The 118755-nt window shown below is 41.0% G+C and overlaps 3 protein-coding genes across 7 annotated transcripts; 1 reads left to right on the plus strand and 2 right to left on the minus strand.

Moving 5' to 3' along the window:
* Positions 1-498: 498 nt before the first annotated feature.
* Positions 499-70874, minus strand: POLR3B (RNA polymerase III subunit B). Its single transcript, XM_048960922.1, has 28 exons — positions 70745-70874; positions 70389-70421; positions 69193-69249; positions 69046-69110; positions 68479-68554; positions 66353-66453; positions 65460-65551; positions 64187-64304; positions 63092-63200; positions 55881-56003; positions 55091-55207; positions 53676-53810; positions 48872-49033; positions 45386-45586; positions 43775-43937; positions 42103-42256; positions 40247-40321; positions 39475-39573; positions 35896-36023; positions 29546-29755; positions 27526-27684; positions 26482-26599; positions 25200-25342; positions 15926-16029; positions 14824-14990; positions 13077-13190; positions 7442-7615; positions 499-4092 (listed from the first exon to the last, which is right to left on the minus strand). Exons 1-28 carry the CDS (start codon positions 70814-70816, stop codon positions 3963-3965), a joined length of 3399 nt encoding a protein of 1132 aa, XP_048816879.1. The 5' UTR covers positions 70817-70874; the 3' UTR covers positions 499-3962.
* Positions 70875-73279: 2405 nt separating this feature from the next.
* On the minus strand, positions 73280-90069 carry TCP11L2 (t-complex 11 like 2). 5 transcript variants are annotated; one of them, XM_048959727.1, is made up of 12 exons: positions 89870-90067; positions 88856-89093; positions 86832-86950; positions 84440-84609; positions 82494-82629; positions 81439-81559; positions 80799-81019; positions 80103-80239; positions 78973-79160; positions 77379-77560; positions 76483-76655; positions 73280-75926 (listed from the first exon to the last, which is right to left on the minus strand). In XM_048959727.1, exons 4-12 carry the CDS (start codon positions 84573-84575, stop codon positions 75682-75684), a joined length of 1539 nt encoding a protein of 512 aa, XP_048815684.1. In that variant the 5' UTR covers positions 84576-84609; positions 86832-86950; positions 88856-89093; positions 89870-90067; the 3' UTR covers positions 73280-75681. The 5 variants fall into 5 exon arrangements, with proteins under 5 accessions (XP_048815684.1, XP_048815677.1, XP_048815711.1 ...); XM_048959720.1 differs by lacking the exon at positions 88856-89093; XM_048959754.1 differs by lacking the exon at positions 88856-89093 and having other exon boundaries at positions 82494-82626; positions 89870-90065.
* A 5439-nt stretch (positions 90070-95508) lies between these two features.
* On the plus strand, positions 95509-102321 carry CKAP4 (cytoskeleton associated protein 4). Its single transcript, XM_048969100.1, has 2 exons — positions 95509-96004; positions 99284-102321. The coding sequence occupies exons 1-2, from the start codon at positions 95651-95653 to the stop codon at positions 100613-100615; spliced, it is 1686 nt and encodes a 561-aa protein (XP_048825057.1). The 5' UTR covers positions 95509-95650; the 3' UTR covers positions 100616-102321.
* Positions 102322-118755: the final 16434 nt, after the last annotated feature.

The following is a 118755-nucleotide window of genomic DNA, read 5'->3' on the forward strand; positions in this document are numbered from 1 at the left end:
GAGCTTGTGTTCAAACGTGCTCAAGTTTCTAGGAACATTCAGGTCTAAAACATGGGTCAATTTCCTAGGCTTCTGAGCCCTAGACGTAGAAACTGGAATGCAGATCTTCACTGTGCCTTGCACACATTAAGCTTCCCAGCACCGGTCCAGATAATAGCAAAGAGTCACCATCTGGCTGGATTTTACGGTTTGATGAAGTGCTCAGTTTTAAGGCAAGCACATGTCTGGCACCTGGGGACTGCAGAGTCCTGATCCCAGTTCTGGCACGGTCTTTCTGTGGCCCTGGGCAAGTCACGTCCTCTTCGGAGGAGGGAATTCATCAAGTGCCCCATGGCCCCACTGAACCGGCAACGGGCTGTTAAAACAATCCTCAGCTCCAAGTGGGGAGCAGTTGGCTGGGGGGGCATTGCAGCAGTGCCAAGCTAGCTCCATGCCACAGCTCAGAGCTGCTGGTCCTGGGGCACAACCGAGAGCCTGCGCTGCTCCTGCAGGGCCCTGCACAAGGCATGTGAGCTCAGGTAGGTTGTTCCAGGGCTTGGGAGTGCACAGGCTTGAAGCAGCCTAGTTCTAAGATCTAAAACTGGTAAGTTTTGAGCCCTTCTTATTTGGCTTGGTCTGCACAGTGATATTTATTGCTACAATCCAACCCTACAGGTGCATTCTGAGCAGGGTTTACAAACCAATTTGCAGAAGTACAGCACTATTTATTTGCCATTTGTTATCACTAAACAACGACACAATCTTCAGACTTCTAAGTTACTCCCATATTACTATAAAGCACAGATGTTTTCTATTTATGAGCAAGAAACTCCAAGTAAAGTCACAGCGGTAATTTCTCATCATTGTGGTCTATTTTTTGTTGGTTTTCCTCCTCTTTTTTTAAGCAGCATGTAACTAGGAGCCCATGGAATTCAAAGCCCTCTTTGCTGCATGCTCAAGCTTCTTTGCAAGCAAAGCTCTTAAGATATGGATATTACAAACAAAACCTATTCATTTTCTACATCTTAAAATTATTAAATCCCAGTATACCTGTATTTGATATTGTAACCTCTCTGAATGCCAGAATTGGCCAGTCTGGTTTCATTTTTCTTTATAGTTTTCTTGTTCATATGTTTGGAAACATTTACCTTAGAAAAAAAAAAAAGAAAGAAAGAAAGAAAAAGTCTTAAAGGGTACGCAAATGACTGAGGCTGTTTTTCTGAACTCTAAACAACACTTTACCCACAACTCCACAAACAGCTGTGCTTTTTCTGCCCCCTCCTTGACTCGATTCTGCTTCTCACACCAGAGCAGTACAGCTAGGCATGGATGCTGTTTGAAGGGGTAGCTTTTAATGTCTGTGTTTTGAAATGAAATGACAATTTCTGAATTCTATTCCAAAAATACTCCTGCCATTTGATAGTGCTGAATCCTTATGTGCAAAGTAAATGGGAACTTCTGATACATGGAGTTAGATAGCTCTTCCCACAGCAGCACACACCTCTGGGCACGGACCGTATTCTGCCGTTCAGTTGGGACTAATGCTGGTGACCTTCAAGTTGAATAGCAATTGGAGTAGAAAGCCTCTCCTGGAGGCTAACTAGTGAGAGATAAAGAAGTTGCAAAAGAATGAACATTTTTGGCAATTTTCTAGCCACAAGTCCTCCTGCTAATGCCTTAAGATTTTGTTACGTGCTGTTCAGAATACTGTATCTCTTTCAGCAAACGTGGCAGGGCTGATCTGGGGAAGTTTACTTACAGCAATGCAGCCCCTAGCTGGCATGAGACCTCTTTGTGAAGGAACTCACTGTATAAAAAGGGGGGGAGGGGAGGTCGGCTGAAAGATAATTGAAAGGATTGCAAAGATGAGGCTCACCAGAGGAAAGCAGTGTGACAGCTGTGGGATTCTGAGGATATATTTTACTCCACTAGTCTCTGTGTTGTAATTTGCCCTGTCTGCAGTAGGATTCCTTCACTGAACTGCCTCTTTCACCACAGCTGTCTGCTCAGTTTCTGCTGCTGGTTTTGTACTGCTTATTCTGCTGCAAAGAACTTACTTGTGAGTGTCTTAAGAAGGAACACAGGCATCCTTTTCAAGAGAGGCAAGAAGTAAAAACTGGGATTTCAGCTCAAATCTGCAGGCATATAAACTCCTATATATTCACAGATTTCGGCGAGACAATAACATGTAAATGAAGCTGATCAAGTATCACCAAAACAGTTCATAGGGGATGACTCTCCCTTGCTCCTAGACATGTCTAGTTTCTATGCTCTGCTGGATACACCCAATGCTAAAATTGCAACCGGCTTCCTAAACTACAACAGAGGATTTCCTTTACTCTCTCAAGATCTTCCCAAAAGCCATTGCCATGCTTTCAACAGCATGAGGTGTAACAGCTGCAAGGTCCCCCCTTCAGGACTGCACACAGATCTGTACTCTCAACAGGGTTACATGGGAGCATGCTACTTTGCTCTTCTCTGCTGTCTGCTTAAATTTCTGCAGGTGTAATTGCTTGCATTGCTTAGTCCTGATAACGTCCTGTAGTTCAGACCTCTTAAGCCAGGAGATCACTTAAAAGAGGACTGGCTAGCCTTTATCCTAAGAGTGGTTTCCTTGTGCCAAGTCAACGCTTCTCCCACCAACATGCTAAAGCCTGTGAGGCTCACTCCCTCTGGTGGTGCACCCGAGCCTCAGTTTGGCAATCATGGAGAAAAACGAGGTTGTTAATTTGGTTGGGGCTGTTGATTAACCCCTTCCTCTAGTAGTTTGCAAATGACAATTTTTGGTTTATGTCGTTCTGCTATAAATCATCATAAATAACCCAGAGCTGTTCAGATCTCAGTAGAGGTGCTTCAAGAGCTTTTCCAGTCCAAATGTGCTGTGCTGAGATCTACATTGCCATCAGTCCTACTGAAAAAAAAAAAAAGAAAAAAAAAAAAGAGAATAAAATCTCCCCGTTTTGTTTGTAATCTGATTTTGTTTGTAACCTAAGACACAAAATTGCTAGTTTACATATTTTGTTAGCAGCTTAGGAAGTCTATTCAAGCTGGTACTCATTTGTGCTTCTTATGTGGCTAAGAGAACAGCAGCAACATGACTGGCATAGCCGTGTCAGGATCAGCATCCACAATTCAGCTGTATGAAGAGGCAGAGGGCACCTCAGGACTTTCACAGTCAATGTTCTGCATTCTGATTGTTCTAGTGCAGTATATTTCTCTCAAGCACCTAAACATGCTCATAATTCCTCCTGACTTCAGTTAAAAAGGTAAATGTGCTTTCCTAAGAAAGGACTCAGGAGAGTTTGGGGTTTTGAGTGAACTCTTGGTTCATCTGCTGCTTTAGGTCTCTTTAGACCTTGTATCTCATAAAAAAAAATTGCACTTAAAAATGACTATTTCAAATTCTCTAGGTGCTGTTCTTTCATATGTCTAAGACTGACTAATTAATGCTTTAACAACATGCTTTAGGAATAGCAAAATGTTTTAGACATTACGAGAAGGCTTCACCATCCTTAACACAACACAGCACCACAGATTCGGGCACAATTATTTAAAACATTTATTAGCCTTTCATATTCCACTAGTCTGTAAAACGTGTTTTTAACCTCTCTGAATAGGATGTGCCCTGAGGGCAGCTCATGCCTTAGTCCAGCAAAACATTTTTCAAAACAGAGTATGGGGTTGCTACATCCTTGAAAGGGATGGATGTGCCTTGCTGGATCATGACTTCATTCCACCATTCCCTCGTGCCTTGTTCACTACGACACATCAATGCTTTCAGAACTACTAGTGAATGTTACTGATGAAGTGTCTTCTGTGAACTTAAAACAGGTAGAATACACACAAAAGATTTCCTACAACTGGTCTGCACCTCCTTCTGCCCACTTAGGTTGTAGAGTTACTCCCGTACACCAAAAAAATCTTTCAGTTAGATACGCTGGATTTCAATTTATACAAAGTACTTTTTCTCTTCTTTTTCTTGTTCATTCGTTGTACTTAGCTAGTTTTAGCCTAGGTATGATGTTCATCGACTGCAGTTCTTGGAATAAGAGTTTACAGGCATAAGGTATCCGCAGAGAAGACACGTGACAAGATGATTTGCAGTAATGGCACCTGTGGAAACAAGCAAAAAGAAAGTCAGAGTTTATGCACAAATAAAGCTCTGCAGAAAAGAGCAGTTGCCACTATCCACCATTTCCTTTGTCCACCTGCATTTAAATACTGCCTTCAGTCCCAGAAGGAGGTGAGTGCTTGAGATGCATTAGCACTTAAGGAAGTCACAACTTTAGGCTCTTAAATAAATCGGACTGACGTCAACAAGAGCTTCATGTTAAACCTGCACTTTTCTTGGACAAGAATCACAGTGCTTAGCAGTTAACAGGCCTGACTTCTACTTCTTCACCACTTACATAACTGCCAATCAATATTCTGCATTACATAATGAGAAAGAAGGTGAACAGAACAAAGTGTGTCTGAAACATGACTCATGATTCAGTTTCCATCTTATAGACAGTCACAGAAAAGAGAGAGGAAGAACGAAAGATGACATTTAGTTGGGATTTTTTTTTCCTTTATTCACAACGTTACCCTACTAAGCTGCCTCAAACGTATCCACATTCCTAGCTCTGAAAAGGAACATCTCTCTCCTTAGGTCCCTCTGTAGAAACAGCAAAATCTTTCGTAGAGATGGAGATCTGGTAAAACTGCTTTAACACGTAGTCTTTGCACTCTTTACTCAAACAATGACATTAAAATCTGGGAAAGAATATTTCCTTTTTATTCTATTTATACCTCTGTATTTCCTCATTCTCTTGTATTCTCCATCTTCTGGCTTTGGAAGGTTGATGATGAAAGTTGATGTGTTTGCCTTTGCAAACACAGAGTGTGTCCCGGCACCTCCCTAATGGCCTACTCTCCTTCTGCTTATATGTTTCATATTTATATTCTCAGCATAAAGTCAAGACAGTCTAAAGTTCCAAGCAGCTACATGCTTCTGTGGTGCAGAATGAGATAAAGAATGAACATCTGCAATAAAGCCAATGCTTAGCCATTTGTTTCTGTTATCAGTGACCTTGATCTAGAGCCTGAGGGAGTCACTGCAGCCAGGCCTAATAAGGCTGACTGATGCTAAGCAAGGTTCTTGGTTATGAAGCTCACCATTAGTTCCTTCACAGTTGCTCTTCCCTGACTATGCTACTTCTCTTTTATGGATATATTTAAAAGAACATCCCCAACAGATGTTCTGAAAAAATGACCTCCTCATGCTCCATAATTGGGGTATTTTTTTTTTTTCCTCCTGAAAATCATCTAAGATTTGACAACAAACGGTATAGAAGATGTAATTACATTTCTCTAGTTTATAATGTCTTAAATCAGAACGGGCATCAATTACAGGTTGATAACTATTAACTTGGTCCAAATTTATAGTGATGGCTGTGTTTTTACAAAGGGTGGAGTAGCCTAAACAGAAGCAATTTTTGATGACAGTAAATAGCAAACAGTTGTACTAAGAACAAACAAACAAACAAACAAAAAAATACTTTGCAAGCCTTGGAAGCTTGATGAGTCACAACGTTTCTGATTATCAGCAGTAATCTAGTGTTTGATAACAGCAGCTAAGAGCTGAGGAGTCCAAACTACTCACTGCACCACACCTTGATGCTAGACCCTCCTGTGCCTGTTTTGTAGGTGCACAAAGATCATCCATAAAGGTTACAAGATACAATGTGCACAAATTGTAAGTTACTGTCAAACAGAGATCATAGAAATTGAAGTATCCAAGAGACCATTTGAGTTTAGGATTGATGCCACATTGAACAGAAAAAGGCAACAGTGCCGAAGCTGATCTTAAGACTTTAAGATGCCCAGACTCTATGGAAAAGAATAACTTATCATCATCAAAAAAGGACCAAATTTCATTTGAAAAATTCAGTACATAACTCTGTAGCACAGCAAAGCTGAAGGATCTGCACGCAGCTGGTTTTGTTGCAGCAAGCTTCTACCTGTACCTTTTATGGGGACAAATTCTGTCACTGCCACAACAGTCCCCTTCTATGAAAAGTACCAGTTCAGGCCCCAACACCGATGCACTGTTAGTGTGCTGCAGAGAGACATACCCAACTGCTAGTCCCTGTCTGGGAGGAGAGCATATCTTCCTGCGGACAATTGTCCTTAATGACATCCACCAAACAATATGTTTCACAAGGTTTCTCACAGCAATGCCTGATTAATGCTGGAATCACTGACCAAGCCAGTTTGGAAGACGTGAGTTTCTCTTAATGACCGTCTCCTCTGTGATGCTCATTATAGGGCCACTTGCTTTGGCTACTGGTAGGTACTGTGTATTACATAGCAGAATCTACCTCTTTCTGATTACTCCTGCACTCCAGACAGCTTTTCACAGAACTCAACTGCAAGAATGTCTCGCTCTGTCTGAGAGCTTCTTTCAGTTATTTTAAAAACTTATTAAACTTTGTTATGTTACAAACTTCAAAACAGAAAGCATTTGGATTAGCAATCCTTTAAAAACAAAGTTTAACACTATCTCTAATGTTTAAATTCCCAATTTCTTCAAGGTGCTTTCATTGAATCCAGTCTCTGAAATTCAATCTTCAATTGTACTACATCTGCATGAGGGTATTTTTAAGGCACTGCATTACACAGTGAGAAGCGGTTGTTTGAATTCATGCATGCCCTTCCTTCCAGGCAACTGCCTTCAACTCTTACTTGTGCTGCAGCAGTTTTAAAAGACCTGGATCAGAAAGAAGGCTCACTTGTTACATACAGTGCATACACACTCAAGAAAAACAAGAGCTTAAAAATGTTTATTGCACAAAAGCCAGTAGGGCAATGCCCAACTAAATATCACCAACCAAGGCTTTGTCTGTATTTCTGCTCCATAGGGAACAGAACTGCTACTGGTATTAGCAAGCACGGCGAGTTCTTTCTGGCCAGACACACTTCTGAAGAAAGATTTGACCACAGCAAGAAAGGACAGCTGTCACTTCTATGTCTATAAACTGAAAACATGCCTTACTTCCTCCCATATCACAGAAAAATTACTCTCCAAGAACCAAAGTAAATAAAGCCCAACGTCCTGCCCTTCCTAATTGATATTGATATCCAAGATGCTACAAACTTCCAATGTTATTAGGAAATATTTAGAAATGAATCCTCCTCCTCAAACTCCTCATCTTCCCCAACAAATAAGCACTGAAGTAACTTGCAGCTTGAACACACACAATTGATATTTTCTTCCCTTAGTCATGGGACTCTTGGCCAAGGGCGAAGTTCTGTAACACAGAGGCACATTTACTCTCTCTATAACATGTTGATTTATGTACCTTAGAGTTGAGGGCTATCTTGAAAATAGGAACACGTAAGAAAGACACTGCATGCACACAGTGAAGAAGGGACACCATGACCTTCAAAAGGTCATAACCACTGCAGTTAGACAACTTACCAGCCAGAGTATCCCAGCAAGCCGCACTGCCCGCAAACATCCACTTCAAAGGCATCACTTGAAATCATCAGTCTCTCCAATAACAGCATGCTGGCTCCATAACCTATCAGGCAATCCCGTTCCATCTCTCCAAGACGTAAACCACCATCACGGGATCGACCTTCAGTGGGTTGCCTTGGAAATAAATATTAGGAAAATGCAGTAAGAATTCCAGAACACAGGTTCCACCACTCTAGGAATACCTGCTTTCAAACTACAGGAGTGATATAATATCATCAGATAACAACATTCTACAAACCAGTGCTGCTGATCTCACAGATGTCATTCAAATTGAAGAATTTCATCTTTGCTCCTGCATTGGCAATGTGACGCAGTTCTGTGAGCAACAACGGCAGTGTCGTGCCACATCTTTACCTCACAGAATGTAGCTGAGCAAGGAAGACCAAAACAGTATCCAAGAAGAATATCTAGCAACCACAAACCTGGATACAGATACTCTTTTTTAGCTGAAATGTTTATTGTATTTTATAGTCATTTAAATGACTATAAAACATATAAAAACGATATAAACCATATATAAAAACTATAAAATTCAGCAGCTGATGAATGCATCATCAAGATGAACTACAACTAAGTGAGGCTAAATTGTTAAAATAAGACCAGTTTTAATCAAAAGTATCAAAACAAAGCAACAAAAAGCATGATCAACTACTCCCTTCTGCTGTGTGCGTACTACTAACTCTTTACTTAAAAAAAAGAAAGGTGCAGAATTTCAGTAACAATTATCTCATTTACTTTTTCACATCTGATGGTTAACTAATTTCAGTGCTGTATGGGCTCTCTCTAGTTCCTCAACACAAACTGAAGTCTCACTACTTGTCTGGAAAGACTTATTTATCCTCGTGGTGCCAGAAGGAAGGAAGTTTTAACAAATCACAGAATTGTAGGGGTTTGGAAGCGACCTCTGGAGATGATCAAGACCAACTCCCAAGTCAATGGAAACAGACATTGAAAATTTTGAGACAAAAAAGCAAGGTAAAATCTATTACTTAACAGTATATATATATTTTTGGTTGGTCGTGGCCAGAATTTTCAATATTCATTTGTCATGCTGCAGTTTAGTTCGGTATTAGTTCTGCTCTCATATATTAGCACACACAGTAGCACTTGGGCTGCAAATATGAAGAGTGAACTACGAAGCAGAAACAATCTTAACTTCCTGAAGCACTAATATATTGCATGCATGTCATGAAATACTTCAATCTTAGTATATTCCCCAAAGCATGACAGCAAAGAGAAGGAATAAAAATTGTTATCAGCAATCACAGGAGGCTTTGTTGGTCATTGAAAGCCAGCGTTTATGTGCTGTTCCTTTCTGCTAGGGCACTGTAAATCACATAAAATATACAATGCATACATAACTTTTGGAGTATATTTAGTTGATATCATTTCAATCTACTAAATATGTTAAATATATTAGATAGATTTAAAGTAAGTTTTTGCCAACTTAGGGAAAAGGATTTCTAAAACACTTCAACATCTAATAATTATTTACAAGTAAAAAAAAAAAGTATAAATAAAAAAATAAATAAAATAATGTATAGCTAATTACCAGACCAAACTGACCTTCCAAAGATGCAAGCTGTGTTTGTTTTTTAGGGGAAGTAGCTCCCTTTACTCTGACCACAGTGGAACTTTAAGACTAATCTGCTTGTAATTCAAATTGCCCTTTTCATTCACATAACCTTCTATTTTTCCCTGCTGTTGGGAGAATGGATAGAAGCTGTTTACATCCTGATTAAACTCCCGAGCCCCCCCCCCCCCACTCGGGCGATGGCACCATCACTGTTCAGACACAGTTTTAAAGGCCTAACCCTGTGGGAATGCAGTTTTGTGAAGCGCTTTGAGGCAGATTTAAAAGCAGTTGAGGCGTCCAGTTGAGTACAGACATTTGCTGCAGCACTGCACTAGAAGTGCCCGAGTTTTCTTCTACCAGCTGACTTGACCAATCATAGTTAAACTTGGAAGCCTACTTTCAAGAATTTCACCAGGTGTTGGTCCACAGGATAAAATGCCAACAGAGCTTTATAAACGTGACCCCCCTCCCACCGCCCCCTCCCAAATAAAGTCACAATCCAATTAAGGGAGGATAAAAGCACTTGAAAAAACTATGGGGTCTCGATTCCAGCCCTTGAAGAGATGGAGGACGAAGATTTTTAAGGCAGCTGAAATCCCATTAAAAAAACCCACGCACACACGAACAAAAATTTCAACTTCAATCTTAAGCTCTTAAATGTTTCACTCCCACTGAATGTCAAAATTATCTCACTAAAAACAAAAGAAAGCAAATAAAACCCTTCCTTTCAGAGAAGTAGTCTAGTTCTAAAGTACCCAAACTTTCAATATTGAGATTGGGCCTTTGAAAAGACTCTGTCTTTGGCTCCTTAAGTTTATCAGAGTTTTTTCAGCTTACACGAGTTGGAAAATTTTTCATGCTAAGGGTCGTTTAAAATATTCAGACAGTTTTTAGGAAGCATCTGTGCTTCTATACACATACACTGCAGCTGTTGCCCCGGGTAACTGCTGCTGTTATTTATTCTGAATATAACATTCTGAAGACAAAGCAGACACTCAAAAGATAAGATGAGGAATATACAAAAAAAATTACATCTTTCATATTTTAAGGAAAGCAGAGATCTTAAGACTCTTAAATCTTACGTCAAATGAATGGATTTTTTAAATCAAAAGAACTAATAATCAGGCCAAGTGGTCTTCACACTACTCAACTGTTGCATTTAGGAAAAAAACCCATGAGACAATTAACTCCAGTGGTTTAATCACATTAAGGGTTTCTTGGTACTATTTTCTGGAAGAGCAGCAGGTTCAGCTTCATGGTGCCATTCCTTGTTTCAGTGGCAGTGGAGGGAAATGTGACCTGCTCCCATGAGCAAGAGGACACCTCCTGGATCTCACCTCAACTCCTTGCCTGCACCAGAGCTCTTGGCTGAAATGCTGATCTCCCAGAAGTGTGGCACTACCTAAAAAAACCACAGCCCAACAGGAGGTGGGAGCACTGTGCTCTCCAGAGAGGAACTCTGACCACTCTCACATTACGGCTCCACGGTACAATAGGAACTGGCAATGTCTGATAAGTTCAAAGGACGTGCAGGTGGCAGCTCTGACTGCCCATCAAAACAACCATGCCTGCAGAAAGCTTACATTGTTTTCTCACAAACAAAACTAAAACCAGTTTATCTATTAGATATTTAGCAAGACTGAGCATCTGCACAACACCATCTATAGAATTACGTTTTAAATTAATTGTTAACCACTCATGGGAAAAAAATAGTGAAGTCTTGCATTTCATTTAGCAAATGCCAGCTCAGAGGGTAACATCCTGGTGGTTTTTGATCATGCTGACAGAGTGCTGCTTTGCAATTTCACAAAGTCCTGTTTAAATCTGAGCAGTACTTAACATTAGCGATGTTCAGGGAACTCAAGTCTTCTGCCTTACTTCAGATGGAAATGTAACTCCGTCAGTTAAGGTACACTTGATATATAATAACATGTATTTCAAGATGATGATTGCTAAATTCCATATTGGAAGCTGTTACAAGATTACCTTAAAAGGCAAAAAAAAATCCAACAATATTAGAGGCAATCTAACAGGAAGTGCAATGGATGAAAAAACAATAGTGAATATGAAAGCTGGCAGAGCAGGCTCCCTCAGCAGAGGCGATGGCAATAAGGGCAGTTTAATTAGTTGAGGAGAAAAAAGAAAATTCCTAAAGGGCCAGTCAAGTGGCAGCATAAATTGAACATTCACTAGCTTTCCTCAAAGTCAAATAAAGAGACCTAGCTCCATAGTGTGATGTTACTGACTGGAACAAAGGATTCAAAGCAAGGGGTGGGGGAAATCACAGCACATTCATTTTTACATACAAGTATTACCTTGACTTGGGATTTAAGTTTTATTTAAATTCATTATCTCTAAAAAGCTGAGAAAGCTGGGGGAGACAATATGAAAGCTGATGAAGGGATTTGGATAAGCTAGGAGCTCTAGTGAAACAACTGTGTGCACCTCTAGCTGAGACTAAGTTTTCATTTTCGTACGAAGGGACAACGGTATGACTAACACAGAAAATGGGGCAGACAGACCAGTAATTGGGAATATCATTCCCACTATACAAATCATCATCCAAATTGTCCAAATCATACTGGCAAGGAGCTATGACACAAAAATTAAGAAGGAAAGTGCAGCAAAACTATTAGAAGTTTAGAAATAGAAGTTTTTCATGTTTTCTCTCCCTGTTTAACCATTGATATTTTTCTCTATGGAATGTGTGAGACAACTTCAATTTGCCCCAGAGAAAGCATGGGGTCAGAGAGGTAAAATACATGGGAAACATGCAGCAAAAAGCAAGAGAGAAAGATACTTCATTATCAGGTAGAGCAGAGACCTGCACCTCCACTCTGTAACAATGTAAGACAGGCAAAAGCTGCACCTGTTAAGAGGACCGAGTGGCTAACATAGTGTGTGGGCAGACAGGGCAAGCTGTCTGGCAAGATTTAGCTGATAATCCTCTGTGATGGACAGAGTTAGACTAAGGGATTCACTAGAAGCCTCCTCAAAACAAAGACTGTGCCACTGAGCCACCTTCTGTGAGACAGGGATGTCAGCAATACAGCTCATGAGCGCAAGCAGCCTTAGAGCTGGAGCCAAAAAGCTTGTTTGCCTCCAAGGAGAAAAGGTGAGTAGCACCAATGAAAGCAGAATGCTGCCAACTCCCCAAAGGTGCAGAGAATGTAAGCCCACCTCCAGGTGTTTTTGTTACATTTACCCTAGTGTACATCTTCAAAATTTACCCAAGAGGACATCAATGCAGCAATCAACATTTTTGTTGGAGAGAGAATCAAGTTCAGGCTCAGAGCAGTCCACACAGCTCCACAGAAACTGAAGACATATTTAAACCGGGCAAATAAAAATGGAGATTTATTGTTGTTGTCTCTGTAACCTTTGCAATTTATTAGTGTGAAAGCACAGTTCTCTTGCACAGTATTGTACAAAAACTGTGGATCACCACATAAAACTCTAAATTAAGTTTTACAGTTGAATGGAAGTTTTGCAAGGCCAAGTGCAGTGTACTGGGGATGCATGTTATGCTAATGCTGGTTTGTGCTACAGTTGGGCCACATCAGTATTAACCTGCTCCGTATCACAGACTGTTGAAGTATCTAAATTAATTTGTTTCTACTCGTATCTTATTTTGTAAAAGTACAGTTGTTAAAGGGGAGAACTGGTCCTCCTAAAATGCCTATGATAAGAACAGTCCAGCGGGGAAGGGCCAAATTGTGCCCTGAGAATCAGAGCATGGTGCTTTTTAACCAACTGCTAACAGAAGTCTGAGAAGCACTCAGTTTTTGTACAGCACAGAGCACACCTGGATATTCAGAACAACCTCCTACCACAGCGCACTGTGAGAGCTCCACTGTGCAGAAGCGTATCAATAGCTGACAGCATCTTTTGTCAAGCATCAATAAATAAACTGCTGAATAAACTGCTTTACACCCATCTGTTGGATGAGCATATTTCTGAGTGCAGGTGAGGAATTCTGCATCCAGCCTTGAACAGTACCTGGTAAGTACTGCTCTGGGTCCTCGAGCTCTTGCATGCATTTTATCCAACACCATGTGCTTCAGTTTCTGGTAATACACAGGGCCAAAATAGATGTACGCTTCCAGAGGCTCCCTGAACGAATTAAGAAAAAACACAACATTCACAGTTAGCACATATTTACTTTAAGAGAGATAAGCATGTCACAGACAAGAAGAATTTAAAACAATCTGGGAATCACAAGTCCTTAAAATATGCGTTGGGGCTTCCAGGTCTGAAAATCCTCCAGAGAACCCCTCTGAACAGAAGAGCAGTGCACTGCCAGCACCACGCACTGCTGCATCAAGGGACAAGCAAGGAACAAGCTCCTCAACTCTTGCCACATGATGTTCTATCTGCAGCAGGTGGGGGCCTGCTCAGCAGCCGTGCCCCCAGCACAACACTCTCTGTCCGGAGACTCAGACAAGCAGGGTAAAAGGACCATTCAGAACTGCACTTAAGATGCTGAGCTTTGCATCCACACAGGAACATTTAGAAGCAGCACAGAGGGTGTTACTCATTTCTGGGAGCTGGATTAATAGGTGAAGATTTCTGTCTTTAAAATAGCCCCAACTGTAAGAACAGCACAAACAACTAAAGATCAGAAAGCAACAGCTGAGAATACTTGGTCATTTCCCAGTTACCACCTTCAGCACTCACTAACAGCCAGATTTAACACAAAATCTCAGCACACTGCCAGCCATTTCTTTCTAGAAACATGCATGTGATGCAAAATCAAACAGCAGACAACCTCCCAGTCACAGCCCCTATTGATATGGTAGAGTGTTAATCCAAAAGCTACCCATTTAAGCCAGTAACAACATGCAACTAGACATTTGGAATTTGCATACGTATTTGGAATTTTCACACACATTAGCTTCCAAATTTCATAAAAAAAGAATACATGAAGCACATGAAATTTTGCCTGCGAGAATACCAGCAACCTAAAGAAAAGTTTCTAAATAGGACAAAAATCAGTACAAAGCTGAAGTTCAGGAGCAGGAGAATTCTAGAGCAAGATTATTCTCAGTGGGAAACAAGATTAGGCATGTTTGTTAAAATCATGAGTTATCAACAAAAAGTTTTTCAAACATTCAAGTACTTCACAAAGAATGTAAGGTGTAAAAAATGTTTGGTCTTGAAACAAAAGACAAACAACATATGGAATAAGTTGGTAAGAATAGCAATTAAAAATAAAACAACTTACAGGAGAGATCCAAACTTATTCCTTGAGAAGAAAGGGACTTGGAGAACAATAAAAATAGCAGGAAGGTGGGATTAAGATACATTTTGGAAGGCAGGCATGTGGAACCATATGGCCTTTTCCTGTTCCTAAACTATCTCGTGTTCTTTGAACTCCATGCCTCAGAAGCCAGTCCCATCGGCACAGCAGGAAGGTTGCAGATTAGAGTGCAATGCCAGACTGAATCATTGTGTAAGTGAAAGGAAAAATAAAATAAAGCACACAAAAAATATTCCCAAGGAACAGACACCTGCTTCCAAATCTACATTTTACAGTACTATTAGAATCACTATGAAAATGCTCATCTGATTCCAAGTACATACAAGAACTGCTGCTAAAAGAAAACTGAAATTTCTCCCAATCCCTCGGAAGGAAAACCTTGATTTTAACTTTTTTGCCATACAGAAGAACTCAGATTTTCATGTCTCCTACAATAGCCAGTCACATTACAGCATTTCCCCACTCCCCCAGACAGCAAATTCTTACCCAGTGATACCAGATGTTACATAGTCCTTCCCTAGGTAGTTATAACCATGGCGAATGAGATCTTCACACACATCCTTCACTTTACTGCCTCCAAAAGCTGTTCCGTAGTGAAATCTGCCATCTAGGACCCCAGCCTTCCCAGCCAGGAGTTCAATTAACTTTCCTACCTACAAGGAAAAGCAGAGTTAACAGCCTGCTGACCAGCACATGCTAGAACATACCTGGATCAATCACAGTGTTAGTAAGGCAGATGTCTAGTGGGAGGTGCCCCTGCCTATAGGAGGGGGGATGGAACTAGATATCTCAAAGGCCCCTTCCAACACAAACCATTCTGTGATGGGCCTGAGATGGCAACCTGTGTTACTGTGTGCAACAGAAACAGTGGGAGAAACCCAAGGAGAACAAGGAGGTATTCCTGTAGTGAGGGATGAAAAGCAGACGGGGTCTGGGATCCCTTTAAGTACCAGAGTCAGACATCCTCTTTTTTTTTTTTTTTCCAGCTTGTCTGAAAAGTGAGCACGATCCAGTGTGGCCTTCTGCTGTGGGAGACTGCTGCAGAGTTTGACACTGACCCACAGTGCAGCAGTGGGAACAGGAGGAAGGCAGCTAACAAAGGAAGAACATCACAGAGGTGTACAAAATAATCAGTAGAGGTTCCATACAAAGGTCAGGTTCTGATGTACATGGTACAGCCCCACAACAAGGCTTGCATGAATTCCGTGGAGATGTCAGTGATCTAAGGCCTAGAACTATTACTGAAACTCTGCTCTTCCCCTCACTTTTGCCCAGCTTACTGGGCATGGTCACTTGGGAGGGAAAGACTTTAAATGAAGTACCTGGTCGCTCTTCTAATAGTTTGATGCAGAACAAAATGATTGTGATGCACAAACAAAAAGCCCACATCCCAACTCCTTTTACAGAAGGATGTTTCAAAACGGATGGTTGAAGGTTCATAAGAGGGCAAGCATGTGGCACGAGGACTGGAGAATATTCTGGCTGCAACTGTATGGCTCTCACATACACACAGTTTTGTTTTTCTGGCTTAACAACTTCACTTTCTATTGCAGGACGCTGCCTCTTTAATGACAACATAGCCACTAACCGTCATACGCGATGGGAAGCCATGAGGGTTCATTATGATATCTGGACAAATCCCTGTATCACAAAATGGCATGTCCTCCTGAGGAACAATCAGTCCACACACCCCTGCAGAAGAGAGAATATTTCAATTCACCAACAGCAAACCACCAGCAGGGCTGACGCCTCATCACCAGATTTTCTTCGGTGTTTTTCTCCTCCTCTCTTTCTCATGGATCACTTTTTACCCAGATTCATTACCGTGACCGCTGCTCGGACCTGCAGACTGGAAGAGAGCCCTTGTGACAGGACTGGCTGCATTAGCATAGCCCTGCATAATGCTCCCTGTGACGTGTCAGCTAGCAATTAGGGAAGAAAGCTTCAGATACAGTTTTCAGATGCAACCAGAAGCTTTTGACCATCAGTCTGGAACATCTCAAGTGAAACTATTTTTTAGAGCTGATACTATAATTGTCTGGGAGAAAAAAAAAGAAAAAAAAAAAGAAATCAGGTCTCTTGCATTACCTCTTCGGACAAACAAAATTAACACTGATTCAGAATCCCTTTATCACGTGCATCTTCACTAAACGCTCAATAAAGTCAGCATTTGATACAAGCTGGGGCAAATTAAGGGAAAATACAAAAACCCAACATTTTTTCAGGTAGTGTTCATTTGCTGAGCAAAGACTGCTCTTGATGAACTACAGGCAGTATAAGGAGGGGTGGTACTTTGTATTTTGTCTGCCCCTGAACACACATCGTAACTTTAGGAACTTTTTTTTTTTTGTCTCACTGGGACAAAACAAAAGAACAAAACACCAAACTCTAAAATTACTTGTGATGTGTTAAGCGGAAGCACAAAAACTCACTTAAAAGTCTATCACGCATCGTGACGTTTTCCTTTCCATTCTTACAGTCGAATGCTGCAGATCAGAACACTGCAGTGATAAATGACCAAGAGATCTAACATACAACTGCAGGTGTTAAAATGCAGCTGCTTAAGCCCATACTCCTTCAAGCCAATGCTACCGTTTGAGCGGCCAATTTCTTCCAGAAGCCCTTACAACTGGAAAAGCCAACAAGCTGTCTGAGATGAGCCCGTCACACTCTGGGAAGGGCCCCACAGTGGAGGGGCTACTAAGGGCTGGGGGTGCTGGGCACATCCCCAAGCAGGCAGCCCTGGCCGCCAGCACACAGGGGGATGGCGGCGGCAGCTCAGGAGGGAGCAGCAAGGCAGGGAGAGGTGCACCAAGAGCAGTCAACGGAGCGGGAATGGTAAGTATGGGGGGAGGGAGGAGAAGGATGAGAGCGCCTGGGGGGTGGGGGTGGCATTTAGTTTTGAACTTATTTAAATTAATTTTCACTGTTCCATTATGATAAAGCGGCAGCACCTTTCTACCCTCCCCACCAAGAAGCAACCACTTGCTGAAAACGAAAAAAAAAAACCACCAAAAAACAAACCCCACTCTTTCTTGTGAGCACAAGTTCTTTATCCTACATTCATACACATAAATACTTTACTATGGGTTTATTATGGCATTTGTGTTGTGCCTTATTCCTGTTTAGTTCTAAGAAAGCATTAGCCTACATCTGGACTTTGGGGCACCTGTAAGCCAAAAATTAAATCTTAGCTAACTTAAAATTACTTTAGGCTCTGAAAACCTTTTATATGCCACGCTGGTTCCCATAGCAGACAGCCACTGTGTTGTTTGTTTTGTGTGAAAGTGAATGATAAAAGATCCATGAAATCGACACAGAAAGGCAGAACAGCAGAAAGAACTGAGGGCTCTCCATCATAGCGGCTTCTACCCTCCGCTGACTTGCGGAACAATGGGACCTACACACCCAACTGCAGATCTAACACAGCTGTGCATTTCATTAGATGAAGAGCACTAGTGACACAAGTAAATAATTAACTTATTCTGGTCCGCTGGCTGTGGTTATGAGACCAGTCATAGCTGACAGATTTTAATACAAGTTAACACAAAGACAGCATAATGAGCTTAGAAGTTAAAAACAAAATATTTAGAATCCAGCAATGGGAAGCTCGCTAGGCCATTTATAAAGTTTCTGTTATAGCCCAGGAAAAAAAAAAAAAAAAAGGAAAGAAAGAAAGAAAGGGAAAGCTATGAAACCTCAGTTCTGAGCGCCTGTATTTTAAGAAGTTGCTGAGTTTAGGTAGCAGATGTACAGCACATTCAATTGCAGAGAAATATGCAGAGAACGGGATGGAGAGCAGCTTCTACTTCTCCGTCTTTTAAGAAAGTTTATTTTTTCTCCTAAGGAGAAATTTACAAACCTGAAAGGCACCTTCCTGCACACAACACAACTTCTAAAAGCAAGCAGCTGCAACTCACTCCAAAACGTGAACTTGATTCACTTTGTAGTCCCTCTCTGTCGGAGGCTCTTTCAGAGATCAGCTAATGCCTGCAGGTCTGCTCTGAGAGTTCCTGACTCTGCTTCTCTCTTTCAGACCCGATTGCTGTACCAGGGTTTGCAGCAGGGCAACAAAATGCCAGTTTTGCATTGCCAGGCAGCTGCAAAAAGGTGACCGAGTGAATTAATCCATTAGAAGTAGAATAATCACTTGAAACTGGCACATAAAACAGTAAAGGAGAAAAGGCAGAAGCTGGATTTAATACAGCCTCAAGTTCCAAACGCTGTCCCGTGCAACACCAACTACATTTCACAGCCAAGCTGCCTGGCCGTTCCCTATGCAATATCCATAAGTAGGACATGCTCAAACCCGTACTTAACTTACTGCAGGTTTTTAGGACTTTCTGGTTATTATTCATTCAGACATCACATGAAAACTGCTCCCCAGCTTTCATATAGAACAAACAAAACTACTTGGTTTCATTCTCCCCCCCTCCCCAGCACGCATGTTCATGTGCTGCATGTGAAATCCAGCAATACGGTTTTAGCCTACACGCTGTATTCTGATGGGCCTGAATCTCTTCTCACCCATAACACTGTGAAGAACACTTTTCTAGGACCAGAATCAAACACTAACAACCAGAAAAGGCAGCAATTACTTTTCTAGACAAAACAAATGCCGTGCTGTTGTATGCCAGCCAGTAAATGCCAGCCCTCATCACTCCTGATGGCCTCATCTTATGTATAGCTGTCTGCATCCCAGCACCCCGTGCCTCCACATGGCCCTACAGGACACAGAGCTCTCCCACCTCTTTTCTCCATTCCTTGATGGGAGATATTCCCATTTCCAGAACTGGTGTCTGCCCTGCAGCCTGCTGACAGCCATGAAGGGCTGGGGGTGGTGGGAGGGGGCAGGGTCCCAGTGATGGTATGGGAAAGTTTGTCACCAGCTCTGTCAGGTGCCCTCTATGCACACATGCCAAATGAAAAAAAAAATAATCAAATAAGTCAAAACAACCTAATATAGAAAACTAATTACTAGCAGCAGGAGGGACATTAGCAAGCAAAGGAGACAAAGTGAATGGAAGCAGCAGTAATACCAGCTCCTATCAGCAAGACAAAAAGAACTGCATTACTAAGTTGTCCCTGTTTGTTTATTCCAATGATAGAACGGCAAAAGAGCTCAAACTAACTGAAAAATGCCTACTTTAGATCTGCCAGGTTTGACAGAGTTTGGAAATACCCCTGCAAAAAACAACTAGGCCATGTAATGAAGAAGAGGGGTACCTACAACACAGCGCTGTATATTGTGGGCAAAGGACCAACTGATGGGCAATAGTGAATAAGGTTAAGCAAAAAAGTACATCTGCATCAGAGCTCTGACTGCACACTGCCATGGCTAAGCACAAAACAACTCCAGGAGAGAAAAGTGCCGCATCACACGAGCTTTGTTCAATATCAAATCATTCGCTGATCTATCGTATCACTTCCTAGATCCCATTTGACATAAGAACAGAATTAAAATTAACAGATAAATAATGCATAAGTAAACTTGATTAGTTTTCTTATTAAAAACATCACTCTAAATGAGAGGAGGTGCTAGAAGACAATACAGTTTGTACACTGCTTTCCCATGAGCTGCTGAATGGTCTGATGTGATAAATTTGCATAGTCTGAAGCACACAAAGAGCTGATTAATTGAAACCCTTACAATGCTTCTGGAAGCAGCTATTGTAAAACAATAACCATAGGAACTTTACAAAATACACATGGCTGAATGAGTCAAGAGCTTAATAAAATGTGTGTTCAGGATACACTATTTGGAAACAGAATTAGAGATTTTTATTCTGTGCCATAAAATGCTAAATCACCCTAATTTCAGAGGTTGTTGAGGATTTACTGAAGAGGTCAGAAGGTTACCTGTTTGCTGCTTGAGATAAAAAATGCCCTGATTTTCTTCCTAAGCAAGCACGCCAAGCAGCGGTGTTGTGAAAAATAAACAAACAAAGCCCGTAAGGGAAGTTTTAACAACATTCTGACATCTCCTTTTCTCATAACCAACTTCTGAAGATAAAAATAAGGTAAGAAATTCCCACCTTCCCCAATGTCCAATAAACGCTAATCATCCTGCATTCCTGCAGTCAATAACAGCAAATTCTTTTTAATACCGCTTTAACCATTTAATTCCTATAAACCCACCTATGTGTTATTAGAGATAATGCACTAAGTCTGATTTATAAGGTGGGAAAATGACACCAGCAACGATTTAAAGCTCGCATCTCAGTTTACACACACTGCCTACGTGTAGTGCAAAAGCAGCCACTGAGAGGACAAAGATAAGTTGTTCTGAGCTATGAATTCAGGCAAGCACGAGGCAGATGCTCAAACTAGTAAAAATTTTAGAAAGTAAGCAAGGTCAGACTTTGGTATATAAATGGCATTGTAATGAAGTTTATGTAGTTGACAATGCTGTGAATGGATTTTGTTTTGACAATAAAGAACACGGTTCATTTAGGAAAACAAAGACCATCTTTCATGAATTTAAACTCGCTTCCTTGTCTTTAGAGTTGTTTAAGTGCAGATACTTCAGAAAGGTTTAATCCTTTATCTTAGATCTTCAGCTATTAAAAAGCTTCTGTTTGCCAGTTCAAACAATCTCTTGCTTAAATACAGTTTTTCCACTCCTCAGGAATACTGTTCAGTATTGCTGCTTAGTTCTGTGATCTACAGGACCTTTGTTGGAGGTGTTAATCCTTTTTCACATGAGAGACTGAGAAATGTTCTTTCAGAGAAGTGATATATTGCTTTTTTTCACATCAAAGGAGCCCAACTTTTTCCTCATTGTGACTTGTAGCAAAGCAAGAGGAAATCTGGAAATATAATAATTTAGTTTGTATGGAATTCAGATGAAGCTTCTTTAGCTTAACAATCCTTTAGCCTTCTGTGCTTTGAATGTGAATTTTCTGAAGAATGCAAGATTAGAAAACAAAATAATACACCAAAAAAGTTTCTTTATCCTTCTGGAAAATGTATGATATGTTATAGTTAAAGCAAAGACCTACAGCTTAAGATAAGTCCTGTCTGGTACGTATACATTTAGTCCTGAAACATTAGAAGCTTAAGGACTTTACAAACTAAAGGGACAGCCCTAAGATCTTATTGTGACATCCTGTTTGAAGATGAATATTGAGATAGCACAAAATACTAGCCGGTGGGTTTCAGAACACAGCGCAATGGCCTAACTTTCCTTCTTCTCCTGTACTTTGTTGACAAGTTTCAAAGGGAAGGCGAGGGCTTTCCAGGCAGTTTGGAAGAAGTGCACTTAGAGCATGGACTTGCATGAAAAGAGTGGACAGGCCAGGAAGTGGTGACCCTTGCCCATACAGTGTTGACATGGGAGAGGACACAAAGAAAGTAGCAAATACAGATGCAGTGGCATAGATCTAAATTATTACAGGGGCCTACCAAATCTACATGCGTATTTAATGAAAGGCTCTTCTGTAACAAAAGGCTAAAGCTGGTTTGTGAGATTTAATCTGTTGTATCCCAGACACTTTCCAATTCTGTTACTCTGCTTCCTTCTGCCCCAGTGACAAAGTATACCTCCAGAATACAAATCAATTTGGAACACATGGAAAAAAAGAAAACCAACATGAAAAAAGCTTTGCGCAATCTTGTATTTAATACATATTTAATTAGTTTAAAACTGTGACCACAATATCACGAAATCAAATCTCATCTTCATACACTCTCTCCAGAAAATAAAAAATACTGACAATAGAGAAAGGACAGTAATTTGCTTTCTCTCCTTCTTACTAAATTGAGGTACTTGTTTAAATGGCTCTATGATGGGCTTAAAACTAACACTCACAAATTAAACTTGAAGAGGTAATCAGCTGCATTCAGACAAAGAAAGAGCAAATTCAAAGCTAATTAAAAATTCTCTCAATAGAAAACGTTAAACCATTAGTACTGTGATTTCTGTTTCCCAGTTGCCTATATTCTTCTGCTACAACAGATCCTTCTCTGATTTGATGTTAGAGAAGGATGATACTAGCAGTACGTTTACACAGCTAGCGCAGGAGATTTTCCCCTTCTTTTCAAAGCTTTTGTTGCCTGTAATCTAACATTAAGTCAGCATCCAGCTCTTCACTGTATGCTGAAGTCACAAAACAGTAAGCTCCAGTGTTCTTGTCAGTATTTATTTCTATGTATCTAATGTATTTATCTTCTCCCCAAGCACATTTCTCCCTTCCACCACTCTTCCTAACATTTTTTCTTCTGAAGTACTACAAGACAATAAACTGAAAAGCCTGCTACCAGTAAGGGCATAAATCCCCGTAGGATATAATATTTAGAACGTGCCAACTCCCAGGATCACAAGAGATTATTACAGATTGATGTACTGGACAGCTAACAAGCACACGCCTGCAAAATCTGTAACACAACTGTTGCAATGTTCCCACTCTTATCCCCCCCAGCAAGTGGAAAGGGACATTTGGCATTCTGAATAATTGACGTTGGATTATCATCATCACAGGTCCAAAGAAGGGATGGAGTGGGCATCAGTCATTCTAACCTGATATGACGTCAGGTATAACTGTGGATGCTCCCAAATCCCCCTACAGCATTTAGGATGTTGTTTTTCATTACAATGGGACTCACACAGCTATTTTACTTTAGGGAAAAAATATTATTAACGCTCTCAGGTTTTCTGGATATTAAAGAAAATACCGTGATTCCACTACCATGATTATCGTGTCTGCATGTGACCACAGATAATATCAGAGCATGACAAGGAGCAAGAATATCCAGAGAAATGTCTGTCCTTCAAGACCTCTAAAATAAGCTCTCTCTACTGGGAGATGCCTTATGTACATTTAGTGGTACGGAAGGCCCTCTGCCACCTAAAGCTATATTGCAGTTTGCCTGACACTTCTGCTTCCTCCTGTCATTCTTCCACTTCTCCCTCTTCTCCTCTGATGAATCTCAATTTGTGGAGAATTCTTCTTGGTTTTTGGAGCAGTATGGGAAACAGTTCCATTTTAATGCTCTCCAACTATTTCAATTGATGCACATCGATAGCCCAAGTCAGGAGACAACCGTACATGCTTACATTTTTCATGCAAGATAAATATTTGTCATGATTAACATAGAAGCTTCTTAACTATAATGTATAGTTTTTAAATTCCAATAAGAAAAACTGTCACATGCAGCTACAATGCTGCATTATGCCTGAAAGAAGAACGAACCAATTAGATAAAGTTTAAGAAAGTACGAAGAAATGGGCTTTGCTATAAAAACAGTCTCAAGCTTAACGTACTTCACATCTCCTTTGTGTCTTAGGTTGTAAAATTACTTCAAACAAATTCTACAGGAATTCTTCATGAAAGAGAAAAAAGGAATGGAGCAGCTGAACTATCAAGTCTTTCTATTTCTCTCTTAAGCTAATGATCTTCCTTCTCACTTACAGAAACTATCCTATATGGCTGTTGTGGAAGAACTTGACTGGATTTTAAAGGGAAAGTCAAGAATGCACTGTTTCTTCTTTACTTTTTTGAAGCCTTCCATAGGTATTTTTTCCCCAGATATGTAGGGAACAGTGGGAATCACTTCTGTTTTTAGATTAAAAGCCACCATGAAAATAGAACTGAGAAAAATGTTTCAGTGTTCATCAGAGGGGTTTATCTCCATTTCTTAACAGTAGCAGAAAAAAGGCGAAAGACCAGTTTAATTTCAAGATGGCAGCCCAAGTTTTAAGCCGAGCTATTACTGCAAAGTTCATTAACTACAAGTAGTTTTAAGTATGTGTGTTTCAAATCTAAAGAGTGTTCTCCACTGTTTCCTCAGTTTCCTCTCTCTTTGCTCCACGTAGACCTCACAGATACTTGTGTCACCAGATAGAAGAAGTTGGTGTGCTAACACTGAATGCTGTGGTTCCAGTTCCTCAGAAATCAAACTAGGGAAGTACAGATTTTGTTATTGTTGTTGCTGGTCCAGTAGTTTTTAAGGTGGTGTCACATTTCGCCCAGTAGCAGGAGAGACATGTATATGCCTCTTTCCTTCCCCATTCCTTAGTCTCACGTCAGATGCACTGCCTTCAGTGAGACTAAGCAATGATTTCAAACCAAAGCAAGATCTAAATACACACTAGGAATACAACATTCAGGTAGCAGGTTTAGTATAGCACATACAATGCGGCAAATGGTCATGCTAAATTTCTAAGTTTCTAGATTTTCCATGTGCAAAGATGAAAAAGTGACTAGCAGTCAAAACCAGTCCCATATTTAGACCACAGGGAACAAAACATGTTCGCAAATCATTCGCAGTCAGACTGCAAATCTTCAGCCACTTCTTTCACTACGCTCCTCCCATGCACCCCCAATACTTTGAGATTCAGAGAGGATATTCCATGTCATGTTTTATTGCCGTTCATGCCAAAGGGATTTCATTACTATCTTCAAAAGATAGGGAAACAAGCTTCTAACTTTCATTTTACAATTAATATTCAACCCTGGAGATCACCATGCCACTGAGCAGCTTCCTAGTAGGAAGCTATTTTACAGCTCTTGGTTTGAAGATCAAGAGGTGCCCCAGATCACGTTCCATCTCTAGTCTTCTCTGTTATTCAGAATAGGTCCTCTCACTCTTTCCTTCAACACCTTTCTTGATTACTCATTGATAAATCTATCTAAAATCAAATTCACACTTGGAAAAACTACTTTCTAGGTTCATATATCAACAGTTTTGTTTGCTGATTCCTCCTTCTCTTTCCAGAAACATAATTGCTCCATTAGGCAAACTCAACCAATAAGGAATACTTCTTCTACCACTGTAGTCATAAAACATCTGAAACATGCATGATGCATATATGTGATGGGAATACTCAACACGTATTTCTTTTTATTAAATACATAGCTTACCTTTCTGTCCATGACGACTGCTAAATTTATCTCCAATTTCTGGGCGCCTCGTTTGCCTCAATAACATTTTGATCAAGAAAGCATCCTCTGCATTTGATGAAATCATTACTTTTTCAATATAAGAATCAGTAGCACCTTTATAGCTAGCAAAAGAAGACAGAACATGAATTTTACATTTACGAACAAAATTAGTTAAAAACAAGTACCTGTTTATTGTTAATTTTCTGGCTGAGATGCAGCCTTAATGGAGCCAGGATTATAACTGAAGAAAGGAGCTTAAGAAATATTCTAAAATAATTTAAGAACAAAATGAAGGCATAATATCATGTACTGGTATAGAAACGAAGGATGGGCAGAACACAGTATGGGATACAGAAAGAGAAGAACTTTGCAGGAATCACCTGAGTTTATGCAGCAGGAGATGCAGAAATTAAAAAGATAAATGCAGAATGAGGTTCTATCAGATTTCAGTATCTCATGTAGGAGATTGTTTTGTCTGTTGTTCCAGAAGCTGAGATGGTTGAACTATGACACCTAAACTTAGAGCCCTGTATGCATGTCTCTATCTCTTGATAATTATCTTGTTATATCACTTCTTTATTAGTATCCTGTAGGATTAAATCTTCAGCTTCCTATTGGTTCTGAATCACAGAGAAATGCAGCATGGCTCTATCTGCCTTTCTGACCTGGACACCAATTTTTGCCTTGCTCTCCAGTAATTTATCAACATGCCAAAGCTACTGCCGACTAAATAGTGAAAAACTTTTCATGCTTCCTAATTTATGTATTTTACTTCAAAGTTTTTATCTCAGAATTCTTCTGATCTTTCAGGACACTGAGGGAAAAAAATCTTTTTAATTGTCCTTTCCTACTCATTTGGTGCTTTCATAAAGAACATCTGCTGGAGTGCCCAGAGCAAGCTGACCAGTCACCATCAGCCTCTGAGATAGGAAGGCCTCCATCTTCTGGACTCCTACCTGGAAAAATGAGAGCTAAGCAGCAGTCAGTGTTTTCTGAGAGTCTCCATGGAGGAGATGCACTCCCTCACTGAGCATACATGTGTTCTCTGCCCTCCCACTTGTTCTGCTTCTCTCCTGTTTCTCCATTGCTTAAGCTATGTATGACACCACTCCTTGCTCACAGTGTCATCACTTCTTTCTTGGATTCTCCTGGGAAACTCAATGATTCCTCTCTATACACATACATTCAGGAAAGTTCCTTGTACAGTGGGACCTTTCCTCTATGCTACCTTCCCCAGGTAGAAAGACAAAATGCAACATACGTTACTGGCACGTCTTTGTACTGTGGTTGCTGTGGCACACTGCTTCCTTCCAGAGGTGTCTGGGTGACTGTTGGCATTGATTTGTTCACAAGGACTTGTTTATTTTCTACTTTTTCACCTACATCAAAGAGAAAATAAAATAAAATGTATCTGGCTACCTATATTAGAAATATATTCAAAGCTACAGAATAAGGAGTACTGGAAAACAAACTGTTAGGAACACATCCAGGAAGTAGGCCATGTTATATTATTGAATATCGCATGGTTAGGGAATCATCAAACCAGCTTTTTTGGTAATCAGAACAGTTGTGTGTCGAGGGCACTTTGAGAAGATCTGTCGAACATAGCCAAGGTCTAAATATAAATATGAAAAGGCATCTAAGGTCGTTTACCATAAGGAGAATATTAACAAGCAACACTGTAATTAATTTTAGAAATTTCCACCTAAATGTCTGGACATTACATAACATCCACGAGTTGTGCAAGAGCACTTTTAGTCTCTCTTTCCCTGCCCAATTACATTTCCCATCATATTTGTTTTCCTCTCTCCCTCAAAATATATTTTTGAGGTGTTAAAATGACAAAGCCTTACCTCCTCAGGGAGCTGCATTAGCTGACAATGCACTAGGAGGTTTTAATAATGAAAAATAATATAAAATCTCTCCTTAAAAGTCAACAACAAAAAATCATGATGGATGGAACCAGTAAAAAACTACAATATTAAAAGTCTGCCATTTTGGGGATGAAAGAAGAGTAGTACTTCATAACAGTGAATCAGTGAAAAGGTTAGCACTTATAAATTTTCTACTTATGCACCTCTCTTTCCCATGCCCTCCCATCAAAAAAACAACCAACATACCCACAATATTAGGCACCACGTTGCCTTCACAGGCTAACATTTAAACATTTTCCTCTATAATATTGTCCACTACAAGCAAAAAAATATGCTAAGAACAAAACAAAGCACACAAGAAACAGTAACAGAACGTTCATGTCTACTTCAGAACCAGTAGGTGCTAGGCCTAAACGTGCAGTCTGACGTACCAGGAGAGCAGATACCATCAGCATCTAAGATTTCATGGCGCCAGATTGGTTTGCGAGTAGCTGCATCCAACATTGGACCCATCACTTTGTCAAATGTCTGATTTGTGTAACGCTTCAGTGTACACTTGGCATTCTTGTACACGAGACACCTTCCAAAACCTAAAACGTGTTCAAAAAGTCTTTACAACATGTTATCAGAACAAAAAAAAAAAAAAGAATGCTGAAACACGTGCTAAGCTATGAAATGATGTATTTTTAAGTTAGATTATTCATCATTGTGAATACGCATACCTGCCACTGCACAAAGGCACAATTTAAAATCAGATCATGTATGCTATCACTTCTTAAATACAGGACTGCACACCAATTCTGAAGTTCTGTCAACCCCTCCTATAGCTCTGTACACACACACACACACCATTTTTCTTATCTTTGGTGGTCCACACACAGACATACCATAGGAGGAGATGTTTAAACAGGATGAGAACAGCCCCTCTTCCTTTCGGAGGTTCTAAAGGACCCAAACTTTCACTCATCCTTGTAGCTAACAAAGCCTAGCTTACCAGGAAAGTGATTAGTGGGTGTTTCATACAATCATTCCATTTTCTCCCAGTTCCAAGAAGTATGAATTACATATGACTTACATGTACACATACACATACATACACGTGTATGTGAATACAATTACATGTAGAGTTAGCTCGTTTAGATGAGAGAAGCAGCACCTTTGGAAACTTCTCTCTAGGTGCAGCAACTAGCCATACTACAAAACTTCCATCATGCTTAGAGTTACAGACAGCCTAGAGTGGAGCTTTCTAACAATCCTACATTATTTTAGTCCATTTGAAAGATGGATGTGGCCACATACAGTACATCTATATTGTTAGATTATGTCAAGTAACTCCTGACAGGCACCACAGCTCGCCCTGTAAATGCTACCAGTCTACCAGAAAAGAAAACATTCCCTTTTAAATCATGCCTGTTGTTGTTTTAGAAAAGGAGGCATAAATTAAATGCATCAGACATTAATGCCAAAGATACATGTCTAGGAATACTATTATTGCTGCCTAGCAACAGGGAGGAAGGGTGTATGGGGGGGAATAAAGTCATGGAAGAAACTGATTTTGGCCACCCAAAAATAAACCAATTTGATCACACTGCATTACGTCTCCTCTCAAGGGAATTTATTGAGGAGAGAGAGAAGAGAAGAGACACCAAGTTTTCAGGGAACTCTGCTCTATCCCCCAGCAGCATTAACATAAAGCTCTGAGATCTGTGGAGAGGATGACACAGGCCAGAATAGCACAAATACAGGTTTCATTTTGTTAGCTTCTATTTGGTGCATTGAAATATTGAAATATTTGGTACATTGAAAGACACATGCAGTGCATTGGTTTTACTTTTCTGTTTTTAAAGAAAGAAGAAATTAACTTCTCTCGGAATAAATACTATTTTGTTTTAGCCAATACTATTAATTTTCCTCAGAAAACAAGCAATACTGTTACAGTGCCCTCAGAGCACCAAGATCACAGCACACAAAACACTACACGTTACACACACTTTCTGAATACATTCAAAAATCTGGTTTTATCTATTGCTTTCATTACTGACAAAAATTATGAGACCTGTGTCAGCACTGATGAAAGTCTCAGGCAGCCATCTAGAAAGCAAATACCACACACATTTTATACAATACCTTTTTTTTTTGGCAAGCTAAATATTTCCCAAGAGACCATTTCTCCTTTTTTACTTGAAGTCAAAAGTTGTCATAGGTTCTTATAATGCTCACACTCAAGAGTTTATTCACACGTTGGCAACTTCACCCAACTATTACAACCATGGAATTACAGACACTGTACATGCAGAAAACAAAAGCACCCAAAGTGGTTTTGAAAACTGTTCGTAACTGTTTGTAAGAGCAATAAAATATAATATATGATAACACCATGAGACACCAAGGTTATTAAAGTATGTATTGCAGCACACAGTGGAGAACTGGGAAAGAATTGGTGGTTCTTACCTCTGTCCAGAGATGCTTTGTTTAGGACAAGAGCATCTTCAATATCGTAACCACTGTAGCTCATGACAGCAACTGTGGCATTCTGTCCAGCAGGCAGTTTCTCAAAATCTATCAGTTCAATTGTTTTTGTTTTTACCATTGGCTTTTGTGGATAGGCAAGAAGATACATAAGAGTATCTATCCTGTTTCTTTGATTGTATCCAATAGTACCTGTACATAAAAGAAAAACAACAGTCTGAAGGTCAGTGGGTTTCCTAGAAAAAAGCATTTCTTAGCAAAAAATTACCAACATGCATAGAAACTAAACTGACAAACTGAGAAATTTCATACAGTGAGATGAATTCCTCATGAAAAAAGTAAAAAAAAAATCATACAAGAGACTGAAGCAAAACAACTTCACATTATTATACTCAGATAAACCCCCAAGAGGTTTCTTATTTTAAACTTACAGAAAGATTTTATTTTTTTTAAGGGAAGACCTAAGCATCAAGGCAAAAAGAACAACAAAAGAAATCAAACTATTGTCTCCCATGACTGAATGCAAATAAGATTCTTTTAAAACACTGAATTACAGTACAAGTATTAAGTTTGTTGTTACTGTTGCAATAGCCACAGAATTTTTTAAGAGCTGAAACTGTGATCCAAAATCATATCAGAACCAATAGAAGGACTCCCATTGTGTTGAAGGGGAACTCTGGATCGATCTCTGTCTCTTCTACTTTGTATTTTCTTCCTTTTTCTGGGCAATAATTAGTTTACCAGCAGCCTGTGATACAGTGTCACAAAGCACAAACAAAGCATACAGCTAGCAGCAGCCAAGACTGATTTACTTTTGGAATTAGAGACGCCTTTGCTAGAAAGACTACTGTAGAAGTTCACCCACAATATATTTGTCTTTTTACATGAAATTAATTTTAAATTTACAGTTCAGAATTCAATCCTTTGTATAGACCTCCCAGCTTGAGACTGAAATTTTTGGCCCTGTCCCATCAGACTGCCAGAGTGTCTCCTGAAATCTGAGGAAAAAATAATTAACACCCAGCAGGGAAACATAAACTGTTGTGTAGCAGAACAAAAGTTAAGGCAATCATATGTTATTAGTTTGCTGTACCAGGACTATGCTATGTCTCTAAGCAATTAAGAAATTATAGCCTGAAAAGCTGAAGTACTAAATATTCTGCAGTACATGTGCTAAAGAACGAAGTCTTTCAGAACCTTTCCCATTTCTCCTGCAATTTCAAAGAGTGGCTTTTTTCAAAGAAAGGTCAAAGCAGCCTAACTATAATGAAGACTTCACATGGCCAGCATATAACATAGCTGAACACAAAGCTGCTCCTAAGGGCTTTATGTGTTATATGCACATACTTGCAATTTCCAATTGTCTGCATTTAAATAAAACATCTAGAATATCAATGATTTAAATGCAGGCAGCATCATGGGCAGTTCCAAAGGCCTACTGGGCTGCTTACTGCTAGGCTCACTGTTCTGAACCACCATTCTCAGGGATGAGAACAGGGAGATACCTCAACAAATAATGTCAAAAACAAACATCTTACTAACCATCTGGCAGGCCTAGACTTTTCTTGGTTCGGGGAAGTAAACCTGAAGCCACAAGCACAATGTTCTTAAACACCTGGGACAATTTAGAATGCTTGACAGGCTTTACCCATCCCTTGCTTCTGAACAGCTGCTCTCCTGTCTTTTTCTTAGAGGAAGAAATAGTTCATCCCAGGGCAGTATTTTCTGCACGCAGCAAGAAGCAAGCTCACAGGGCCTGGAATTTCCAACACTGACGACTCTCCCAGTAATCCCTGAATAAGGCTCTACAACCTGAATGCTCTCTTACTTTTGATATTACTCTAGCCTAAGAACAAGACAATGTTTTCATTTCTACTCCCAAACAAAACGGAGCTTTAGACGACTCTTTTTCTTGGCACCTAGAATGAATAATGTGTGCTTTCAGGACAGGCTATCTGCTGCACAGCTCATCTTAGAAGTTTTAGACAGGTGTATTTCCCTGTTGTTGAGAGAAATATTCTCCTGAGTATGCCACTATCTTTCTCAACTTTCTCTTCTGAAATGCTTGCAATTTTTTTCTCCTCTGGCATGTCAGATCTTAGCTAAATTTCTTCTTTTATACTCCAGGAACAATCTGAGTAACCTCTTATATCTAAGGGTTTACAGATGACACACTCACATATTTCAGGTAATTCAAATTCAAATTCTATCTATGCCAGAGTAACAATGCTTCATGTGTTTCAAAGGTTCAGCTGTTACTGCTTATCTCAGACCAGAACTGACATTACTGAGATTTTGAGCCTCAGTAATAAAGTATTCAGGTAATTTTTAGAGCTGAGTGTTGTAGCATATCGAATGGAAAATGTACATGTAGACCAAGTAGTGGATATCCTAGCAGGAAAGAAATGTTAGTAGAGAATGATTCAAGAACACAAGTAAAATGATCAAACACCTGAGGGATGGGATGCCACTCAGAGGGACCTACACAGGCTTGAGCAGTGGGTCCAGGTGAACCTCATGAGGTTCAACAAATTCAAATGTCAATAAAGAATGGGGGATGAAAGGATTGAGCACAGCCCTCCCAAAAAAGACTCGGGGTGCTGGTCAATGGCAAACTGGACAGGAGCCAGCAATGTGTCCTCACAGCTCAGAAAGCCATCTGTATCCTGGACACATCAAAAGAAGTGTGGCCAACAGTACAAGGGATGTGATCTTGCCCTTCTGCTCTGCACTGGTGAAGCCTCACTAGGAGCACTGTGTCCAGGTGTGAAGTCTTCAGTACAGGAGAGACAAGGACCTGTAGGAGCACATCCAGAGGAGGGCCACAAAAATGATCAAAGGGATAGAACATACAGCCAGCTAGAATACACATTTATCCAATCCTCTGGTGTATTACTTACAGCAAGATTAAATTTAACAACCAAAATTAACATAGATACAGAAATTAACCTACTTGAGATAGGAGCACAAAGGGATATATTACTGCACAAGTCAAGAGAGGAACTTCCATACTTCTGTACTTCCCTTAGTTTCACCATGGATTTTCTACTATTCTGTCCTTCATATGAGCACAAACCAACAGAGAACAGGTGAATCATTTTAAAGGCTGCAGTGAACCCTGTAGAGAAGCTCCACCTCAGCTCACAGATTTTCTTTCACATTACATGTCTTGATTGATGTGGACATTCAGGATCTGAAATACTCTTCTCAAGGTAGAAAGATTAAGAAGTTGGTCCCAAAGATTATGGGGGAAATCTGGCTTGTTACTGCCCCAACAGGTGCCTGGTGCCAGGGAGAGAAGCTCCAGACAGGGGCTGCCTCACAGGGCCCAAGTGCTGCAGAACTGGGTCTGGCCACAAAGCAGCAAGCCCAGAAGAACAGCACAAGCTGGTGTTGCTTTGTTGGCTTAGTTCCCTGCCTACAGGCCGGCCATACACAACCTGGGAGCACTTCAGCTCTCAGCCCACCGACCGAAGTTGCATCAGTGTTCTTGCTCACTCCCCAAAACTGCCCTCAAATATTCTCTGTTCTTTCACAGGCTGGAGCTACAACTGACATGCAGAGCCTTCCTTCCTTGCTCAGACTCGTGTTAAACACTTGGGTTGGAACCACCACACACAGCTTTGCGGACTTGCAAAGCCACCCTCACAGATAGGCCTGTGCAATACAGTGGACTGCTGACAGGACTATGGGTGTTTTCATTTCTTACATTAGGTTTTTGTGTAACGCTTCTCAGTAACAGAGGTACAGCACATAAAACAGACCCATTTCCTGCAAGTTGAAGTGACTGAAAAGCTGCATTTAAAATCACACCTCTAGTCTTAGGCGCCTTTGATCATTTTAAACATTACTGTACCAACACATGGAATTCGAACAGTACAGATTCTTGTATTTTAGTCCTAAATATTCCCCAGATTTTATGCTTCTGCTGTTACTTCTGCACTCAAATGTCAGCCTTCCACTGAGGCCCTTGCAGCTGCTCCTGTATTTGCCAGCACAACTTCCCCTCGGTCTCACAGCACAACTGACAGTGCAGTACAGCACACGGTACATTGTCTATGACAAAACAAAGAGATTTCATTTCAATATCATCTCACTGAAATCCACTTTGCTCACTACACCGAGTGCAGCCCCAGTCCTCCAACAAAATGACCCACTCAGAAAGATATTTTTCCATATGTTTTAGACGGTCGTATTTTAACACCTAACACTCATCAAGGATGCTGGATTGCAGACCTCACTGCAACCTGACGGACACCATCCCTTTATCTGTGCTTTCACATCTTTCTCTACAGCTGATATTTGTAAAAAGGGCTGACCAAGCACACAGGGCCCTCGTTCTGAGCACGGGGCCCCCGCTGTGCTCCCCAGTTTCGGACAGACAGAAGTGACACCGTGCACTTGGACGTGTCTCCACATGGCAACATGGACCTTGTAGCCAGTCTGCAATTGTGAGATGGGGAAAGAAAGAAGGGTGGAGAACTGCAGAAAAGCTTGGGGTTTGTAGTGCAGCATTACATGCCCTCGTAAGTAAAGTCTGAACTACGTGTAACCTGTTTCAGGATTATCCTTTAGATCTACAGCTGTATAGAAAAAACAGTTTCTGCCCCTACATATTACCACTGAGGGTGTTTTTTTTAGAAAGCACTAATTAAAGAAAAGTTTGGGTGCTTGCAGATACTTCAGGCAGAGCAAAACAAAGCTCAGGTCACGTGCCAACATTTAAAATGTACTTTTATCTAGCTGCTTATTCTTAGAGTCAGGTGTTTTGTCATAACAAACTGAAACAAAAGCTTTTTTTATTGCTCAAGATATTCAATGGCTTTTGTGTTCCTAGCGTCAGCAGAAACGTCAGAGGATTGTATCCAAGGAGCTAAATGTGCAAGACCTGGGGTCAAAGCAGCTGAATACACCAACCTCAGAAAACACAGACAATGAATTGCAAATGACACTCAAAACAAAACGGGGAAAAAAACCTTCACACAGAAAACTACAAAAGAACTCCACAGATACTGAATTGGCTTTCTGTACACACTGATCCTGCTTAACTGTGTGTGGTAACTAACCAAACCTTCTGAGACTAATAGTCATAAAATAGAGACTCGGGGGTGGGAGGAAAGATAATGGGATGGGGGAGAACCGTAAGAAAAAAGATTGCATCGCCCCTCTCTCTTTTTTAAATTTTATTTAAAGGGGATAACACACATCTGCTTCTATTTTCTGCTATTTTGGTGGCTGACCACGACAGTTCAGCATCAGGCAGTTAGTATGCTACTATTTCTGCTGGAAAAGGCTCACTAAAGGTGCTGAGGTTCAGATGCACAGCATTAACAGGAGTGGTGTGCTTTTTTTCTACAGTAACTCAGCTTCCAAGGGACCATCAATACAAGCACATGTACAGCACAAGTCTGAGTGCAGCTGTCTGAGCTGATGCACTGCAGCTCAGATTCTTGTCAGCACTCACTCTGGTTTGATCACAGGCTGTATGACTGCAATGCTTTAATGCTAGCTTAGCTATGTAAGAATGGAAGAATGAGGACTTACTGTGTGTTAATTGCTCACCACTGCATACTTAGAAAATGGTTTGGTTTTTCTTTAATGATCAGCTGGTACGTTTGTAAAAAGAATAATTAACTGATCATAAATCAATTTTGTTTCAATCATTTTTCTGGGAAGTCATTATTATACTGCATTCTTCATTTAAAAAGGGAAAAAAAAAGAGCCCCGAATCTTAAACTGCTGCTGTGGGAAGTGGGCAAGTAACTAAGTGTGCTCTTTAGTAATTTGCTCACTGTGTTTCTATAATGTCAGTCTAACTTTTCTTTTAAAAGACAACTGCTCGGCTACTGAGGAAAAGTCTCTTCTCTTTGCACTGTCTCTCTTTGTGAGAATGCTTTATTTATTTATTTATTTTTTGCCTGGAATCTCTTATCTCTTTTTGTCCGGAAACTCATAGCACATTGCAGCATAAAGAGAAAGGAAAACCTGACTGCCAATCCTTCCGTTATGTTGAAAACTTCAAAGTCATTATGATTTACCCCCCTAAAAAAACCAAAAAACAAAAAAACAGCAATAGTGCCCCCCATTTTCTCCAAATGTAATTATTAAGACTTACAGATATGGTCTCCATCCAGCATAACTGCTTTTTTATTTTATTTTTTCAAACTTTTTAGAAGTAACTCTTCCTTACTTCATCTCAGCAAGGAAGTATTCCCTTCCTAGAGAAACTTTAATGTTGAGCAGGAGAGAATATCTCTGTTTTGTTACTTTCTCTACACAGCCTCAAAAACTACATAATATTCCAAAGTGGAGTAAAAATCAAATAATCTTACCCATTGCTTGTTTCCCCATGGCACACTGGTAAGTGTTTCGTGGGGACTGGTTGTGGTGAGGATATGGAATCAGACCGGCACAGACACCAAGCAGCGTGAAAGGCTCAATCTCCAAATGTGTTGTATCCCTTAAAAACAAAAAAAAAGGGTACCAGTTACAGAAGGCTTGTGAACAAACATATAAATATCAGTTATTTAATTTAATAGTATCTCATAACTCTTTATTTCAGTTTTGCTAAGGAAAATGCAAGCCAGTAAGACTTCAAAATATGGATTCAATGTGGGATTTTTTTTTAGCTTTTTTTTTTTTTTTTTCTTCCTAATTTTAACTGTTTCCACATGAAATGAATTAAAGGAAAATAAAGTTTCATCAAGGAGAGAAAAAGCCTCTAGGTAACAACAACCTGAGGGAGCTCAGCAAGACAATAAAAACATCAGCTTATACAGCAAGTCCCAAAAATGCCTTAAGGAATGTCATCGCATGTAACAAGAGTCCTCCGCATCAAGTTACCATTCTAGAGATCTAAAAATCTACAGGGGATGTGGAGGAAGGAGAAGCAAGACAGATTCAGGTATTGAAGAAAATCCCAAAGCGTAGTTTTAGTTTTCCAAGATCAGTTATATAATATCAGTTAGAAAGAAAACATCTGTTTCCAAACCAGATCCAGCACCATGGATGATACGCCATAATAAAATACTACTTGAAAAGCTCTGCAAATATTTTGATATTAATTACGTTGCTACATGGCACAACTGATGAGGAATAAAAAGACAGGGACAAGGCGTACAAAGGCTGAGAAATAAGAAAAAATCCATTCTACCTGGCTTGAGCTTAAGAAATTCCATGCACAATGAAGACAATTAAATCAGTGTGTGCGAGGATGCACACAGAGCGACTAACAACTGAGGATGCAGTATACAATAAAGCTTGGTTGAAGCAGGCCTGTTTTTTAAAATCAACATAAGCAACTAGGAAATGCTTCATTTTAACATAAAGATAACTATAACTAAACCTGCCCAAGGCATATCTTTCAAGAGCACAGCAGATGTATAGGTATACATTGCTTGTCTCACACATCTAAATCCACTGCACTCTGCAAATCTCATGTTTAATATCTGACTTATCTGGAAAGTCTCTTGGAAATTTTTTTGAATTGAAAACATGAATTTGATCACTTAACTTTAAGACCCTGCAAATGAAACAACTGGAAAAATATTTGTTATAACGACATTATAAAGGGGTAAAGCACTACAAGCTCAAGAAGGCTGAGGCACAACCTGGTAGTGCACACTGAAGAGAAAGACTAGCAGGAACTTACAGAAACAACACACAAACCACTGGAAAGTTGAATCTGAAAGAACTGGGAACCCTAAGGACCAAGCCTAGTGAAAACACCTGACAATCCCAGGCACCTCTATGAATCACAAATCTGTTTCAGCAGCCTAAAAATCACCAGCTGGCCAGAGGTAGATGCTATTTTTCTCAGTATAAATGTTTATTGAAGCCCTCCTTAAAAAACACAAATAGTAGAATGCCAATTGCAGTCAAGGAATTGTAAAGTAGTCTTAAGAGCCAGCAGTTAACTTCAAGCATGGACTGCTCTACCATTTTGTGCAACTTCACAGAACGAATAGCTTCTCACACAATAAAACAAGAGGTTTAAGAACCTACTGATGAGGAAGTTACCAAATTTCTCGAGAGGGTACTAAGGCATGGATTTACATACACATTTTCAGATAGCGTAAAGTTCAGCACAAATATTTTTCTATGGAGGTCAACCTCATTTCATCCACAGAAGATGCTAGATCCAAGGATGCATTTCATAATAATTTATAGTTTAGAAGAGTTCAAATTTCTGCAAGTCAAAATGCCTCTGCCAGAAATGGAACCAAGAAAGGAAGGCAAACTTGTCAGCTTGAAAATAAGAGTTACAAACGGGTAAGGAAGAAATTGAACACGCTAAATAGAAAAAAAACCTTAATTGGATTGGAAAGGCAAAGAGAAGATACCGTAACTAAAAGAAGCCTCCATTACAAAAGCAGGAATGTTAATGGGATACTTCACAATAGTGGATTGTATCTGTTGTATTATCAGAACAAGTTGTACCAACATGGTTGTACCATTTAAAATGCAAGATGATGTTGGGGGCAGGGGGTACTCAAGATGTAGGGAATATTATTACTAAAACCAAGGAGCAACGTGCCTGTACGGTGCATGCTTAGATACTTATGACCCTATTAATTACAAGGAATTACGCTAAACTCAAAGCAAGTTGATGGACAAGAATCTTCCAAACTTTTGGCAGCTATCTTGGAGTCATTTCTTCACACTCTCCATTGGAAGCTCACAGGCTCCTCCTATTTGTGAGTAATCGATAATCTCAGATGATATGTTCCCATTAACCTTCCTAAATGAGTCAGCCGTAGGATAACTTAAATTTTTTAGCTCTGACAGTGTAAGGAGGTTGCTTAATTTTGGCACAGAAGACAGCAGTTGTATGTACTCTTCCTTGCTCATGTATACAGAAGCCAGACAAGAGCATGCAAGAGTAATTTCTTAAAGTGATGAAGTCTTCCAAGGCCTGGGCATGAGCAATGCAACTTAATTAGCAGAGTTAATGCATTTCAACTGGCAAAGGCTACAGACAATTGAAGGTCTCATCCAGATCCACTGAAATCAATGATGTATTTCTACTAGCCTCCATGAGCACTTGACAAGGACAGAACAGTTAGAAAACGCATTTTCTGCATAAACCTACTGATCAAATATTTCATGGAAGTAACCAATATCCTCCTATGTGTAGCCTTACTTGACAGAATGTTGTCAGAGCAATGCTGAAGTAGAAAGATATGAGGACTTAAAAATTTTAAAGAAACGTTCCTTTTATATGGAGTTTCAAATCACACTCACAAGCTAGAGGGTCCTTTACCTATGCAGAAAACACACACACCCCAAAAAATAATCAGTGAATCTTTTTAAACAAAAACCACGTGCCAGGAATGGGCTTTAACATATGGTAAAGATACTTAGAATGATACAGACATTTTTATTGGGGCCTATTGTACATCAAAAAGTCAAATGGAATGTCTCATCCTGACACTTCAGGCATTTAATGTAACCCGGTTGTCTAGTATCCCCATATATTAAGAACAAAGAAACTTTTCCAAAGGACAATCACAAAATCTTAATATCATTGTTTAACAAATGGAACCATTTCCCTTCTGGCTTCCTAATGTATAAAACTATTTATGATGAGCAGCTCAATGATTAAAAAAAAAAACAAAACTAAACTACCTCCAGAGAAATGAATTATATACCCTTAAATATTCCATATTATGGAGAATTAGAAGCTGGGGTAGATCTCCCAAAAAAAGACAAAAGGTAAACCACATTTTGTAACTATCCCACAGATAATTAAGGATGTCTGGAAACTGATACCTTCTATCTGGGGTTGTTTTAATCATTAGCAAGGAAGCAGTATACATGTATAAAAATAATAACATGATATTCTTGCATTCTGGAGAGTCACTATACGAAATTTTTTTATACATCAGTGTTTAGTCTGAATGCGTACTTACTTATTAATTGTATGTTCATACAGTGCAATATTGCAGTCATTTTCTTCATTCACATCCAAATATTCAACAAGGCCTTCATGCAAGAAATCTTCAAAATTCCTGTTGTTAAATTAAAAAATTACATTGGAAGTATGGTCTTTTCTTATGTTTCTGCAAAAATTGAATTACAGAATGCCTATATTGAAAGTGTGTAACATGTAGAATACAATCTAGAGAATTCATTTATGTTAAACCTCTGCATTTTTAGTATTCAAAGAAAACTGCATCTTCAAGCAATCAATCCCCTTATTTTGCTGCTTCACAAAGACTGACTGACCAGTGATACTTACTTGAACAACAAAGTAAAATATCCTGAATGTATTCATCATCACCATGATATCAGCAAAGCATAAACACTTCATTTTCAATCAAGAGGAAGATGGAAATCTCCCTGGAACTTCCTCTTGTGGGAAAAGGAAGATCTGAGAGATTTTATTCCGTGTAATTGACAAATTTCATACCACACACAAAAAAAAAAAAAAAAAAAAAAAAAAAAAAAAAAAGGAAAAAGAAAAGAAAAACACCAAGACAACTAAACTTAATTTGACTCTGAAACAGAAAACCTTCAAAACACTGATTTATACACATAACTTATATGTGCAAATGTATAGAAGAACACACTCCTCTTACTGGCTAACCAACACTGTGAAATGATGGACTGTCTAAATAATTTCCACATAGTATTTACAAAAAGATGTGAAGAATATGAAAATAGTATTCTTGAACTGAGTACCTGTAACCCTGAGCCAGTTCTTCCATATGCTTGTTTGTTACTGCAGGTTTTTGCTTCTTTACAATTATATAGGGTCTACAAGTAAAAAGAAAAGAAAGGATTATAATAGCAAATACTTGGGTAACAGTTTGTGCTTTCAGGACACTGCAGCCATATCAACCATTTTATAAACTGATACAGCCAAATAGACACAACCAGCAATTATTCAGACCTTGGTTTGAAACACAGGTGTCCTGAACTGGCTCTTTGTCCTTTCAGTAGCAAAAAACTGCACCAGAAAAAAAATCAGACTTGAATTTTGACAAAGCCATCTTTTTTCTCCTCTAAACCTTTAAACTAACATTTTCCAAGTTTCACCTACACATTTTGTCAATGGCTTTAAGAGATTTAAACCTTACTCCACAAAGCTAAGAACAGCATTAAGTTCTATGGATACTTCAGGGTCTCCATGCAAAAGAGAGTCATCAGTTTGTGCTGAAATGCCCACATGCAGAATGTATTTTGCTGATACTTAGAAAGTGCTGGCATTTACTATTGGTTGCATTACATGAATCCATAAATTTCAACCACACATGGGCTTCTGAAGGCTTCCTTATTGCAAGGAAACCCTAGCACAAAGGATGGCACGCAAGAATGAAACATCAAGGGCTGTTGCTATTTGGACAAGTTGCTCTTATAAAGAGCAGCAAATAGCTACAAGATACTTGTGGAGTCCACTCTGAAGTCTAAATAACTGTTTGAAGACTAAGGAGCACTTTTAAATGGTTAATAAGGGGATCTGAACAATTACCGGGTGGGGAATGTCACAAAGCAATTTGGTTAATTCCTGGAAATACACACAATTTCACTTCTCACTCTTAAAAAAGAAAAGAAAGGAAGGAAATAAAAAAAAACCCACATCAAATCAGAACTTTTTCAAACCTGGATTAGCCTAACTGGTAAGGTGACTTCTGTGCTAATGGAATATGGCCGTACCACTGCATGTCTTGAGTGGGTGTGATTAGCTGATATTTATGTGTACTACTTCTGGGTCTTTACCATGCCTTACACAGCATTCAGTATGCTCTGAATTTCAATTAACAAATAAGGTGGAATGCCAACTGTAACTAACGTATGTATATAGTTCTTACGTCATTCTGCTCCCAAGCTCTTTTTTGTTCTGTTACACCTTGTTCTTTAACCAATCAATTCCTTTTTGCTTGCCTTTGTGACATGACTGTTATCAAGGCATTCTCTGTGCAATAAGGAGTGTAAGCACTCAAGGCAGAGACCTTCCTTACAAATTTAATGAATTCCCTGCCTAGATAACAGCAAGCAGTGAACTAAACCAAAACTTGGAGACTTTCCTTTTACAACAGAGAGCACATGCATGCCTGAGGAATCTTTGTACCAGAAATAAGGGCTCTTGAAGGCAAAGGGTAGCCTCTCATTCTACAAAGTGGTATCATGTCCAAGAGGTGGCTGCTTGTACCTTGTTTAAGTACTCTGATAACTTAAAAAAAAAGAAGTAAACAAACAATCCAAGGAAATGGACTATCCCTGCAGTTGCCAACTAAGTTGATTTCTCCTTCCTCCTTTTTTAAGAAGCTGGAAGCAATATTTTGCTCTAACTTCTTTATAGAGATAAAACTAATCTACTCAGGCTTTTTTTGGGAAGTTGATTGACTACATAATCAGACTACATAATGTCTTGCCTACCTATCTGCTTTGAATGAGGGTTATTTAAGGAGAAAATAAATGCTCAAATTCCCCTGAATTTGAAAACAGTTTTTATGTTTAAATCTGTAGTTCCTTCACCCAGTGTACTTACAGTGCACAGAACAGTGCTTACTAGATAATTCTGATAGGATGCTTACCTGCACAATCTCCCTCCATCAGAGGAAATGTAGACACATCTGTCAGAAAGATTTGTAGAGATGGAAACAAATTCATTGATATAACCAGCTCGTCGCATTATCCGAAACGTGTTGACTAGCTTTTGATGATCACGTATGACACCAAGGATGTTACCTATTCAGAAAGAGAACAAGTTCATGGCCCACTCTATATAAGCAGAGCTTTGGATGTGCAAACTCTGATCGTGTCTAACATGTACAGAAATACTTCCCACTTCTTGCAATTAGTATACGTATTTAAAATACATATCTAAGTATTCTGATGCATGATGAGCAAAGAAGACTAAAATTCATTTTTAAAGAGTCATCTAACCAAGTTTATCTTAACATATGGAACACAACTTAGTACAGTGTCATATTAAACAAAACACAGGGAGACAGCCTGATATAAATGTAGGAATATGCACTTGAAAGACTTTCTGTCCTCTTACATCACATACTTAAATTTGAAACAAATCAGACAACCACAAGGCCGGATTCTTCTAGAATTAAAACAAGAAACTAATTATATTGATCAGTTTTGCTTCATTAAGTATGAGATCATCTACATTTTGGAACATAAGTGATCTTGCTCCATACTACAAATGGAGTGTCTGAAGGAAGAATCCAATCCTTCTGCTCGGCACTTCCCTTTAGACCATAAAGCAAAACAGGAGGAGTGCATGTGGTTTCACTGAACCTTATCTTTAACATATTGCTAAAGAAAAGCAGAGCTAAGGAATGCAGTGTAGTCAAGTGTTTCTTTCATGTAACTGAGAAGAATAACTGCTGTTTAATTTGAAGGTAAATGGAGAACTTACTCACGGTGACAGACCTTAAATACTAATCCCTGAAGTGGATGCTGCTGACAAAATCATAGTTGTAGTTCTTAACATGTCACTATTTTGAAATCTAATATTATAGTAACTGCTGATTAGAAATACTGAAAGATCAGCTGCAAAAGGAACTTAAGCGTGCAGAAGCAAAGCACATGTGCCAAATCATTCTTCTAACAAAGGAAAGCAATGCAGCTTGTTTTAAGTCTCATTTTTTATAATCATTCACAAAGCAAGTTGTTGCTTAAAAGGCAGTTTTAAAGAGAACAGCATTGCTAAATATTGCAAACAGTAAATGCTGGCTTCCTGTTTTTAAACACAGTTGCATGAATAGATACAAAAATATATGAAGACTGCAATAAGAAGAAATAAATTCTGTGAACGAAGCTCTGGATTTATAAAATTAAAGTTATCATTTTAAGAACATTATTCTTTTTAAAAAGTACCTTAGGAAGGTCAACTAATTGGTGAATGACTAGAAAACCAACCAAACAAAAAAAATCTGTAATGGAGTATACATACATTTGTATGCATTCATGCAAACCTGTATACAAACAGTACTGAAACTCAAAAGAGCTTCAATATCCCAGCTATATGCATTTGCAGAGTTCTGAGGACAACTTCACACACAAATAAATGCCATCATTTGACCTGTGTCCTCTGCTTAACCCTATCAAATATTTGCTGATGAAATTACAGGGGAAATTCACAGGGAATACAACAACTGTGTTTGGCCACGCTCCAAATATTGCAGCGTTTCTGAAGAGTAACTCAAAATTGGCAACAAATCAGAGTCAGACTGCTGAAGAGCTGCCTACCATTCAGGAAAACAAGGAACACATTAGGATATGAAAGTTCTTCACCACAGAGCAAATTCACATCTTCGACTCCAAGATTACTGGCTAGTTTAATGATTGGGCCATCTTCCATATCTGTAGTAATGTGAGTCATCAGAGCAAGGTTTTTAACCAAACCACAAGCCTAAAGAAAGAACAAACAATTTAATCTTTTATCCATTCATGGAATCACAGAATCATTAAGGTCGGAAAAGACCTCTAAGATCATGCAGTCCAAAACATCCACCTACCACCAGTATTTCCCCATTAACCATGTCCCTTAATACCACATTTAAATGTTTTCTCAACACCTCCAGGGGCGGTGACTCCACCACATCCCTGGGCAGCCTGTGCCACTGCAGCACCACTCTAAGAAGAAATTGTTCCTATTATCCAACCTGAACCTCCCCTGCCATTCCCTTTAGTCTATTGCTAGTTACACAGAAGAGGAGGCAGCCCCCACCTCACAACAGCCTCTTTTCAGGCCACTGCACAGAGTTACAAAAGAAATTCAAAGCACAAAACAAATTAAGTACATTGAAAATTAGGAAAAAAAAAAAGTAAGTACTTTCTACATTGCACAGATAGGTAATGTTTTAGCATTTAAAAATAAAAAGTACAGTTTGTAGATATGAAGTTAACCAAAACATGTATAACCGTTTATTCTTCTCTCTTTAAAGCAATATCTTTATTATTTACATAGAAAAATCAAGGAAATATAATTCAGCAGCATGACAATATTTGGACACTTCATTGTCATAGCACATAGTTTTTACAGATAAAGTACATGAAGAAGTACAAACAATTCAGTTTTAGGTTAATAAAAAAAAAGTTAGGTTAATAAATTTTTAGTTATTAGAATTAATTGCTATAACTCCATACATCAAAACTTCTTAATTTTAATGTAATTTTACCACTATATCTTTGTGGAGACTTGAAAATAACAATATAATTATTTGCAATTATTTGCAAATTAGGTAACAAAAAGCATTTAAGTATCTTAAACAGCATAATTTTACTTCAGCTGCTTAAGACTAGCTCATATTGATTACATATTTACTCCAGAAGTCCAAAGCTCTCACAGGGCTTTCCATTCAGGACGTAGAAAATGAAAAGATTACAATATAAAGGAAAACTGCCAGCATTGATAATTTGGTTGAAAAAGCTGCATATTTAAAGGTAAGATAAAGCAGTTTCTGTAAAATTAATACAATTCTAGAAAAATTGCAGGTTGATTGTAATTTCAAAAGAGTATACTCATTCTAGAACAAAGGGATAAGAGTTGAGGATTCCTTTTCCTGTCCGGATCAAAACAGAGCAAAGAGAGCAAAAATAATTCAACCTAATGATTTCTCAACAAAGCTTCTAGCCATTCCCTTCTGAAAGGAGAACAGCATAGTAAGGAGGACCAGGACGTAAACTGATGGGATGTGAGAAGACAAACAAGCAGTGCTACTTGACTAAGGATAATTTCTCTCATCAAGAACCCTCCTCAGCAAAATTCTTCCTCTGTCAGAGGACTGCTTCAAACCAAACAGTGCCACCGCTGCTCAGGAGGACAGAAATACTGACAGCAACATACAAGTCCCTTACCTCTCCTTCAGGAGTGTCCGATGGGCAGAGCATCCCCCACTGAGATGGCTGCAATGATCGAGGACCACTCACTTTCCTTGTCTTTTCAAACTGAGAAGAGATTCTAGTCATCATTCCCAGAGCAGATATGTAAGACAAGCGGGACAATACTTGAGTCACACCTTGGCGGTCCATTTTGAATCTCTTCAGAGACCAATTTCCCTGTAGAACACAACGAGCATTTAAAAAACAGTTATCACAGGTTATCTGTCTTTCAACACTGCATTCCCTTTTTCAAGATTTAGACTGAACAACCTCAGGAGCTTTGCACAGCCAATACTGCCCATTTCATAGAATCCCAGAATGGCTTGTGTTGGACAGGACCTTAAAGCTCATCCAGTCCAACCCCCTGCAGTGGGCAGGGCTGTCACTCTCTAGATCCGGTTGCCCAGGGCCCATCCAACCTGGGCATTTATGTCATACAGCTGTCTAACTACCCATCTGTATATAAACTACTCGTTATGACACACTTATTAACTGAAGTTGAAACAGAAGAATTGCTCTTCCAGATGATTTTGCTATAACATCTTCAATTACACAGAGACTGATCTTCACATGCACACAGGTATATCAATGCTCAAATTTAACAAAAGTAAAAGCTTTTCTGACCTTTTTGAGTATGTCAACAAAAGGGGTGCTTCTTTTGTGTGTGAAATATACTTTTACAGTAGGTCCTGCTTCAGTTCTGTCTTTTTTGTGATTTATTTTGGTAGGAAACACAGATGGTTATACTGAAGCAATCTGACATCAAAGTCACGTGTGCCTTCTCAAAACCTTTGGGTATCAGAATCTAGAGGAAAAAGACTCATTCATGTGTCTTATCTTCAAAGAAGGGTGGGAGGTTTTAGGTCTATCCACACTTCTCCAGTGAGTTTACATCAACTAGAAGAGATTCATTCATATACCAATGATTTCATGCTTTGTGACTGTCAAGGGCAGTGTTACTTGTGGTTTCAACTAGAACAAAGGAGTTCAGAGAATGTTCTAGAACACAATTACGTTTAAATGGCAAGTAGATATATAATAATATCTATCAATACCCAGCAGTTCACTGCAACCTAAACTAATGTTTCAGCAGGCTATTAAATTTAGATACTACGTATCTTGATTCAAGATCCATACTCCATATATAGAGAGTTCCTGGTACCTGAGTCAGTAGATACAGCACATTTTTGCCCAGTTGTTACTACTTGCCCCAGTCACAACACTACCAGTCAGTCCAAAGGGAGCCAAGAGCCTGAATGTTTTCTCTAGGACTGCCACCTCCTAATCCATGTAACCTTTTGACAAACTCATGCCAGCACAGCTAACAAAGAATTTAGAGTTTGCTTGCTATACTGCACTGAAATCTTTTTGCTAGGTTTCTTTATTTATACACTAACAGCATAATCTCATCTTTTGATTAACAGCAAGAAGAGAAAAATTGGGATGGATACTGGCTTATTTGCCTACATCTGCCTTTTTCCCTTGTTGCAGAAAGGGTGAAGACATAATATTCAACGGCAAAAGGCCTCACTACTTGTTCATCCTTCTCACTCACTCACTCACTCACCATGACACTGTTACAGGACTGGAAATTATCAGAATATGAATGGAGAGTAAAATAAATCAGTAATTTATCCTCATGCTAGAAATGACTGTAACCTGAACTACCACACAGTTTTTCTGCACTGTCCAAATGACTGAAATCTCAGCAACAGGAAAGGGAGGTAAAACACTCCCTGAAGAAATAATGTGAAAAAATTATTTATGCTTTGGAAGTGTCAGAGTGATTCCTTCAAAGCTGTCTAAAACAACCCAAACAGGTCAGGGCTGCTGCAAGATAGAGGACTTCCTACTGAAAACTCCTGTATCAAAATTCCTTCTTCAATGGCACTGCGTGATTTTGTAGGCTCTGAAATGTCTGTTAGGTCTGTACTATTTCTGCTCACTTACTCTCCTCTGGTATTTCCAGGATACACAGACTAAGTACCACTGAACACCAGTGTACAGAGGATTTAGCAGTGTTATGAATTATTCTGCATGCTACTAGTGTAATTACAAGTCTTAAGTTATCTCATGCTCTTTGGGACTATCACTGAAGCATTCTGGTGAGATTGGAGATTGCTGTTTCCAAGAACGATGTTTATGGTATTTGCTTAATCTCTTGAATAGTATGCACTGGGCTTTGTTCCTGAGAAATGATTTTCAATGCTTAAGAGCAGATGGTGTTTAACTGCTTATGTGACAGTAACAAAAAAAAAACTCCTAAGATAGCGGAAGAAGGAAGACTTTACAATATGTACTGAATAGTTTGCAGATTTATCTCTGTCAGTCCAAATGGAAAAACTGGCACCAGCTAGAAGAAAGCACAAGCATTTAGAGAAACAAATCTGTCAACTGTTTTGGGTACGTGCACTATAGAGATTTAACTACGTTTTGGGCACTCATAAAATTAAATAGTGATAAGCTTTAAACACTGGGATTTGTAAGTAACAGACTAGGTTGTTTTGAATGCAATTTGTGGAGTTAATTTTATTTACAAGAAATGAAGAAAAACTTCAGTTTCGTACTAGGCAGAAAAGCCCTCTCAAGAGTTCCAAAGATTAAGAAGCAAGTTGCACACAGTCTACCAGCAACTAAAATACTTTCACTAATCTAATTTATTAAAAATTCACGTATTTCAAATTCACTTACAAGCTACTAGCTAGAGTGCAGGGATTATCACACAAACTGTTCTTGCAGATATGTGAGGTGAGAGACAAAGTTAATAATTACATCTTGCTCTCGTCCACTGGCATGAATGAAGATATCCTCTCTAGTAGAAGGCAGATATGAGCAAAAATCTAACGACGACAAATTAGACTTGATTCCAACCATTTTACAGTAACATCTGGTCTACTAGTTTTCCCAGTTAAATAGTTCAGTATCGTTATCATTGACGTAACAAAAAAAATACTGGCTCCTAGCTACAAATTTGCTCACACTAAATTTACTTCTACTAGCCAGCTCATATAATTAAAAAGGCATCACTCTTCAAAGAGCTCTTTTTTAGCAATTGTCTTTCCTTCACAATGTGTTCTTTTCCTGTCATATTTCAACCATATTTTGGACATATGATACAGCCTCAACTTAATTAGGTAATAAAAAAATATCACGAACCACATAATAAAGCAGAACGCACAAGACAGCAAGTTGGATTAACAACCTCTATTTTAAATTGGTCTGTTTCTACTGTTCCATCACAGATACTTCAAACACCTCTTTTAATTAAATGGGGAAATAAAAATTGGTTTGAAGAATAACGATTTTTCAGCCAATTCCAAAAGCCATGTCCATGACAGAACTTTGCAATTTTTGATAGATTTGACCAAAGACAGTGGAGCCATCAGAACAAAATTTACACCACTTCAGCACTCAGTACAGTAGAAGAATCTTGTATATTAGAATTAAACCAAAAGTACTTACTGTGGAAATGGCATTGACCATGCCATTGGTGATTTGGTCCTGACGCATGTGCTTCACTACATCAAACTGAGCTGCACGTTGCTTGGGGATTACCTGGTCAGCAATCTTTTTCAGCTCAGAGTTAAATTTTTTGAACAAATCTTCAAACAGAAGAGAAAGAAGCTGGAAATACAAAACAATTGGATTAAGGTCTGGGAAAAGTGGAAGAACGCAGGTGTTTCGATATTTCTACCCTTCTGGTCAGCTGAAATGCAGCGTTTGTTTCTTACATATTACTCTCATAAGTTTTTTTGCTTAATTTCTCAGATGTTTCACTTTAATAATTTCAAAATAGAAAGCAAAGTAAGAAGAGTCGTCTAAGCCTATCTATTCATCTTTTTTTTGTTTTGACCTTCACAATATCTTTGCATATGCACCCATCAACAGTCAGAAAAAAACCAACCAAACAAACAGCAATACATCTCTTAAGAAGCATTGCAATTTAAATTCCAAATGTCAGGAGGACTAAAAACACAGCAGCTATCAAATGCCAGAAATGGCAGTTCCCAGTGTCGAAGGACTGTAAGGCAGAACAAGCTAGGCATTCAGCCATCACAAGTCAAGATGTCCTGGTGTCAGCTGTGCAGTTTAATTTTTTTATGTGAAGAATTAAAACTGAATTATAACCGTATCCATTAAACGTAGTCTTAATATCTCCTTCTCTTCTGGAAAGAATGCAAACTACTCTTCATACTATCAGTGGGATAGGCCATTAGATTTCACTTGCTTTTCTCCACTTACATGTCACAACCAGACTGATCAAAGTCTTAGCCAAATGACACTGTAAAGCAGCTACATAGATTATAAAATATCATTTTCACTAGCATCAGTGCATTTAAGTATGACAAAATCTACTAGAAACTCACACAGTTGTATGATTAGGCAATACAAGATTGTCACTACTTTTCACAGAGATTAAGAGTAGACTAAGACAGTCTACACTAAAAATGTAAAGAGCATTTAGTGTGCAATCATTAAATTGTAAAACCTTATATAGAACAGTGATCATGTACACTGCATGTTAACTCTTGACAAAAACAGAACCCTATTTCCATTCAGAATAGAGAGTCTTCAATAAAAACTTTTTTTTTTTAAACCTGGTCTTGATACATGATGAAGGTGTTGGAGACCCTCTTCCTGATCCTTGTAGGAACATTTTACAATGCAACTTCCTCTTACTACTGTTAAAAGAAATTCAGTCACCTGAGACTCACTGCAGTGTCACAGCTTTTTTTAAAGCCAAATTCAACTAGAAATGAAAACATCTTTCATGAAGTATTACATTAGGAAGGACAACCCACTGGCATCTCCAAAAATCAGATTATGAGAGATGTGTTTCAAATGGAGGGAAAAGGAATGTGCACAGTTTTAACATGTCTGAAAGTCTTGTTAAACACAAAACAGACTCTTTTGAGGTCAATCCTGGTATACATTTAATCTCAACAGGTTTCTGTGCAGAAACTTTTGATAAAAACATGTCACATACAAAAATAGTTCCATTTTTGATTTCTTGATCTTAAAATCTTTACAAAGTCTCCTAGTTCCAGGTGCTGTAGGGATTATAACATCATCCTTCTTCTCTGAAATAATAAAGCCAAACCCCAAGTACACAAACTTTGCCAGTCTGAAAAGTGTTATGCTTTGCTAATTTCACTCACGGACTCTCAGTTTGTAAGAGCTCTGACTATCTGGCAAGGCAGAGTCTCACAATAACCACATTATTTAGGTCAAGAGTGGGCGATTAAAGAAAAAGGATGGAATGCCAGTGATAATATTCAATGGATTTCATAGTTAGTCCAGGGCCTTTCAGCCTGCTTAAGTCAGGATCACTAAAGAGCAAATTATATTAAAGAAAAAAAAATACTGACAGCTCATCAATTGATTTTCATTGAAAATCCAAAGAAAAATTAATAAAGAAGTTAAGCTGCTGAAATACAGTTTCACCAATTAGCTTAATGTCAGAGAATTCTAATTAGGCGCCTTGAGATTGCTATTTAGCGTTTAAGCCTTTTGAGTGCCAAATTCTCCCTTTCACACAAACTGGTTGCAAAATTAAAGACATTAGGCAGCCTTAATTATATTATCAGAACAGCTGGGATTAGCCAATCTCTGAAGTCAAGGCGGTATTCTTTTGTCACAGGGTAGAAATCCCTTGCTTTCCAGGGTGCCGGATTTTGGTGCTGTTCCATATCTCACCCATACAAAGCAAGCTGCATTAGAAACAAAAAAAAAATGAGGACAAAGAACAGAGTAATGCTTAGCAAATAATGAACACATTAAGGAAACAGAAAAGGTAGGTGAAAAGATTAAGCCTGAAATCGGTAGGTTTTGCTAACACCTCAGCTGGCACCTGGCCTACCAAGCCTCTCGTGGCAGAAAGACTAAGAGAAAGCTCTGTAAACCAGCTTGGCTAGTGGATACAACTCTGTTATCTAAAGCTAAAGCACATTTCGTACTCTCTTGTCCCATGGGGTGTGAAATTAGCAGCTATTGTTTTCACACATCTTTATAAACACAATGCCTTTTATGTCTCTGCATTGTTTAGACCGCTATGTTTTTCTCCTCACATGGGAATCTTTTCTTTTTTTCCTTTATTCAAATTATAAATCAACAGGATTTTTATTCCAGGAACATGCTGGCATGAAAAGAAAAAAATAACAACAACAAAACCCCCTCACTGCTCATTTTATCCACACAAACTTTAGCTAAACACAAACATTCAGAAACTGACAAAAAAAAGAAAAAAGATTTCTACACTTCTTAGTCAGTAATCAACAATATTAAACTGATAATATGGCAGAGAGGAATTCAAGTGTTCAGCTTGAAATGAGCATTTAAAATATCACAAGGGATCCATAACTGCTCTTAAGCAAGTGTTACAGCCTCCCCCCTGTGCAGCTCTCCTTGATGTAGAAAAAATATGCATTGCCTTTGTTATGATGATCCTCTACATTTAAGACCCCTTCCCAGTTAATTTAAAACAACTTTGGTTGTTAACATCTGTGAGCAGAAGCCTTTTTCTTAAAGCCTGTAAAAACTTCCTTCCGCTTTATTTTCTGCCTCTAAATTATCAAGAAAAATAACTACTTTTCAGTCCAGCTAAATAAGAGCATATGATAGAGCACTAATTACATTGATTTACAGCAACAATGCTACAGCAAAATAAATTAAAAAAAAACCAAAACGAAACAAAAAAAGCCGAACAAACCCAACAAATAAATCCATTGTAGACTGAAATATTTGTCCCACTAGAATATTGAAATTATGTCTTATTATTCTGCTTTGCTACAAGAGTAGAATCCTAACGGACAATTACACATTAACTTGAAGAAAAGAATTCCTTTCCTATGTGGTTAAGAATTTTCATTGTTTAATTTGTACTCAGAGCATCATCTTAATTCTGCTGACAACTAGGAAGCAAAGTACATTTTTATTCTGAAGTGACTGCAAACTGTGTGTGCACATGCAATCTGTATTTGCGTTCACACATGTGGATGAGAACAAGCGTGAGTGCGAAGGAAAACAGGGATGTGAGGCAACATGCACTGTACTCCTAAATAAAAGTACAGTAAGATGAGAATTCCCATAAGACTGGAACAGAAACTGATGGATACTGTTATTTGTACTGCAACAGAAACCCCAATGAAAGCACGTGGGGAGCAGAAATGCAGTTTCCCATGGTAAATTATGTATATTTGTTTGGATTTCTGATGCGTGATCAATAATTACAGATTATATTGACTGCAATAACTCCAACTTAAATTCACAGAGATTACAACAATGAAATCCAATTGTTATCTAAAGAAAATATCCATGCCAGGATAATTAAGCTGTTCCTTCACCCAACAGGCAAATTCCTACTGCTTTAGGAAAACATGGCGGGTTGATGGTTGGACTATATGATTTTAGTGGTCTTTTCCAACCTTAAACATCTATGACTTTCTAAACTTCATTTCGCCAACAGCCGTTAGCCACCAGCCTCTTTGCAAAAGAATGGTGCCAATCATGCATAAATTCAGCAAGCAAAGAAACCCATGCACTCTACTTCAGTCAGTCAAGTTAACCTACTATTTTCAGAAATTTCAAATAATCCCTCCTAGTTCTGCCTTTAGTAAGCTGAAGATTTTTCCCACTAGTCATTTTCTGTCAGAACCAGAAGGCACACAGCTGCACCCAGAAAAGACAGCAAGAGCTTCTGAAGCAAATCAAGTGTTTGCGCTTCCATTTTTGAAGGCTCAAAACAGAGCTTATAGCCAGAAAAGAAGTATCTAGTAGGGCTTTAAACCACATACTAATCATGTTACTCTAAAGGCTAGATGAGCAGTTGATAACAAATAACTAATCATAGGGACTTCTCCAAATTAAAGATGGCTCAAGCAGTTGTTCTGCTAGCTGTTGCAGAAGCTGGGTTCTCCACAGAGGCTCAGCCCAGGCTTAATATGTAAGTTCTCTCAGTACAATGCTTCTGTATGGGGGGATGGATTTACTGCAGAAGTCTTGGCACTGACAAAGGTACAATGGAAGTAAAACTGATGCAGTATTTACAGTTTTGCCTTTTCATTTGTTGGAGGGGCAGAACAGAAGTCAGGATACAGTTTATTAGTCCAAACATCCTATCTATGAATAAAAACAGAAAAGCTAATGAAAATAAAGCCAGAGGAAAATGCTTCAATTGAGAAGGCAGGGATTCCCCTTACTATACCTCTTTTAAAAACAGGTACTAACAAAACCCCAAAAGAGCTTTAGCTCTGAAGTAAAAACCTACCTGCCCTGCCAACTCCAAGCGTTTATTTCCATAGTAGTCTCTGTCATCTACTTTATTTTCTCCTTGAGCCAGAATTACTCTGCGCACCATTACTGCTGTGTAAATGCATTTGGCACGGAAATTGAACTCCTTCACCTGTAATGAAAGAAATGAAGAACAAACTGATGTTTCAGGACCAATTCCTCAGCTTTGACTCAGACACCAATTTAAAACACAAGAGAACATGGCTGGACAAAGGGATTACAAAATAGCATTCTGTAGTTGAGAATGTTCTCTATCAAATAGCGTTACTGTACTCTTTGTATCTGTTGTAGTTTCCATGGAAATAAACTGGAGGCATTACTTTCAGAGCAAGTAGTACAGGTACAGGTAAGGACCTGAAGTAACAGCTGACAGTGTCTGGCTATAATTTAGTGGTACAGCATTTCATAAACAGATTACTTTTGACTCAGTTAAAATATTTTTCTTCAGTTTGAGGATGATTTACTTCATCTCAACAACAAAGCAAACAAAGACATTTCTTCCATGTCAGCAAAGCTCTTCCACACGAATTGCACTGATTTTTCCATATAGAACAGTTTTTCGTCTCACAGTCAAAATCTGGGTAATCTGGGATAAGGATCATTTTTTTTATGCTCATTTTCAAACTCTAGCATGTTGCTCTCACAGAGAAGATTTGCAGCTGTCTTATTTCATATTTTGGCCACACAAACCAAATCCATACTTCTCCCTTGATTGAAATCACACTTTCCAGAAGCCTCCTGTCTTATTCCCAAAACTAACAGGGATAAAACTTAAAGTTCTTGCATTATAGGAGCATTTCTGTGAGGAGGATGAGAGAGAGGTTTGTTCAAAACTTGTCGTTATTGCATCCTGATCAGCTTCTGTAAGACCATCAGTTCCTGTTTTGTTTTCAAAAGGACTGATGTCATTGCAACCAACACCACTTCTGGCCATCACTTTTTTAAAAGACTGAAAAAAATAATACTTCCATATTTTCCTTAAATGAATGTTTTTCCATTGTGAATATTTTGCATATTTGGTTGTTTTTTGCTACGTTTTTTTCTTTTAAATCCCAACTAGCACCAAAGTTGCCCCCACGCCACCATGTTCTAAAGCAGGGCAAAAGAGTAACAGAGGCTGAACACAGACCAAACAGAACATCACCATCTAAAATACTCCAAAAGCATCTAAAGTCTCATATCACTTCTGGGTTTTCTCTCCTTAACTGTATGATTTTATTAGAAGTCTGTTTAGCTCTAGAATGACACAGTCTGCAGTTCTTTGTGTGAGAAGTTTTCAGGTGCTATATCATTACAGACATACAGACATCATTACAGAACGAAGAAGAAAGAACTGGACATCTCTAAAAATAACCACACAGATCTACTTCAGGGAAAGAAAACATTACATACAAGAACATGGGTCAGAATAGTTGATGCTAGCAGTTCTCGTGCTTCTTCCATCTTTGTTTTCTTTGGGCCTCCCCACATCCTTTGCCTTCGTACTTTGTTTCCAATGTACTTCAATGCCTGTCAAGTGAAGCAATTAACTTCAGTTAATATCAGAGCTGTAACCTATAAAAACACACATATCTTTGCTTTCCTTAATCAATCAGTGCAAAGCCACAAGCTACAGACAACACAAACTTCAAGCAAGGTGGAAAATAAGAAACTGCATAAGCGATGCTAACAAAAAAAATCTCAAGAACTGAACATGACTATGATTATAATACATGCATACGTGTTGCCTATCTTGTCCTGATAACATCTGGAATTGGAAGTGTTGAAAGATTATGATTACTACAATGAGGACTGTAGGTATAAGAAAAAAGATTGTGTAAATACCAAAGACATCTAGTTTATCTCATTAGACTTTTTCATCTCCAGTTCTTTTGTGTACTTGCTGAGTTTCATCTAGGTATAAAACGATGAGGTGCACTCTGAATTTAAGGATGTCACTACTTTTCACATGCATTACAACATAACCCCAGGCTTCTGCAAACAAAGAATTTATTGACTTTGATTCCTTTCAGTTAAGCAGTTCAGAGCAAAGCCTAACTTTCGACAGGGCCTGCTGCCTAAAAGCCCCTGGCTTAAACTATCTCTGCAAAAAAACAAAGTGTATGCGGACTGCTGACAGAGCAAAGTGGTCAATATAATCATCTTTAGACTTTATGGCTACTTGCAAAAAGAAAAGATGCACCTGCATCTGTGTAAAAATTTGAGCTTTTTGGCACTCTTCCAGACTAGGAGCAAATGCAGCCATCACGTGTTCCTCTGTGCCAATCATCTGTACAATCTCTTGGTCACTTTCAACACCCATGGCCTAGGAAAAGAAGAAAAGACAGAAACAGCACAGGCTTTATGTTTACTCACTGACATTTGCTTATGCTAATTTGGTATTGTTTGTCTGCATTACTACTAAGCAAGAGCTAGTTCTTCCCTCAGAAACTGTGCCATCTGGCACTGGCAGTACATATTTTAGCTATGGAAGAACCCAAAATGGAAATCTTGATAAGCAGCAGGAACACACACGCACACTCTTTAGACAACAGTTAAATTCCACACTTCTTTCGTGAAAAATAAGTAACAACCCTACATGTGTAAAACCAAAACCAACTCAGAATCCACAACAAAGGAAGGTGAAATTACTTAAAAGATTACACATGGTCTCTTACCACAAGCAATTTGGCAAATGCAATTGTCTACGATACAGCACGTCCTATTGGAGAATTATTATTATTATTATTTTTTACAATACACCTCTTCTTCAGCTCTTTGCATTTAGAAGATGACTTCACTACACAGCTCCACTTGAAAGCCATTCTATTATTTCGGTGATCCTTGGACACCTTGTTAGGCTTTATACCACAAAAAAAGCTTAATAAACTAAGAAAGCGCTTAACAGGTTTAAAAAAAATCTCTCTATCAGTAAGTGTTTCAAGGTGGCAGCCAGCAGTGAAGGCCTTTGTGGATTCCAGATGGTGCTAAAGCTCCCCCTTCACACATTTGTCTGGAGCTCTGCCATATCAAGAAACAGAATAATCTCACTAAACCTCTTCTGGTTGACTTATAATACGTTTCTCAGAAGTTTGGGAGGAAGTTACGTTTGCATTCATATTGTTCTTCAAACTGCCAGCCACAAAGACCATTGTAAATAATGGCCTATGTAGACTCTGCATTCTGGTTTTCATTAAAAACTGGCAGTGTCTCAAAAAGCTACATTTTCCTCAAAAATGCACAAATACCTTTCCTTCTTTTTGCCTTCATGGGGTGTTATTTTGCCTAATGCCTACCTAATGCTATCGCTTTGCAGAACCGCTGCCCCAATTGTGAAGTACCCAGCTTTTTCTTTTTTCTCTTTTCTTCTTTCTTTCTCAACAAGGAGGCCGAAGTTCTTTCAACTTAGAACTTTCTCTCTTCACCTTGTGGTTTATTGGAAATTAAAAGCAGCACAAAAGTAGCACAACCCATTAAAACTGTGAGAATGGTTCAGTTTTGACGTGAAGCACTACTCCATTTATCTCAGACAAATTTGAGTGTCAAATCAAGACAGTTAACTGCACCAGGGAAGAGTGGTTCATCCCAGTTCATTCCTACCAGGTAGTCATATCATCAATCTCAAGGCACTTCTCAGAACCAGAATTTGCCTGTCTGATATGACTGTAGTTAACTTATGTGACTATTTTTCAGATACAACTATGCTACCTCATCCTTTCAAATAAGGTCACTTAGTAGTAAAAAACAAACAAGCAAACAAAAAAAAAAAACACTTCAGAGAAGTAAATAAAATCCATCACAAGTCAGTCTCATATGAAAAGCATGAAAACTTTATCATAGTCATTTTCCACACTTCTAGAACTTAGAAGCTAACCAGCAAACCAATTTAGGAACCACTACTTGATTGACACCATTGTTACACTTAGTTCTAATAAGAAGAACATTTTATGAAGGGAATTCTTCATACTGCTCCAGGCACACATACCAGGAACACATCAAATACAAGTTGATACGGCATTGCTTCATATCCTGCCACCAGATTTAAGGTAAGAAGGCAACCAGACAGTAAGAATCATGTGAAATGTGAACAGAACAAGCAGGGAAGAAAAAAACCAACAAAAATATCAATCTGCAGTTTTATTATGTTCTTTTGTCCCTTTAAAAACAGAAAGTTGCAGTCAATTAGAAAAGGTTGATCATTTCTTCTAACTTGACAAGTAGTCTGATTAAAATTTGAACAACATACAGATGAAAATAGGACATACCATCATACCACTACAGATTTTCTAGTTCAAATTTGCAGCAGCAAAACTCACTTGAAAATTTAAAAGCTGTTAAGTGGGAAAGGCTGTAACATAATGTATATTGTATTATTACAGAAATACAAACTGGGGAAATTAATTCATGAGTAGTAATAACTATAATTTCGGGCAAATAACTAAGAAAGATATGCTGATGTAGTAGCCTACAAATAAATCCATGTATTCTCTTCTGCGTTCTAAAAAACCTGTCAGAGCTGCACATACAAATCCACCTACATGCAGTGTGAATGGGGCAAACAAGAGACACATACTGGTATGAGATGTTTTCTTTGTTAGTAAGTTCAGGACAAGTGCAACACAAGGGCTACCGTCTCCACTCACCCCCCAACAAAAGGAAAAAAACCACCAACTAACCCAAGTCCCCCAGACAAAAACCCACTCCTGAATTAACTTATAACATCGTTAGGATAGTAACATGACATTCTTGGGTTGCTACCTGTGTTACAGGAACACTGTCACGGGGTAAACCATGACAAACACCAAAGATGTGTGAAGTGCTACAAAGCTGATAGGAAGAGAATTAACATTAAAGCACAGTTAGCCACAAGTTCTCTTGTTCGTTTTTGTTTGGAAGGCAATGCTGCAAAAGAACAACTTCACAGGAAAGTGGGGGACAGAAGGAAGGGACATGATGCAAAGGGATGACTTAGAAAGAGCAGTGATGGGATTAGAAAGGAGACGGCAGCAAGATGATGAAGAGTGTGGTTGGAAGTCTAGCAGTCAATGGATGCAATAGAAGTCAAAGCAAACATTAACAATACTCATATTATTCTGGGTTCAAGTGGGATAAAGTGCTCCAACTAGGGTCAACTGCTTCCTAGGACTGGGGAGGATCCTGTTGCACAAAGTCTGTGTGTGCATGTGTGGATACACACACTCGTAACACACGATAAAGTGTGCATGAAAGAGTGAGAGCCCAGTTCTTCCTCCCCCAGCTTGTGTCTTAATGATGATGTCTAGGCGTTTCCATGGCACTTGCCTAGAATGTAGCTCTGCAGTCCATCAGGCTAAATTACAGAATGGAGACAGGCAGATGACTGGATTAAAAAGATGTCAGGGAAGTTCAAGGTTGACATCACAGACAGAATTGGTCTGGAGCTTTCATAATTCTAAAGATACGAGCTATGAAACTGTAGCCATGGAAACACATGATTCTGCGGGTCCAGCAAGACCACCACTCAGCTGTTCCTCCAGGGTTGCATCTTAATGGCTCCAAGGCTAACATAATTTTTTTTTTAATATGAAACTCAACCCACTGTTTACATCTTTTGCTGCAGGTCTTAGAGCATCTCCCTACAACCTCAAGATAATTCATCCAGCAACTTGTAACATAAAATTCAGCTTTTGAGCCCGCCCTTGGCTACATATAACTCTCTTCCTTCTCCAGCTGGTTCTAGTGCAGCACTCAACCTTCGTTTACTTCAGCGCCCAGAGCCTACCCAATCCAGGCCATACATCCAAACCAAAAATAGTCTTTACCTTAAAACAGCTCTAATTCCCTGCAAAAATGGCAGCAGCATCTCATCTGTAACCTGATGTTTTTCAAAACAGGAACAACAGACACTGTAAATATTGCTCTGGTTGCATGTGTATATTAACTAATAAAGCAACCTTATTCAGTAAGCAAGTTACTTCTGTCTGATGCTTTCTACTACAAGGAGTTTGAAAATCTTGGCAGATACATACTTTAGGGGACAAAATTGTTCACTTTATACTACTTCAAACCAGAAACTGCATTTACACATACAGGTGCTGCACAAGTGCTTCTGTCTCTTTCAAGAAAAAAAAAGAAAGTAAGGAAAAAATATCTGTGTTAGCACAGCAACAAAGGACTAAGTGCCCAAAAAGTAAAGAGCAGATGCTTCCAAGTTTGTTCTAGTCTACTCTCAGTAACTTGTCTACTGTAACCTATCACATTTCATTTAGTTGTGGTCAATGCATTAAACTCCACAAAACCATGGCCTACATGTACTCATTCAGCACAACTTGCTGCTAAATCTTCTAATATGTCAATCACAAAGATTCTTACAGGTCAGGATGGCAGAAGAACTCATTCAGGCTTGCAGTTTAGAACAGACTACGGGTAAGGACGAACTACAAGGCAGATGCTCCTTCTAGGACAACCCTACACAGGCCAGTTCCCCTACCTACCCACCTTAAAGGACCTTTACAGCCACACCACTATTTCCTTCTGTATAGAAAGGTGATGACAAATAACCAGTTCTAAATTACCCAAAAAAGGATGATGGTCACAAACCAGTTAAAGAAAGAAAGATTTGCTTACCCATCCCAAAGATCAAGGCTCACCAAATACTTCAGAAAGAAGGATTGCTAGGTAAAGAACATTTCCCTGTGGCTGCCAGCCTCTAATTGAGGATTAGGGAAGCTGGTTCCACCCCTTCTGGTCACACTGGTGAAAGAACTACTTTCACCTGTGCTACCAGGGTTCCCTGTGTCCCTTCACCAGGTACTCCATCATTGGTTCAGTCTGTGAGTTAGCAATTCCCATGCTCCTTCCCTCCTCATGAAAGAAAAGAAAAGGTGGGAACAACATACAGAATCATATAACCATTAAGGTTGGAAAAGGCCACAAAGATCATCCAGTCTGACCATCAATCATATGTTCAGGCCTTGCCATAAAACGTTGTCAAGATGTGACCATGAGTCATGCCTGAAACAGGAAAGTGATCTTAGATTCTAGTTAAAATAAGCACTTTTTGAGTTTTAGGCCTCAGCTCTGTTGGTCATTGGTATCTGTAATGCTCTCTACTTCACAGCCCTTGCTCTTGAGATGAAAATGTCTAAGGGATGTTATTACCTCCACTTTGGAATTAAGGCACAGGCAGTCAAAACTTCAGACCTAAGACTATGTATATAACTTAACTTCAGCCCTTCCAGATGCACACTGTGATACAACCTCTACGTTAGAGAAGGAATACTTACTAGTAACAAGTAAGATCCACATTCTGTGCCCTTTCTACTGAAAAGAATTACTCTCCTTGTTTTTCCAACAGATGTCCTGAGCAGAATACTGCTGTGTGAGATCTGAGTTACAAGGGGATCCTTCGGTTAGAAATTTTCTAATTTCAGAGCCAGAGACTTTGTAACTTGACTTCTAGTAGTTAAATAAAAGCTATATTTACATTCCGCAGTGACCAAGAAAAAAAAACATCAGAAGGCAGTGTCTTCTTAATAATTAATTCAAAACACTATTGGGATTTTTAGTTTTCAGCTGGAGAATCATCAGCAATGGAATGAAGATGTCTTAAGTTCACATGACATTGAAAGAAAAAGTAAGGAGAATGATGTCTCATGAATTCACCAAGCACTAGTCAGGAATGGGGCAGTCAGAACAGTTAAAAGGGGTGCATCTAATTCCCTGCTGGACCAAATCGATATAAGGCTGTGAAAAGCACTACTGTGAGAACATCCAACAACTGCAACCCCTTATTTAATAAATACATTTAAGTAAATATGCAACAGTTATCTGGAATTTTAAAAGTATATAAAGGCAGGTAAATAACTCTAACTCACATGGTTGGAAGGTGATCAAATAGACTATATAATGCTGCTAAAAAGAAAACAGAAAACCCACAAACCAACCCACAACCTCCTCAGACTTAATAACCCTGAGCAGTTACTCGTGCCTGTGGTCAGGTATTTATCTATACCAGCAGGGCGTGACAAAATGTAATAAAAGTCTGTTAGTGAAGGTGGAACCCAGCTGTTTGGTGCTTGAGCAAATAGATTATGGGCTACATTAACACTTTCCTGTAACAGAAAAGTTATGAATTTAATTCTGACATTCTTATGTGCATTTCTCCCCACAGATGGTCTCCCAGTCTCTTTCAGCACTGGTCATGGAGACCAGATGATTTTCTCTAACCACTTCAAGTGATCAGCATCATCCAACATAAGACATTTGCTTCCCATGTCTAGAACCAATTATCTAGGTATATTCTAGAACCAAACCCAAAGCACTTCTCACAAGGAAGCTGATTCCTACAACTCAGAGCTGTGGTAACACAAAGCCTGTAGCTGCAAGCTTCAGCACGCAGCACTGCTGGCAGGAACTTGATGGATGATGTGAGCGAGTGCTGACCTCTGCTGGCAATATATTTCCTCTGTAATTATCCCATTGCCAGCACTTGTTTGCCACGAAGCACTATAGGTGAAGACAGTAAAAGAGGTATAGAAGTTACTTCTGCTGGCTGGTGAATCTAGGGGGAAGGCCCTCGGTTTCCCTCTAGCAGCAAGTATCCTTGAGTGAATCAAAACGAAAGTGAAAAGCAGAGGGCAAAATAGGATAGTCTGTGGTTTCACAGGCAATGAGGGCCATGGCATGATTCTGTCACCAGCTCAACTGGCAGGGCAAACACTCCATATTCACTCCAGTTCTTGCACTAAGTCAAGTCTTTTCATTGGTCTCATCAGGGACCTCTTTAAAACTATCATAGCTGTCTACATTCACTGCACTGAAGAGAGGTGTGCCTGAACCAGAGATTCTGAAGGCTATGAGACTCCATGAGTCTCCTGCCAAGAAATAAAAGCCACTCTAGTCATCTTAAAGGATTCTAGGTCTAAGAACTGCAGGGCCTCCCTAAAAGCAACCAGTTGTCTTCATGGTTATGACTGGAAGTTACATATGTCCAGTTCATGGCTATGTCATGTCACTGCATCTGAAATCAAAAGATACTGAGCTCCTCAGCAGCTCAGGGGTTCTGGGGAGAACAAAACCAGAAATGGAAATCCTTAACGTAAGTTTGCAACACAGTTCATTAGAAAGCAAGAAAAAAAAAAACCTTTACAACTTCCTGCAGCAACATGACTACAGGCAGAGAGACTTTACAAAGCAAGAAGGGGTAGCAACTGTTTGTCTTGGCACAGCAATGTTCTCCTTACTGAAAATAGCAGTGCTTTTCTCCTTTTTGCTGGACAACAAAGACAGTATCCCAGGGGAAAAAAAAGCTTTCTTTCTTTTTCTCAGCCATGCCACATCTTTCTGTACATATTAACTTTTGAGAGCTGCAGTCAATCTTCATTTTTTACTACAGCATGGATACTTATTTTTTCAAACCAAGAGTTGTATTACCTTAAAGATGATAGCAATGGGAATATCTTCTGACAGAGTGTTATGCCTCAGGTAAAATCTTCCTTGTTTCACAACCAAGTTTGTTCTGCTCTTCTTCTCATGAGTGGAACTAAAGGTAAAAAAACAAATGTATTCTGTGGAACATAAAGTTTGCACTGACACTCCAAGAATCTTCTGCATAAAACTTAGCAAGCTCAAGAATCATTTAGCTGAACTAACATTGTGTTTTCTCTTTGAAAAATTACATGACAACTGCCAGATACCATCCTTTAGCTCCAAGATGGTGGGCTATTATCATCTGTGATCTGGAAGGCCAGTATTCAGTTTACACGTGCACAAGCCCACACTTTTCAAGAGCATCTGTGTATGGTTTTACCCCGGTTCAGACATAACCAGCAAGGCCAGTCTGCGCACAGATACTGTGACATCAACAGTAACAAGATAACAGACTTTAAGTTGTACTTTTTGCATCATTTAGGAGAGATGTGGGAAACCTCTAGGAAAAGACAAAATAGCCCTGACATCAGACAGTGACAAGCACTATACTACGCCAGCAGGCAGCTGCCAATAGGCAAAAAAGATAAATAAAACTCAGCTGAGGAGGAAAGGCCAGACTTAGACTACTTTTCAATTTTCAACAATTTCTGAAGTATAAAAACATTTTGTTTCCTTCTCAACTGCCTTTAGAAGTTCTAACACCAATCTGATTGAGGCAGTCAAACAAAAGGTTATACCCTATTTCCACAGCAGTGACTTCACGTTACTTGCTACGAAATGAGGTCATACATCATCAATTATGAGGTTCAACTTGTTATATTAAAAATTCAAATCCGCTTTTCCTAGTCTAGGATGAGTACTGAAGCATATGAGCAATTCCCACTGATTGATTTCAGAGGACTGCTCTCCTAATAGATTCTGGGACTGACATCTAACCATACAAAATGACAGAAGCAAGAGAGGAGCACTGAACACTTACACTTATTCTCCATTAAGCTATTTTAGAGAGAGAAAACTGCTCAGCTACTTCAACTACAACAACTAATGCTCGAATTGTCATTTTTATCTTCTTCATGTAATTGCAGGCATCTACCATACCTGGTAACAGAAGCACCCACTGTGCCTTTTCTATCAGCTTCCACAATTATTCTGTTTTTGGATAACTGCTCTTGGATAAGGATGACTTTCTCTACACCTTTAACAATGAAATAGCCACCTATTCAAAAGAAAAGAAAGGTTTTGCATATCAGTATCCCTGCACCTTACTCACCTCTTTCAGTATCTTTGAATAAAAATTATTAGACAGCAAACAGTGAGTACTTAAAGGACAACACAGGAGAGCAAATTTTCTTTTAATAAAGTAAAGAATAAACTGTCTAAAAGCTATGATTTCCAGGAAAATATTCCATTAGACTAAATTGAACTTCTGCTAGGTTCAAATCCAGTCTTGGGGATCTAAGAATGTGTTTGGGAAGTGCTTGGACAGAATAAGAGTGGCCAGAGAGAGCTCTCAGTCAAACTAAACACTGCAAAGTTGGAAAAAACAACCCTCAAACCTCCAAAGTAACCATGTTTATTTAAGGATGTTATAGAATTATTAATTTTACAGTATTGCCTGCCAGAAGAGCATATCACAAGGACATCACAAGAGAGCTGGCCATTTCAGATACTTGTTATAAAAGAGTAAGTCTCCCATAATTTACTCACTTGCACTCTCCAGCACTCCAGGAAGAAATTTACTTTGTATTACTTTTAAAAATGTATTTCAATGTTGCAGCTAAGACAATCTAAGGAATACGCACATAAGCAATGTTTGATTCCTGCCTTAAATTGTAGCTGTCTACTCATGCTCCTCCAGCACAGAACAGTATGTCACCATATTTTCCCATCATGAGCAAGCACAGTCCAGTATGTGCTTCAAAGGCGGTCTATTAAAAGCCAAGACCTTGCTTGTTAGAACCCTTCATCTCCTCTCTGCATATTAAAGGTTATCACATAGCACCTTATTCTCGCTTCACAGAATGCAGTAAATGAAGGTTCCTGCTCTGGAGAATACTGTTTTATTCCTCTGTTTCCTCTCTTCCCTGATCTATTTCACTGCCACAAACTAGCCCCATCGCTATTCCCTTACAATACATCTCTGTACAATGCTATATGTACATCCCAACTTCTTCAAACTTGCAGAGTGTCGTTTTTGTGGTTGAAAGCTCTGTCTGCAAACACAAACATCCCCTGCTGTTATTTTCAAAAGCCTGATGATTTCTTTTAGCTACAGGTTTACATTTGAGAGTTCCCACAACGACTTCACAGTGATAAGAACCATAGCAATGGGGTATTCATCTGCTCAAAAAGAACTTGAATGGAAACGTACCTGGGTCTAAAGGACATTCGTTGAGTTTTGCAAATTCTGCTGGAGTTTTTCCAGTAAGAACACAATTGGAGCTACGCAGCATGATAGGCATTCTGCAAGAAAATCACAGTTACAAGACAGAACACACTTAAGGTACCCAAAACATAAGCAAAATACAAACAACAAACTTTTCCTTTAATCCAGCCTTATTTCACAGACTTTCAACATAACTTTATTTTAACTGTGCTATAACTGCCAGCTATTTTGCTTTTTTGGTATGGTTAAGAGCTTGTCTTTTTCTCATGCCCGTTATTATTTCTTTATGAAACCAGATGTTCTTCACAATATTAATACCCTCAAGTCATTTGATAGTTGATAGGAAAACATCATCAGTAAATGATACTCATCATTTCTCCAAAAACTTTGCCTTGGCTCTAAAATAAATAAATTTTAAAGTAGAGTTTAGTCTCATCTGGGGGAACCAGAGCTTGCTTTACTCATTTCACCCTCTGCTCCCACAGACATCTCTACATTTTACGTATGAAAGACTGAACAAAACACCTTTGGCTACCAAGTAAACACGATTATTCCCATTTTGCAAAAAAGGTCATTTGCAGCTCTACTTCTCTTTCACACAGTTTCCTCTAGTTTTATATCAATACAAACATAGGCAACATTCATCTTTATATCAATTCTAATAAATAACCTTCTTTGGAGGAGACCAATTTGCAAAAGCTTTTGAAAAATCAGATTTTGTAATGGAGCCTATGAGCCTTACTGTGTACAGCTACTCATCAAGATTTCTCTATTGCCTCTGAAGAAGGAAGCAAGGTTGGCCTGCACTTATTTTGCAATGCAAACTTCCCCCAACACAGCGGCAAATAAAAACAAGTACCAGAAGTTTGACATCTTACCTGCCAATGGGTAATGCATTACGGATGATCCTCTGGCTACCTCGGGTATATTCAATGTCCACTGTAATCGGGGCAGAGTAAGTCATGTCTCTCAGGCGGCACTAAAAACAGAGCAGTCCTATGGTTGGGTGGCTGAACAGTGTCTCAACACATCCCATGCTCTCTTTGTCTCTCTCTTGCTCAAGACTCAATCACTGCTATACTGATCTTTCTGGTCTGCTCTCCTCAGACTTGCTCTATCACTGTTGCTAACCCTTAGGTACTCCTGTATCTTCATGCAAGACAAGGTTTACTGCATATGCAGAACACAACAGAGCAACTGACAGAAGGTCATTTGTGACCTCATTGCACATTTTATACCTCTGATACCAGAACTGCAGATTTATCAGAATCCAGATGGCTAAACTTATGGTCCTATACAGCTTTTCTGTGTATTGATTATGCATTACTATAAGGGAATTAAGACTATACTGTGCACAGAGGGTGCATCTGTAAGGAAAAACAAGCCTCAAGAATCACTGCAAACTGGTTACTCCTTCTCACCACATGAAAAAGTAAACAATTTCTCTAGTAATAAAATACTGATGTGTACAAGGAGATATAAAACAGTAGATATAAAATAGACTTGTAGGAAACTGGATCCCGCTGTGCTCCTGGCAACTTCATTGAATTTAAAAGTAATTGACAAGATATTCACTTCTAATTACTTCAAATTCATCTGTACAGTTGACAAAACTCACATAAGAACTGTGTAAGAAGGAGAGTTAGATCACTTCATCAGTATTACCTGAGAAAAACAAGGCTTCAGTATTCTTTGTGTGTGCTTTGTCCACATAAAACACACTATAACCCATTGAAAGAAAAGGAAACAATATCTAGCAATAGGCATTAGTGAGAATACTTGAGATACAAGAGTTGGTTATTCTAAATTCAGGGTGAATATGCTCTTTGAAGCATTTATTTTGCCTTCTTGTGCTTGTACAATCACCTCACTTTACAACAGACAAGGATTTTGATTACCTTATTCTTAGGCCTGAGTTAGCCACTATTTCTCACATGCAATTTCATTCACATATAGAAAAATCTTTCTCATCTCATTTTGTGCATGTTTAAATATATCGATTTAATGCTAGCTTAAAAAATTGTCAGAACCATGAGGTGGACTCTATTACATTTAATTTATTGTTGATGGCTGAGTTATTATATTATTATATATTATATATATTATTATAATATATATATATTATAAGCTTTACTTAAAACACTTCCATTGAGCTAAATGAGAACTGAGCCAGATTGTAGAACACAGCAATGTGGCCATGCACAAGAGGCAACAACCAGTAGAGGGCTTTTTTACAGAATCTCTCCCAACCACAGAACATCTCTGTGAAAGCTTAAGTGTACCACATACATTACATGGAAAAAAAAAAAAAAGGAATAATAAATAAATAGATACAATTTCAAGTGTGAAATATATACAATAAAAAAGAAAACATACAAAATGGCAACTGATCTATCAGGTTGACAATAGGCTGCATGTAGATAAACAGGAAAAAGAGAGGCATGTTCCAAGCTCTGTTTTTCTTCTTCCTTATATGTAAAGAAGCTAGCTTACTTTCTACCAAAAGCAGCAGACTTTCTAATTCCAGTCACAGCATCACTTGTTCTTCAGGAGTCTTTATTTCAGACACGCACAATCTATCTGTTAGCCTACATCCTTACAACAGGCAAAACAGCTTTACATGCAGTCCGTAAGACTAATGTTCTGCTGCAGTTTGTAAGTTATTATCAACTTCCAACTGCTCAGAATTTCTGTATTTGCTCTCTATCTGACTCAGACTTAAAAACTGCAAGGGATGTACTTCCAAAGAAGACTGGGTCTGAAGTGATCTACAGTGCAAAATGTAGCTGCCATGAAACACTGAACACAACTATTCACACACGTCAGGGCAATAACAGAAGGAAGAGTTACTATGTGATGTTTAAATATGAAGCTTCTTTTTACAAGCATGTGTTGAATCATAAAACGTGGCACGCTTGTGCTTGAAGTAAAATCAGATGCAGCAGTTATCTAAGGCATTACCGAGGTCAAACAAAGAACTCCTCACAGACACAAATATCGGTACCTCGTGAGGCGATACAGGTCGTGTCACATTGAAACTTTCTTCCACATCTGGAGTACCCACATAGATGTTGAGGTATCTGTAACACAAAACAATCTCAAAATGAGCCAAATGTCTTCCAGGCAACCTGAAGGAAAAGGAGTTCTACAACAAGTAGAAAATGAATTTGCTTTGATGTGAAAGTAGGTTGATTAACAATAAGCAATGATTCTTCCCAAAGTAACCCACTGTATTTGAACACTGTTATAGTTAGTTAAAACTTAAACTGCACATACAAAAATAAATCCAGATCACCTTTGCAAAAAGGGAAATGGAGATTCCCCTCCATCACCTGAAACTGCTAAGTTACGGAAAGATAGTGACATAAAGCATTGTTAACAACAGTTAACTCTATTTATCAGAATTATTATTTAAGCATCTGTGTGTATGTGCTCCAACTAAGAGGAAAGCATGCAAGAGCTTTGCTTCATTTATGCCCAGGCTGATGCTTATAAACACTTCACAGTCAATAACAAACCCATGTAACTTTATGCAAGCTACTCCTGATAGGGAAACCAGCTTTATGCTTACTTCAAGTACCACATTGGATCAGCATCACTTGTCACTTTTTCATTGGCTTTCATGATTTTCTTTATCTGAAAAAAAAGCAAAAGAACTGAATCATTTCTTTTTTTTCTGACTACTAACAGCCAGCCCATTCCCACCAGGAAAACATACCTCCACGTTGATAAAATAGTTGAATGAGTCTATGTGCTGTTTCACAAGTCCTTTCACCTGAAAAATACATGCATGCAGCAAATAGCATCAGCTTTAATAACACTGATCATATAAGGCAGACATTGAAATATAAGCATTTATAAATGCTTCTGAATCACTGTTAAATTTTTTTGGTGGACAAATTTCTTAGAACTGACTGAACAATCTGTCTGGTTCCACACTATATGTTTCCAAGTCTACACCAGAGCTGAAACAGAGAAGTAACTCAGGAAATGCAAAAGCAAGCACCAAGCAGATTCTGAAGTTATATAAGCAGAAGATAGTGACTGCACGTCAAAATATCTTTTGTCTTTTTGTAGCACAACTAACCATTTGTGTTACTTGAGAAAGCAGTGATCTGCACCCTGGGAAAGGCAGCTGCCAGAACGAGAGGGAGCCAGTGAGAGCAGAGAAGTGGGGTGTTGAGGAAGTTGTTAAAGAAGGGAACAGCTACACAAGGACAAGACAGACTCTCATAATAAATCTGAATTTGATTTCTAGGTAGGAAGAGCACTTGCTCATATGTAGTATCACAGAACCAACAGCCCCCTGTTTTCCTGCAAGATCACGATGCCACAAAAAAAAAAAAAAAAAAAAAAAAAAAAAGCTGCAGGGACTGTACACTGAGAAGGAAGGGAATTAACAAAGTCAGGCTGAAAGATGCCTGGTTGAAGGGGGCAACACTTCCAGAAACTGATTAGAGAGGTGCAGAGGTGGCTGCTGTTCTGCAGAGGGACCTGTGTATATCATAGGCTTCACCTTCACCACACAGTTCTTTCACCACTCTGCCCCTTTCCATTCTCACTTCCAGCTGCCAACTACCTGTTATTGCAATTCATTTTAAGTAGAACTGTGCCTTTACCTCATACCAGATTATGAGAATAGCACTGAAATCAAGCAATCTCGGCGCTCAACCAAGCTCTGATATTTGTGAGCAGAGATATCCACACACTGCAGCCTCTGCAGAATGCAGATCCGGGTTTCCCTGCAACAAAGACAACTGCAGATCCAACAGCAGTGTTTGCAGAGAGCTGATATAAAGACCACGAGGAGGGCGTTGGGGTGCAGTGGGAGCCTAAACAACTGCACTGCCCTGCCAGAACTGTGAAGCACAAAGAGCTCAGGGTGTTCCCGCCTGGGGCGGTGCATCCACTGACCTTGAGGAACGCGGGTAGGAGCCTCCATTTCTCCTGCAACCAAAACACACAGTGGGAAAGTTGGTTTCCAAAGGGTGACCAAACATGTGTGACAGCTAGTAATGGTTTTTGACAGTAGTTACATTTCACGTCACTTAGGAAAGAATAAAAGACCGCCCAAAGTCAGCTCAGACGAGCAGAAACACCCCGAGGGATGACTGGGACCACCTCAGCAGCCCCCACGTGCTGCGCAGCACCGACCAGGGGCAACACCCAGGCGCCAGCAGCACTCTCAGGTCACCCTATTGCCGCAGAAGAATCGCCGCTCCTCGCCCCGCGGCTTCCCCCTGCCTCCTGCCCTCCGCCGCTGCCCTCACCTCCACTGCGCTCACGGGAGCCGCCGCCCGCTCCGCCGTCACGGCGCCCAACTCCGCCGCCAGCGCCTCCATCTCACCCGGCGGACCCGGCAGAGCGTGCCGCGGTGTAGCGACCAAACGGGTCCCTGCTCCTCCTCGCGGAGCCCGAACGTTCCGGGCACGGGCAGTTCCGAAGCGGTCCGCCCTCGCGCGGCTGAATGATTTGTTCCTAGCGCACAAATGCTCCAAACAATTCAATCTTCCCTTGAATGCCTCCGCTTGTTTGTTTTTTTTTTTTTTCTGGTTTTGTTGTCCTAAAAGTAGATTCGCCTCCCGGTGTGCAACGAGTCACTCATCACATGCTCAGAGGAGACATTGCTTATTTATTTCAGGATTGCAAACCTGGGTGCTGGTGGGTTCCCATAGATCACACACAAGCACAAAATGATCTGCACAATTTTTATACACCAAAGTTATGGAGTCTGTATTTTTCCAGTCTGTTCTCCTCATGATAATGGGTCAGTGACAACATTGCTGACTCCACACTTACGCGGCTACTCATGCTCAGGGGAAAAGTCTGCATGTGGGCTGGGGTCTGTGTGACCTGTGGGTGTGAGGATCTGTGACCCGGTTGAGATCTGTGGGTTAAAACTGGGCACCAGACAAACAAAGGACATCTGGTGGTTGGGGTCTGCTATAGCCACCCAAACCAGGGGGAGCAGTTGAGGAGCCTTCTCTCATCTGCTACAGGAGGTGCCAAATCACGGGGCTCACCCTGTTGGGGAAAGAGCTCTCCTGCCTCTAGCATGAGGAATTCCACAGAGGAGGCAGGAAACCGCCATGGCTGAGCAAGGGCCTGCTGGTCAGTGACATCACCGAGCAGCGGGCTGTGATGTCACCAAGTCTTATGCCTGGACTCTCGCCAAGTGTGTGTGTGTGAGGCTTGGAGCGAGCATTTGTCTTGGGTGCTGGGCTGTGCTGGCAGTGGCCCTCGCTGCCCATCCCTACAGCCATCACTTGCATTTCCCTGACCTGTCTGGCTCAGGCAGCTGGAGCCCCACAGGGTGCACGTGCAGCAGAAGAGGCGAGCTGGGTGGGGGCATGTCCCCAAGGGTGGCAATAAACGCTAGGACATGAGGAGCTGCCAGAGCCAGGGCTGCATCCTGAGGGCTCTCTGAATGTGTGGAGCATGGGGATGAATGTCATCTCAACTCTCCAACCTTAGTTTTCCACAAAGTCTCGGTTTTACATGGAACAGAGCTGAGGCACAACGAGCTCTGTAAACAAATATTTGCAATCAGGTCTGAGCAAATCCATGCAGCTCTTCTTCCATAATGCTCTTCTTCCATAATGCTCTTCTTTCTCTCTCTCTTCTTCCTTTACCAATTTCCCACCAAAGGAGGTGGGAGAAATGAATTAAATCAATAACCAAAGGCTTCATTTTTACAAACCCTTTAACCATTAGAGCTCCCAGTCTTCACTGCACTCTTCACAGCCTCCCCCACCCCAGCACACACCACACATGTAGAAGAAATACTCCCAGCCTGGCCTTAACCATATTCAGTCCATGCTCTGTACTTCAAGGTTTCAAGTAATTGTTTCATTCCTTGATGTAACCCCATTCTGCCTGTTGAGCCTTTCTATTCTGCAGTTAGTATGCATTGCAATACGGGGCAAAGCCCCACTGTCATTCATCCTTAATTAAAAGGACACAAGCAGTGGAGTGGTGAATTAGAAGTGCAACAGCATACTATCTCGGAATCTGAGCTTACAAAATGTAAGAATATGACTCATCAAATGCAGCCCTGACAGAGGAACAGAAATTATTTTTGCATTATTAAGAGAATCCAACAACCATCCTGCTTTCAGCACAGTCTCAGCACATTGTATCTGTGCCCAGGCCATACCTCAAGTCCATCAGAACTAGCCAACCTGGGCAGATGATCAAGATAGAGATAAGGGAAAAAAGCAATATTGATACATTAACCACCTTTAATAAAAACTTCATTTACAAATATTCCACCAGCCCCTGTCACATTAATGGAATTCCTTGGCAATCAAAACAAACTTCTAACTACCCCCACTCATCCACCAGTCTGAAGCCTGTTATGATTAACATACTCCCCATAGAGTGTAGCTATAGAATCTATAAGGTTGGAAAAGACTGCTAAGATCACCTAGTCCAACTGCCAGCCCACCCCCACCACACCCCCCCAGCCATGTATCTCAGCACCACATTCACACATTTCTTGAAACACCTCCAGGGATGGTCACTGTAGAGAGCAATGAAATGTCCCCTGAGCCTCCCTCCTCCAGACTGAGCAACTCCAGTTCCCTCGGCCGCTCCTTATAAGACTTGTGCTCCAGACCCTTCACAACTCCACTACCCATCTCTGGACATGCTCCAGGGCCTCAGTGCGACCTATGATCACACAGAGTACATTAATTTCATCAAGAGCCAGATGTCAAGGACAGCAATTACACAATGTGTAATATCTTTCGCTCTGTGCTCCAGCTGAAACTGAAAAGTTACAGAAAAAGAAAAGCACCACAACATATTAGTGCAGTCCTTTATCTTCAGCATTTAACATGATCCATTACATTTCAGAAACAAATTGCGTAAGAGACTTTTCAGCACAATGGTATCACAATTGAATGCATACAAAACTTCAAAAATTCTTATTTCAATAAAAGAAGCTGTAACAGAATGGCATCTTGTTTCACAAGGACAGTTTCAGAGCAGAGGCAAGTGCTTTTCAGCCAGGGTAGCGTCAACAGCATGCAGTAACATGACATTAAACAGATGCAATCCCGACGGTTGAAACATCAAATAAAAATTAAGATACATTAAACAAGCACTTGAAACATAGGCCATGCTATAAAACGCCCTTTTCAAATCACCAAAATTTTTTTTTTTCCTTTGAACAGCAGAATGTATATCTTGTATTAAAGTTCATAGTTACATCATAAATGTTCTTCCAATACCCATTAAAAAAACCATCTTTTGGCTGAAACTTGACGTATGTATTTCCAAGGGTGTAGCAAATCACAGAGAATTAACTTCCCTTAAGTGCTTTTGAAATGCATTCTTCTCTGGCTGACTTTGAATTGCATGTCGAAGTTCTGGATCTGTTTGAATGAATCCATTTTACCTCCTGGCACTGTTACTGTATTCTAAGAGTTCCCTTCTCAGGCTTCCATAGAAGTTCCCTTCAGAATACATATTCAGTTTTTACACCTTTTGTATTTTTTTAAAACAAAGGATAGAACAGAAGTGCACTACAGCCATTTGTTTTCTAAAAGGCCTTTCAAAAAATGATTTTCATACCATGTACATGTGGCCAAAGTCCTCAGACACTGAGGATCAGCTGACAAGAAGTCATTTCCCTTATTAAAAAGAGTACACAATTCTGTAAAAATGGACTACAAAACCACAGTGCTAATAATGCCCAGTTTTGCTATGATAGACAGTAATATATATAATACGCGTGGCACATTAAGCTTTTATGGGCAACTCTTCACATCAATAAGAATATATCGTAGTATAAAATATTAAAAACAAGCTATTTAACTTGTACCACATGGAATTTATATATATGTGACACTTTAAAAGGACCATTGTGTGATAATATAAAGGATCATTTTCAAGTAAATTATGATTCATTTCCATAGATAAGAACACATGTATATCAAGTATTGCAGCAGTATCTATTCCCAGTAATCTGAAATATGCAAAATAAAACATGTAAACTTACAGAAGTTTACTTCCGTATCTCTCAGTTCCAAGCCTATTCTATTTCTGTATTTAAGATTCTGGCTGTATTAAATGGGAACCAAGTATTGGGGCTGAATCTGCAGGGATTTTGAGAAAAGCAAATTCAGAACAACATAAATCTAAAATGAAGACGTACTTCTCTCTGACACCTACTGAGAGTGAACATGATCACATCTGCAAGAATTGCAAGGGATCTGGTTGTCTGCTTTCTGACACAAGAGTACCCAAAATACATTTTGAACATTCTAGGCCCTTATTCAACAGATTACAGAGGGTGAATGCTCTCTGTTGTACTCTGTAAGATCTCTCCCAAAGTCAAGTGCTTTCAAGAATAAAGGTCAGAAAGCCCAACCTCAAAAATACTTAATACCCATTAAGATCAATACAAGCATTTATATTAGAGGTTAGACTTGGGATCTGTATGATATTCACTAGATGGGTATCATACAGATATTTGCATTCCCACCCCACCCTGTGCCTGGCATCATGTTTCTAAAGTGTTTCATCTCTCTATCCTGTCCAGTTGACAACTACTGAATTATTCTTATTTTAAATAATGAGCGCTTCTGCAACTTCCGTACCAGAACAACTTGCAATACTGGCATTCCTGAACATAACAGGGGCTAGGTTTAGTTCCAGTATTCACAGGAGCACCAGAAGTTGGCCAACTATAAACCTGGATTTGGTTACAAAAGCAGTTATGCTACATTTCTTTTTATACTTCAAAGTCTTTCCAGAATCATGTTTTTTTTTTTCATTAGACGCTGCTCTAAAAAATACAATGTAAGCATAATGCATTTTATCTACAATTATTCTGTCATCTCAAAATAGCATATGTAAATATATGTAAATATATATATTTTAAAATATTATGTTTTAATGGTGGCAAAACAGTAAGTGCTTCACCACCTCCTACCCACCACAAATACAAATAATTGCTTGTCTCAAAAAGTGAAATACAAGTGCCACAATCCATTGAGCAGACTTAGTTCAATAAAATATATATGTAATAGAAATTAATTTTCTTCCAGTGGATTTCAGAAATTATCCATCTACAATTTACAAGATTGCTCTCGTTAATAGTCACTGGAGTTCTTAGTGGGGGAGCCAGAACACAATCTCTATATTAAAAAAAGATAAAAGGTAGAAGAAAGGGGTACAGAAATAGTTTGGGGTTTTTTTTTCAGTTACTGGGTGCTTCTATTCCTGCTTTCCCTATTGCTGCCTCAGGAAAAAGTAGTTTTTTAAGTATGTTCGCATAGAATGGTCCATACACTTGTTTATTAAATTCTACAATGCTTGCAAATTGAGATCCAACAAGTTCCATCTCTGGTTGAATCACAGAAAGGCCTCCTGGCAGTGCAGGCGTACATTTCCGAAAACTTGGAGGAGCAAGCAAGCTTTTCATGAACAACTGGATCCGTTTATCTGAAACACAATATCAAGTATGCTCAGAACAGTGTAAATCCAAGATGAAGACACACTCACCTCCCAAGTGCTCTGTACATCAGTACAAGAAATTCAATAATAGAGGTAACTACACTTTCCTAAGCCTCATCTTTCAGAAGGAAGCAATATGAGAAGCCTTTTGCAGCTGGCTCCTAAGAGGCAGACAGAGCATTACCCTGTCGCAATGAAGTACTTTCACTAAAAGGTAGTAGATAGTAACCAAAAACCCTCTGGGTTTAAACCCAAAAATGACAGAGGAGAGACTGAGTATCCTTCAAAGCTCTGCTATCTCTCGGCCTTTAAGGACACGTTTAGAATTTTTCCTCACTACACCAAACCACACCTTGCAGCATACCCAGAGCACAGACTCCAGGTAAGCAATATTTCTTTACTCTTAGCTAATCCAGTATTTTACTGCACTAAGAAAGTGCTTTTAAAACAGCTAATTAAATTTTAAAACTTACTTCCAGCAAGCTTATCTAAGAGCTTCTATATAGACACATACAGTAAGACAGTGATGTATTTTCTTACTAACCAATCAAGGAACTGACGGGGTTATTCTTCTCAACAATACTTGTGATTTGAGCCATTAAATTATTCTGCATTTCTGCATTAAGAGTGGGAAGATCTCTTGCAGTGAGAGACTCATTCACTTTGATGCAAATCTGAACACCAATAGCATTTAGAGCTTCTTTCAAATCAAAAGTTCTGAAAGATAAAAAAAAAACAAAAAAGAAAAGCATTAACAAGATTTACAGTTTCTGCACCAGTTTAAAGTGAATTTACTATCTCTTTTTCCCTTCATTTTCAACCTGCCCTCTGCAATGGTACAATATAAAAACATTATCAGCAGATTTCTGCACTTCTACAGATATAAGACAAGTTAGCATCTGTAAGATAAGGATGTCAATTGGAAAAAAAAGTCATTTTTAGCATGCAGCAATGACAGACTCGCACTGACCTGGAGCTTATGCATTCCTTGGGGCTCGATTCACAGCATTTCACAAGGAAAAAGTAAAATGGAAGTTGTTGGGGTTTTGTTTTGTTTTGTTTTTTGAGACACTCTGAGATCACATCATACTTGCTTGTAGCACAAGCTGTAGCAACATTAGAGGCCATATAACTTCAGCTTCCTAAAGTAAACTTGAATCAACTGGCAAAAATGACTTGGGGAATATACTGCTGCAGCCCTCCTAGTATTAGAACAGTTCAGTTCAAAAGGATCTACCAACACCAAAGCCCAACTGCCTGCCTGACTTCAGGACTAACCAGAAGTTAAAGTGCAGTACAGAGAGCACCATCCAAACGCCTCCTTTTGCACAATCAACAAATGGTGGCTCTAACATTTAAACTGTTTTCCCCTGAGTTTTTAGACCTGCTTGGTATTCCCTGTTAAAAAGTAAGTATGAAGAGGGATAAACAAGGCCTTACTTCTTGCTCATGCCTTCAAGAAGGGGAACAGAGATTCTTTTCAGTAGGTTGGCAAAATCAGGCACATTTGCAATCGCTGCACCCACCATATTGTTTGTTATGAGACAAACACAAGCTATGATTTTTAATTGATTCAGCTTTTCTCTCAACTCCTGAAGACGAACTTCATCTGTTATTAGAGTCTAGAAACAAAACAGTAACACCAGTTTAGGGATACAGAGGGAGAAAAGCAGGGAGGAGGACAAATAGGATTTAATCATGAAACATTAACGCTTTTAACCAACAAATATGCAAAGTCAGACAAGACAGCAGTTAAAACATTTTGAACATGCAACACTGCACAAAATGGCATTATGCACAAGTACCAAAGTCAGACTGTGGTAGGGAAGAAAGATAAGGCCTCCAGTGAACAGAGCACCGAAGAAACTGCATTTTATTTCTCTTTGTTGCTGACAGTTATCTGCGGACAACAATTCAGGCCATGATGTGGCATGTTTCTGAGATCCAAAATACAGCAGCGATTAGGATTAGACAGAACAGTCTTCTGGAATCAGCTGTCTTTGGAAAAATGCCATCATCTGCAGTTGATGGACAGTGCATGACAAACTGTGCATAACAAACATCAGTTCAACCACCTGAACAGGTTCTGTGAGTCACCTATAATGCTGCAGGCAAAAAGCCAGCAGATCACACCAAGAATGTAATTACCACAGCTAAATGAAGTTTTTTAAAAATCAGTTTTAAGTTTAAAAGCTCACGATAACCAAATCTCCCCACTGATGAGCTGGGCATTAATATTCAACTGCTCAATAGTAATCTCATACTTCAACAGTCTAGATTCACCAGAAGATGCCTGTGCGGAGCTCTTATTCAGACTCAGTAGAAGAACGGTAAGATATTTTCCTTTTCTTCTGTTGACTGGGAGCGCTAAGAGCACCCCCATGTAGTCCAGGAATTCTCTGCCAAGCCACTAAGAATAGCAGCTAAGATGCTTGCTGCAGTTGCTAATTTTATCCTTGACTGATAGACAATTTCACACTGGCTTAATTTAAAGTGGCAGAGGTTGGTAATCAGGAGTTGGAGGGAAATACCAGTGATTCTTGAAGCAATAGTTTACATGCATAGAGAAACTATGAATATCCACTATAGTGAGCTTTAATTTCTTAATGACTCTGTCATAGAGTAAGAGATTCACAACCCAATCCCACCAATTCCAGTTTCTGCCATTTGTTTGGGAAAACAAGGTACTACAGACAGATCTCTCTCTCTCTCTCTCAAAAAAAAGTATATGTATGTATATATAAATAAAGAAAGCCAAGCATCATCAGTACAAGGTCCAGCTTTTGACCACAGGCATGACTGCTCTTAGGGTGGAGCTAGTGAGCTATATGGAGAGAGAAAACAAGCTTTTCTGGTTATTGAACTTGCCCCATCTCAGTTCAGAAAACAAAACTAGTCAATTTCCAAATTTACTACTCAGAAGATTAAGAACCACAAGAGAAATGTTTCACTCGTTGTCATTAATAGCATGATTATCATACTGCATCAATATTTTCATACAGCTAGAAAGCTGAAGACACCGGAACACACTGACCTCTGGAATTGTTTTGTGGTAGTCCCACCGTAGTAGTTTCAAGTAGCCATTGTTTAGCACCAGTGTAGGACTAATACTTGATTTACAACTATGATCAGCACCAGGGGATGAGGATGATTCATCGGAAATGGATGACAATTCATCTTCTATGGATTCCTTTATCCATTCTGTTGTGAGATCCAGAGCACCTAAGCATTGCAAATCAGCACAGATTTATCATATAATTCCATCAAAGCAGCAACTTGAGGCAGAAAGCTGAATAATGTAAGCAAGGTTAATATGTACTTCTGAATACTGAGAAAATGTGGTGGACACTATGCCCTCAGAGAAGCCAATCTTTCCCTTGCTTTTTTCATGACCATCTCAGCTGATCATCTTTGCACAAACCCAGTAAGAAACTGTTGGACTTCAGCCAAGACTAATGATAAAAACCCTCAAACTCCAAGGACCCAATTCACTTTTTCCTCTTTCAGGGAGGCCAGTAAGTAGTTGGGTCACAGGATTGGAAAGAAGAGGTGAAAGGAGAAACTGCATTAACAGCAAATCAATCCCTTTTAAGTTACTTGACAGGCTGCATTTATAAACACAGCCGGCTGTATCAACGGCTTAGGGTTCCCATTTTAGAAGCCAACACTTAAGAAGCAAGTTTACTCTTTTCCTCTCCTTTTTAAAAAGTTCTCTTAAAGGCTGCTTTGCAACATTAAGCAAAATGCGTACCGGTGGATCAAAGTGACCTAAAGAAGCTTTCTCAAAGTTTGCATTAAAAAAAAAAATCTCAAAACTTCTGCCCCTCTGACTTTTCAGGCACACTAACTGGTTTTCCATATATACTTCAGACTAACAGACTTGCTGGGTAGAAAGTAAGTCTCATCTTTCAATATATAACACCAGGCCTCTTTGTCTACAGACACTAAGAGTCGCTGTTTGTTTTTCAGATGCTACTCAATTAGACAAATACAAATTAGTCAGAAAACACCCAATAGACAAAAGATGCTTAACCATAAATCAGCATTTACTTACTGGAGTTTTTCCTCTAAGTTAACTAGAGAGAGATTCTGTAACACATCCTTAAACATATACATATATATATAATAGAGATTTAAATGAAATACAGCTTCAAGGACACCTACTTGGTGTTTCTTCAAGAATTTCCTGGAATTTTGTTCTTTCATAGTCCACCAAATTACGCCGAAGGTATGGTCTAAGGCTTTCAATTGTGTAATTTGCTACATCCATTTTCATCAGGTCCAGGACATGGAAAATTTGCCTGAAAGAAGAGAGATCTTAAAATAAGAAAGCTAGAACAGTCCATTGATTTTCATCAGTAGAAGTGAAGCACGCCTTCATTAGCACTTTAATTCCCATTTTGGTCAGGGTTCTCCTTCCTCGTTATTTAAATGTAGCAGTCCCAACTGTTACTTTTTTTTTTTTGTCTGAATACTTGCAGGAAGCATGCAATTAAAAGTTCAAGGTAGATTGAATACGCCCTCTGAATTTTGAAAGAATGAACAAGACTGAAACAGCAGTCTCAGAAACATATTATTTCAAGTGGTGTTGTTGCTGTTCAGTGTTTAACTACTCGGAGTCAGTAGTTTTAATTCAGGCACTCAACTCACTGCATTAGGATGGACATTACATCCCAGTCACAGAATGTTACAGCAATTGCCTCTTGCCTTTAATGCTTCTGCTGCACAAGTTTTCTTACAGTATGAGAACAATTAAAAAATGCCACTATTTAAGACCTTCCCCACCATCTTTCTCTGCCCAGATGCTCTATGAGACTAGAGATAGTTTTTTTCCTGTGGAAAAACCACCCAAATACCAACCTCAGTAATTCTACAATATTTTCAGTTGCTTTTAACTGTTTTATATCGTTGTCTCTTATTGGAGCACATAATTTTCCCATAGTGTTGATGATATAGTTAGCTAGCCCATGAATATCAACAGCATTGTGTTCTGCCTGCTGCCTTATAAGATCTGTGTCCAAAACTTCACAAATTTGATTTTGAATCCTGTTTGCTCCTGGAGCCAGGAAGGAAAGAAGAATCTGAAGTAGGGGGAAAAAAAAACATGAAAAGCTTATCAATAAAAAACAAAGCACTTTGTAAACATGTTAAAATAAGATTAGTATTAGTGTCAAGTGTATTTAGCTGTAACAGGATAGATTAAGACTGGACACAATCTAAGGTAGCAAGAAAAAGGCTGTGTAATCAGACAGAAACCAGTGGAAATGTTAAGCTTTGAGAAGAGTTTTGACTTGCAGCTAACCATCCTGCACTGAAAGCTGATTGGACATGCAGCCATAATGACAATTAATATAAATTTATTATTAATATTCTGTATAATCATGGCTTCATTTTAAAAGCAGGAACTCAAAACGTTGGCTTCACTGTGAATTAACAGAACCTTCAGTGAATTACTAGACTCAGACCTGATAAAAATACTGGAAAGGGAGAAAAAAGTTACCTCCTTAATTTCCTCAAAGAGCTTGATAGCATGTTCATATTCTGGAGGGTCTTCATTCAGTTCCGATTCCAGGTGATCCCAAAATGCCTTGTGTACTATTTGTTTCACTGTGCCTGCTAAGCTGTGGAAGAAGTCAATTACAGACAGAGAGAAAGACCACTAAAGAGCCTTCATTCTTGGCAGAAGTATTTTAGGGTTAACCCAGTGACTTGCTGGAAACATACAACGCATTGCCAGCTGTCACATGACCTGAAAAAATACTTTCCTTGTACTGTAGACCATCAGCTCCCAAAACATGACCTACACCAAGAAGTCTTCCCCAAAACACTGTGTTAGAAAGTGCTGCAGGTAATTCAAATGCAGTTATAGAGATACTGCCTTTCCTTTTTCCTTACCAAATTTATTCTGTTAGTCCTAACCTTGTGTGTTATGTGCTAAGCTTTCTCAAAAAATGCATCCATCATATAATTATCACTTAAGGGATTTCTGCAACTAAAAATTTTATTTTCTGTCATGTTAATTTTCTCAAGAGATGAGGTTTTTAAGTTAAAAAGTCATCTGTAATCAAGAACATTTTAATCACCTACAATGAGGAAAGTATTTCTCACTTCCTCTAGATCTCCAGATCCTTTTACACCTCCTTCGGTGTAGTATTGGAGACAAATCAATGATGAGCCTTATCTTCCATATTGTCATGAGACCAAATTGCTACTACAAGCAGCTACACAGAAGCTCACTATTTCACCTTCTCCACAGGACTAAACTACACAGAACAAACCTATACTTGTTATTTTCATTATGTTAATTCATGTGACATTAGCCTTTTACCTTCCACATGACATATAAGACAGAGCATAAGATGCTCTATTTGTATCAAGCCAGTTGGATGGCAATACTTGCTCTGAGCAAGACAGCTTTGACAGCGACTCTTGGAGTTGCATTAGAAACATCCATAGCCTTTCAAAACGTAGTGCTGTTTGTTTGCTTTAATGCTACTTTAATGCTGCCTCTCTTTTTAATCTCCATCTTGCTTTGTGCAAAATCCATGCCCTTACCTGTTCTGTGGGAGGTCTTCGTGTTTTATACAGAAATTTGCATTTACAGCAATTTCATGAGCTAATGTCAAGTTGGATAAATTTCTCGCAGCTGCCATCAGTTCATCAAATGTAATCATCTTGGGAGGACTTGCTGCTGGATCAAACAAAATCAAGACAAAGCACTATGGTAGGTAAGTGCAATTCAAAGTATTATTAAAAATTAGCAGCCTTGCACACAAGTAACAAGGCAAGAAATTTTGCTTCTTGCTAATTGGACTCTAGTGCTTTGGAAGAAAAGAAGCTAGGATTACCAGACCTTTATATCTTCTTAAAACACTAACTCAGGAAACTCCCAGCTTATCGGGTGTGTGTGTGTGTGTGTGGATGGGTGGGTAACACCACATTTTTTAAAGCAGTTCTATGTTTTTGCATCTTAACGGGGATAGTTTTCTTTCCTTCAAAATGGAACCTTACAGTCCACAGACTTCCTGCCAGTTGTTCTATAGGATTCACCAGAAGAAAAGCACAGGCAATAACAGATATCAGACTTGCACTGTAATCTGGAGCACACGATAATGCTTCTCTTGCCTGCAGAGAAGGTTCTAACGTTACCCATTTAATAACCCCCTACTAAAGAACCATAGCAAATGCATCATAAGTTAGTCCCTTTCTTAAACAAATAGGAATTAAGAATGTAAACATGTCTGAAGTTTATTTGAAAGCAGGAGTATTTCTAAGATCCCTGCTTTTAAATGCTAAGTTCTCCCATTTAATATCTGTGACTATTGTTCTGTCATTATTACTCTTTAGGAGTCTAGAGCTAATTGCCAATTGCTCCACTAATAAGCCTGTTTTAATGCAAGATTTCACTTATTTGGACACTAACCAGGTATGCATGGTTTGAGAATGCTTACAGACACCAATACTAAGCACATTTAATTAAGGTGTTATTTATCAGTACTCATTCAGGAAATATCATAGAAAGGTCTGGGTTGAAAAGGACCACAATGATCATTGAGTTTCAACCCCCCTGCTATGTGCAGGGTTGCCAACCAGCAGACCAGGCTGCCCAGAGCCACATCCAGCCCGGCCTTGAATGCCTCCAGGGATGGGGCATCCACAGCCTCCTTGGGCAACCTGTTCCAGTGTGTCACCACTTCTGTGTGAAAAACTTCCTCCTAATATCTAACTTAAACCTCCCCTGTCTCAGTTTAAAACCATTCCCCCTTGTCCCATCACTATCTACCCTTGTAAACAGCCGTTTCCCTTCCTGTTCATACACTCCCTTCAAGTACTAGAAAGCCACAATGAGGTCTCCCTGGAGCCTTCTCTTCTCCAAGCTAAAGAAGCCCAGTTCCCTCAACCTTTCCTCATAGAAGAGGTGCTCCAGCCCTCTGATCATCTTAGTGGCCCTCCTCTGGACCCACTTCAAGAGCTCTGCATCTTTCTTGTGCTGGGGGCCCCAGGCCTGGACGCACTACTGAAATATCTTCCTTGTGCAAATGAGTGTTCAATCCTAGTGTTTACCAGATAAATATTAAAATCATAGATTAAACTCATGCAACTTCAGGTAACACTGAGTTAATTTTATGTTGTAAAAGATTTCATTTCAAACAGTGTGGCCCAAAATCCACCCTTTGCACATAAAGGGCAAAGTGAGTTTGGTTGAGTGAGAGACTGCTACCAACACCAAGATTAACTCTAGACTAGGATACAGGTAGTGGCACACTTGCCTTGCATTTTCTAAAGGGAAGAAGCCAACAGAGACACCTCCACAGACACAGCTATCAGTGATACTCCACACAAAAAGAAATGTGCTGCTCCATGGCCATGACAATATCACACATTACATTTAATACCCTTAAACACAAATTCAGACTCCCAGGCTTTGACCACTACATGAAAGAGACAGAGGATAGGCTATCCTTAAGTGTCAAGCACAGGTAAGGTTGAAATAGGCTTACAAGCTGGGGAACTGGGTTTGCTTGAAGAATCGCTGTTAAAGCTCTGTCTTGAATATTCAGAGTCACTAGAAGAAGCTGTACTTTCAGAAAGGCGAGAAGAATCTGAATCACTGTTCTGGTCATCGTTGAGAGGCATTGTGCTTCCCTTTAGCTGGTGAATTAAACAAGATCTGGAAAGACAAACACACTTCCTATGTTTTTTGGTTTTGAAAGTTGAGTACAGATTACGGTGTACAAGGAACAAGTCGTTGTCTTCCTTATAAAAAGTGCTACAAAAGCGACCTGTCTCGACATATGCAGCATCATGCAGTTATTAATAAATTGTATCTGTCCTGTACAAAATTTATATACTTTTGCCATTCCATATTTTACCATCTCTAACATAATCGATCTTTAAATGGATTAAATTGAAAACAAAAAACTCAACTACTGATAGCAACTCCCCTGATTGCTCACTGTCAGAATTTGGAAGCTCTCAATCTCAAAATATAAAGACATTTATCAGGGTGTTACCATCCCCCAGCTGACTTCACCATCAAGTGATGTTTAGCAATTAGCTTCCTGCCACAGACTGACACTGAGAGCAACAACTGAAGCAAGCAGAGATGTTGCTGGGGAAGAATGGGCAAGTAGTTCAGAGTGCCAAATTTCTGACATGATGCCTCCAGAAGCCCAGCCTGATGCTTTAAGGCGAGACCTTGCTCAAAATCAGACTGAAAATGGCAGAGACCCCAGAAATACTGCTCTAGGGGTGAGAAGGCAGGTAGGTCTTTATGCTTTAATTTAAACAGTAACACTAAGTCTCTAGCACTACCTTCAGTGTACGTGACAAATAACATCCTATGAAGCTTCATGCTTCATTGTGCTGTCTTCATAAGGCAACTGCCTCCCAGGCAGATAATCTGCAACTACACAGAACTTGGACAGTTGCACTGTTCAATGAAGATGATTAATAGTTCTAAGTCAGGAAGTAAAAATATGTTAATCATCGCATTAAAATGTGAAATTGGAAGACAGTCATAACTACTCCCAGAGGAATTTGGCCCAGATACCAAAAGGAGCGGACCATCATTGACGAAGTACCCTGTAGTACCCTGTAGTAGACTTTATGAAAAGACACAGCCAGCAAGTAACATGACTTCACTTACAATTAAACAGCATCAGCATAAGCAGGCAAAGGATACTGCACTTTGCAACTCCACTAAACCTGGAAAAAGCCACTTATGGCAGCAAAAGGATGATCATTGCATGTAGTTATACGAATCAATTATTGTGGGGTTGTGAGGTAGACAAAAGAGGACGAGGATTATGATCTCTTCTGTTAGCTCTTAATTACAGCTTAGAGTGATTTCTTGGGCACCAGCTCATGCTGAAGAGACCTTTACAACTTGAGTTATTCCACTGATGAATACTCCCATGTTAATTGTGTTGATTAATAGTTGTTTGGTGTTTCTTTCCTCCTCCGCCCCCAAGAGGAAAGATGATGCATTTGAGTGCCTTTCTGCTCTGTTTTTCAAGGGGATCACATCAACAAGGACAGCTTTACATCAGTGTATAGAAGGTCATAGGTTCAAGGCTTTCAGCTCTAGTTCATACAACCATAGAATCCTTACAATTGGAAGGGACTTCTGAAGGCCACCTAGTTCAACTCCCTGAACAGGGACACCACAGATAGATCAGGTGCCCAGGGACTGATCCAGCCTTGCCTTGGAAGTTTCCAGGGACAGGGCATTCACCACAACTCTGCTGCAGAGCCTCACCACCCTCACTGTAAAAGATTTTTTCCTTATATGTAACCTGAATCTCCCCACTTTAAGCTTGAGGCCATTTCTCTTTGTTCTATCACCACAGACCCCATTGAAGAGTCTGTACCCTTCTTTCCTGCAGCTCCCCTTTACATACTCATAGATCAATATCAGGTCACTTCAAAGCCTCTAGCTGTGGTACATAATATTAGAAGTCTTTTATTAAAACAGTGATTTTATCATACTTAAACTGAAATATATATTTCTAGTACTGTTTAGGCAAAATAAAGAGTTGCGAGGAAACTTGGCAAGCCAAAAGCCTCAGAAATATTTTCAGTGGAAATGGCACTCATTTAAGTTACAATTAGAAATGAGTCACTCGTTTGCGTCATGCAGAAGTAGAACCCCTCTACTGTACTTGTGTTACACATCTCAAAGCTAAACCTGATTAGAAACCAGCTGTGACAAGTAACCTCACTGTAGACATACACAGCAGGTTCCTGATGTGGAACCGCTTGCTTACAGTAACTTCTGAGCTTGCAAAGCATGTGTTACTCACCCATCTATTGCTTCTGCATCAACACAGAACTGAAATTCCTAGCTAGAATCATGCCTAAACCCTCTTTATTCATATTCAAATAACTAACCTCCAGAAGGTCAATGTTGCATGTGGTCCATGGAAAAAACTGCTGTGTGTTGTTAGATGTGTACTGGCCCAAGAGGTCTTGTAAATCCCTTGCCTTCACAGTGTGCCTACTGTTTCAGTCTAGATATTAAAAGAACAGGAAAGAGATCAAATAGATATTAAAAAGGAAAGAAATTAAATATCACAGCATTTATACATCAGGAACTTCCCCTTAGCCATATGATAGTTTTAATAACATATTCAAATAATCAAATATTCAGACTTGCAAAGCATTTCTAACAGTACGCAGTACCAAACCATCCACAGAACCAAGACAGCATTTTCTATCACAATCTTATGCTCAAAATAATTCAAATAGTTAAGGCAAAAATTAGATTTCTATAAATGTTAAGTACTTACACAGTACTCCAAAGCAAAGGATCTTACAGCAACAAATAGTTGCATCTGAAAGACAGCCATGACTTATTTTGATGCACTGAGAATGTACCTGCTCCTACAATTCATGCTTACAAACACACACACAGCAGAGAAGCTGTTAAGAGTGTTTTAGGAGACTTAAGTCCCAACAAACACAAGATGGCACATTAAAAAAAGCACTGCAATTTTTGCTGTAATAAATATATTTCCTAGTATAATGCCTCAAGTGGTGAGGAAGAAAATGGGTGTACTCTGCATTCAGAACATTACTGCTAAACTTGAAGTTTATAAGATAGAGAAGGCAGCAGCACATCAAAGAAAACAAATGAATATGCAAGCAGGATCCAGAAATGCCATCTAGGTTTTAATGTTACCCAACAGCTAAAGATAAAGGAAAGAACACTCATTGAGAACATCAAAATACAAACCAAAATGGGCTTTTTTAATTAGTCACAATAAAGGATCAAGCTACCTAGTCCATTCTTCATAACGTACACTGCAAGAGCTTCTTGTCCTAATGCTTCTCAGAAGTTACTAAGGGCTAAGTTCACAAGTAATTTTAAGTGACTATTAATGCAGTTTCCAAGTAAGAAATACAATGGCTGCTCTGAAAGAAATGCCTCCCGTTTTACGTTGGCTCACAACACCAGAGGTGGCTGTTGGTGGTATGGCACAAGAGGTCAAACCTTCCCACTAATATACCATTACATATTGTTGCCATGTGACAGATGGCAGCAGAGGGGCAGTCTGACAGAACAGCACCTGACACAGAAGTATGCGTGAAGCAAAGGTGTGTCAGTGAATTCCTCCATGCACAGAAATGGCACTTGTTGACATTCATCAACGTGGATGCAAGCACAATAAGGTGGTGGATGGTAAAATACCGTGCATCGTCTACAGAGGACAGAATATTACAAAGGCAGCACGCTTTTTATTGCTGATGGAGATACAGTTAATGACAGCAAACACTCTCAGAAATAGTGTTTTGTTATTGAGAATGCACTCTGTTCACTGATTTTATTGTGCTCTTCGTAGCTGTTGTAGTTTCCTTAGAAATAAACAGGAGGCATTGCTTTCAGAGTGACCTACATATATATATAAAAAAAAAAAAACCTTTAGCCTTCCAGGAGCTTTTTAACTCTCTATCCTGAATAAACAACACCCTCTTCTAATTTTTAATACGTTCATTAAGCTTTATATATTAGGGTCTTGTTTTAACACACAGCCTTTCTATCAAAGGCTCTGTCTGTGCTTACAACTTGCTCTGCTCCTCCTGCTTTAAAAAACAATGCATTTACTTTAGGTATGATATGTTTGGCAGTGGATTTTATTATAGAGTGCTTTCTTTTGATCAGTCCCATTTTGTTTGTTGCTTTTATTTACCCCTCCCCACACAATCTGAGGGGCTGGAAAGGAACTCTGCAGATCACCTGCCCAACCCACTGCTAAAACATGTTCCCTACAGTAGGGGAATCTATTGTAGCCTAAATGTGATGTCAAGTTAAAAATACCTTCTACACATATAAAGCTTTAGTCGATTTTTCTACCTGCAAGTTTCCAGCTAATGTAACAAGGAACCATAGAATCACAAGGTTGGAAACGACATACAGCATCATCTAGTCCAACCGTCCCTTGCACAGATGGCCGTGCTGTTGAGGCAGCTCTGGATCACTCCATATAGGAAAGAAGTGCACTGTACAGAGGTATTGTATAGCTGTGCTCTTGCAGTTACCCTTCACCCCACCTGACCGCTGTGGAGGTGCCCAAGATCACAAGGTGTGATTAGTTCTCAAGAACACACTTTTTATTCCCGAGGGCTTCCTTTAGCCGTTATCTTAGGAGGCACCTGGGGAAAAAAGTTCAGAAAGCTTTTTTTCCTTCAGATAACAGCTTCACAGACCACCTTTCCACAGTGCAGCTTTGTTCAACAGAGCCCTTCATCCATACGCACTTCCCTCTCAGTGCTCTGTCCAGCTGGACCGCTGCACGGGATTTTATCTCACTCATTCCGCCAGACTGATGCTCTATCAGCGAGGCAGCATCGGCTCGGGTTTCCCTTCTCGCTGCCTGTCAGCTCTCGGCCGCAGGGCACAGGAGCAGAAAAGCGCCTTTGTTGAGCGTTACTCCGGACAGCTTCGACTCTCCGCACGCGGAGCTCTCCCTTCATCCCGAGGGCTGCACGCAGGACGGATCAGAGCCCTCCGCCCCGCACAGCCGAGGGGCCTCAGACAGCGGCTCTGCTCCCGCCACCGGCTCCTCCTCTTCCTCCCTGGCCTGTCTCCTCCCCCGGCCCCATGTTTTTAACAGTTTGGCACTGCTCGACCAAAACAAACAGCGTTACCAAGGACGGGCCCGGGGGGGGAAGGAGGAAAGACGGGGAAGGGCGAGCCGCTCCGCCAGCCCGGCTGTCCTGACCTCAGCGTCCGCCCCGGGGTGCCCTCGTTGCTCGCTGCCCACGGAACTCCGCGGCTGTGCCCGTGAGAGGGGATACCCCCGACGGACAGCGGGACAGCCGCCCCCCGCACCACACCGGAGGGCAGCGACCCTCGGAGCAGGACTCGCCCCGTAGCACCCCGTCCCAGAGCCACCACACGGCACAGCTGCCCGTTCCTGCTCACTTACCGCAGCACCAGCAGCCCAGCTCCCCGTGCGACGCTCGCCGGGGTTTTAAACACCCCCTCGGGTTTATGTAGCAGCCCGGACTATGAGTGCCTTCCTCGGGCGCGCCCATCTCTGACGGGAACGGGGAAAGGAGTGTGGGGGGGAAGTAACTCCTGCCCGTCAGCTGTCGGCTATCCTGAGAGATTCAGGTCATCTCCTCCTCATCCCCACAGAAACAATGTGTGTCCCCCAGAGCCGAGCACTAAGCGAGGAGCAAGAGGAGGTGACGGAGGAAAAACTCCGTCGCGCCCCCCCCCCCCCCCCCCCCCCCCCGTGCGGAATGGGCTCGACCGGGGGAAGGCCGGCCAGAGGGCTGGGTGGTGTTTACGGAAGAGCGGCGTCGAGCCGGGCTGACCCCCCCCCCCCCATCCACGGAGATGGGCGCGGCCTCCTCACAAAGCCCTGCCCCCGAGCCGCCCTAAGGCTGGGCGGTGTGTGGGCTTCCGCGGGGGGGGGCGTTGGATGGGGGCGAGTGAGGTGGGTAAAGGCAGCATATCACGGCGGGCCCGTCTTTTGTTCGTTCTGCTGCTGAGGAAGCTTTAAATTTGCTCCTAGCCCCGGTACCCTGCTCAGTGACAGGGGTCAGACTCCCCCCGCCGCCATCTTGCCTCCCCCACTGCCCCCCGCCGCCATCTTGGCCTCAGGGCAAGTATGAGGCATTGAGTACCTGTGGCATTAGGAGGCCCGGTTAGCACCTGCTGAGGAACGCAGCGCTGAAGCAGTTGTTACCGATGCCTTGCTCATTGCTGAGTGGCCTTACCAACGAGCAGGCTCACACACCTGCTGGGCAGCAATGCCTGACGGGGCTGCCATCGCTTCCTGCCACAGGAGCTGTGTGCTGCCCTCTCCTTGCCTCCCAGGAAGCACGGAGGGCAGAACGCTGGCAGTCATTAGTAGCTGCCTCAGAGATGAAACCAAGCCCTGCTGCTTAGGGAGACAGAGAGCTCCCCTTCCTGTGGACAACGACACTTAAGACAAGAACTGTGTGGACAGTTGTTGCATTCTCAAAGACCAAAGCCTGCTGTAGGTTTTATGAATGCAGGGTGTACTGTTTGCCCTTGCAAGAGCCAAGGGTCCTGTTCAGGCAGCAGTAGTGGCTCCCAGAGAAGAGAACACCTGTCAGCCCTGATGCTCTAGTCCAGCCTTTGGAGACGTTAAATGAGATTAAATGCAACAGCCTAATCCGCTTGCGTCCATAAAGAAGACAGCATTTTAAATAACTATGTTTGTACTACTTTGTCCTAGTTTTTGCATGACGCATGGCGGCGATCATCTCAGAGAAGCTTGTAAGAGCTTTGGAGAAGACTGACAGGCTACAGCTGGACTGCCATGTACAGGACTGTTTTTACTTACAAATATATTATTTATTATATATTTCATACATTTTGGATGGGAGTGAAGAAAACACAAACTCTGATCTTTGCTGTGATGGCTGCTGTTGTCCTTTGTTAATTAAACAGCTGTATCATATAAACTTGCACAAACAGTGCTTGGAACAAGCATCGGGGCAGTGGCTCAGGGACCATTTGGTGTGCCTTCTGTACAGGCCAGCAACTGCAGAAGCCTCTGGTGCTCAGGACTACTCAGACAGGGGAAAGGGATGCCCCGCCAAGTAAACTAGCTTATAAAAGTACTCCTGAAAAGAATGGCTTTAAAACAGTATTTTCTTTTTATTTACAGCACTGCCCTTCCCCATAGCACGCTGGCTGATTGAAAGCCATCTATAGTACCCAGCTTTCTTTATTGCTCTAGAGAGAGACCAAGGCAATGAGGCACCAAATTCTTGCTTGAGGATTCCAGTGTACAGGCCTACACACTGTAGTACTTAGCACTTAACCACTTTTTTAGTTTCAGTTCCTCATGGTCCAGAGAACATGAAGCTATAGTCCACTCTGCAGATCTTGAGGAAAATTATTTACTGTAGAGATTTTCACCATGGAGAAATGTCATTCATTTCTCATCACCTGTGTCTTCTGCAGTGTTAGCCAGGAAAATAATTGTACAGCCTTTACATTTGTTCTAGTCAATCAAAAAGATCAATGTCCATTTCTCATAAGGACGTACAGGCACAATTGAAGTTTGACTGGTGTCTCAGGTTGGCCTTCATTATTGGCCTTTCTTTAGAGAACCACTGTTAACTGAAATGAAATAATAATTTGTGCTCAGCCTTTGCAGCAAGCTAGCTCATAACTTTTCCTTATCAGTAAAACTGGCAGAGACAATAAAGCTTACATTTAACGCACTGTTTTATCCTCCCCAAGGCAACGTGGCTACTGAATGATAAGTGCAGCTGCATCTGGCCCTGCAGGTCAGAAATGTCCCAGTGTGTGACTGACTGATGGCTACAGTGGGAGGAGAGGGAAAGGGCAAGGCATGTTGTTGTTTACACCAGGGCTCATGACAACAAAGTTGAGAACATATCTTGAAGTCACAAGATATTTCGCCCTAATCCTAATAACTGAGCCGGGCAGACTGGCTTTACCACTAACAGATGGATGTTAAGACTTTGAGTTGCCTGAGACCATCAGGCCCAGATTTCATAATAGGCTCAAGGGCAAGACAAAAAGTCTGCAAAATAGGTGTAAAAATGCTATCTCCACCTGCGCTTCAATTAGGTATTCCAGGGAGAAGTCAGTCCTGTGAGAAGGAAACAAGACTGCTGCTTTTTCCCACTGACTATTCAAATTTAATACAGGCAAAACTGACCCTATGTGAGTGCTGAGTTCCTCACTAGGGTCAGGGCGGTCAGCTAACCAAGTTCTGTGGCATCTGTAATCTGGAGTCACTCCAGCATCCTTTCCAGTGAGAGGCTTTTGACCTCATATCTGTGTGTGTGACAGAATTATGGTGATACATGCCCAAGACGTTTAACTGCTATGTTTTCCTTTCATGACCCATGCCAGTAGTTACTAAGTGGAATATCATGTATAGGCTGAATACTTTGGTTCACACAAATCCTTGGCATAAAGATCAGATGGCTGAAATATGGGGCTGTGTGATCCTGCCTAGGTTTAGGATTCACTGTCTCTGAGGAATACTCAATCCAAACTTTATTTAAAAAAAAGAGAAGAATGTTCTGGAAATCCAAGTGAAAACAGACAAGAAAATGTCTTCCAAGACAAGACTTGGTCGGATTTCTTGCTGTAATCAAATAGTGGAATAGATACATTAGCACCCCAAGCTTTTCTCTTGTAAGGAGTTACGGCTTGCATGTATACGTAAAGAACTTCCACTCATGGAATAATTCCTGGCAAACAAATGCATTTCAGCATAACACAAAAGCACACGAAGGAAATAAATCAAATTTGCACTAGTAGTTCAGCAGCCTAGGTACAGAACTGGAAAGAGCTTCTTGCTTGTAACATTTTGTTATGTCTTCAAGACCCAAAACTATGTATGAAAGATCTCTGCCCAGAAGTCTGAGTAGAGCTTTGAAGGATTATTTTCATTGATTGTATGTCTTGCACAGAATTGCTCTTCACTTTCATCCCACACATTTCTTTAATACAGGCAAATAACAGATACAAACATGAACACAGACTTTTTCAAAGTTAGCTTTACATAGAAAGATACATACTAAAATGCAGGGAAAAAAAGCAAGGTCTGAGGGAGTAACCAACTGCCAAGAGCTTTTTGTTGCATTGTTCCTTAAAAACAAACCAGCAAATCGTTTTGAAATCAACACCAGTACTATTTATTGTTTGATAGTTGTTTGCTCTTAGCCCAGGTCTAACTCCATGATTGCTTTGCATGTTACTCCTTATGAACCTCCTGAGAAAACTCAAGGCAAAAGCATTGATACAAGTCTACCAGGTAAAGCCTCTTCCCTAATAGCTGTGAAAGAAAGGGGCAATAAAGAATCAGCTTACATTGTTCACCATCTGGTGATTAAACGATAAAATAAAAAAGAATCCTTGATAGTCCATCCTGGTGACCTACTTGCTCAGCATGTCTATCAGGAAAAAAGGAGGCGGCATTAAAAACTGAGCGGCCTCATTTCTGTCTGAAGTAAAGGTAAGCACTGGGACAAAGCAGCAGAGAAGACATTTTTGCATGTTTTGCTATTTAGGATTCTCCAGTTACAAACTCTGTCATATTGGATGCTTTATCACAACACTGTTCCAAGTCGAGAATGCTGGCTCCAAGGATTGGAAGCTGCCAGCTTTATGCAGACACCACCTGACTGCAAACTGTCCCTAACCAGCTTTGAAATATCATCTCCAATATGCATTTTGCTCTGAATCTTCAGGCACCTCACTTAACAGAAAAAAAGTTTTTTTGGTAGGAATGGTGAGACACTGGCACTGTCCAGAGAGGTGGTGGACCCCCATTCCGGGAGACATCTAAGGCCAGAGTGGAGGGGCTCTGAGCACCCTGGTCTAGCTGTGGGTGTCCTGGTTCATTGCAGGGGAGTTGGATTAGATGGCCTTTGGGGGTCCCTTCCAACTCATATGATTCTGTGGACAGAACAAACTTTGCTTTCACTTTCAGAGGGAACAGTGAAGTACTGTTCAGCACAGGGGGTTCAAGAACTGAGGAAAGGCAAGTAAACTGCAAGTGCAATGTATTCCATCAGCATATACAAAGAAGTCTGTATTGCTGCTGCCTGGATGTTGAGGTTAAAAGAAAGCATCCCTTAGTTGCTTTTTGTCAGTTAGGACTCACTTCCAGAACTATAACCCACAGTTAAAAAAGTCAGATGCTGTGACCACCTTTGCCTTGCCCCTGTGCGCGATCGTAGAATCATTAAGGTTGGAAAGACCACTATGCTCATCTAGTCCAACCATCAGCCCATGTCTGTGACTGCTTTAGCCCATGTCACTGATGGAATCATAGAATGGCCTGGGCTGAAAAGGACCACAATGATCATCTAGTTTCAACCCCCCTGCTGTGTGCAGGGTCACCAATGACCAGACCAGGCTGCCCAGAGCCACATCCAGCCTGGGTTTGAATGCCTCCAGGGATGGGGCATCCACCACCTCCTTGGGCAACCCAGCATGACAGCTTCTCTTTTCTGGAACACTTCCAGGGACAGTGACTCCACCACCTCCCTGGGCAGACTGTGCCAGTGCAGCACCACTCTTACCGAGATTTTTTTCCTAATATCCAACCTGATGTGTGGACACTTTTACATTAAGGGGCATTGTTACCTGAAAGGTCACCAATCCCCCATCCCTTAATCCATCACTGACTAAGGGGGTACACTGAAAGGTCTGTGCCCAGAACATCCTTACATCTTTCAGTGAGCTGGCAGAGAAGTTGGGTGCCTATCAGCCAACAGTCACTATGCTAACTGCTGCCACCAGCGCAAAAGAAATTAAAAAGAGGTACGATGCTGATGAATTGAAGGCGTGTTTTTGACACGCCTAAATTTTCCTGCAGCACGGTCTGTCCTATAGCCCGCACAGGGCTTCGGTGCCGCGCAGTGCAGCGCCGCGTTCCCCTCGGCGCTGGGGACGGCCTCGCTGCCCGCCCCCACAGAGACGGCTCTGTCCCCGTCTGCGTGGCGGCGGGCTGCCCCGCGGGGGCCCAGGCCCGGCCCCGCGTGCGTGGCGGTTTCGCGGAGCGGGGCGGGGCGGGGAGCGGGCGCTGCCCGGGCCGGCGCCCCCGCCCCATCGCACGGCGGCGGCGGCTTCCCTCCTTCCTTTCCTCCCTCCCTCCTTTCCTCCCGCCTTCGCTCCCCTCCTGCCTCCTTCGCTCCCGCCGCTCCCGCTCGGCGCACGGGGTCGGCCCCGTCCCGCCATGTCGGCCGCCAAGCACCGGGGCCCCAAGGGGGGCAGCCCGCCCGCCGCCGCCAACGAGCGGGGCGCGCAGCCGGGCGGCTCCGAGGAGGCGGCGGCCAAGAAGCCGGCGGCGGCGTCTCACGGCCGGGGCGGCCGGTCCGGGGCGGGGGGCGGAGGGGGCCGTTCCGGAGCCGGCCCGCGGCGCGGCTGGGCGCTGCTGCTGGGCGCCGCCGTGGTGCTGGGTGCCGCGCTGCCCGCCGGCTGGTACGTGCGGCAGCTGCGGGAGGAGGTCGGGCGGAGCGCCCGCGAGAGGGAGGCCTCGGGGCGGCAGCGACAAGAGCTGGCCGCCACGCTGGACGCCGTGGTGCAGAAGGTAGCGGGGGCGGCGGGCGGGGGGAGAGCGCCCCGAGGCGGACGTCGGGCGTGGGGGAAGGGGGTGCGCCGCCGAGCCGCGTCAGTGAGGATGCTGTCGTGGACCGCGGGGCCTCCTGAGGAGTCCGCCCAGCTGGGCTCGCTCGGTGCGAAGCCATTTTATGTAAAGCGGCCGGCACGCTGACGTGGTGGTGGGAGAGCAGACCGTGCCGCCGGGATTTCCACCATTGCGAAGTTAAAAGGGAGCCTTCTGGACACGTCCGATGTGCGCCGAGGCCGGAGGTGTCAGTAGTACGGCTGAGCGTGGATGTGGATGTGGACGTGGCAGGAGCTGCTGTGATGCTGCGCACAGACCCTCGGTCGACAGTGGAGGTGCAGAGCCGTGCCACGAGCACTGCTCCAGCTACAGGGCCTGCCCGGCTCCTGCTGTCTGTAGCACGGAGTGCGGGGCCAGGATGGCCAGCATCGCAGCAGAGATGTGGAGTGGTTGACAAAGGGTGTGGCTCGAGGGACGCAGAGGAAACACTCCTGAGTTTTTTCACTTGAGCATTACTAGCCCTCGAGCCAGAGCTTCACAAATGCACTGCCCATCTGGATATGTCCCTGGGTGCTTAAAACCTTAATAACACGGTGAATGTGAAAGCATATAATCAAAATATCAGTCTTCCATCTGGGGTGTAGTGCAGTGGGCTTGCAGGCAGTGTTTGAAGTTAGGGCCAAGACCAAGGCGGGGAAATTCCTGTCTCAGCTTAACTGCTGGGAGCTGCCTCCTGTGGGTGCCTGGCTCCCTGCGGGCCAAGAGCTTGTAGGATGAGCCTCAGCCATAGCTCTGTCACAGGAAGGGAACAGAAGATTCCCGTGAGAGGGGAAAGGGATGTAAGAATGCAGGGCCTTAGCAGCGTTTCGGAAGCAGACTGTAAGTAAGCCCGTCAAATTCACGAAAGGGTGCTGTTTGCTGCCTCTGTCTCTGCATTGTTGCAGATAACCTCAGATATCTTTTGCATATTCTGTGAGATAGGTATGTAGAGTTAGTTTATAAATAGTTGCTTTGAAAGAGAACCAAAACTTCGCTTGCCTGTTCCTAACAGATGGCTGAGGTGAGACACTCTAATACAAGAGTAAGAGGTGGGAAATGAAGGTAACACAGAGTTTCGGTGTAACCCTTGAAAGCTCTGTGGCTTTGTACTGCACTTACTGAAGAGTGTACTTGAAGGAGAGGAGCCCAGACTTTTATTTTGCCATTGCACATACGTGTGGGGTCCTGCACTGTACTTAGAGGGTGCTGGGTGGAGCTATCTCCTCTTCAGTCTTCTACTGCAGAAGGCTTTTGTCAGGGGTGTTATATAAACTCATCTGCTTTACAAATCAGCAGGAGGAGGAAAAAGGAAATGATGTGGAAGTCTGGACTAATATAGCACAGTTTTCAGAGAGATGTCCCCTGCCTTTTTCTGATGGCTTTTCTCAGGCTGACGTGTGAAGATGGTTAATTAAAAATATGAGTTTGGCAGTTTGGCAAATTCCCTCATAAGATGGGGAGGAGAACTTTGGTATACTCTCCTCCCAGATTTCTGAATTCCATCTATAGTGATATGGAAAACACTCTCTGTGTGGAAAAAAGTCAGAATGAATGACAGTCAAGACATAATGAAAGTGAGGTTGGTGAGTCAGAGGAATGGCTCTTGCCTAGCTGCAATAAGTGTGGCAGTATCACCTGCATTTTTCCCCCTTTCATTCATTTCTTGTTTCATGCATGAGCATGAGACAGTACAAGTGTGAGGAATGTAAAGTTGTTGCAAATGTTTTTACAGAGGAGAGGATAAAGGAAGTAATCTTTATGGGTGTTCTTAAAACTTCAGGGATCCTTTGGAGCAAGGCCAGGTTACATGGCTGAAGCCTGCAGTCCTTTCTTTGTGCAGCCTTCCCTTAAAATCTTGGCAAGGGGTTTAGTTTTGCAAAAATACAAATGAATAACTTATTTTCTTGTTAGTAAGTCTATTAAGTGTTTTGAGATGAATTTCTAGGCTCAGAGGCTGACAAGGAACTGCTAGAGCCATTCTCAGTTGAAAAGAAAATTTTCTTTCTAATGTATGTATTTCTTTCTAATACATAAAATAAAACCACCTTTCCAGCTGTGTATCTAATCAGTAAACGTGGCAGCACATGTGGCATGACTGATTAATATACCCTTCAGCAATAGGCATGAGGCAAGGCTGCACACATTACTCAGCACTTGCCATCCTGCCAAAGCCTTGAGGTATTTTGTTCATGATGAGTTCCTGTTGCAGCCAGTGGGAGTGCTTACTCTACAAACTAAAAAAGTACAACCCACACATGCACAAAAAGAAAACCCAAAAACTTCTCAGCAGTCTTGAGACCAGTATTCTACTTGGCCCCAAAATTAAGTAACACATTCTTTCCTGTTGGTGTGCCTGGGCAAATATGAGAGCAGATGAGCTTGATGGCTACTCACCCCTTGCCCATTTCCCTGTTGCTGCCATTAGAACCCCAATAAAGACAGTTTTTGTAGTTGAGAAGCTTAATAGCACACCTGAGCTATGGTAATAACCTGTGTTAGCTTGAGACAGAAGTCAGTCAGTCCCTTTGACTGCTGCTACAGCTTTGTTCTCAGCCCATGTGCATGCATGCACCCCTGCTCACTAACAGTGTGTTTGTATATGCGTAATCAGGTACTGCTGATTTAGAACAATGAAGCCTTTCTCTGTTTTTATGTTAAAAACTAGTTAACAAGAAAAACTGGTCTTCAGGAACAGCAAAATGTCATGATTAATGCTTCCATTCCCCAGCTATTCCCAGCTCCCCTTTTCCCCTAGTTTTTCTCAGTTATACTTCATGTTCAGGTGCTGACCTCAGGTTTAATCTCCTGGTAGAGTGTAATTTTACATGTTCTGTATTCAGAAGTGCATGCAGGATAGTGTTTGTTCTTTGTTTTGTTTTCTTCCTTAGTAAAGACTTGCAGCCCACAGGAATCATGTAGAGTAGGAGTGGCTCAGGGTTACAGATGCAAACTCTGGAGGCTTGAGCTTGATTTTTCACTGCCATGGATTTCCTGGATAATCTAAGGCAGGTCAGTGAGGTCAAGGGTCCTCACTGGAGGGTATGTATATAGATCTGTAAGGCTTAAATGATGTATCTGTGTGCCATAGGGTGATTTCAGGTAGGGAGCATGAGGGGACTACGTGAGGGAGCAAGGGCCATCAGGATCTTAGTAAAGATGCAGGTAAGGATAAAATTGTGTTAACCATCTGGCTTTTTGTTTTAGGTGCGTTCCCTTCAAGCCACATTTGGAGATTTTGAATCCATGATGAAAATTGCTCAGCAGAAGCAGGAGGTTACTGAGAAGGCGGTGAAGCAAGGGGAGAATGAAATTAATCGGATCAGCGAAGTGCTTCAGAAGCTGCAAAATGAAATTTTGAAAGACTTGTCTGATGGCATCCACATGGTGAAGGATGCAAGGGAACGAGACTTTACATCACTGGAAAACACAGTGGAAGAGAGACTAACGGAGCTAACCAAGTCTATCAATGATAACATTGCTGTATTCACTGAAGTCCAGCAGAGGAGCCAAGATGAAATAAAAAACATGAAAGCAAAAGTTGATTCACTAGAAAAAGCGGATGAGTATAAGCATGAAATAAAGGTGCTAAAGGATGCATTTGGCGAGATGCAAGCATCCATGAAAACCAAAGAAAAAGACATAGAGACCTTGAAGAATACAATAAACTCCATGGAGTCTGATGTTTATACTGAAGTGAAAGAGTTAGTCAATCTCAAACAGGAGCATGAGAAATTCAAAGAGGCTGCAGACACTGAGCACCTCTCATTAAAAGCTTTACAAGATAAAGTTCTGAGAGCAGAGGAGTCTATTATGCAGCTCCCTGATGACGTTAAAAGACTTGATGAAGATTTACTGCGTATTAAAGCTGAGCTCAGCAAATGGGAAGAAAATGAACTCTTTAGAAAAGCATTAGAAACTTTTGAAAATAACAGCGAAGGACTGGAGTCTCGATTGAGGCACATAGAGGAGAGCTTGAAGTCTGTAAGCTCTGTTGCTTCTCAGCATGACGAAAAGTTACAATCATTCCTTTCTAAGGAGGCAGAGTATGACAACAAGCTCAGTACTCTAGAACAAAGCATGAGTGGTCTTCAGGGAATCACAGATATGGACATAACTTCAGTCTCAGACGTTCTGAAAAATCTTGGTGAATCACAGACTTCACTGTACAATGATGTAGAGGACTTAAGAAGAAGTATCAGTGACTTGCCATCCTCGGGTGTCCTTCAGGATGTCCAGAAGCAAATTAGTATTTTGTTGGATCAAGGAAGTCTTCAGATGGGTCAAGCACATTCTCAAGGATATCTTGAAAAATTTAATTCTGTGGAAGGCTCTGTAGATGAACTGAGATCTTCTGTCAGCCAGGTTGATTCTGATTTGAAAATGATCAGAACTGCAGTGGATAGTTTAGTCTCCTACTCTGTGAAAATCGAGAATAATGAGAACAACTTGGAGTCTGTCAAGAGCTCCATAGAGGACCTGAGGAATGATCTGGAAAGATTGTTTGTGAAAGTTGAAAAAATACATGAAAAAGTTTAGGCAGCATTGCTCCTTGTGCATATATTGGATTAAAGAAAATAGCTTTTGTATGCCCAGTTTTTTACTCTTTTTAAAAGCAATTTGATACCTCCAAAGAGAATACTTTAATAATAGAGACAGTTCTGCTTATTTCCTTTATTTCTCTTTTTGTGTAGTTGTTTTTTTTTTCTTTTTTTTTTTTTTTTCTATTTTATTTTGAGAAAACATGAGTTTAATTATGGGTTGAGTTTCTAAGCGCTTCTGTTCTCTGTAAAGTTGTACCACTGCAACTGTAGTGGTGTAACTAAGGCACTACAGCCTCATCAGCGTGGGCACATATTTAACGGTATGAAGGTGTTTCACACTATGACATTAGAAATCCCACACCAAAGGACCACAGCTATTCTGGTATGAAAAGTGTACTGCCATATGCACTGAGGATTTTACTTGTGAGTGTGGTTTAAAAAGCAGATGAACAAACCTGTCACCCTGTCAAATGAAGAGACCTATCACCCTGATCAGCTTTGAAGCAAATCACCCATTTCTGCAGTTGTGGCTCAGCCATGGGGTCAGTTTACCAGCTACCAGCTGAGTTATAGTCCATTTCTTTGTGCCCTTAAACTGTACCGTGGAACTAATGGGAAAGCTGGACCTCCAGTAGGGAGAGGTTTGAAGTGGTATTGCTTGGGCATGAGACCTAAGAGAGGTGCTCCACCATATGGCTGGAGAGGTCAATTGCTTGTGGGTTTCTGTACCGGCAACTTTAGCTGCTGGTGCAAAAGACTGGTGCTCAGAAGGAATGTCTGCAAAGTGGGTACAGTAATTCCTGTTGTATTTTTGGGCTGTTTACATGACAAGGCTGTTTCTTTTTCATAGAGACCTAAGACTCCATGATACAGAATTTTCTGTAAAAATGATCACAAATGAGAAAAGAGGACTAAAATTGCAGCAGTCATGTTTCCTGTATAGCAGTCATGTTAATAATAATAATAATAATAATACACTTCACAACACAGAAGGGGGGAAATCAACATGAAAAAAGCAGAATTGCTTCTAAGGTATATACATTTCCAACTTTTCACACAGCTGACAATGACCTGAACTTAGAGACAATTCCTTATGACTGGTTGCCCTTTGTATCTGCCTGGGGCACCACTAGTGAAGGATTCTTCCTGTGACTGGTTGAGAGAGAGGAAAATGCGTCACAGTGCTCCAGGTGTTTATGTTCATTTCAAAATCACTTTCATACTGAACTTTTTTGGTTTTCTGCCTGAAAGGATATCCCTCTGTTTCAAGTTTACTTTTGAACTTTGAAGATTTGGTACAGGGTTCTGCACATAGATATCTTGAAAATAGGGACCACCGCTGGCTTTTGTGCATTGTGCCCACCTCAGCCTGCACTTTGGCTACATTAGGAAAATCATTCCTGGAAATAGCACTTGTCTAAAGTGGTGTGTTGGTGGAAACAGCACAAGTAAAAGGGAGTTCTCTTAGTTAAATAAGATAGCAAACTGTATCTTGTGTTGTTCACACTGTAAACAGGAAAGAACTGCTGGCAAAGAAAGGGACCCATGGCATTAAGATAACTGTTGTCACTGTTTGAACTGCACTGTTCTTCTTCTCAAGTTCTTGAACAATGTTGTTTAGGTTACTGTGAAATGAACTGTATGGCTTGTTTGCAGTATTTTTAATGCATAATAAATGTTCGGAATATTCTTTGCACCTTTTTTTTTTTTTGTTTGCTGTAGTGTTTGCTTCTACTTAATGTAGAGGTTCCCATTGGGTAGAGGAAAGGGCCTGAGGGAAGGACCAGAGCTTTATACTGAGGAGGTACACAGCCCTTGACTTTTCAGCTTTCACTGGAGGTAGTTTAGCTGCTGTGCTTACAGAGGAACTCTTGATGGATTTTGAGCCTCATCAGTGCTGCAGTGTTGTCTAGAATGCTCAGGAGCTTAGGTTGATAGTTGCAGGTGAGAAATACATGATGAATGCAGTGAATGCAAGTGAGGCTAGATGCCACTAGTAATGCCATTGGTGAGACTTTCTCAATGCCCAAAGTACGTAGAACAGAAATAATGTACAGAAAGGACCTACATAACCTTTGTGAAATGTCTGCACCTTGTGGGTAGCTTTGAACACTGGACTGCAAGGTCTGAAGCTGGCAACATCTCCATGAAGGGTGCCTGACTTGAAAAAGTTTAGGAAAGGCGGATATCATTTTGATTACCCTGAAGATGAATACAAGCCTGCTGCGTAAGTAGCTTTGGTATGGTAAGGGCCAAAGCTTATTTCTCCTGTTCTGCTTACAGTGTTGGCAAAGAATTTGGCCCATGATGATGTAACTGCACCAGTGGACAAGGGAGGAGCCACTGATATCATCTGTCTGGACTTCAGTAAGACATTTGATATAGTCTCACATAACATTCTTCTCTCCATGGGTGAAAAGACATGGATTTGACAAGTGGACTGTTTCATGACAAGAATCTGGTTGCAAAATCATACCTGGAAAGTAGTGGTGAATGGCTCAGTGTCCAGATGGAGACCAGTGACAGATGGTGTCCCTCAGGGGTCAGCACTGGGACCAGTGCTCTTCAGTATCTTCATCAATGACATCAGCAGTAGACAAGTTTGCAGATGACACCAAGCTGTATGCTATGATGGACATGCATGAGGGATGGAATGCCATTCAGAGAGACCTAGACAGTGAGCAGGGGAGAACCTCATGAGGTTCAACAAATCCAAGTGCAAGATCTGCAGCTGGGTCATGGCAACCCCCGTTACCAGTACGAGCTGGGGGATGAAAGGATTGATTGATCGCAGCCCTGCCAAAAAACGCTTGTGGGCACTGGTGGACAGCAAGCTGGACATGAGCCAGTAATGTGCCTTCAAAGCCCAGAAAGCCAACTGTATCCTTGGCGGCATCAAAGAAAGCATGGCCAACAGAGTGAGGGAGGTGATCCTGCCCTCCAACTCTGTGCTGGTGAGACCTTGCCTGGAGTACTGAGTTCAGATGTGGAATCCTCAGTACAGGAGAGCCATGGACCTGTTGGAGTCCATCCAGAGGGCCACAAAAATGATCCAAGGGATGGAACACCTCTCCTATGAGGATAGGCTATAGAGTTGGGGCTGTTCAGCCCAGAGAAGAGAAGGATCCGGGGAGACCTGAGAGTGGTCTGAGAGAGTACTAAAAGGGGGCTGTAAGAAGGTGAGGGACAGACTGTTTAGCAAGGTCTGTTGTGAGAAGACAAGGGGAAATGGTTTCAAACTACAAGAGGGAAAATTTAGATTGGACGTAAGGGAGATGATTTTTACAATCAAGTTGGTGAGGCACTGGCCCAGGTTGCTCAGTGAGGAGGTGGATCCCCCATCCATGGAGACACCCAAGGTCAGGCTGGAGAGGCTCTGATCACCCTGATCTCCTGTGGGAGTCAAAGCCATTTGGCTAGATGGCTTTTAATGGTCCTTTCCAAGTCAGATGATTCCACGATGATTCTATCAGTGTGGGCGTCATCATGTCCTGATAGTTCCAAGGCCCACTTCACAGAGATAGGTAATGCATGTTATTAGACTACATGTGTGTAGTCTAAACAGTGGAGCACCCAAACCCTTCCTGCTAAAGCAGAATCAGCACAGCCTGTTGACAGGAAGGCACTCAAGTCCATGTAATGGCTTTGAAGGGTAGTATCCTCATAACAAGGGAGCGTAATGACACTTCAAAGCCAGCCACATGGCCAGGCCACATTGGACCTCAGAGGTTAAATGTAAAACAACTAGTTATATGTCTAGTAACTTCAATTCTGTGGCAAACTTTTGAAATTACTTCACTCAGAAAGAATAATTGTTCATAAAAATAATGTGGCTGGAGGCAGGCACAGCTGCAAAGATCCCTTTGTATACCTCAAGCCCAGCGTTTGTATTTGGCTTGACAGCTTCACACAGCACAAACACTTCCTAATGTCCTAATAAATGCTCAAAGAGCACACTGCGTCTTAGCACTGCTTTTTACCATCATTTTTACACTTTCCAATGAAAGAGAAGAGACGGCCTCAAGCAGTTCCATAGTCAATTGCCAATGTTATTTTACATTAATAGTTGTTCGTGAATAAACTGCTGTTTCAGTAACAAATTTCAGCTGAAGCTGTCCAGCTGATTGATGAGGTGTTATTGATCAAGTTGGCTCACTAACATTTGTCTTTATTTTCATCTCTGATTTTACAAATGGGGAAGCCATTAGACTCGGGCACTGTGGACTTGGTTACACTTGAAAGGGCTTACCTGTATTCTGCCTGGCAAACTGGGTGGAGGTAAACCTGGCACTTACTGGTGCTTGAACATCTCCCAGTGGGGATTAGACCACTGTCTCAAGTGAAATAACCTATAGCAGCAAAAAGAATTGCTGGTGGCATGGATGTGTATGTTAGAGGTTTTGTTGAAACACAGATTAGTGGTTTAATCTTTTCACCGTTTTATTTGACATAACTCAGCTGGTAGTATAAACAAAGTTGTAGAAAAGTTAAACAGCTACAGGAAAAAAAGGCTTACTGAGATGCGCAAACACCAGAACTGCCTAAAAACTTGCAATGTGGGCCCTCTGTTCTGCTCGGCACTGCTAAGGATATCCTTAGCAGAGACTGAGGAAAGGTGTAGCTCAGCTGGAGAGGCTTTGGCAGAGAAAGATAGTGATGATCAGAGGTAAGATGTTTTGTGAAAAAAAGATTGAACAGCTGTGCTCATTTAGACTTGAAAACAGTGGAGGGGCTGAAGGGAAAGAAGGGAGGAAACAAATAGTACAGTTCTCAAATATGTAAGAGGTAGTTCTGAAGAAAGAAAGGGCCCGTTTGCTTATTGTGGAGAGGGTGAGATTGAGCTGAAATGCAGCAAGGCAAAGATAAGGACATTACAGGGGCAGCAGAGAGCTTCAGGGCCATCACTACTTTCTGGTGAACCTTCCCAGGCTGCAACATCGAGAGCACATGCTGGGAATACCACGAGGAAGATGTGCAGTGTGTTTCTCTTCCCCTATGGTCTGCAGTACTCTCCCCACTGGTACTTATTCTGCCCATTTTGCTAATAACTGGTCCCTGATGTATTTGTTGTGCCCTCAGCTGCTTTGTTTATAGGTGTTTCAGGATGGGAAACCTGTAGTCATTTTACTTTTAATGTTAACCAGAATGTGATATTTAGCACTGCAAGATGCTCATCCCTGTTGGTTCTCAAAGTACCCTGTGTTGCTGCTATCCTGCCCTTCCTGCATGCATGTTAGCCCTTGCCATCCTCTGCCAGCAGTGAGCAGGTGTTCACGGACATCAGAGGTGCGGGGTCGCAATATTTACACAACATTTATTTCCAAATCCTGGTAGGAAATGCTCAAAGAACATGCAGATCCATTCCTTTTTCAAACAGTCCCTTTGCTCCAATGGTGACCAGAGATGCTTAAAATAATTCCACCCCGCACACCAAAGCAACAAGTGTATTTTCTGTTGGCTCACATAACAAAACCTCTCCAGAATCTCTTGGTATAAATCATTTTGCCACCTCCTAAAATAATGTCTTTTCAGTAGTTGGAGCTTGCTCACACACTGAGAGAGGAAACTCAGGAATCTGTTCATAAGAGCAGAATTTGATGATTCTGACATTTATAATGCAAGTGCTAAAACCCAGAGGTATTTGAAGTTAATGCAGCATCACAGTTTTAGCCTGCTAGACCTAAGACAAAGAGATCCTAGAGCTGTTTTTTAAGTATGAGAACATATGAAACAGGTGTTCCTTTGGCTGATAATGATGCATCCCAAAATCTTTTCCACAATGGTGTTGCCTAGGAGCTCAGCTCAGCATTTTGCCACAAATCTTTTGTCAAGCGATTCCAGTTTCATTTTGAGAGGAATAAAAACCAAAGAAGAAATTTCTCATTTTCTTATATCCTCTTGAGAAGAAATTAGTGTATGAAATATTTATCAGCCAGTTAACTCCTGTGCCCTGCCCTGATGTCCATCACGGTTGCAGAGGAAGAAGCTGGTTCAAATAAGGCCGGCTTTGTTCCACTCAGGAAGATTTTCCCTTGGCACTCTCTAGATGTAAATATGTCAGATTCCTGTGGATAATCCTTTCCTGTCAATACTGCCTAGGTTGGGGCTGGGATGGAGTCCTGCAGTGATGAGTAAGGATGGAAAACATAACAAGCACAGAAAAAATCAGACTTGAAACTCTCTCGCAAATTTTTAGTGCTCTGGCTTTCAAACAAGGTTCCAATAATTTTGTGGGTTTCTTTTTTTTCCTTTCTCTCTTTTGACCAAAATTCCCATAAATATATATGTGCCAAGAGATACAGAATATAATGTTTAAACGTTATTTGCTCTGCAGTAATAATTTGAAGCTTCAAGCTAGATTAGCTCTTTAAATGTCAGCCACCACAGACTTTCACCTTTATGGAGAGCACTGCAAAAGGCATTATCTAGACAAATGAATTGACAGCTGTTAATGGCAGATGAAAAGGAAAGAATGCAGTTCCCAGGATATTTCTCATTTTGGTGTCACTCAGGCAAAAAATAAAAATAAAATCATGCCAAGAGTTTCCCAGCCCTGGAAACCCCAAATGCTCTGCAAAAGGAAACAGGACCCAGCCTGCAAGTGGTCTGCCTGGGAGCCAGAGTCCCAGGCTGGGCAGCAGTATGTACCTGAGCTGTGCTGCCCAAGCTCACCTGGATGACCTTGTTGCTCAAGGTCTCTAAATGGAAAACTGCAGGTCTTCAATAAAGATTTGCAAACCACTCCTTTATAGTTCCTACATACAAATGAGAGACTTACAAGTTCTGGTCCCAATCAAGGGACAAGGAAGGGTCCCAATCCAGATCCCTCTGAAGTCAATAGCTCCACTTCCTTCTCTGGTATAAAATTAAGGCCAAAGCACTTTGCCCAAAGCCACACAGAAAATGTGTAATAAACCCAGCAATGATTTCCAGTACCTAAAACTCCAAAAATCCTCTTTTCCCCTACGAGTGTGTCAGAGCAGTTTACCAAAACACCTAATAGTTACCAGAACTTCTCATACTGAGCGAGGCTTTCCTTTCTTAAGTCTGCTTCTCTGTGTCTGGACATATACGTAGAAGATTATCAAAGTGTGGAATACAGATTTCTGTGATTTATGGTTTAAACAAATATGGTTTATGCTATTAGGGAAGCAGACTGGGCCCCAGGGCACAATTACTGGCTATTTGTGTTCAAAAGATTGCAAATATAAGCAATAGAGATGGTCCAATGCTCATTATTACACTCCAGAGTAAATAACTCACTGAGAGTGAGCCTTTCCTGCACTGTTGTTTCACAGAATCACAGAATCATTAAGGTTAGAAAAGACCTCTAAGACCATGTAGTCCATTTGCCTATCCCCACCATGCCCACTAACCATGTCCATCCCTCAGTGCCACATCCATACAGTTCTGGATGGTACCTCCAGGGATGGTGACTCCACCACCTCCCTAGGAAGCCTGTACTAATATCTCACCGGCTGCCTGGAGCTGTGAGCAGAGCATGTTACACTGGTACCATTCAGCTGTGAGTTCAGAGATCCCATTACTAGGAACAAAAGTGACACTGAGGCATCACAGGTATTGCCCCAAATGAATGGAGCTATTGTTACTCCCACCCCAGAGGGTTCAGCCCTCTCCCAACAGCCCTGGTTGAGAAGGCTTATTTAGGGGCACCTGTCTGCTGGAATGCTCTGGGCACCAAACAACTCTCTTAGTGGCATATTTTGTAGGATTAAATGTGGACTTCAAGCACCCTGCTATGATCATCTTAGTCTCATCCTCATTCCAGATTTCTAACATCATATATTCAGGTCTGAAGATGGTTTTGTTCTTAGCGATTTCATTAAGTGTTGTACATTCTTGGGATGGTTTCTGAGAAAGAAAAGAAACTCAGTTTTGTCTAATGTGCTTAACATTTAAAAATAAGATGTGCAAGAGGAAGAACAGCTTTTCCATTCAGGAAGGAGATAGTTGTACAGATAGTCCTTACTGAGCTTTCATGAACATGAAATTGATGAAGGGACATTTTCATAACATTTGCTGGAGTCTGAATCCTTAGAGAGAGGTGACCCTTAACTGAAGTGATAGTAACCTCCTAGACCCTCGAAAAATTCCCCTGTACTTGAATGCATTCAGTGCTCAAGCAGCATTACAGCATCTCAGAAGTGTGTCGCAGCCTTTCAGTGACTGCAGGCAGGGTGGTAGCAGGACTGGAGAAAGCCCTGACCTCTTCAACCCTCGGCCATTGGGTGTTTGCAGCCACAGCAGCTGTAGGGTATAGCAGCCTGACAGCTCACAGCCCATTTGAGTGCAGGGCAGCCTCCTCTGCTCAAGGCAAGGATAAAGTATCTTGAAGCCTTCAAGATGAAGACTACCATTCTCTCCCTTCCCTGCCTTTTTGGGGTCTTACCTCTCATGCAACACGACCCAAGGCCCATGGACATTGAGGAATTGTTCTCTGTTGGTTTGCATACTTTCTGGAGGTGCAGGATATTGTGAAAAAATTATTTTCAGAAAGACTGGTGGCACAGGCTGCCTGGGGAAGTGGTGGAGTCACCATCCCTGGAGGTGTTCTGGAACCACGTGGATGTGGGACTGAGGGATGTGGTTAGTGGGCATGGTGGGGATGGGCTGGCATTTGCACTAGGTGATCTTAGAGGTCTTTTCCAACTTTAATGATTCTATGATTCTACAAAGTGGACAGAGAAAGGTGAAGAATTCAGCGACAAAGCAAAATTTGCAAGGGCTGAATAGGATGGATACCTGCTTTACAGCCTCCAGCCCCACAACATATTTTCCAGTGTTTGGGGAGCTTTCTTATTAGTTTCTAACTTTTTTTCCAGAACAAAGAGTCTTCTGTTTCTTCAGTCCACCTCTCAGTATGGACAGGGCGTAGTTAAAAATACAGTTGGCATTAGATAGTGGAGCTCCAGTATTATTTCATAAATATCATCCTCAAAAGTAGTTTTTGGTTCAGGACATATGCAAGGATCAAGGACAAGTGTTGCAATGAAGTGCTCCAGAAATGCTGGGCAGCTGCATTACACAGCAAGAGAAATCTTGTGTTTGAACTTTCAGGAATCAGTCCCTATTCACCAAAGTCCACACACAAAGTCCACCACAGAAATCACTGAGGATTGGCAGGAGGTTTGCTTTTAGGTTTCATTTATCTATTCATCCAGTTTGCAGAATCACTACTCATATATAACCTTGCTGTTTTAGTAGAAGTTCTGCAAATAGTTCTGGAAGAGAAATATGTGTGTTGCAGCTATGCCTATGGTCCCTGGGCCTTGAAGCACAAGTGCTGACTGCCTGCTGAGCATGTCTGGGTAATGCTGCTCTTACAGATGTGGAGTAGTATCCAAGCATTAAACTTGCAGAAAAAGCTTCATCTATGCAAGAGTCCCATTACATTAGCTTTTGTTTAGATCCTAGTTTGCCTTTATTTGCCTACATAAAGCTTTTCTGTAGGCTTTCTATTTAGCAGTCGTTAGAACAGATGTAATTTATCGCTTTACCTATGAAATTAATTCAATAACAGAGCTGATTCAATAACAGAGCTGCTGTTTCAAATAATGGTACAGGGCTAAACCCCTATTAATGAAAGTATTTAAAGAGAAGCACAACTGTTAAAAAGCCTTTTTTGAGCATTGCTTATTGCTCTTCTCAAGTACTCTCATCTCACAGTAACAAAAACCCTGATCCTGAAGAGCAATAAGACACATCCAAGATCTACAGAGAAGGAACTGGGTGTCCTGGTGGGCAATAGGTTGGTCATAAGCCAGTGAGTGGCTATCAGATCGAGGGGGTTGATCCTTTGCTCTCCTCTGCCCTGCACAGGCACAGGGGCCACGTCTGGAGTGCTGTGTTCAGGTCTGGGTTTAAGAAAGACAGGGAACTTCTAGAGAGAACCCTATGGAGGGCCACTTAGATGATGAGGGGCCTAGAGCACCTCCGTTATGAGGAATGGCTAAGAGCCGTGGGACTACTCGGCCAGGAGAAGGCTGAGGGGGGATCTCATCAGTGCTTATAAATATCTCATGGGAGTGAGTCAGGAGCATGGGGACAGGCTCTTTTCAGTGGTGCCCAGTGACAGAACACAGGGCAAAGGACACAGACTGGAACACAAAGCTCCATAGACACATGAGGAAGAACTTTTTTACTGTGAGGGTGACAGAACAGTGGAACAGGCTGCCCGGAGAAGTGATGGAGTGTCCTTCTATGCAGAAATTCAAAACCTGCCTGGACACTTTCCTGTGGAACCTACTGTAGGGAACCTGCTTTAGCCTGGGCCTGGACTGGATGATCTCCAGAGGTCCCTCCCAACACCTCAATTCACAGGGCCTGCACCCCTCTGAAGGCTGTACCCTCTAATGACAAGACAATGCTGCAGTGCTTTGCTAGCATCGTAGGGGTGGCTTTGATATTCAGGCCTCACTGGAAAGAGGAATTCCCCACAACAGATGAGGAACTCATCTCAATAGATGATATGTGAGATGCAGCCTGGAGCTTTGGACACAGGCTGTCCATCAGTCACTGCCACCAGACCACTCCCTTTCTTTTTTCTTGACGTTCACCCCTTACACCTCCCTCTGCTCCAGCCTGCTGGTTATATGTTTCCCTGCATTTAAGTCCTGAGCATTCCTCACTAATTCACCTGCTGAAATGATTTAACTGCAGGAGAAATCCTCTTTCCACATTATCTTCATTAAATAAAGCAGAGAAAGTTGCAGTGAAGGGAAACTCCTGGGGAAAACCCCGGAGAGCAGTGAGAGACTCAAGGCCAGCAGTTAGCTTGTCTTCAAAACTAACGGCAGCATTTAAAGTACAGCTGAAATTCTTTTTGTGCCTTTTGGTCTTAGTCACCATAAGCACATTTCTCTTGCTGGCTGCATTTTGAGTCTCCTTTGCAGCTAACAAAGAAAAGGGTTGGGTGTGTTGGCAGACATTGGCTTCTACCACTAAGTTTATTCAGTACAACTAGTGAGTCTTGATGTTGTAGGGAATCTTATGCTGTTGTACTAAGCACCTAGTAAGGAAGTATAAGGTCTATCTGTTCATTCCGTGCCTCCTTCTGCTCCTTTCTTTGGGTGTATTTATTGCAAATGCTGCACTTCAAGGCAGTTCACTCAATTCACTCTTTTCAAGGACAAAACTAAGCAGATTTGTTATCCCATCCATACCTGTTAACAAGAAGAAAACAGCACTTTGTTATGATGGTCTAAAGATGTAAAACATCAAGAGCAAGGAGCTATGTGGAAGGCCACACAAGCACATCTGGAGCAGCTGGGTGCAGAGCTGCAGCAGTGCCTGTTTGCCCCTGTGCAAAAGAGGAGAACAGTGTCCTTAGGATGGGATGTTGTGCTGAGTGTCCCCAGGATAGGTTGTTGTACTGAAGTCCCCAGTGCAACAGTTTCATCTGTGGAGATGTGAGAGCCCTTCCTCATCACCCTGGCAGTGTGAATGTATTCTAAAGTTATAAAAAAAATAAATCCACAATCCGTTGAGAATATGCCTTACTTCACGTGTTATGCAGAATAAATCTGGTAGTGCCCATCTCCAGGTTGACTGATCTGCTGTCTGCTGCTGCCCTAAATCCTGTAACATTCTCAAGCTGGGCAGTTTCCCATTTGCTGTCCCAGTGATGCATGGAGAGACAGGCTGCTGTTAACCAGGTTCTTTGTGCCTCTTGAAGAAATGAATTGGATGCTGAGAGTGGAAGGAGCAGCCACCCACTGAGTCAAGCTACCAGCAAGAGACCATCTAGTGCTAATATAAAGGATGACCGGGCATGTGAGGCTTTTGAGGTGTAGATTTAAATCCCCTTGGCCAATGGTTTTTCTGCTCCAGAGGATCTCTAATCCAGTGGGGCTGAGCTTTGCTTCTATGAATCTTTCTCTTTTGAGTTTCACTGCCCATAAACTTCCCATTAGTCTCCTTAATATGAGGCAAAAAGTCTTCACACTAGCACTTTTTGAGTCTGTTTTTATAAGATGAAGGACTCATTGATTCCACAGGGCATTCGGAAATAAAATGCATTCAGTAGACATAAATATTTTCTATTAGCTTTATGTTTCTTTTCCTTTCAAAACTTGGGACTATATAGCCTATATATGCTGCTTGCCACTGCTCCTTTTCAGTGCAAATCTTCATTTTTCTCCTTTAAACTTGCTGCCAGATTCTGGCCATGTAAATCCAAGCCAAATCCTCTGGCTCTGCCCTCAGACTGCCCAGTGGAGCAGAGTGATGGATTGATGCTGGCCCTGGCACTACCTCCAAAGTTGGGCCCTGATCTTTGGTATGGGTGTCTTCAATGCAGGGCCTCGTCTGACAGCCAAAGAGGGGGCAGTGCTGGGGACAGTGGGGAAAACAGCATCAGGCAGTGGGGAGACAGCTATCCAAGGAAGACAGTGGGGACTTCCCTACCATGTCCTGGGTATGGTTATTATGTAGCCTCTTCTGCTGTGGCCTCTTTTAGAAGCCTGTGTAAAGCTGCCAGTTGAAATGGTGTTACCTGTTCTGGCAATGGTTTTCAGGAATGCAAAACTTAAAAAATGGAAAATTGTTTTTGGTGGAATTCAATGCAAAGCTGGGTCCAGCAAGGCCGAGTCCAACAGTAAAAGGGGCAGAGACACATGTATGCTTCTTGCTGGCTGCATCACAGGGCAGCTAAGGCCTTCTGGTCTGCTCTCCAGACCACTAAATATTCATTCATTTGGTTGGCTCTGATGCTCCACAATGCACCTGCTATTTTGCACGCTCTCATTTCCTACCCGATCTTATTGATGCAGCCTGGGCTACCAATGGCAAGCTACTTCCTTGGGGAAAATTAGGCTGTCCAAACAACTCACAAGGAAGAAAAGGAGTGTCCTATGTGCATGACCCCTCCGCCTCCAGTCTTTGGGCAGTTAGCAAGTAGCACTGATGAATGACTGAAGGATGCAGCCCCTGGTGGTGGCTGAGGGAGCACAATGCCTGTGAAGGGAACAGGGCAATCCCTAACACCACTGATGGTCTGTGCAATGGGAATAAACATCTCTGCTACTGAGCAGGTGTCAGGTGAGGGCTGAGGGCCCACCTGCTTTCTTGTTGGGCTGAACTATAATATATAAGTAAATGTAGAAAATCAGAGAAACTGCACCTCCAGAAAAATTAGAACAAAGCAGGAAAAGAAACCAGCTATGGATGTTATCTTGCACCTGTGTTTTAAAAAGAAAAATAAAATTTCCCTGTGATTTACGCTGGCATAAATTAATATTATTTCTACCAAAGTGAGTGGGGTTACACTAGCATAAGCACAGAGAGCAACAAGGTCTCACAAAGAACAAAGCCCCTGGATGAAATTGCTGGTGCACGCAAATGCATTTCACAGACCTCAAAGGTGCCCTGCCTGTTTGTACCCATGGTGAATTTGGTTCGTTTTCCCCAGAGGCCTTTTTCCATTTTAAATATAGCACACACGCAGATGGCTGGGACTACAATGGGCTGCATGGCTTTGTATTACAGCAGGCAGCTTGACGTCGGCTTGAGCACAGTGACGCGCTCTGCCATGATTGCATTTGGAGCTATCAGTGAGCAATATTTCAGCTCCTTGTCACCTTCAGCTTGGGGATGGTTTGCAGACCCTCAGGCATCAAAGCAAGCATAAAAGGATGTTTAATGCTGACAGGATTTCTTATGTGGCCATTTAAGCAATACAATCACACATATGTACACGGAGGTATTATTTATACACACACTCATATATATGTTTGCTGCTGCTGGCTCTAACATCGACTCACACCTGCACATACACATGCAGTTTTTATTGATTACAACAATCTCTTGGAAATCAGACACTGCTGTGTATTTTGACTCCTTTCCCTCGTGGTCAGTGTAGCCTTCTTTTGAGCAGTCCTGCATGCCCACTGCTCCCACCAAGCACTGTGGCAGTCATGCATAATCTCCTCCTCTGAAAATCCTATTTTGCTCTCACGAGCTTGCTTGCAATGGTCTGCTTCTGTTGTAGCTTCAAGTAAATATATGTGCATTAGACTTCTGCAGTATCTTCAAACACTGGAGGTTGTGTCCCACCAGAGCACCTCTGGCAGCTGCTGATCTTAAAATGTGACTCTAAAGCTTTGCCTCAGACTGAAAAAGCTGCTTTGAGCTTTACCTTTCATGCAAAAATGTGTGTTTTTGACAGTATCTGTCTGTCATCAGGAATGATGGGTCCTCCGCTGCATTCCCAAAGGTGCAGCCACAATACCAACACATAAGCATTCAGATTTGATCAGTCTCTTCATGACTGCTTTGAGTGCAGTATGCCTAATACTATCCTCATCCACACTCTGTCTGGCTTCAGTGATGCTAAGCCCAACTTACACCCAGGTTTGCATGCCAAAAATTATATTTACCGCTAAAAAGTAGTTGAAAAGTGTTGCTGGGTAGCACCGCTGGGTGATTCTGTTTTGCAGACGCATTTTTCTACAGCCACTGGGTGGTGCTACAGAAAGGGATGCTCCGCTTTCTAGAGCAAAGCAGGTTTCTTCTCTCGCAACGAACGCTATCCGGAGACATCTATCGTTAGATAAAGTGGTGATGAGAAACACCCTTTTTCCCTTCACGTCTCCAGTACAAGTATCGCCTTTGCATTGTTCAAGTTGAAATTTTAGAAATCTAGCTATTTCATTTCTCTATTAAATGCTAGTTTAAATAATCTCACTGTCAGGTATTTGATCTACACATTGCCAGTGGAGCTGAATATCGCAGGAGCACCGCAGGAGAACTGTCCCATCTGAACATGAACGTGTTCCATGCCACCGTTTGCTTGCTTTCCCCGATGATCCAGAACCAGTGTTTATTTTTCTTTGGCAGCATTGCTCACAGAAAGCTTTTGGATTGCACAAGCAAAAAGAGCTCTCGGAACAGAGGATGCACCTTTGCTTGGCACAAAGTCAGTAAGAGATGGTCACAAACAACCCCTGTTCTCTGGAATATCCTGTCGCACCCTGTGGTTGTCAGCTGGCACGAGGGGATGAAAGGTAACAATCTTCCTTCAAACAATGGCAGGAGGGTGATGAGAGGCCCTGAGGCAGTGAGTTCTGAAGCTTCCAATCCAGGTCCTAAGGGGGAAAGCCTAAAGCAAAGCTGACTCATCTGCCCACAGTGAGAAGGGAGCAGAGGCAGGTAGAATTCAGGTGTCATCATGCTGATGGGGGATGAGTGTGCAGGGAGAAGGTCCATCATTTCCAGAGGTTTTGCGGAAGCATCTGTTGATTCCAAGCAGTCCAAGTGGTGTACAAAATCTTTGTAGGCTTCAGTGCCAGAAAAGCCTCCTGTGCATGGAGCTCTCACAGAGATTAGTGCAAGCTGAGGTAAAGTGAGAAGGATCCAGCCTTGCTAAAGCAATGGGAAGTATGCGGAGGTCACATTGCTCCTCTTATTAAAATCGGATGCTTTTTTCATCTTGGTAACAGGCCTTTAAGAATGTTCTTTAGAAATAAGTGTCCTATTCCATTAAAAATAAATGTTTCTTTCTTATAACACAATTAATGTCAGCAAAGCATTCTGCAGATCCGAGGAGATTTATTTTTGTATAATTCTTGGGAGGCAGGAAAGAGTATTCCAGTTCTGCAGGAGAGATAAGGAGACACAAGCTTATAAGTGTTTTTAGGCACTGGGCCAAGTTTTCACCATGGCTGATGGAGGACAGAGAGGAATCTCTCCAAGTCTCTACAGACGTGTTGGGGAGGGTAGCTCTTCCCTTCTATCAGCATTTTCTAGAATGTCATGTGCTCTGAATTGATGTAGAAGAGCTGGTGGCATCCATATGTTGCTTTGATTCTTTCTGTAGGATTCCTCCTGTAGTTCTCCTAAGACTTGTGTTGTCTTAGAATCACAGAATCATTAAGGTTGGAAAAGATCTCTAAGATCACCTGGTCCAGCCACCAATCCACCCTCACCATGTCCACTGACCACATCCCTCAGTGCCACATCCACACAGTTCTGGAACACCTCCAGGGGCAGTGACTCCACCATCTCCCTGGGCAGTCTGATCCAACACATCCACGCTTTCTGAGAAGAATTTTTTCCCAATACCTAATCTGAAACGAACTGTGGCCATTACCTCTCATCTTAGGGTTGTTCACTGTGCCTGTCGGTGCCCTAGCTGATGTGTTGGAGAAGGGTGCAGAGTGGAGGAGCTAGCACCATGTAAAAACTGCTGGCATCTCAGCAGAGCAAGCACAGCTCTTCCCCGCCCTGAGGCCCAGCCCATCCCTGTGCCTGCCCTGCTGTAGGCTCAGTGGTAGGGATGGTGCTGGAGTCACTGCTGCCCTCCTGGGCACAAAGACATGAAAGGTGGCATCCCCCTGTTTGCCATTTTGACATTTGCTATTCCTTTTATACTGCCTTAGAAGCACAAAAGATGCGCAGGAAGCAATGAAACCTTCCCCCTTGCAATTCCCTAGTCGGCATAATGAAATTTTCATGCATAATAAGTCTTTGATCATGTTTGTCACTTAGCCAATTTGCTATTGATTTAAAGAGCTCTCTCTGCTAGAAAATAGACAAAGAGAATGTGCTTTTAAAAAGATCTAATGGAAGATCATATTAGATCCTTGTGCATCTATGCACGAACAGAATCATTTTCCATTTAACTGTGCTCTGTGCTTTGCTGCCCCAGATTTCTGGGTATGTCTTTTCCTGTGGAAATCATGTTATATCATTGGTATACATCCTAAAGTTGTAATATTCTGTTTTCCTCTTTGTAATTGCTTACCATAAAATGATTAGTCTGCCATTAATGGCTTTTATTATTTGACCTAATTTTATTTACAAGTCATAGACAACACTGTTCTCCAAAGCCAGGAAGTGGCTGCAGACAAATGAAAAGTAAACAAAATAAAACCAAAGGAAGCTGGAAGCCCCTGTACTGAGTGTATTTTCTAGTTTAGTATTGTCTCCACTTTAATAAAATAATTTTCAGTGAATAAAAAAACAGGGACAGAATCACAGCTACAAAGGGGAGCCATGATGCAGGCCTAGTGCTGAATTCCAGTATGTCAGTGGGAATTTTGAGGAATGAAAAGACAGGGAGGTGGTTTCTCAACGTTCCTAGCATGGAGATGGTGGTGAGGGGAGCAGTTCTGTGCTGCCATCTGAAACATCCCAAGGAAGAAGAAAGGCTTTGCCTGGGGAAGGCACACACATTAACCGGAAAGTGATATGTGTTATCAACTGATGCTGTTCTTTCTGAAGGTATGGTATGCGTCCCCCATACCACAGCAGATAATATGTTTTAGGTGCTGTGGGGTTGATTTTCAGCAATAGGGCAGGATTTGCTGTCATTATCCCAGTCTTTGGAAAAGCTTGTTTGAATGAGTGCATCCAAAGGTGCTATCATCCAAAAACTGATTGATGCTACGTTTAGCATAACATCTTATGTTTAAGCTTCTTCAATCTAAAATGTATATGTATATTTGAAAGACAAAAAGAAATCTGTACTTTTTTACTCCACGCATTATTAGAATAGCCTTATCCTCGTGTTTCCAAAGAAACTATTTGTGCATCTAAGAACAGCGTGAAAAGATCTACAATCCAGACACAGACCCCCAAGACCTCAATATCAGAACAAACATCTGGTGCAAAACATGCATTTGGTTTTCCTCATCGCAGGCACAGAGCAAAGAACACCACACAGAAGCCACATCTGAAGCTAAAATGCCGCTTCTCGTAGGATCTGCCGGGTGGTGATCAGACTGGGCAGGAAATCCCAAAGTCCTGGAGGGATGTATCTGCCCCATCTCATCCGTGAGTCATCCAGGACGCAGAGGTCAAAATGGCAAAAGTTCATGGCTCTCCATTATGTTCCTGTACAAATGTCTCTGGGTGAAGGCTCCGATGGCGTGGGCTGGGGATCGGTTGCAGGATGCCCCCAAGTTGGGGAGCGCCTTGGGTGCATTTTGGTTTCTGCTTCCCCTTTCACCGCTTCAGCTGCCTCCTGGCCACACGCCTCCACCCTTTTCCGCCGCAACCCACAGGCACCGCTGTGGTCTGAGCTCGGGGTTGCAATACCAACAAGCGAGGCTGAGATGGTTTACTCGCTTCACCGCACGCACTGCTGCGCTGGGGAAGTTGGTGACAGAGGCATTG

The sequence above is a fragment of the Lagopus muta genome, chromosome 1 (genome assembly GCF_023343835.1).
Source record: "Lagopus muta isolate bLagMut1 chromosome 1, bLagMut1 primary, whole genome shotgun sequence".
NCBI classification, from domain to species: Eukaryota; Metazoa; Chordata; class Aves; order Galliformes; family Phasianidae; genus Lagopus; species Lagopus muta.

Excerpts from the sequence above, each read along its gene's own strand:
- CKAP4 (XM_048969100.1), top strand. The coding sequence starts at position 95,651 with ATGTCGGCCGCCAAGCACCGGGGCCCCAAGGGGGGCAGCCCGCCCGCC. Across the intron at positions 96,005-99,283 it reads TGGACGCCGTGGTGCAGAAG|GTGCGTTCCCTTCAAGCCAC; the intron begins GTAGCGGGGGCG and ends TTTTTGTTTTAG.
- TCP11L2 (XM_048959745.1), bottom strand. The coding sequence starts at position 84,575 with ATGCCTCTCAACGATGACCAGAACAGTGATTCAGATTCTTCTCGCCTT. Across the intron at positions 81,560-82,493 it reads GAAGACCTCCCACAGAACAG|CTTAGCAGGCACAGTGAAAC; the intron begins GTAAGGGCATGG and ends CTTCTTCCACAG. Across the intron at positions 80,240-80,798 it reads AATATTGTAGAATTACTGAG|GCAAATTTTCCATGTCCTGG; the intron begins GTTGGTATTTGG and ends CTCTTCTTTCAG.
- POLR3B (XM_048960922.1), bottom strand. The coding sequence starts at position 70,816 with ATGGAGGCGCTGGCGGCGGAGTTGGGCGCCGTGACGGCGGAGCGGGCG. Across the intron at positions 40,322-42,102 it reads GATGGAGGGAGATTGTGCAG|ACCCTATATAATTGTAAAGA; the intron begins GTAAGCATCCTA and ends TTTTACTTGTAG. Across the intron at positions 16,030-25,199 it reads CAGTCGTCATGGACAGAAAG|GGGTGTGTGGACTGATTGTT; the intron begins GTAAGCTATGTA and ends TCTCTTCTGCAG.